At 33.3% G+C, this 144,179-nt stretch overlaps 1 long non-coding RNA gene across 1 annotated transcript; it reads left to right on the top strand.

The window, feature by feature from the left end:
* Positions 1 to 4,395: 4,395 nt before the first annotated feature.
* LOC129226263 (uncharacterized) lies at positions 4,396 to 81,016 on the top strand. Its single transcript, XR_008580777.1, has 3 exons — positions 4,396 to 4,459; positions 9,407 to 9,544; positions 80,906 to 81,016. It is a non-coding gene; the product is annotated as an uncharacterized LOC129226263 (long non-coding RNA).
* The last annotated feature ends 63,163 nt before the right edge of the window (positions 81,017 to 144,179 follow it).

Here is a 144,179-nt window from a genome sequence, read left to right on the forward strand (position 1 = left end):
GAAAACAAAAAGGGAAGTGCAGAACTGGAACGTATGCACACCCCACATGCGAAATTTTAACCTTTTACAGCTTACGATTTGAGTAATGACTTATGAGAAATACATACATCCAACCGCAAAAAAAAACGCAATAATTAACTTGTTTGCTACCTGAATGCAGTATTAAAAACTATTTCAGGAGTGACTAAAATAGAAACTCATACTGAAATTTATGTAAACAATTTTATATGAAAACAATAATTCCCTTTACTTTGTATTAAAAAGTAAAACAGTAAATGTTCTTTTTTTTTTTTTTTTTTTTGCGAAAACATCGGCCAATTCCACCGGCTTTTTGATGTTTTTTAAGGCCGATGTTTCCTGCAAGCTAGCATCGGCCACCGATGCCGATGGCTAAATTATTGAACCATTGGCGTTGATGCATCGGTCGAGTCCTATCATAGACTACCCTTGGTAAAATTCATGGAACAGGTAAGCATCTGGAAGGTAAAGATTCACACAAGCCTCTAACCTTAAAACCTCACTCCATCGTTCACTTATCCACAGGAATCTGATAAGAATATATATCAGAATGCTTTTAGCATTATTTTTAAAACCAAGCAAAAATAAGCTTTTGAATATTTTAAAAATGATAACTACGCACTTAAAAATGATAACTACTTGGACTTTGTGTGCACCTAGTGTGTGCTACGTCAAAGTACTCTGTCTTACGTGAAGTACGTCACTCTCCTAAGAAAATTTTTCAAAATTGAAAGCCTAAAAACGTACTTCTACACTATGTTTAGTGACATAAAGAGAAGTATTCTGGGGCTTTCCTAGGAGCTTTTTCGACATCACGGCTTCAAAAAAGTACAGGGAAAGTGATGAGAGATTCAGGAACTCTCCTTTCTCAATACAAAATTTTAGATTCAGTTTATCCTAGTTTAGACTTGCTTTTCCATATGAGATTCTGAGACTAAAGTACTCCCTAGCGATAATTTGCTATAGACGACGGAAATCTCCTGCCTACTTACAGCATTTAGTTGAATCTGTCATAACCAGCTGAGTGCATGGCGAATGTTATGGTTGTCTTTTACCGATTGGGCCAACACAATACAGGATATCGGCCTCTCGTATTTGTCGCACAATTTATTAAGGAAACTAGAAATTAGAGTGTCCTATAATTACAGATGCTTTTTAGTTTACAAATAATATTCAAGGTCGAGAAACACAGTTACAAATGTAAATACGAAATTGTGCTTCCATTACAGACACATGGTTTTCCATCGCAAGTATCAAGTTATTCCTGTGTCGAAAGATATTGGCTTCCAGTTTCGTATAATCTTGGTTCCCCATGTTGCATACGTTTTGCAATAGATTTAAGTTTGAACTAACCGAGGGTCACTCAATGACAGTGATTTTATTCATGTTGAAGAGAAAATTTGTTGAGTTGGGATTAGTGATGTAAAATACCCGGGCATTTATTTCTAGGGGTAAATACCCAGGGTATATATCCGGGTAAATACCCAAAATGGGTATTTATTTCAAAAATTTATATTCAACTAAAATACTTTTCAGCATATATTCCACTATGTATAACCAACCATATACAAAACAATAAATTTTTGCCCAAAAATTGTATTTTGATCACATATTTAAAGAATTATTGTGTGAAACAACTTAGCAATCTAATATGATATTCACATTAAATGTGTTGGATATGCCCATTCAATGTTGATAGCCAAATTTCAGAAATAAAAAGCCATTCAGGAAAAGTAAAAAAGCTTAACTAGTTACAAAAAAAAGCAAACATCAATTTTTTAAGGTCCTAGTCTTTTATAACCTAGTAATATGTCCCTCCATGACATCAAAATTTAACGAAATGTCAATAAAAATAGTTGAAATCAGTTTTCATCATGAAGTACCAGGGAGCAAATGCAAATGAGTAAGGCAACAGAAAACAATATTTTGATTTATTTATTTTTGCTTATTAATGTGAAAACCATTTCTATATTTGTCACGTTATCACTTAAACAGCAATAAAATAACTAAATAACATCATAGTCTTAATAACTTCTCAGTTTATTCTTCCAAACATCCCTCACGTTTTGTTTTTTTTTCATTTTGGATATGACTAGCCTAGATTGTGATTTTGAAATCCTGAAGTTCATCATTGAATTGCTTATACTTCTCCAATTATGACATGGAAAAGAAAGATTCTTTGGTTCACGATATGTTTCTTTCATGATTTCATCAAGTCTTTCAATAAAAAATATTATGAACTGTGTAATACATATGTATATATTAGTCTGACCAATTATTTCATATTAAGATTTTTTAAAATAAAATTCCCATTCACTTTTTGCATTTTTTTGTAAAATACCCAGTTTTTGGGTATTTACCCAGGCCTTGGGTAAATACCCAAAAAATATTTACCTACCCGCTGGGTATTTACCCGATCCACATCACTAGTTGGGATGCATCAGTAGGCGCGTATGATTTAAGACGCGAACAAAAAAGGTTTTTTTTTTGTCGACAGGCGAGATGGAGGATAAAGTAATGACTTTCAGATGCTTTTGAATTCAATAGACAAGCATTTTTTGCATGAACTCTGATGACTATCAGTCCAAATATTAGAGGGCCATTTTATTCCGATGCAGGATTAGCTGGGATTCCCATCCAGTGTACTTCAGAAAGACAAAGCACCTGCTCATGTGCCTAACACATCAAATATATAATACCAATATGATGAACTGCCTATCGCTTAGTCCAGATAAAAATCCAATGGAAAATGTGTGGGAACATTTAGCAAGAAAATTATATGAAAATGGAAACCAATAATTTTCGGCCCAGGACCTTAAAGGAGCGATAGACCAAGCATGAAATCAAAATAAACTCCCCCCCCCCCCACAGGTAATGCAAAATACTTTCGATGGTAAACCACGTGTTTTAAGTAATTAAGGGTAACAGAATCACAAGTTCATATTAACATTTAACTGTGTTTCTCAATCTTAAATATTGTGAAATCAAAGAGCAAAATGAGCTCCTACGGGAAAACAAGGGAGGCAACCGCCCTCTCACTTCCAAGAGTCAAGGATCCTGCCCCCCCCCCCCTAACTTTTCAGGGTGAAAAATTAGCAATTGATTGAGAAGTGTTTCTTTATCGAGTGAATTGATTTTTTTTTCAGAGAAATAAAGACAAAAAAGTACAAATAAATGGACTTTTCTTATGCTAATTGATAGGAATGCAACTTTAAATTGGAAGTTTACTGTTTCAGTCCAGCCTGATTTCTAAGGCCACATTCCATACTTTTACAGATACTTTAATCGGCAAAGTCGGCTAACATCTAAACTATCGCTAATTTTACCAAAAAAAAAAAAACAGCTTCAGGATGCCCCCCTCCCTGACACTCTTCACTTCTGACCCCCCCCCCCCCTCCCACAATTTTTTGGCGAACCACTTGCCTCTGTGCTAAAAAGTGTCAAAATCATGGGATACCCTATTTTCTGTTTTTCTAAATAAATTCAACAAATGTTCATTTCAAAAGAAAAATTTTACCTTCTACTTTGGGCAAAACAGAACAATGTTTCAAAGAATATATCCAATATCGGGGGAGGAGGGGGAGCTAGGTTTTCTATAAAAGTAAATCGTCCCAAAAGAATAGCAAAGATTTTTATCAAGTAAAACAGACAACCTGGTTGGCGATATTGGGCTGCTACATTTGCAATTTACTTCCCTTTTAATAGTTTATCAGAAAACGAAAACAAATTCGACGGGGAATATTACCTTAAACTTAATTAATTGGTAAATTTGAAAAAAAAAACTGACTTTACTGACTAAATTCTGCAAAAATTGACTTATAGTGACCAATTTTTACTGACCCGTTTATGACCTGGACACATGCATCTTTTATACTGTCATATTTAATTAATACTTCGTTCATGAAGAAGTGTTATTGTTGAACTCGACAAAAGTCACACAATTTTAATTAAAAGATACGTAAATGATAAAAAAAAATACATACAAGTCGGAACACCAGGAATGGACATGATTTAATCTAAGGCAAAGTCTAAATAGCAACATCCAATTCGAGCTTTGAGCTTCGAATGAAATTTCGCGGCCAAAACAAACACGGGTGTCACTTCAGTTCCTTAACTGCATAAATCATCACCAAAACCTCACCAGACAAATATATTAAAATTACAGCCGGAAAAAAAACTCTAGACTGCTTAAATTGAGTTTATAATTACGCTTCAAGCTTATAATGCCCTTTTTTTTTGGTTAGGTTGGTTCCACCATTCATTGCATTTGCTGCGTGCACTAGTGTTTCATAGTTTAGCCTTGTGAATACATTTTATTTTATTTATATTGTTTCAGTTTAGCTTTGGCAACAGATTGATGTAAATAGAAAATAATTTGAAAACTTTTGGTTTCAGAATGTCCCCGCGCCAAGTTTACACATAGTAAAAATTCTAACAAGGAGTAAGTTCATGAAATATTTAACCAAATTTAAATGTTTTTTTAAAAGTCTTAAAACACTAATAATAAGAGAATGACACACAATTAATTAAAGAATGTTTTATAGGCATGAAGACAACAACGCTATATTATTGTAAGCTATGAGATGCGAATCTGTTTCTTAATTAGAAATGAATGGTGATTTTCAAAACTAAATAACACAAAAATATTAGAGGTTTTAAACAGTGCAGAGCAAAGAAAGCGTCCAGGCCCCGTTTTGAAGTAAGACAGTAATAAGACACAGAACGTGCGTAAATGTGCCCCAATGAACATGCGTAGACGTGCTCCGTCGGCAAGTTTGGATTTATTTTTTACATGCAATAAAATATAATATGTTTTCTGTCCATACAAATGCACCTCTCAAAGAAGGATAAAATTCTGCTAATTTTTGTATATTTATTTGCTCTTTACTGTATTATTTAGTCACAATAAGCTTCAAAACGTTCAACGCAAAATTGACTCAACCCGCACAACATAAACTGGTGGAATAGACGTTGAAAAGTCGTCGAATCTGGTCTAAACACTCGTCTATAACTGATCTAAAAACCGTCCGTAACTCGTCGAAATGTCCCCTCCGAATAGTCGAAAGTCGTCTTATAAACGTCGAAAAGACGACTACAATGGATAAAAAATGGTGGAATTAGATCACTATTAGACGATATCCGTAGCGCTAGATAATGTTACCAAGAACAGTTATAGATGATCTAAAAAACGTCTTCTAGGTGCGCTTATTGACGCAGCACACCTTTTTTCAATTCTGGACTCTTAATTGTAATGATTACACGACACATTACATTTTCCTTAACCTTTTAACATTCATACACTTTTGTCTAATCTGCCAGTTCAATTTTTTAGTACTTATTGCAATTACACTATTAAACTTAAAACCTTATTTTCAATTTTTCATGTGTGTAAGCTTATTTTTTTGTCCAACAGTCTTATTTCCATATATCATTTTGAAACAGAAATCATCAACAAGATGAATAAGCTTACCAAAATCAATAAGGCGCTATAAAACAGACGCCAAAATATCTGAAGTAAAAAGCGGCGGTGCTGCTCAACGTACGTTGAAGCATGTGCTTCAACGCTAATAACATAGCAACAAGTGTTGCCAATTATTTCAGTAAATTATAAATATCATCATTGTCATTAATATTTTTTAAAAATAAAGTTCAAGCCCTTTAACCGTTGTTACATGAACTAATGAACTATTTTTAATTCACTTTTTGCAGCATTTAGCACCACCGCAATCCGCTTTCACCCATCACTGTTTGTGCTGATTCTACTGGACACTTCTATTCGACGTTTAGTAGACGACCCTTGCGGATGATCTAATTTACGTCTGTAAAGGATGACTAATAGACGTCCAATTATAGACGTTTAATAGAACATCTAGAAATGACGTTTATTAGTCGTAGAATAGATATCACCTTTAGATGTACATGAGTTTCGACGAGATATAGTCGTTTTATAGACGAGTGTGCTGTGCGGAAACTTGGTAGAAAAAGTTTTTCCATCTGCATGCTGAACCGAAGCTCGATGGATGCTCAAAAACTTGTGAGACTATTTGCTAGGGAGTAGCATCGATTTGGTATGACTGTCGGATCTCCAGTTATGACTCGTTTGGGAAAAAGGGCACTGCGTATAGGTGTAAACGTCCCCCAGTCTACCCTGCAATAAATGATAATTTTTCATCAGAAGAAAAAAATGTATATTTAAAACTCCTTTAGTTTTAGAGTAGTTTTCCTAGTCTAGGGCTGTAGTGTCATTTCATGATCAAAAACTACACTACCCCTTATCTCCCCTTGGAAAATGGTGATCATTTTTTCTAAAATTTATCAAGCTACTATATTCTGATTGTTTATTTTAAATTTAGAATGAATTATATTAGAAACATAAATTGAAAACAAAAATTGCACTAGTTCTTAAACAAAAGCACTTAAGTTTTATTCATCAAACTAACATTATTCTTCAAATACTTAAAATACACCACCAGCTCAGTTATTCCATCCGAGGACTGCAGTTTCGTGCTTTTTAGCACTCATCAGTCCGGAATAGGAATCAGATGAGCTGGCGGAGAAAATCCTCTTGACAAGAAGTTTTGTATACTCTTACTACAAAATACCATGCATTGACATCAATCTTTGAGCTGAACTGCACCATTGCTGTGGTCACTCATCTGGTGTGCTAATTCTACATTAGTTACCAGTTTGTTTGGCTCTCTTGGCTCCCTTAAGAGGATTTTCGCCGCCAGCTCATGTGATTCCTATTCCGGGCCGATGAGTGCTAAAAAGCACGAAACTGCAGTCCTCGGATGGAATAACTGAGCTGGTGGTGTATTTTAAGTATTTCTGCCTTAGCCCTGGCTTAGGGCGGTAACTTACTACAAAATATTATTCTTCAATTTATGATTTTTAAAGGAATGTATTAAAAATATTATGCTAAAATTATTTTTCTTATATCAGCTTCTAAATATTACATTTAATAGTCCTTTGAGTTATAAGTGGAACTGAAATTACTTTGGTAGTGTTGCAAGTTTCTTTTCATAACTTTACCAACTGTTACAGAAGGGAGTTTTTATATAATGGAGTTATTAGCGATTTACTCACATAAAATATTTTTTAAAATGAACATTTCAGAGAAAAATATATAAAATATTCATTAATTACCTGTAATTAATTCTTACATTTGTGCATTAATAATAGTATAGTAACTAGAAATTGGTTAGATTAGACCCCTTTAGCTTTAGCACACTTTTGGATAGTTTAAGACTCTTTTGGATGATAAACTTCCTGCTCTGTCCAAAACCCTGGTCCTGATTACATTATTTTGTTAAAATGTAGAGTATGCAACTAGGCACTTTCTTTGCCAGAACTATTTAATTTACTGTTTGATAAGAATATTATTTTGTTTTGAGTTGGTGTGTTGTTTGGACTAACCAAAAATAAAACAATGCTAATCAAACAGTAAAAAGTAAATTAAATAAGTTACGGCAAAAAAAAATATATCTTGTTGCGCACGCCCAGATCTATAAATACTACCCCCTCCCCCTGCAACAAAATCTGTAGAACCCCTCCACAGAGGCCAGCAGCGCATATTTGCAACGTTATAAGTCTCAGTATTATTCTTTTTTTTTCTTCAATTTCTTGGGCGGTTAGACCCCTTAAGGATGTGAGCCGCATAAAGACATGGAAGGCTTCTTAAGGACATGAGCTGCGTACCTGCACTGCAGGTACACAGATCCGGGCGTGATGTTGCAAACTCTACATTTGGACAAAATGCTGTGAAATGGCCTTTTAGCAAGTAAACATGCAATGCATGAACTGAACTGGTTTATTTACAACATCACTTTTGATTCAAATCCTAATTTTATATAATATTTGATTCATTCTTCTGCAATGTGGAATTTTGCAAACCTGAATTTTTAATTTTTGAATTTTTCAGGAATGATGCAGTTTGGCATTTTTTCGAAAGACAAAATATGTATCTTGGGAAAACTACGCTAGTTTATAAAACATGTACATTTATTTTGCAGATAATGATGCTTTAGTTTGTAAAAAAGACACAAAGTGTCATTACCATCCCATGTTAAAAAATCATGTAGATATTACAAAAAAAAAAATAGTGGTTTTAATTCTACAATTAAGTACTAGAAATAGCCTGTGACGAAAAATAAAAAAACAAATAGGGTAAATGCTCCAGTAGTCAGCCTTTTAAGAGATCAGTTGTTAAGTTTTGTTAACCTATAACTTTCAGCTATCAATACAACAACAAAAACAATGTAAAACTTTAGGCTGTACCTTTCATATATTCACTTACTTGTTTCTGGAATAATATTTTTATTTTAAAAACCAAGCTATTGTTACTATGAGAAAATGCTCCAGTAGTCGGCCATAGAAACCTAGTAGTCGGCCGTTTCATTTTCGTTACTCTTATGAAGTGAATAAATTTGAACAAAATTGAATGCTTATATTTTGTTGCCATTTTATTTTTTCCTAAATATGACAAATTATATTTACCTAACTATTATTTACTCATTTCAATAGCAAAACACTAGAACAGCCGGAAATAACTTCTGGAGGGGGGCGTTTTTATCAAAACTACCTTCTGGGGGATTTTTTTTTTTTTTTTTTGATCAAGAATACCTTTGGGGGGGGGGGATGATCAAAGATACCTTTGTGAGGGTTTTGTTTTTGATCAAAAATACCTTCTGAACGGGTTTTTTGATCAAAAATACCTTCAGGAGGGTTGTTTTTTTTAGTCAAAAATACCTTCTGAAAGGGTTTTTTTTGATCAAGAATACCTTCTAAAGGTTTTGTTTAGCAAAAATATCTTCTGGGTGGGTATTTTTTGATGAAAAATACCTTCTGGATGTTTTTTTAGAATCAAAAATACCTTCTGAAGGGAATAATTTGATTGAAAGAGTCCTTTCATTTGCATAAACTACTGTATTAGAATTTGCATTTATGTTAAAACCAATGCCTTTGAGGGGTGCTTTAACTTCCCATCCCCCATAATACTGTGACACTGCCAGGGGAAACAAGCATAAACTTGTTAAGTCAACCATTTGCTAATTTTTCAATGTGCAGCCAAGAATTCCTTCCAATTTTTTTAAAAATTGAACTTAGTGTAGATTAATTGAAATGTTACATGGTCGTGCATTTACGCAGGGGTTGCTATACACCTAGAAAAGAGGGAAAACATGGAATTGTCAATAACCTGGACCTGGCCATGATATAACTCCATAATTTTATTGATTTAAAATAGAAAAATCATACAAAAAGCATTCTAACTCAAAAGCAAATTAATGTAGCAATTTGCTTTTTTTTGTTTCTGTCTGTCTGTCTTTGCATTAATTATTATTAATTCATAATTATTTAATCCTCTTTAATGCCATTGTTTCACTTGCAGATATTTCAAATGGGAGATTTCGGGATGAATGAAAAAAATCATCATTTGCCTTCATGATGTATTCTCACTGTTTTGCTGCCAAGTTTCGGCATCTTCAGTTTTGTGGTTTGATGTAGCATTACTGCAAGCCAGAGAATGGTAACTCTTTCTCTCTCCTTAACTGTTTTTATATGCTGGGATTGTTTGTGATTCAGTCCTAGCTACGAACCCCTTACTCAGTAGCATTTTGTAATTAAGGTCTGTTTCATCTCAATTAAATGTTTGATCTCGCATTAAGCTCTCTCGACTTAGATTGCTTCATTTCTTCTTGGTCTGGTGTTAGGTTTTCACCACAAGTGTTCAGCTGACGTATTTCATATTGCCTTTTCCATTTGCCTTGTTAGCTTATGCTAGCTGTAACTTCTGAAGAGCATTCTTAAAAATTTTTAAGAACTGTAATTAGAAACTTACATAAACAATTATAAAAAAATTCAAACATCTTCAAATATTGTAAATCAACAGAAAAAAAAACTGCATTATTTAAGCAGTAATAGCGAGCTCCCTACTAGCATGGAGTGATATCTGAGTGGTCTCATTCTGCGCTAGATGTCACTCCAGATAGTTTTCTCATTCCGTGGGAGAGAGTTAGTTTTCCGCTAAACTCATAAACCTTGTTCAAACAGAGCCAGCAATAACAATTTAATTTTTACATTAACAATAAAATTAAAAAATATTTAGCAAAGTTTTGTATTCCAAAACAAATGAAAACATTTATTATGAAAAAAATCTTGTATTTTTTGGCGGGCCCCTAAGCTAGGGGTCCCCAAAGCCCTCGCTTCTCCGACTTACACTTAAATTATGCCCTGCTAAAAGCTATATCAGCAGAGTAAATTTCGAGGCTTTTTGGTTCATAAATTGATTTAATATTATGTAAATGCTGCTGGTATGGCAAATAATAAGAAATGGTAGACCATCATTACTTTACTGTGTCAAGATCAAAAGAGTTCTTTGAAGGAAAAATTAAGGATAACAACAACGTTTTATTGCACAAAACTTGCAGATTACTGCACACATGTGTTTCAATTTTGCAAAGAACACTTTTTTCCAGTGCAAACGAAGTGTATGGATGAAAAGACATCGGACAAAAGCCGAAAGTAACTTGAAGGGTTTTTCCTTGATCTGGCTGTATCTTAACTGACTGAATTCAAGTTAATTATTCTCGTATTTTTCATAGCAGCCTTTAAAACAATTGGCAGTGATCTATAGGACAGGGGCAAATACAAACTACCATACTCAATGTGGACAGAAAATTGTCGACTGTTTAGGGGAGTGGACTCCCCTTGTATCCGACACCCCCCCCCCCCCCCCTTCGGACACATCAGCCTGTGCTACATTTGCAGGTTTAATCCTCATTTCTGACGTTGTAGAAAAAAATCTTCACTTCTAAATGTTTTTTTTCTTTCCTTTCAAGTCATTTATATGTAAAAACAGCATCTTCATTTACATTTGAAGTAATAACTCAACAGTTTGAAACTATTGTAACTAAATAGACTACTTTAGAAGAGAAAAACAGCGCTCTAGAACAAAGAACGCAGTTGAGAGCAGTGAACAACACAAAGGAAGGGCAAGCTAGGGGCGGCAGAGCATGTTTGATGTGCACGCTGCATAAGCATTTGAAGGCCATTTCGCAATTGCCTAGGTCATTCAACTAACTGTACATTACGTATTTATTTCTCTAGAGTCTCATTGTAACCATTCGTAGTTTCAAATGAGAGACAATTATAAATTGTCATTCCATTTTCGCCAGTTCGGTGAAAAATCTGGCTGAATATTTAGAATTCAAAGTCAAATGGGCAGCTAAAGATATTATTCGATTTTTCGCTGACATTTTCCAGATATAGGCTTACATATATCTCAATTTCATTGTTTTTTACTCCTGATGTCCAGTGTTATAGGTAATTGACCGATTAATGCAAGAAAAAGCGTAGTGCGCTTCATATCAGTTGTTTTAAATAGCTTCCATTTGTTGTCCTTGCAAAAATGTAAATGAAAGGCACCCCATGGTTTTTTTTACATTAAAGTTAATGGTTTGATCAATTTGTCATACTTATACAAATAAATACAAATACAAAAGTGACGACCAGCAACAGGCTCTGGGCATAGCATAGCTGCCAAGTGCTCCGTTTTTCCCGGAGTTTCTCCGATTTTTATTGCGTACTCCGAAAATCCAATTTTTTGACTTTACTTGTACACTTTTCGATTTTTGAGGACAAAGAAGAAATTTCCCAATCCTCGAAGGCAGGAGTTGTGCGCAAACTCAACAAATGAGAAGACAATTTGATGCTTTGGAAGCTTAGTGTCAGGATAAACACTGAGGGGGAGCGTCGATTGGAGATCGTCGTTTCTTCATCGAGCATTTCAGCTACGTGTAAAACGTAGCCGCCGTGTTAGGTCATTCACAAGATGGAAGTTAGTAGACGATGCTTAAGCGCCTTCGTTTTCAAAGACAAAGTAGAATTGGGTGTTTCTTTTAACTGCAAACTAATGAAAATAAGCAAAATGTGCTGCAAAAAAAAAATTTTTTTTTTTGGTTATTTTAAATAATTTTATTGAGAAATATGAAAACAGTTATACCATTTAAAATTTCATTTTATCCTTATTGCTTTGGACACGAATGTGCTAAAAATTCGCTATTAAATTGTAGTTTCATGGGGATTTTTTATTTTTAAATTGTTTTCATGCAATACATTCAAAATTTTATATCTGAATTTTTGACTTAGTCGCCATATTTGGTCATTTGCGAGATTTTAGTACACAAGACTCTTAAGTGGCTAAGTTTTCAAAATCGGAATTGGATGTTTATTGCAATGCAAACTATTGAAAATAATACAAATTTTTTCTTTTTTGGAAAATTCTAAATTTTTTTTCTTGAAAAATGCAAAAATTTTTTTCTTCAGAATATTATTTTATCTTCATTGGTTTAGACTCTAATGTGCTAAAAACTCGCTATTTCGTCTAAATTTTAGTTCTTTTAAGGCTCATTAATTATTTATAATTACTTTTAATGCAACAAACTCAAAAACCTATTGTCATGAATTTTTCGCGTTGTTGCCATGTTTTGTCATTTGAAACATGGAAGTAGACAAGACTATTAATAGCCTAAGTTCCCGAAAACAGAATTAGTTGTTTGTCTCAATGCAAACTATTAAAAATAACAAAAGGCAAAAAGTTATGTTTTTTTTAAAAAATAATTTTCTTGGAAATTTTATCTATTTGATCCTTATTGCCTTGTAGGCTTTGCTATAAACTGAAACTATTTCATGTAAATTGAAGGTTCCTGCTGACTTCTCATTTTTTTTTTTTATTTTTTTAAATTATTTTTTTTAAATAAATCGGAAACCTATTTTAACTTAAATTTTCCATGTGCAAAAAAGGTATTGAATATCTCTCTTTAAATCCTATTCATCTATTATTTTTTTAGGGAAGTTGTAAAAACTGCCTCCCCCACTCCAGTTCGTATTTCAAAACTTGGCGACATTGGTGGCTACTAAGTTTTTGGAGTCTAGTGGCCACTGGCCACTTTCAAAATTTCAGAGTCTTGACCTTTACTATGAAGTTGCTTTACTTCCAAGTATAAGAAATAATTGTGTTTTTTAATCTTCAATATGTTCTTATGCAATGCATTTTCAATACATGTAGGATATGTATAAAAGCATATTTTTAAAAAAGATTGCAGTTTTATTAAATTAAACAGTAATCATGTTTTTTTTTTTAACTTTTCAATATGTATCTACGTAATGTTGCTTTTTTAATGTAAAATAATTTTGTTTTAAACTTGGTTGTAGTTTCGTGGAAAATCTAACGTGAAAATTCAGAAAAAGTGCTTAGAATTTATGGAAACTTATGGTACAGACGGAAGGTTTAGCGCAGGCCACGATTTCATGCTCCTATTTTAACCCTCAGTGCTCCTATTTTTTCCCTTAAGTGCTCCCATTTTTTGTATCTTGAGGTTGGCAGCTATGATATGTTTTTAAGAGTGATTTTAATCATTTCTTAAAATTCTTATGTTAACTGGTTTCTGGAAGTAAAGTATTTTTTTAAAAATTTCTGATATCTTTCTTTGTAGAAAAATTTAATATACTGTTTTATAGTTTTTTTTTTCCAAAAAAAAAAATGACTTGGTATGTTTTTTTTTTCCACCATTTTGTTAAAGAAGTAGCATCTTTTTAAAATATATCTTTAGTTCATCAACTTTGCACAACTTAAAACGTTTAAAATACCGCATTTTATACAAACATACACTGGATTTTAAGTAGAGCAAAGAAAGGAAACCATTATCATTGGTAATGTAAATCAGGGAAATTTGATGAACATAATCAGGGAAAAGTCAGGGAACTCTTTTTCACAGTTCCTGTCGCCACCCTCTCTTAATTTTCGGCGTAGTCGCCATGTTTGGTCATTCCCAAGATGTTGGTACGCAAGACTTGGTAAGTGCCTACGTTTTCGTAAACATAATTAGATGTTTATTGCAATGCAAACTGCTGAAAATTATGCCATTTTTTCAGATAATTCTTAATTATTGTCTCAAAAAATGTAGAATTTTATCTTCAGAATGTTATCTTATCTTCATTGCTTTAGAGGCTGATGTGCTAAAAACTGACCATTTCATCTAAGTTGTAGTTTATAAGGATTTTGAATTTTTCTCTACTTTTTTGTAACAAATTCAAAAATCTATTTAGAATCATGCATTCTTCGCGCTGACGCCATGTTTGGTCATTTGCAAGATGGAAATAGACAAGACTATTACTTCCCTAAGTTTCCAAAAACAGAATTTGATGTTTACCTCAATACAAACTATGGAAGATTACATATAATGTACAATAAATCATGCTTCTTTTTAAATGATTTTCATAAAAAATGTCAATTTTTACCTGCACAATTGTATTTGCTTTGGAAGCTTTGCTACAAACTGAAACATTTACCTAAAATGCAGTTTCCTGCCAACTTCTCACATTTGCTAATTTATTTATTGATTCATTTTCTCAAAAAAAAAAAAAAAAAAGAAAAATCAAAAGCCTATTTTAATTTAAATTTTCCACATTTAAATAAATATATATTGAATAATTGCTTTTCATAGTTCGCAGAATTCTATTTATTTTTATGGAAGTAGTGAAAACTGTCCCCCCCCCCCCCCTTTTTTTATTCTTTGAAATGCGGCGACAGTGGTGGCCACTAAGTTTTTCAGGTCTAGTAGCCACTGGCCAGTTGGAAAATTTCTGAGTCTTGAACGTGTATTTTATGAAAACTTAAAATAATTAAAACTGATAATAATGCTGCAGATTATTTTCAACTGCCCAAAAGTGTGTCGCACACTGGTTAGAAAGTTTCTGCTTCCGGGGTTCCCATTGATTAGAATAATATTTCTGCTGCACAAAGACTTTTTTTCTGAGGATCAAAAAGTTAAAAGTAAAAAATTTCCTGTATGCCTATTGAAAACGGACTGTCATTTCCATCAGCTTTCGGATCGCATTTCGACCGGCGGATCGGAATCGGTTGATGTCGACGGATCGGAATCGGTTGATGCCGGCGAATCGGAATTCGTCTATGTAATTTGTATTGCTTTGAACTGACGGACGCTTTATTAAATTTTTTACACCTTTCCAAAATGAAAATGGATTTTGAAATTTTTTTTATCTTCTCCGCATTTCCGGCCTGGGGTTCGTTATCGAGTTTAAGAATTTACGGGTTGGGGGGGGGGGGGGGACTTTTGGATTGCGCGGGATTTACCGATTTTCTGTGTGTTTCGCGCAATATCGAGCTCTATTTCAAACCCTGATATTCAATAATTTTTTTTAAAGATTTATAAATATGTTATAATGTTTAGATAAGATGTGGTTTTGTTTTATGCTTTGCTTAAAATAAGGTTTCCATGATCATTGTACGTCTTTTTTGTGAAATACAGTAGAATACCTTTATAACGCTGACCTATATAACGCAATTCTCTATAAACCGCACAACTTTCAGAAGTAAGCAATAGGTTTTTAAGTTGAAAAAATCCCTCTGTTTTGCCCAGCTAACATAAAAATGGTTAGGAAAATTAAATTTTGAAACAGTTTTTCATCTTTCCAGCCTAATTCAAAGCGTTTAATTGAAAATCAATATTCACAGTAAAGAGAAAATATCAGATGACTCTTGAAAATGCAGCTGTTATGCAAACTATGAAGCTGGCAGAAGTGAAGAATAAATTCACTTTCTTTTAATTGTAAAGCATATTTATTTGCGAATGATTAGTTTTATAATTACTGTTTTAAAACTCATTGCAGATAGAACTCATTCTGAAGTGCTAATAAATGTATATTCTGAATATTAGTTTCAAAATTTGTGAAATGACCTATATAACGCCAAAACCTGTATAACGCAAAAGCTCTGGTCCCAAGGTGTGCGTTATAACGGTCTTCTACTGTAATATGTTGAACTATTACTTTTCTTAACTATATTAGTCATGGTATATGAAAAAAAAACTGCAAGTTTTTATTTTGTTCTGAACTAATTTTGGAGAAAAAAGGAATATTGCAAGAGTCTAAAAATCTGTTACACACACAAAAAGAGGGATCTATACATAGTTTTTTCAGTTGAAGTGAAGATTGTATGATGCAGTAGGGGAAGGTGGAGCACCTTGGGACATGGCCCACCATGGGACACCATAAATTTTAGCTTTAACACTAGAACCGCGGAAATTTCCGTATACCTAAAACCGCGGGCAGGGGTCAATTTGACCCACAGCTTAAAATGAGTTCGTTGATGTTTAAAAAGAGTCAAAAAAATATTTTTTGATGAACAAGAGTAATACTACTAAGATTATACAATATAATAGTAACAACTCTTGCATGTATTCGAGAGCTTCCTTGACCGAAAGCAAACGACGTTTTCTTGACATTTTTTTGCCTAGACAAAGAATGGTTTGCAACTAGCAGTATAAACGCAGCTCTGTCAGATAACAAAAGGAAGAGAAAAAGCTAGTTTCACTCATCAGTAACCTGTCTTGTTCTATGACCTTGACCCATTTAACCTTCAGTGTCTACTGTAGATCCTTTTCATACCAATTGGGAGCAGTTTTGACTGTTACCGATTCCGAAAATCGTTTTGTTTTGCATCTACTAAGCGAAGGGTCATTCTGACCCTTACCGCGGTTTCATGCATAAGAACTAATGTCTCGTAAATAAAAAAATTCTGAATGGCTAATTCTTTTACAGGTTAATATTTATACAATTTAAGAAAGAGTCAAAAAGTTTCAAGTCATTCCGCTCGTAAAATCTCTGAAAAAATGGAAATGAAATTTGATTTGGGTCAAATTGACCCGTACCACGGTTCTAGAGTTAATTTTGTAAACAAAAATTAGTTCTCTTAGGACATCATAAATGACAGCAGGATTTATGCTTTAGCGTACTTTGGAATTTCTCACATGAAAAGGAAAAGGCTGATCTAATTTTCTTCGTTTTGAAAGGATAGGTGTTAACATTAATAGGTGATTTCATTATTAAATATTTTTTTTAAACTAAGAAATGGAATAATTTCAATCATAGCAAGTGGGAATTAAAACTTGACCTTTCAAAATAATTTTAAGGTTAAAAAATGTATTATGCTGCTAAGTATAACTTTTAAAAAGTTGATATTGTTACCGATCCGGTGCGATTTCCAACTTTCTTGAAAGGCCGACACAGTTCTTGAGAAAAAACACTGGAGCTTTATTTACACTATGTACAGGAAAGATCCTTAACAACTGTTAAATTAATCATCAGCAATTAAGCAAATATCAATCGACACCGTAAACTCAACGGTTACACACGTCTTTACATCCAAATACGAAAAACAACACAGCAAAATGCCTCGCAATAAACAGAGCTAATACGCTCTCAGTACAACTTTTCAATCGAGACTGACTTTTCATGCCGCAGAGGCTATTTATAAATCCTTGAAAAGATTCCACAATGTTCCATTGAGAAGTTTCGATAACATTCTACAAATATCTCCTACTTCTTTTTATTCATTCACAAATTTTATGAATGAAAAAATAGGGGGACCGTATATTTCAGTCGAATGTCATGGGGTTGTATGTTCATTACAAGAAACTATTTACAGGTTACGTTACTACAATAATTTTAGATGAAAGACTATGGAATAAACGCCCAAATTTAGCTAGATTACGTCAAATTAAACACAAAAATAATTACTATTTACAGAATTTGTAACAATATATAATAACAATCTTAAATGTGGCAGATTGGGACACTGTCCCAAGCTGCTCCACAAATGTACAGTGTAGAAAAAGCTCATTTCAAAAGTATTACAATAATAAAATAACAGAAATTGTGAGATCTAGAAAAGAAAATAGGAAGTTCCCTGCTGTTGATGCGTCTGTTGTTGAAACTGCAGCAGAGAATGTTATTAGTAACGAGATTTCAATTATTTAAGATGACACTTATTAGGATTATTGCTTGTGTCCCAAGGTGCCCCACCTAGTGGGGTAGGTTGAGACGGTGTAACGACTTTTTAATTTTTTTTAATGAAAATTTAATTTGATGAAAGAATGGAGTAAAATTAATTTTTGTTGAAGCAACAATGTCTAAATTGCATGTTTAGCTAAGTTTGGTGAAAATTGGTATGAAAGTAAAATTTCTAAAAATCTTTACCTAAAAAGTGTCCCAAGGTACCCACCTTCCCATAGTTAGATTTAGAGCAACACATTCTAAAAATGCGAAATTAATTTATAAAAAAAAATCAACTGATTTAAATCAACGTTCCCTGATTTAAAGCAGGTCCTTAGGTATGCCAAGGGGCAAATCCATAACAGTCACAATGTTTTAGAGGAATATGTTTTTCTCAAGGCATTTTACAAATTAGCTTTATGAAGGATAAAAATTTTATTTGTTTTGAAAACTGAAAGCAGTTTGCTTTTTTTTCCATTAGAATAAAATAGTTTTCTATTTTTAGATTGAAGTTCAATCAAGGGAATGCATGTGAGCCTAAAGTTAAGTAGTGCAGTTTTGTGAATCCAAACTTAAAGCTTAAAATGCAAATGAACGTCCAAGACAAATCAGTCTTGCGAATATTGGGAAAAGACATTTAATTACATTTCACATCTGAAAGTACATTTGAGGAATCATACTAAAGAGAAACCACATTCTTATGAAATTTGTAAAATGTCATTTTCTGAGCTTGGAAGTCTAAGGAAGCATTTGAGGACACATACTAAAGAAAAGCGATATTCTTGTGAATTATGTAAAATGTCATTTTCTCAGAGTGAAAATTTGAAAGTCCATTTGAGGACACACACAAAAGAAAAAACATATTCTTGTGAAATTTGTAAACAGTCCTTTTCTGAGAGTGGAAGTTTGAAACGCCATTTGAGGACACACACTCAAGAAAAACCCTATTCTTGTGAAATTCGTCAAAAGTCATTTTCTCAAAGTAGAACTTTGAAAGTCCATTTAAAGACACATACAAAAGAAAAACCATATTCTTGTGACATTTGTAAAAAGTCATTTTCTTATCGTGGAAGTTTAAGGGTGCATTTGAGGACTCATACTGAAGAAAAGCCATATTCTTGTGAAATTTGTAAAAAGTCATTTTCTCGCAGTGGATGTTTGGATACTTCACATTTGAAATACCATTTGAGGACACATGCTAAACAAAAAACATATTCTTATAATTACTGTACAAATAATTTAAATTCCAGTTAATATTTAAAAATACCTTGGAAACTCATTGACAAAAAAAAAAAAAATAGTTTAGGACATTTGTGAATGCTCACTAAAGAACCACATTTGTGTTTTTCTTTTCTTTTTAAATATTTTATGAGAGCGCATGTGGAAAAGACATTTCAGAATAAGCACCAACGCAATAGCAGAGTGTTGTGATTTTTGTCACATGACGTTTGTGAGTTTTTTTTACTGAAAACTGCTTTTGAGAATGCTTTCTTCAAAGAAGCCATTACTGTTGTGATAAAATGAGCATTGCTGTAAATTTAACTATGAAAGTCTGTCTGTGGATATATCATAAAGAAAGATCTTGTTCCAACTGATGATTGTTACACATCATTTACTTAGTACGCGTATAAAATGGCAAATGATATCGGAGGAGATCCCAAAGGCCTTGAAGACCCTTTGCCTGTTTTCTCGAATTAAGTTCCGGCAACGCGAAAGAGCCAATTTGGGATTTCCCGATCGGAGGTCCGGCAATTGTATAGTTTGTGTTTCCATTTCGTGAAGCCCAAACTCGGTTCGTCCTACGTACAATATGTGACTAACCATTTTCTTCGCCGAGATTACCCTTCCATCAACCACCAGTGGTTGCAACAGTTGACACTTCTACTTTAACGGGAGAAGAACAATATTTTGAACGACTTTTTGATAACAATTTGATTCACACCATCATTGAAGAGTCGAATAGATACGCGCGATAACGAATTGAAAATGAACATTTGAATTCAAAAATTGCATCAAAACTTGTTGCCTACAAAGAGGTAATGAGTTGAAATGAAAGAATTTCTTTCACACACTCCATGTTATAATCAGGACAGAGCAGTCTTGAAACACCATTCTTGGACAATTTTCTGACCTGGGACAGACTAATGTTGATGATAAAACAAATATTAAAAACGGATTTTTTTTTGACGTGCTATTCTCAAATCTATTTCACAGGCATGCAAATAAATAAATTTGCACAAAAGCTTTCGGCAGCACTGTTGGTTCATTATAGCATGATCTCCTTTCTGTGATGCCTGCATGGAGGAAAAGGAAGGTTTGCAATCGATGTAAAAAATACTAAAAATGACAAGTGGTGCAAAGTTGCTCTAACAATTAAGGAGTTTACTTTCAAAACAGATTATATCCACTTTTTAAAAAAAAACTTTTTTTTTTTTGAGCAATCACGATTGCTTATTGTTTTCACTTGACTGTTTTTGGCGTTCCTATGATTTTATTTTCCCCTTAGCACCCTCCGCAGCATCACCGTCTACCGGCTCATCAAGATGCTGCACCTCTTGCGAAAACCGTCTCCAGGTTTCGTCAATATCCTACACACATACACACACTCACGCCTACACACACATACACACACTCACGCCTACACATACATACACACACACACTCATGCCTGCACACAGAAACACAGGCCTACACACACACTTACACACATATACGCCTGCACACAGACAAAACACACGCACCAACACACACTCACATACACATATATACACCTACACACTCGTACATACACCTACACATACATACAACTACACACATACTCAAACATATACACACACCTACACACTCACATACACACAACTACCCACACACTCATGCCTGCACACAGACACAAACACACATGCCTGCACACATACACATACCCCCACACACAAACACACACGCCTACATACACACACATACACTCGTGATTGCGAAAAACATAAATTGAATCCAAGATGACAAAATTCAAATTAATTTATTGTTATTATTTTTTTATTTTCAGAATCTCTAATATGAGCCCTATCGACCCATGAATTTCTTTCTTCTCGAAGTGGTTCATATCCACTGTAAAAAAATGCGTAAACATTGGTTTTGCCACCTAAGTGGCGTATATCCATCCCCTTATTTCTCACCAGGTCTTTCACATCAAAGTGGAACTTATCCCTTATTTGCCGGTACCCACTCATTCGCTTCATTACAAAAGGGCACATATCCAAATTTGAATTTGCCACTTTTAGTTCCAAAATAGTTCACAAATAAAATAGAGGAGCGAGGTGCTGACTGAGCGTTTCCAATCAAGCGTGATGCCCGTCCGTATTAAGAAATCGCAGCACTTTGCGCCTTGTGCAAGTCTGTTATCAGTTAGGCAAGCGTGAAATGAAATTGTGATTACTAAATTAATATTAAATTAGTTCTATTACTATTGAATCGTGATTAAACTGTGATTAATTAATGATTAGGTTGTGATTAATCAATAATTAAAATTGTGATTAATTAGTGATTAAACTGTGATTAATTAATGATTACATTGTGATTAATTAATGATTATATTGTGATTAATTAAAAAATTGATTATTTAATGATTAAATTGTGATTAATTAAAAAATTGAGATTAATTGTTATAAAAATTTTGATCTATATTAATACCTACAACTTTGTTATTTGAATCGGCTTGGGTGCTTTCATTGTTTATATTTAATTAAATTGAAAGTCCATTTTTTCTTTTTTTTTTCTGAAATGGTCAGTGAAAAGAATTAAGTATGAGAATGAGGGAATAAAGTAGAGTAAAAAAAAAATTATATGTTAAACATTTTGAATATTTAATTTCAGTGTTAAAGTTTATTTCTGTAGAAAATGCGTGGTTTTTTTCTTTTTTTTTTTTTGCAAAAGGGATGATATTCACTGTATTAAACAAAAAGGGAATGTATCCAAAATAGAATTGGCAATTTAGTTCTATTAAAATTGAGGAAAAATTCCTGGACTTTAGCCAGTAATCACTTTTGTCCTACAAAAACATCGTTCGTGTTTATTGTTCGTGCATGTAAACTTTTTTTTCGTTTTGCCAAATAAAAATTTAAAACTAGATATAATCCATTTTGAAAGTAAACTCCTCAATTCTTGACCTTCTATTTTTCTCATTTGAAGAACTGGTATCATTATCTCTTTCTGAAAATTGTCAAGGTTCAGAAGTTTTTATTTCATGTAGTAGCAGAACCTATTATATTAAAAAAAATAGGAAAAAAAAAACGAAATTGTAAAAGTTTTTAAAAAATAAATACTTACATTTAATCATAAATTTATTGTTTTTTTTTTTTTAAATCTATGATTAAAAAAATAGTTTTGGTTTCATGCAAAACTTATCCTAAATATATTACATATTTTAATTGCGCTCCTTTAAGTTATAAATGGAACTTTTTATAAAATATTTTTGAAATGAACATTTTAAGAGGAAAATACTATCAAATACTCATTAATTAAAACTTATTAATATTTATATTTATGCATTACAAATATTGCAGTAAATACAATTTGATTAGATTAGAACCCTTTAGCTTACTTTTGGACAGTTTTAGACGGTAAAATCCACCTGTCCTGTTCAAAACCTCCACCCTGAACTTTTGTTTTTCATCAGTAGAAATTGTCCTTGGGGGCTGATCTATGTCAAACCATCTGATTCAGAGTTATCCTGAAGAAATATGTGCTATAGTTAGGGAAAACCTAACCGGGCAGCATTAAAAAGCTACACAAATTCTGATTTCGGCATTACGATGCGCCCAGGTTAAGTTTGCAGCAACTTAAGGGGTTTTTTTTTCTTTTTTTTTTTTTGAGCAATCACGATTGCTTATTGTTCTCACTTGACTGTGTTTGGCGTCTTTTGATTTTTCCCACTGCCACCCTCCGCACCATCAGCGTCGACCGGCTCCTCACGATGCTGCTCCTATAGCGAAAGCCGTCTCCAGGTTGCATCCATGTCCTACACACACGCGCATACATACACAATCACACACACACACATATACACATACACACACAATTACATACAGACACCTACACATGCACACGCATACATACACATACACACGCATACACATAAACACACATGCACACATATACACACATACACTCACATATACACACACGCATACATACAGACACCCACGCATACACACACACATAACTACCCGCACATTCATGCCTGAGCACAGACACAAACACATATGCCTACACACACATACACATACCCCCCCACACACAGTCATACACACAACTACCCACACACTTATGACGGCACACACATACACATAACCCCTACACACAAACACATACGCCTACATACAGACACTCGTGATTGCGAAAAACATAATTTGAATTCAAGATGTCAAAATTCAAATTAATTTTTAATTTTTATTTTTTGCCTGTTATAGAAATCAATAAACGTTTTGATACAGAGCCAAAAAATGACAATTATTTTGTTTGATTTATAAAAATTGTCCTACGCCATTGGCGTTAATATTCCTAAAGCTAAAGTTTAGTGAGTTCGGGTAAGTGTGTAGCCTAATTTTCAAAGATCAGTTTCTGATGGATGGTGCTCCGTTAAAAAATCTTGCACATTGACCGAATTTTTAAGGTTCATTTTCAGGTCCTTTCTTAAGATTTTTAAGCATAAACAGTAAAAAATGTCTACAACGATACTGTTGGGACCTAAAAAAAAATATTGTTATAGACAGATGATCGTTATAAACAGTTTTATTATATATGCTGACATTTTGCTTGGGAGTAGGGAAAATATATCGCTATAGACAGGTTTATTGTTATAGACTGCATATTGGGGATTAAACCACTAGCAGAAACTTTTAAGATCTCTTCTAAGCATGGTTGGCCGGATTGGATCCAATTGGATTGGACCCAATGGGTCTTTTTTTGAAAAAACCCATTTAAAAAAACCCCATTATTTAGCCCATTTTTGGATTTTTAAAATTTTCTGAAAAGTTTTTAGAAAAATTAATTTAAATGCTTTCACAATTTAAATTTCTTTTTTATTTATTCTTCACCTCAGACAATGGACATAAAAATTGAATTTTGAACTTTAATAGTATTTCTTAACTCTTAACGGCATTAGAAAAACATTTCAAAGATTTCAAATAAATATATTTCACTTTTTTCTTTAACTGGTCTCAATAAATAACTCAAATTATCTTGACTAAGTCCTGTCACGTCTGATTTTCTCAACATTTGTAGATTGTGCAGAGGAAACTACTCTAGCTAAAAGGCTTTCGTGTGAATCATTTTCTGCAAACCAACATGTCACAAATCTCGAATAAACAAGGTATATTTTTTAAAAATTAACAGGTTTTTCAAACGGTCGGATAGAAACCAGAATTGGATGGCCAGTAATTTCATTATCTTACGAAAAAGTTTAATATTTCTTACTCTGTACAAAGAAATAGAAAACAGGCAACAGAAAATTTGAAGAAATGTCTTGATTAAGCTGGAATTCAGAAGAAAGGAATTTTAAACTACTTGAGGTTGTACCGTAGTTTTGCATAACAAAATGAAATACAATAAAGTAAAATGGAAAAAAAAATGTTGCAATTAAAAACGAACAATACATTTTATCACTCGATAAGTAACTTTGCCTTAACTGTCGGTAATCATGGAAACTAAAAAATCTGAAACTTCACCATTCTTGTGTTTCTTGTCTTTTACTTTTCTGTTTGGTATTTATGCAAAAAAAACTCATTTATTTTGTGTTTCGTGTGAACTATTATTTTGTTAAATTACTTTTTTAATGTAAAAAAAAGAGTTTTTTTTGTATATGAAACAAAATTCTAACTCTTTGAAAGATTTTTCATTGTAATGTTAATTTCATTCATTGTAATTATTCAACCTCAATCATTTGATTGTTTGAAATTATTTAATTAATTACAAAGAAATTAGTTACAGATATAAACATTAAATACCCCTTAACAATTAACTAATAAAATCTTCATGATTTTCCTAAAATGAAAATGTTTTTCTTGCAAATAGTGATAGAAACCAAATAAACCTGGTTTAAACCAAAAAAAACCTGATTTAAACCAAAAAAAAAAACGTTTTTTCGGTCTTAGGTTTTGAGGGTGCAACACTAGGGTGGTGCAAAATTTCAAAGGTGAAAATGTTTTAAGTCTTTCCCTCCCTTTCCCTCCCATTTGGTTCCGATACAGTATTAAATAAACAGCAAAATTTAATAACATCTGAATAATATTACTGGTAAACAAGGTTTTGTTACATGAAACATTTATAGGATCCCTAAAGGTCATTTTTGACCCTGATTTCAAATATCTCCGTTTATTTTTTTTCCATCACCCACAGTTTTTGTGTGATCATAGGTTTTTTGCAAGAGGAGCAGCATCGTGAGAAGCCGGTCGACGGTGATGCTGCAGAGGGTGCTGGCGGGAAAATAAAAAGATAGCACATCAAAACAGTTAAATAAGAACAATAAGCAATCGTGATTGCTCAAAAAAAAAAAAACATATATCTATTTCAACCAAATGTGAGATCAATCTTCTTGTTTTCGCCTCCTTCGCTTTTGTCCAGAGTTCGATTTTTGAGTTTCAAAACATGTTTTAGACATGACATGTCTAAAACCTAACAAAAAAAAACTCAAATGCCTGTGATATCTCAAAAAGTGACATTTTCCTCAAGTGCAGTGACTAAATTGATCATTTTTAAAAGAGCATTTTGTTTCTTAACCGCATCAATAAAAATAATTAGATATTAAATTAATAAATTCGATTAAAAAATACACTGCTCAAAACAATAAGGGGAGCACATGGTTTTAACAAAATTACGCAAAGATGCATACTAATAAGTAACATACAATGAATAATCCATAATTTAAATCCTACCAGAAAACGGAAGAAGAAAACTTTATATGCAAATCATAGTTCATGACGTCAAAAACCAGAAAAAGGAGATAAGGGCAGAAATCGGGATGTTGTAGAAAAGTCTGTTTTATTGCCGTAACTGTGGAATTTGATTACGCAGTATTTTTTCTTAGACAAGGTTAATTGAGGTTGTCTCAACAATGTGATTTACCGGAATCCATGACATGGCGTGTCATCCCAGGAAAAAATGTCAGCATAAAACCTGCATTGAACTACAGGTTTTAGGAAGGTTAATGCAGGTTTTTCAAAGGGAAAACTTGGATACGGGTTTAATGCAGGAACAATGCAGGTAATAAACAGGTTTTGGGAGGGTAATTTAACTTTGCATAAAACAACACAGGGATTTGACAGGTAGATGCAGTCACTGGAGAATAATTTGAACTTAGAAAATTTCCTACTGACATCAGTACAGGTTTTTCGAAGGAAAATTAAAAGCAGGTTTTATGCAGGGAAAGTTCTAGTAATGTACAGCTTTTTACATGGGCGCCCATATGCAAAATTTGAAGAAGGGGGGGGGGGGCTCAGATATTTTCGTTGTGGTTTTGGAAGATATTTTCCACATGGGAACCGCGTTTTCAGTTGATTAGAGTAATTAAAATTTGACATTTTTAATAACTTATTCATTAACGGCTGGAGAAGAAATGTTTTTACATTTTTGTAAAGAAAAGAGTACTAAAAGCAAAAAGTTTTAATTTCTAAAGGAGAAGTGGGGGGGGGGCTTGAGCCCCCCATTCCCCCTCATATGGGCGCCCATGGTTTTTTAAATCTATGATGATTGCAATTCAACGTTCTAAAAAATAGTACAGGTATTTGAGGAGTGAATTCAACCATTTTCGAAAGACTTTATAGTTTTCTACTGACAAACAACAGGCCCGTCATAAGCCCCCCCCCCCCCGGCTTTCGAAAACGAACGTGAGAGTTATTTTTTTCTCGTTTCTTTCCTCCTAGTATAACTTACATTGTTCTCGTCAGCCTATAAAACTCGAAAAGAAGAGTTTTTCGGAAAATTTTCTTTAATATAATTATACTTTTAGATTGGGTTTCCATTTCAAATGAGCTATTTTTGAATTGTTATCATCTGATTTTTTTCCCTTTTAAATAAATATATTTATTCAAAACCGTAGTTTCAAAAAATTGCTCCCCCCCCCCCCCCCCCACCGCTTCTCTCCACGAAGAGCGTGCGGTACTCAGAACATTCAAGTGAAAAAAAAAAATCAGTTTTCTATCCTGCCGGTAAAACAATATATTTTTTGTAAAAAATGCTTTTTTTAAGCAAGGGATCCTCCCCCAAGAGCACAAGAACACTCCCTTGTAAAACTACTGAACTTCCGAAGAAGCGAGATCCCCCAGAGAAGCGAAAAAATGTCGAAAGAATCCCTTCTGAATATTTTAATGGCGCAATGATCCCCCCCCCCCGGATACACCCAGCTCAAAGAAAATCAATATTAAAAGAGACTTGAACGACTTTTTGCTGACAAACTTCTGTGGATTCTCACAGAATTTTTGAAAAGCGAAAAACATTCATCATTTGAGCACAAAAGACATAATATTATAAGTTTTTCATGCTTTTTAAAAATAGATACTTTGTTCATCATGCAATCAGATACTGCGCGTGCGCACAATGTAAAAGGCGGGAGGTTTCGACGATGCTTGTTCACGAAAAAGTGGCAACAGCCAAAAGCCACGCCATCGCCATGTTGATTATTTGTTTACGGAAGTGTATTTTCAGCTCTTTGCTCTTGTTAGTTAAATAAGTATTATGTGTATTAATCTTTCATCTTCCCCGCGAATATCAGTTTATTATTTAGTTCCGGAAGTCAGTAGCACTTCACTAAACTTATATTCAAAAACAGTTGACCATTAAAAATTTTCTTTAGTACTATATCTCTCAGCGATTCGTACAGTAGTACTATGCGATTTTGATCTTACTCAGCAGGCTGGGTCTCACAAGGATTCGTACAAAATGCATTGCCAGAATGTATTCGATGCATCTTCTTTTTATTTTATTTATTTTTTTTTTTTTTTTTTTGCGTTTATCTTTATAAAAAAATTTTTGAGATCATGATTAATCTTTCTGTAGCTAAATTATAAAAGCTCCCATTTTGTCATGACAAAATAGAAGCTTATTGTCGTATTAAATTGACAAAAGGAATTGTTTGAATTCCTTTTATTATTGATTATCATCCAAAAATCAGCTCAACATAAAGTTTAATAAAAGACCTGCTTAAAACTTTCAAGCCGAAGACTTTTTTGATAACTTTTTATTAAAATACGTGTGAAAAAGATTTAATCTATTTAAAATTTAGTTAAATTTATCTATTTTAATTAATGAATTGTTGATTGTATATTAATTATTAATTAATTTTGTTTTATTATGATTATTTCTTGTGTGTACAATATTGTTGATTGCCTATCAAATTTATCAATATACCTGTCTAATTATCAAAAGAGCTGAAAAACGACTTCTGTATACACACAATCGGTTAACGGTAAGAAAAAGTTGTATTCAGTTTTAGGTTTTTAGTGATTCTTCCCTTTCAATTTATATATGTCTCAAACAGAAAAAAAAAGTGAATTAAATTTTATTATTTAAAAAAAATCGAATAAAAGGGGATTAAAGGTTTAAGGGAGTGGCCGCTAGGGCTGGGCAATGTATTGTAAAAACCAGTGTACATCCTATATCGTTTAACCGGTTTAAAACTTTCCTGTAAACCTATGCATCAATATCTCACCGACTACGAATCCAAGCACCAATGTACAGACACAGGGCTTCAATTGTTACCATTTTAATCTTAATTGTTTAAAAACACTTGTTGAAGCTGTGGCATTCCAATGGGAGGTCCAGGTCACTGTGACAAACCTACCAAAAATGTTCATTGTCGACAATTTTCTTGTGATTCGATAAATTTAGAGACTGCACATTAAAATTATTATTATGATTTTTTTAAAATTAATAATGATGTTTAGATACATGTTTGTGCTCATGCTCTTATTTTATCATTCTGTAAAATTCAGAATATCATTCGACAAATTAAGATTTTTTTTTGAGCAACTTAAAATTTTCTTTTTTTTGAATGACACAAATAAGACTAGAGACGTACCGAGTAGCAGTTTGACCGAGTACTCGGCCGAGTACCGAGTTCCAATTATATTTTAAGAAGAACTGTCGACTCACACGTGACGAATTTTGAAATCATTGCAATAGTAGTGTAGACTTCCATGTCTAAATAATTTTTTACAACTACTTGGTATTCGCCGAGTGCCTGATCAAAATTTGGCCGAGTACCGAGTACTCGGTACGTCTCTAAATAAGACAAAAGAAGCTTTAAAAGCAAAATTGAAGTCAGGCGGAAAAAAGTCTCTCTCTCTTTTTTTTTCAAAGAAGCAGCTTGTTGGAGTAAAAACTATTATATATATAGCACATCATCTAAAAGTATAAAACAGTTCAGAAATTTTCTTCAGAGTCTGAAATCAAAATTTATAGAATGAAGGACCACTTGTTAAGGTAATTTTGTGTGTCAATAAATTCAGATATGTTTTGGACATGAATTAAAGTTTTTGACAATTATGTCAAAAAGAGGTTTTTGACACGACAGTAAAACCCGCGGTCACACACACAAAACCGGATAAAACCATCACCTGTCAAAAACTTGCCAACCCTGTGGAGATTGTGATAGAAAATTTTCATGAAAAATCATACTACGTTGTTTTGAAATCTTTTTTTCCCAGCCTCTCTTAAGTGTGCAACAATAATAAAAATATTGTTTTCAATGTTTCAAATTGATTAAAAGGTAAGTGAAGTAGTTTTTTTATGTTTCATTTGGTTTTATTTCAGAAAGTATAAATTATATTATTTGCAATACTCTCAACCACTTTGATGTCAAAAACTGATTTAAACTTGAAAACTAAAAACTGCTAAGTTGATGCTGAGAAAATTGGGCAAACTTTATGTGTAAAGTAATTTTTCAGCACGTGCTCATTTAATTATATTTAATATATAACATTAATTGCATTAAATATATATGCTTCAATAATAACTTTAATCAATTATTGCTAATAACTTTAATAAAAGAAGTTCAAGTCATCATAGACCACATCAACATTTTATGATTGCTTGATCCAACCTAAGTTGAAATGACATGACATCTTTAGTAATAATACATCTGAAAGTCGCTCTGTCTGGATCTCTGTAATGTGCATAGCACCTAGACCGTTCCGCCGATTTTAATAAAATTTGGAACAAAGTTAGTTTGTAGCATAGGAGTGTGCACCTCAAGGCGATTTTTCGAAAATTTGATTTTGTTCTTTTTCTATTAAAATTTTAAGAACATTTTCCCGAGCAAAATTATTATAAGATGGATGAGTAAATTACCAAGTTATCATAATGAGGAACATGGGCCAGCCAATTGGGGAGAGATTCACCATACATTTTTTGTAAATATACAGGCGAGCCAAAAGACCTTTTAATTTTCTACGAGGGCAAAGCCGTGTGGGTACCACTAATTTAAAATAAAATAGGTAGCACTTAAAGGGTAATGAGGTGTCATATCAAATCATTACAGAAAAATAGAATATTTTGCCTGTCTCACATTTTTTGAGGAGATAATTTTTCTTTCCTTCTTAACTTTAGTAAAAACTGATCATTACAAATAATGCAATCTTGATGGAAATATGCAACTTAGTTTTCTTACATCTTATGAGACATACAACATTAACCTTACTCTACAGTCAACGCTCTATATAACGACCTTTCCATTATAGCGACCGATGCATGAAGTCACATTTCCAATTCCATAGATGCAATGTATTTTACTGTCCATTAGAGCGTCCGAACTGAACCGTTCATTCCAATATAACGTCCAAAACTAAGTTTAAATTTTTATTCTAAACTCAGGACTAACTATCCGAAAACTAATGTTTTAACATTATACGTTTCTAAAGGTAAAATATGTTCATTTAAATGAATTATTTTTTAGTATAAGGTAAAAGAAATAATGAAAATAGCGCACAAATGATAGACATCACAAATGGAAAAAGTCGAAAAAAGCGGAAAGCTTCTACAATTGTAGCATAAAACTTTAAAAAAAAAAAAAAAAACTCACGCAATTTTTAAAAAATTATTTTGTTAGTTTCTTGATTATCTTCTAAAATGAAGCATAACTATGAGAAATTATTCCTGCTTTTCCAAAAACGACTTAACAACTTGCAATACGTTATTACGACCTCTCGTTATAGCGACCGATTTCGTTTGAACGACTGGGGTTGTTATAACGAACGTCAACTGTATAACAAAACATTTAATTATTGTAACAGAAAAAAAAAACTTCCAATGCTAAGTGTTCATAAATATGTAAAGTCAATAAACAGCTATTTTTTAAAAAATTATGCTTGTGATAAAAAAATAATATTCAGTCAACTCATATTAACTTGAAGTCCCAAAAGACCAGCTAAAACGTAGGAGTTATTGGTAGTTTGAGCTATGGGAAGTTTCCACAACAGTCTCAAGAGTTTGAGAAACGATGAAAATTCGAGATAAAGGAATATTCAAGTTATAGAGATTTGACTCTATTTAATAAGTTAACAATGATTAATAATAATACAGTAGCCCCTCGTTATATCGCTCTTGTCGAGAGAATATAGAAAAACGCCATATAACCGAGACCATTAAAAACAGTGATCTCTTTAACCTTCAAGTAACTCATATGTGCATCTAAAATTTTTCTGGCCTGTTCCTATATTAAGCTGATTTTCTGAATAAAAAGATAGTTGTCTTACCAAATACTTAGAAAACAAATTAAAAATATCTAAAGTTTTTTTAATTGTTTTTTTTCTGGTGAAATAAGAAATCAAATTAATATTTCAATTTAATTATAATTAAGAATTCTAATTGATATCTTGAATATTTTACATGCCCTGCCGGTCATGTTTGTCTGAAAAATAGATGCCCAAATAAAAATTTTACATGTTCGGTTTTTTATTGAAAATAACAAAAATATTTAAATTTGTCATATAGCATTAATCAGACAAAAAATTTAACAGCATTATATCTGAAACAAGAATTATTTCAATATTAAACAGAAATGGAAGTTTAAATAAATAGTACATAATAAGTTGCCAGTAAAATTACCAATAATCAATTAAAAAAATTATAATAATTATATGCCAAGCCGGGCATATAAGGGTCAATTGTCCAATCAGAATTTTTACAAGCCCCAGGTATGTTGGGCAATATAATTTTTGAGCCCTGCTAGATACATTTAAGGATTTTAAATTGAAATGAATTTACTTTACACCTAAGACACAAATACATGAACTGCTTTAAATTGACCTGAAATAAAGATACAAATAATATGGTTAAAAATTTTCACCACAGTTATTTGGTATTCAGCCAGATATTCAGTTAGAATTTTGACCAAATATTCGGTTTTTAGCAAAATTTGGTACTCAATGCATCTTCAAATTTAATTGGTATTATTTCTTAAATTGTATAAATCTTATTTACTGCTGTGAGTCATGTCACAGTTGTTAGGCAGGGACCTCAAATTAGTAAAGCCCTGACCGCTTTGGGTTTATTCTGCCTTGGAGGTCGTAGCTAAATAATATAGATGCAAGCATGCTCTCCATATGCAGATCTATTATTCGAATAATAATCATTTAGGTTCTCGACAGGGCTGCCAAAATATTTTGTGTTAACCGAATTTCGTGTTAACCGATTTCCACGTTTACCGGATTTTGTGTACGCACACATTTTTTTTTGTTCTTGTGTCTCAGAAAATATAAGAACCAAGTACCTTTGTACAAACATGTACACCCAAGCATTTATGTTTATAATTTCTAAGTAACAAACAAGTAATTCGAAACAGAGGCAATGGCTATTCGAACCAGTTCTCTGCGATAGTGCATTTTCAAACATCTGATTTTTCCTTGATCTCAAGACTGGAATTTCACTGCTGTGTTGATGGGTAAAAGAAAAACACTTGATCGCTTTTAGACCTTAAACCTCTACTTGGGCAAAACAAATGTCCAGAATTAGACTTTTTTTTTTCACAATGAAATTTTAAATCTTGGTTTGTCAGCCATTTGTCAAAGATTTCACTGTTCATCCCAGCTTTTTTATTGTAAGCATAGTCTACAACTAAATTTAGTACTTTCTTGAACAACGTGGTTTTCCCGATTTTCCTACACAAGGAAAGGAATTTTTCTTGCTGCCGGCCATGTCGCTTGCATTCAAATGCAGTTCTTCCGACTTTCAAAAGTAATTTTTATGTTAAAGTATGGAGATTTTCTTTTTTTCTTTTCCCTCAAGACCTTGAAATTTTCTTTGTCTTATGCGGGAATTCGTCTAAATCCTCTTCCATGTTAAAGAAATGGTTTAAGACTAATTTGTAGCTTTGTCTGACAAGGAATGGCATTTCATTCGCGTTAAGCAAGTTCGTTTTAACAAGGTTCGACTGTATAACATGTTATAATTGTTGAAGCTTAAATAATTAAATATTTTCAGAATCACAGAGGTGTGGAATTTGATCAAACTAAAAAATTAGTTAAAATTATTTATGCGATTTTTATTTTCAATTCAAATTTTAAACTTTCTTTCACCATATCCTATTTATACCAATAAATTTATTCAATGATTTTAACCTGCTTATGTATTAGAATTTGCCAGTTAACTAGTTTTTTTGGGTGTTCCAGTTCCAAGTTAGCACTTTATTCTGAGCATAAATGTGAGTGGATGCGTCAAGGACTAGACGTACCGAGTAGCACTTTGGCTGAGTACCGAGTACTCGGCCTTTCACTACTGGGCCGAGTTACCAAGTACCAATTATGTTTTAAGAAGAACCACCGACACACGTGATGAATTTTGAACTTATTGGAATAGTAGTATAGATCTCCTTGTCCATATAATAGTTTTTAAAACTGAATTCCTGCAGAAATTCAACTACGCATTATATGAACAATTTTGTTTGAGTCAAAAGTTTTACAAAAAAATTATTTTTAAAATTAAAAATAAATAAATAAAAGGTATGATCAATCAAGTTGGAATTAAAACAAATTTAAAGTAAAATCCCTCTAATGAGGACACTAACAGGACAATTTTTTTTTGTCCGCAATAGAGAGGTCTCCGCAGGATAGGGGTTTAATAATGTTATTTGTATTGGAACTGGGGAATTAAAAATTGTCCACATAAGAGGGGTGTCCGTTAGGAGGGGGTTTCACTGTAACCAATCAATTATAGTTCTAGTCCACCAAACATAAATAATAATTTTAATACAACAAATGTGCAGGAACACTGCAGACACATGTTTCTGCTCCCCCCCCCCTACGTCATCGGCTTAACTTGCCGACCAATCAGCTTATTCCTCTCCGGAGGATCCATCCCACCAATGACAAGACTTGGGAGGTGCGAGGCTCCGCCTCAGGTACTCCCCAGGAACGTGCATCTAGATTTTCGTCTCAGTGCATAACATGTGAGCTAAAGAATGTAAAGACATTCGACAAAAAAATCCGACTTTTGTCGGATGCCTTTAAATCCACGAGCTCCCATTTTGTGCATTGAAAAAGGAATTCCTTGTAACGCCAAAACACGTCTGCAGTGTTTCTGCACTGTACTTTTAACGTTGTTTTATTTCCTTTTATTTTTTAAGCAAAGGTATTTTTATATTTTTTAAAACTAATTTTTGTTTGTAGCAAAAATCCATTTGTAATATAAAAATTCCATATTTTCTATACTTAACCTTTTTTGCATAATTTTTAATAAATAAGTTTTATTAACTTTGGGGACATTAAAATAAAGATTTATTCCATTGAAGCATTACAAACTTCATTATTCTCAAAATTTAAATTTGACTTATAAATTTTTATTGTAAATGATTGCAGAATATAATGCTTGCTCTTGTTTTTTATAAATTTTATTACAGCTTTGGACAATATTCAATTTTTTGCAACTACTCGGTATTGGCCGAGTATCTGATCAGAATTTGGCCGAGTAGTTACCGAGTACTCGGTACGTCTCTAGTCAAGACTGTTTCAAATCATTCTGTAGACTACCAAGCACTAATCATACAGGAATGTTGTCGCAACCCATTGGTTCAGCCGCTCTTCACTCCTTGTGTTTAGAAATCTTGATACAGTTTTGCATGTGATCTATCTATAGGTGTTTCAAACGAGGGGCTCTGTAATAAAGAAGCCGTGAATACCAGCGCTGACCCCTTTGTCTTGCGGTGTGAGAAGTCTGACTTTGAATGGGGAGATCCTAGGTTCGAATCCCGGTTTGGGCATAGATGTACTTTCTTTCTCCTGTCCTGGTGCAGGGGCGAACTGGCCCATCGGACCACGGGCCGGTGCTTCCACCTGCCTGTGCTCCCTCGAAACTGGAACTACAGATTTTTTTTATGCCTCGAACAGGTTTTTTTTTTGGCTTCAGCTTTTTTTTCTGCTTTTTTACACCTGTGCTCCTTATTTTTTATCCTTTTACTCCCTCAGTTTTCATCCTGCGCCCTCAAACTGGTGCGCCTTTGGTTTTTTTTTTTTCTATTTCCAGCTTCCCGAACCTGTGCACCTTTATTTTTAATTTTTGCGCCCTTCAGGAATCAAGGTTCACACCCTCTTGGGGGATCCAGTCCGCCCCTGCCTTTGAATGCTCTGTGAATAATAGGTCACCCGTTAAACGTGTCCTTATGGCATGTGTGTGTACAGCGGAAATCAGACTTTACTCCAAATTACAGTACAGTTGGAAAAGTGAAGCAACCTACCCCAAAAGTTGCCAACCCAGCTGGCACAAGACAACAACAACTACATGTGTTTGACTTTTTCTAGACATAGAACCTGTACAGAGTCTGAACGTAAATCGAAAGCTTTTCAACGCTGGTTATAATGGATTAAAAAGCCTGTACAGCGCCTGCCAGTAAATCAAAGGTGCAGGCTATTAACAGTTAATTCGGACAAAAAAACCTGAACAGAGCCTGCAGGAAAATCGAAGGTACAGGTTATTAGCAGTTATTTCGGACTAAAAAACCTGAACAGAGCCTGCAGGTAAATCAAAGCCGCAGGGTATTAGCAGTTATTTCGGACTAAAAAACCTGAATAGAACCTTCAGGTATCTCGAAGGCGCAGGTTATTAGCAGTTATTTCGGACTAAAAAACCTGAACAGAACCTGCAGGTTTTGATCAGGTTTTACGTAGGGAAATCAGTCCGAAATAACTGCTAGTTTTACGAGGTTTTTTTTTGAAGGTTTTACGCTGACATTTTTTCCTGGGATAGGCAAACTGGAATCTGGGCAAACATAACGTAGTATCGCAGACACTGTTGGAGTCTCCAGAAGTGTTGCTGCAAGGCTGTAGAATCGATTCCAAGAGACAGGAAATGTTAGACGTCGACGAGGACAAGGTCGGGCACAAGCCAGTACAGCAACTGATGACCGGTATATACTGTTAACAGCCCGTCCAAACAGAACAGAGAATGCTACACAGCTCGCAAAGACAGTTGCTCTTGGCAACAGGACGAAGGATGTCAAGCCAAGCAGTACGTAATTGGCTTCATGAGGGAGGGCACTATGCACATAGGTCAATGGTCTGCATTCCGTTGACCCCACGCCATCGTGCGAACCGAAGAAGATGGGCTGCTGAACATCGAGATTGGGAGCAACATGATTGGAGCCAAGTGTTATTTACAGATGAGTCCCCAAATCAGTCTGGAGTGCGACATCCGACGTGTTCTGGTATGGAGGTACGGGGTCACTCGAAATGACCCGGCATTCATTCGTGAAAGGTCACAATACAGATGAGTTGGTTGGATGGTATGGGGTGGAATCAGCATAGGCGGACGTACGGACCTGCATATCTTTCGGAATGGCACTTTGACGGTCCAAAGGTATGCAGACGAGATACTGTGACGTTATGTCATCCCTTACGCTGGAGCCATTGGAAATTCCTTTGTTTTCCAGGATGATATTGCCCGACCGCATAGAGATCATCTGGTGGAGAACATGTTTCAAACTGAAACAATACAGTGTATGGATTGGCCAGCGTGCTCTCCTGACCTGAATCCAGTCGAGCATGTTTGGGACATGCTCAGAGGACGAATTCTGCGCGACCAAGGCCGCCTGTTACTGTTCGAGACTTGGAGATTTCACTTCTTGAGGAGTGGAACAGTATTCTCCACAGTCAGATCAAAAACCTCATCGCACCCATAGTAAACAGGTGTGCAGCAGTCTTAGCTGTTCTAGGAGACCATACTCCCTATTAAAACTTATGCATCATGTCTAAACAGTATATTTTTTCATCGTTTTCATATAGCCAAATTGTTGCCCTAGATAATCTATTCATGTTTTTTTTCCATATTTTCCCAAGAACTAAAGCGTAATTCCATTTTTTTTTACCTTTTTTTTCTGTATTGCGCATTGATACGTGTGTACTATCCATTGTTTGCGAATATGTGGCTGTCTCGCACGGTTTTCTTCACATTTTTGATTGGCTCCCCTAATTGTTTTGAGCAGTGTATATGGAGTAAAATAAATTTTAATTTATGCAAAAAGGTCTATAAATAGTGTGTTCAACTAAGTTTGGTAAAAATTGGTTTGATAAAAATTTGTCTAAAAATCATTATCTAAAAAGTATCCCAAGGTGCCCCACCTTCTCTATATTTTGTTTTGATTTTCCTTTTAATTCATATCTTATGCCATAAACAGGGCCAAGGAGAGGTTTTGTTAGCCCAGTCAGAAGCAACCAAATTTACTACCTTGGCTCTCCTCCCATTTCCCTTTACAATCTGTTATACTATATTGTCAAAACATTTATTCGAACTTTTATTGTTTGTTTTGCAGCTGTTGATTTTTATTCCACTTTTTAAGGAAATTGTTAAAAGCAGGGTTGGGTATTGAACTGTCCAAAACTGGTTTAGGACAGGACAGATGGTTTTTACCTTCCCAAAACTCTTAAGCTGTCCAAAAGTATGCTAAAGCTTAAGGGGTGTAATCTAATCAATTCTTATTTACTGCAGAATTCGTAATGCATAAATATAGATATTAATAAGATTTAATTAATGAGTATTTCATATTATTTTTCCAAAATTTTTATTTAAAAAATATTTTACTTAAAAAAAATTGTCAATATAACTCTGTTACATAAAAGCATCCTTATGTAACAGTTGCAGGGCCGTATACAAAGGAGGGGCTCTTAGGGTTCAACCCCCCCCCCCCTGAAAAGTTTGGTTTGACATTTAACGTTCGTTTATGTTTAAAAATTTCCAAAAAATACTGTCCTAATGCTCAAATTTCTTTAATATGTATATTAATTTCATAAATCGCTTTCATAAAAGACAAGACTTGAGCATTGGCACAACTTTCTTTAGATTTCGTAAGCTCCGCATTAAAGTTTTCAAACCCTTCCCGAAATTATTTTCTGGTTTGATATATATATATATATATATATATATATACGGCCCTGAACAGTTGGTAGAGTTATGAGGGCAGTTCTCAAAAGGTGGGAGCAAACACAGACTTCAACTTTGAAGCTTCAACACACCAAACTAATACTTTCATTTTAATTAACTCTAAAATTTTTGAGGTAAATTATAATGCTGTATAGAGACAAGAATTGACATAAATTATGGAAAAATTGCTCTTCAAATGCCCTTAAAAAAATATTTTCTTTGCTAAATGGCACAATTTTGGACATACCAAAACGTTAACTGAGCAAATGTACCATTAAAAAAAATTTTTTTAATTATTTCCATACGTTTCAAAAAGAAAATTAAAGGCATGAATCTTACACTGAATAATTTTTTATTAATATTTTACACAAATAACAAAAGTAAAGACAGATTAATTACTTTGTAAACGATTTTAGAAAAAAGTAAGTTTGAAATTTGATGCATGTCCAAAGGTTACGATCTTTACAATGCTATTATTTGAGAACTAAGTATATGATGTTTTCGTTTTAAAGGTATTTATCGATCCTCAGAATCAGTTTTTAATTGTTTAAAAGTATTTTCAGAAGCTTTTATGCAGTATCTTAGAAGAAAAATAATTTTTCTTAAACATACATGTGAGATGTCCAAATGGCGTTACGATCTTGACGCCGATAATTCTGTCCGTTTATTCATAATTTTTGATGATCCACTGTCTTCTAACCTCAATAAAAAAGGTTATTATAATGTTATCTTCTTTAATCCATTGGTATTTTGCATAATTAATACGCTACACATTGAACAATACATAAATTACAGTTGAAACATGGCTGGTTATGTTCGTAAGGAAAGCCATTTTGCGCTAAAATCGCCAAGCAAACCTCCATTGGCGACAACACAGTATACGATAAGCTAAAGGTTACCAGAGGGGAATTCCAGTTTGACAAGTGTAGTTTATCGTCAGCTGCACCAGTTTTGGCGACTTTATCACCTGCGCCAGCAATTTTTTTGTTTTTAATTTTTTTAGAGTTAAAAGAAATCGTCTGCAGTTGTTTTGTAAACAAATATCAGTTGGTAATTTTCATTCTATCTTGAGATTTAAGAGATAGTAAACCTTTTGAATTAACAACATGTTTTGAAAAAGTGCTTTAAACAATTAATTAAGTTCTTTTATGGAATTTGTGTTGTATATATATGCTTTTTGAAGTCATTATTGATTTTTAATACCTATTTGCAAAAGGATTTATTGTAAAGTTTAATGATCACACGAGATTATGTCTCCTAGAAGTAGAACAAAAAGTGAGGGTTCTGGTAGAAGTACATTCTAAGTTTGGAAAATATCTGCAGAAATGAAAGTTAATAATCCAACAAAATACAAATGTTATTTTAATAAAATAAGCTACGAGTTTGTATAGTTATTTCCATGAAGCTTTTTTTTTACCTTTCATCAACTTCTTTAAAATCATTCCAAAACTTTATTATATGTAAAGAGCAGTATTTACACACAGTTTATTTTTACTTCAAATTTTTAATATCTTAAGTCTGCATCTGATTTTGAACATTTTTGCTATTGGAAGTATGCATCTAGGACTAACGGTTGCAAAAATAGAGGTCTTGAAATTTAAAACAAAACACCCTGTATATATACATAGTGGAATACAAACAGAAAAGTATTATAGTTGGATATAAAATTTTTGAAATAAATACCCCGGTAAATATCCATTTTGGGTATATACCCTGGGTATTTACCCCCTAAAAATAAATACCCAGGTATTTTACATCACTAATACTGACATAAGAAAGATCATCTTAAAGCATTGACTCTATAATAAGGAGTTTTAAGTTTAATTAAGGTACTGCAATTGGGGAAAGCAATAAATTATGCATGCATTACCAAGGAAAGAGTTCCGTTTTATCATGATTTATCATAGTACTAAATACAAAATTCATAAAGCAATGGGAAATTCTTGTAGAGATGCATAACGATCAGAAGCAAAAGAAAAGGTTCATATACTTTCCAAAAAAAATTATTAATTGAAATCATTGATAATAAGTAATACAAGAATATCTAGATTATATATACTATGTATTGTTTATTTTTTCATATCAGTATTATTCATAAAACATGTCCTATATTTGTCCTATATTTTTGGTGGAAAATGTCCTATGTATTAAAAGTTGACCACTTCTACCCCTGTAGGATGCCGTGAGAAAATTCTAATTCTTCAAAGAGTGCCGCAAAAACTTTAAAATTTCGGAAACCCTGTCTTTGAGGGCTAGGCAACGGTGTTCAGAAGGGGTCAGGGGATACACCACAAAATACCTCTCATTCAAGAAAAGACTGTCTTAGGAAAGCAAAGATATTTTAACAGAAAGAAAAGCAAGTATTGTTGGGGGAATGGGGGGGAACCTCAATTCTTTCAATAAGAAATCTTAAAATTAAAAAAAAAAAAAAAAACAGATGCATGTTATTGTTTTAAAAAATCATGTTCCCCTCTTTTTTTTCTCTAGTCAAGCTGAAACGAAGAGTCTTCACAATATTCTCTCCTTAACCCTCATCCCCTGCGAAAAATTTAAAATAAGTTTCAGTTGTTCGGTTTGAACAATAATGGAAAATTGATGTTCTTCCCCTGAAGAACTTTAATTTAGAAAAATTAGGCGGAGGGACGATTGGTTTAGCTTCTTTTTTTTTTAAATCGATCGGCGGCAACTTTAAATAGTCCCATTCCTTTCATTACTCTATAGTCAACAAATGTAGCCTATAATGCAAGTGTGCCCATATAGGGGGTAAGGTGGGGCTCAAGCTCCCCCCCCCCTTAGAAATTAGAACTTCTTTGTTTTTAGTACTTTTTTCTTTGCAAAAATGTAAAAACTTTCTTCTCCTGCCATTAATGAATTAAGTTATTAAAAATGTCAAATTTTAATGACTCTAATCTGTCCTGAAATTGGTTTTTATGGGGAAAATATCATGCTAAACCATGATTAAAATATCTGAGCCCTCCCCCTTACAATTTTACATACGGATGCCCATGCTATAATGACGTTTTTAAGACTTCAATTTCTAAAACTTTCAGTTATTTATCCACGCCCCACCACTCCGAATTTTCCCACCCCGTAGCATCACCGGAGACCATCTAAAACTGCGTTCTTAGGACTACAATTCCAAAATTTTTCCAGGAAGGAACCCCAAGACACTCCACTCCCCAAGGGAATTTTTTAGGAGTGCTCTCCAAAAACAATTTTTTGGTTGCCCTACTGGGTGACAATGTGTCCTTGCCTCACCTCGAAAAAAGTGAGGAGATCAGGGCACTGTTGCTATTCCCCCCCCCCCCCCCAGCTCCACTCCTCCTCTCCGAAATTGAAATTACCAAAAAAAAAAAAAAAGAAAGAAAAAAAGGAGGGATGGGAGCTAAACTGGTTTTTTTCACTTCTTCATCCCTAAATCATTCTGACTCTGACTCCACGACTCAGATTGCTAAAAAGTAGCCAGATGCCTCCACCGTGCTGTGAGCTTAATTGAAGATACGCGCAAATAAACATCCATGGGTCATTCTCATAAATATATGGGCCATTTTTAGTTCATTAAGTTCAAAAAAAGTAAAGTGGCTGAAATCAGACGAAACCTTTTATAGAGATAGATATATGTAAGGGATTTATGGAAAAAATATTGGTCATTTTAAACAAAAATATTTTTTAATAGCATCAGGGCTCCAAAATTATACTGCCCGACATGCCCGGGGCATGTAAAAATTTCGATTGGGCATGAACCTCTTACCCTTACACGCCACGCTGGATATTCATTTTTTAATCAAATATTTCCAGGGTTGGCAAAAACCCAGGGTTTTTTGGGTTTTTTTAAATGAAACCCAAAAAAAACCCAACTAAAGTTTTGTTTTTTAAAATAAATGTGGGTTTTTTTGTCTTTTTTAGGGAAAATGTGGGGTACTTGTAGCATATTGTAGCGTAAGTATAGGGACAAAGTGCAAAAATTGTCTTCGGGTAAAAAAAGCTGGAAAACTAGTTAAAATTCAGCGTTTTCTGAAGAAAAGTATAAAAAACGAAAAAACCCAAAAATGGTGAAGTTTCAGATTTTTTAATTTTCATTATTACCAACAGTTTAGGCAAAGTCACTTCTCGAGTGATAAAATCTATTGTTCGTTTTTAATTACTACATTTTTTTTTTTTTTTTGCATTTTACTTTATTGTATTTCATTTTGTTATGCAAAACTACTGTAGAACCTCAAGTAGTTTAAATCCCTTTTTACTGAATTCCAGCTTAATCAAGACATTTCTTTGAATTTTATGTTGCCCTGTTTTTCTATTTCTGTTTACAGAGTAAGAAATATTAAACTTTTTCGTAAGATAATGAAAATACTGTACCTGTTCTGTTTTCTGTCGACCATTTGAAAAATCTGTTTATTTCTAAAAAAAAATATACCTTGTGTTTATTCGAGATTTGTGACGCGTTGGTTAGCAGAAAATAATTCACATGAAAGCCTTCTGTACAATCTACAAATATTGAGAAAATCGTGACAGGATTTGGTCAAGATAATTTGAGTTATTTATTGACCAGTTAAAGAAAAAAGTTAAATACATTTATTTAAAATCTTTGAAGTATTTTTTTAATGCTGTTAAGAGTTAAGAAATACTATTAAAGTTCAAAATTCAATTTTTTTTTTGTGTTCATTGTCTGTGGTGAAGAACAAATAAAAAAGAAGTTTTAATTGTAAAAGTATTTAAATTAATTAATTTTTTAAAAAACCTCTCAGAAAATTTAAAAAAACCCAAAAGTGGGCTAAATAATGGGTTTTTTAAATGGGTTTTTTCAAAAAAAACCCATTGGGTCCAACCCAATTGGGTCCAATTCGGCCAACCCTGAATATTTCTCCCTAAAACGTTTATTTCGTAATTTTTTGGAAAATTACCGTCTCCTTACGGGAGCTCAAAATTTATTTCAAGCGGTACGGCTAAAATCATATTTTTACAAACAAAAAATCATTCAGAATAATCGGCAAAGCCACTGAGCGATCTGCATCAAGTAAAGTGTAAAGATAATGTCTTTGTTTACCGCAACAAGGATTGCCTTAAGTTGAGTAGAAAAAGAGAGTTTGCTGTTTCTGGTTTGTATGGAAATGATCTTGCCCTTTATATAATTATATATATTTTTTTAATTTTAAGGACTGCTTAGTTTTTAAAGTATTTCTTTAAACTATTTTTTTTATAGTTTATAAACAGTTCTTAGTTCAGATATAAAGCTGTCTGATTAGTGATATATAAAAATTTTATTCTGTACGTAAAATATTTCGGTGCACGTAAAAATTTTCTTCCGGCATGTAAGTTTTAGACAAACATGCCCGGTGGGGCATGTAAAGTTTTAACCATTTTTCTAGCACTGAATAGCATTGTATCCTAAAAATTATAAAGCATATTAAGCTGCTCCTACGATCCACGGGCCTCCAGAATGCATGTTCCTTCCTTGGGGAGGGGGGGGGGTTGTGTCCATGTGTCTCAGAATTGGATTATTTATAGACAACCTTCTCGACTTCACACACTCCTTTTTTGTGTGAAGACCGTATACAGTACATAACATCCAACCCCTGGCATTCATTTGAGTTTCGTCGTGAATTCAAATGATGGTTGCGTTAAAAGCGATTAGTAGAAACAATAAGCCTAACGAGTAGGGTCCCATTGGAATTCGTGATTGGGAAAAAAATATAATTTGAGAATGCAAGACTCAAAATTCATTATTTTACATTTTATTGTCTCTTGTGACTCATTTAATGACTTATACCTTAGTAAACCAGCCCTGTTACTCGGCAAAATAATGAGTGTGTCTTGATTATGAATGGTGTTTGACAATTTTATAAGAATTTGTCTTTCTTTTGTTAATTACTATTTAATAATTACTATTTGTTAATTACTATTTAATAGTAATAACTATTAAATAGCTATTATAATAATGTTTTATTATGAATTTTATTATAATAAAACATTTTGCTAATTAGTATTTAATAATTTCAACTGATTTCCTTTTTGGGTGTAGGTACTGGTATACACCGATTCCAGCTCTTTGAAACTGGACGTCGCATCGCAGACATCTGGAGATTCTGTTTTGATGCAAGTGATTTTCAAACTTGTAAAATAATACTTTGTAATAGTACTCGAGAATTTTTTAAAATTTGCAATCTAAGAGAACATGTTAAACACACCCTATGTATAAACACTTTTAAACGCAGGGTATTTAAAAATGCAAGGTACAAAAGCCTTTTTTCTTTGCTTTTATGAAAACTTGCCACAGAGAATGTAAAAAGAGGCATTGAAAGACACATACCTTTGACAATCAATGCTTTTTTATAATATTGTTAAGAAAAATCCATAATCTTGTAAGTATTCTCTAAAGACACTGCTTAGCAAAGAAATTTAATGACCTTATCCTGAATACATTTAGTGAATTATAAAACTGCTCTGGTAAATGTAAATTTTGACGATATACATGCTGAACTGAGCAAAAGAAGAAGCAGTGCTGAAGTTTTGTGCTTAACTTAGAGAAGTGGTTGACTTATAAAAGTCGATATATATGATAAAGAAGTATTTCTGTACTTGATGATTACAACAAGTGGTTGACTTGTTGGTAGTTTTACTGTGTTAAGTTTATGTAATGAAATATCATACAATTTAACTTCCCTAAATCTGCATTTAAGCTACTACTTCACCTGGAAAAATAATCTTCAAATTATTTTGCCATGTCAGTTCCTGTAAATAACTCAAATACGCATGAAACATTGCGCGCTAAAAAGAAACCATATGCTTGTTGTGAGTATTGTAAAAAGACGTTTTCTAAGAGTTCTGAACTAATAAATCACTTGAGAGTGCACACAAATGAAAAACAATTTTCTTGTGAGTACTGTCTAAAAGCCTTTTCTCTGAGTTCAAATTTGAAAAGACATTTAATGATACACACTAATGAAAAACCATATTCTTGCGAGTATTGTAAAAAGACATTTTCTCAAAGTACAAATTTCAAAACACATTTGAGGATTCACACTAATGAAAAACCATATTCTTGTGAGTTTTGCAAAAAGACATTTTCTCGTAGTTCAAGTTTGAAAATACATTTGAGGATACACACTAATGAAAAACCGTATTCCTGCGATTTTTGTCAAAAGTCATTCTCTTATATATCAGGTTTTAAAACACATTTCAGGACGCACTCTGAAGAGAAACCATATTCTTGCGAGTATTGTAAAAAGACATTTTATCAAAGTGCTCATTTCAAAACACATTTGAGGATTCACACTAATGAAAAACCATATTCTTGCGAGTATTGTAAAAAGACATTTTCTCAAAGTACAAATTTCAAAACACATTTGAGGATTCACACTAATGAAAAACCATATTCTTGTGAATTTTGCAAAAAGACATTTTCTCGTAGTTCAAGTTTGAAAATACATTTGAGGATACACACTAATGAAAAACCGTATTCCTGCGATTTTTGTCAAAAGTCATTCTCTTATATATCAGGTTTTAAAACACATTTGAGGACGCACACTGAAGAGAAACCATATTCTTGCGAGTATTGTAAAAAGACATTTTATCAAAGTGCTCAGTTCAAAACACATTTGAGGATTCACACTAATGAAAAACCATATTCTTGTGAGTATTGTAAAAAGACATTTTCTCAAAATGCAAATTTCAAAAGACATTTGAGGATTCACACTAATGAAAAACCATATTCTTGTGAGTTTTGTAAAAAGTCATTTTCTCGTAGTTCAAGTTTGAAAATACATTTGAGGATACACACTAATGAAAAACCATATTCTTGCGAGTATTGTAAAAAGACATTTTATCAAAGTGCTCATTTCAAAACACATTTGAGGATTCACACTAATGAAAAACCATATTCTTGTGAGTATTGTAAAAAGACATTTTCTCAAAGTACAAATTTGAAATCACATTTGAGAATTCACACTAATGAAAAACCATATTCTTCTGAGTATTGTAAAAAGACATTTTCTCAAAGTACAAATTTGAAATCACATTTGAGGATTCACACTAATGAAAAATCATTTTCTTGTGAGTTCTGTAACAAGACATTTTCTTACAGTCATACTTTGGATATACATCTGAAAACACACACCAAACTGGAACCATAATCTTGCGACTCTTGCTCCTTCATCTTTTAAAGTACATTTGAGGAAACACGCTAAAGTGACCACTTTGAGTACTCTTGTTACCTTGTGAGTATTGTAAAGGAAAAAAAAAAATTTCTTGGAAATCGTCTTTCAATTGGCGTTTAAGAATACATCGAGAAGACATAACACCCAACCTGCGATTTTTGTGAAATGACATTTCTCTGAAATTTACATTAACTAACTCATTGAAAGATAGGTTGGAGAATATAGGGCAAAGTGAAAGAGTGAAATATTTACTCTGTGTTTAGCGCCACCTATATGGTAATTTTTTAACTATGCAGTACCAGGGTTGTTTGGTATAAACCATGGTTTAATCCAAGTGGTTTTGTAAGAAACCCATGAGGTTTTTTCGAAAAATGTTTTTTTCTGAAAAATTTCAGTTTTCCCCCAAATATTTTCATACATTTTACATATTACTGTGAAGAGTAAAATCTAATTAATGCAAAGTAACTAGCGAAGCTTTATAGATAAATTATAGGTTTAATAAATTTAAATCTATAAGGTAATGCAAGTTTTCTAAATAGTTTTTATTTTGTTTTTTTCTTTTTTTTTTAAATCTATGCAGCTTTCCTGTTAGGTACATAAATATACAAGGAAGACTAACTGAGTTTTTCTAATATCTCATTTAAAAAATCCAAGTAACTATTTTACTTTTTAAAGTATCATTATTTTTCAGTCTTTTGCATTTCAAAATTGTCCGAAAAGCATATTTGAACCAAAACTTTATGTGCTACCTAATTTGCTTGATTACTTAAAATTTATTGAGGTAGATTATGTACCATTGAAGCGATGCAAAGTGTATATAAATTTTATTTCTAGAATATTTAAAGGACAAGAGGAAAAAAAAAATAACTTAAGAAGTCCAAGAACGCTTAAGTAGGCAAAAAATTGCACTTATACCCATTGGCGTAAACTAGGGGGGGCATAGGGGGGGCAAGTGCCCCCTACTTTTTTTGTGCCATGGGCAAAGTATTATTTTGCCCCCCCCCCCCAGTTCTTAAGCAAAGGATTTTTTTAAATTGTTTGTCAAATGATCTATATATTATTTTCAAATGATAATAAAATGTAATTCGCATATTATCAATGCAATTGTCATGAATTATGTGCAAAAGATGTATCCTTGTCTTCAACCACCAATTAGTAATTTCAACCTATAATTAATCTGTTTCTAAATTGCACCAAGGCGGCGCAACTGAAGCTCAGAAGAGGCCCGTGTACCTGATCGCCTAATCCCGAAGTGATGATGAACATTCCCCCCCCCCCCACACACACACACAATACATATAGGCATGTAATCCTTGTTTACTAAATTCAGGTAGTAAACTAGGATTACATGCCCAAAAAAATGAGTGTTTTCGGGAAAGAGCGGAAATATTGCTTCAAAATCCCGAAGTTTTTTTAAAGCGAAATTTACTTTTAATCCTTTAATTGGAGCTCACATGAATGAACAACCAACCATGTAATGGACGGGTCAAAATAGAACAGTGGTACAACCAGAAAGGAAGCTTAAACCCCGAGTTCCATACAATGTTTGAGTTGAATGTTTTTTAAAACTATCTTTCGAAAGACATCTTTCGAAAACAAAGTAATTTTTAGAAATTAATAGTAATGGAACGGAAAATCTTAATTTCTTTTAAATAAATCTTTGAATAAAAAATATTTAAAAGTAAACAGCTTATTGATCAGCAATCACCCCCCGCCCCACCACTCAGTCCTATTTTTTCTCTCTTTTTTTCCTAGTTTGTCTAAAAATAGGAAAGTTATCAAAATGCTGCTCCTCCGAAGAGCCCCCTCCCCCCCCACACACCGGAAGCATTATGGAGCATTCGGCATTTTATTTTCAGGTTTCAATTTCGCGAATTTTTCAGAGGAAAGCCCCCAATTACCGAACAACATCGAAAAATCGCTTAAAATTACGTTTTTGGAGTTTCAATTTCGAAAAATTACTGGCCCTAATATTACAAAATATGGTCTTACAACCGCGTTTTAAGACTTAAGGACTAAGGGTCCCTATGCTGCCATCCTCCAATACCATAAGCAGTTTGGTTTTTTTAAACTTTTTCTCAAAAAAATTTTTTTAAGTGGAATAGCCCCTGATTATAAAACATTGCTTTAGTTTTTAGCATCATAATTTTGGAAATTTTACCAGGGAAGAGTTTCAGAACCTCCTTCCCGTAAAATCTTCAACGTTTATATAAAATTGCGTTTTTTAAACTTCAATGTCGAAAGCAGGGGGAGGAGGAATTGATTTAAACCTATAAAAAAAATCGATCGGGAACAATCCTTGAGCTCCATCCGTTACTCTAACGTCGATAAAATATGACCTATAATCGCGGTTTTTAAAGCTTCAAGTTCTAGAAATTACGCTGAGACCCCCTGTACCTTTTGTCACCCTAACATCAACGAAGAAAGTCTAAAATTGCGTTTCTGAAGCAAAAAGTTTCAAAAATTTTCCGAGGGAAAACCACCGGACCCCCCTTTCCTATCAGTTATAAAATTTTTCTTTACTTTTTCGATGTGCCCCCTACTCCCCCCCCCCTATATATATATATTTTTTCTGGTTGCGTCACTGAAGTAGAATATTACTTTGGTTCAGGGCACAGGTCACTAATAGCAAGGTGTATACACTGTACAGATTCTTCATTCCTGGTATCCTGGAAAACAACTTCGGAAAGAAAGAAAAATCATTTCCAAAGTACAGAATTCCTTGAACTTCTCAATTAGTCCATGGAATTATTCGAGAATTAAAACCAACGCAACTTACAAAACGATATCCGTACTTTAGGATTACAAAACTGTTTGGCGCCAGTGATCATGTAAATTATAAATACAACAACAAAAGAGTATCAGCATATCTTTTGGGAAAGAGTGATACTTCTCCGGATGTATGTGCGCATTACTCTCTGTAGCTCTATTCTGTTTAAACTGAATAACGTACATTGCGTTAAAAGTTATTATGATTTCCTAAATTCATTTATTTTTTGAAAAAGTAAATTTTTTTTAGAATTTTTGTTGGATGGCAAAATATGAATCAAATAAATTTCCCTTGAAGAAAAAGTTTGCCCCCCTACTTTACGTGGCCAAGTTACGCCTCTGCTTATACCTGCACACTTTTTGCATCTCCCCCGATGGACAATTCAGTAAGAGCAAGAAATGATAATATAAGTAATTATGAAAGCCGAAAACATTCATGTTATTCTGCTCTTAATGTCAAATTGTCACTTTTTAAGGAACATTTTTGATCCCAATATAATAAAAGTCTCATGTATGAATGGTGAAAGAATCAACAAACATTAATTTATATAACACTCTTCATTATGAAAATTATCTTAAAAGAGTTCTTATTTAAGTTTACTGAGGCTTTTAATTAATATAATTTTTATTTTCTTTGATAAAAAAAATCGTGTTTCTAAATGCATTAAACCAGGATAAATAATGTCTACAATTTAAAACATAATGGTTTTCGTAAATCCTACTTATCCTGTTTCTATAATTGTTGTCACGTATACATTAGGTAAATAAATTACATGATTTGTAACTTTTTTTAAAGTTGCGTAACGTACATCAGACCTTTGATTCATTTGTAGATTCTGAAAAATACTCTCCATGTTTAAGAATTGCATGAATTCAATTTTTTATTTATAGTAGATAGTTATTATTACGAGGAAATTAGTTTGCATGAATGTATTACTGGTTATTCGTTATTAATAATGTCTGAGAACCATCACAGTAAATTATTCATTTGATTATTTATACCAAGACCCAATTACTTATTGTATTTTTTCTAATAGTTAAAACAATATTCCCCAAAAGAAATCTCTAAGTATGAGGAAATGAAATTTCAAGATTTTACTCTTCGTTATTTAATTAATTACAAAGAAATTGTAGTTACACATTTAAATATTAAACATTCATTAACATTTAATTCATAAAATCTTCATGGTTTTCCTGAAATAAATTGTTTTTCTTATAAATAGTGTTTTAACTAAGTTAACTCGGTTTAAACCAAAGAAACTTGATTTAAACCAAAAAAAAAAGCAAGATTTTTGGGTTTAAAAAAAAAAAAAAAACAAACTCTGGTAGCCTTTATACCAACCCTGGAAGTTGCTTATGTACTCTATTCCAATCAGGAAAAAAATATCGCCAAAGCTTAAAGCTCATGAAAGTACAGGCAATTTTAAAATGTTTATTCTCATATTTTAATTGTTTCTTGTAAGTCAGAAAATATTTTTATTAGTATAAAATGAGGAAGTTCTTATTTTCAACATTTGAAATATAAATTGGGACCTTCTAATGAATGATGCTTCGTTAATTTAGTTAATATTAAATTTGTTTTTATTTAAATATTTTGTACAATTATTCAAGTACATGCTGACGCGGCAGAGTGAAATAGTTTATTTTGTTTACCCACTCAATCCTTTACTGAATCACTTATGTTTTCATTTATTAATTGATTCATTTATATTCATTCATTTCGTTATTCTTCTCATTCATTCACTGATTTTCTTGTCCATTCACTCTTTTACTCACTCATGTATTTTTCTTCATTTATTAATTAATGTATTTATTTTCATCTAGTTCTGCCTTAGCCTTGGCTTAGAGGCGATAACTTGCTGCTAAATATTAATTACTTGTCCATTATCTTTTCATTTATTCATTCAACCTTTTATTTACTAATTCATTTAATCAACCTTTCTTCTTCTTTTTTTTTTTTTTTTTTTTTTTTGCACTTTGCCCTGTGAAAAAAAAAAAGCGAAAATTTTCTAATTTTCATTGACGGCACAAAAATATAAAAAAAAAATACTGTTTCGATGCAAGTTTAATTATAAATTAGAATGTTCTCTCTTTGTGTACAATAATTTTCAAAACAAATTTCCAATTTGTTCATTTTGGAAGAGCTTAGTCATCTTAATTATTTCACTTTGCCCCACATTCCCCTACTAATGAAACTCTGTGAACCCAAAATTGTATTGCAGAACCTGTAAAATCGCACTAGATTAAACTTACACAGAAACTGCATTTGAGAGCTTTATGCAAATGTGCATGAACCCTAACACAAACCATATTCTTGTGCGCTTTGTAAAGTTACACATTCTGATTGTTTAAATTGGAATTGGCATTCAAGAGCGTGCGGTACACAAAAGCATTCATACTCCTGTGGTGTCAGATGACTTTTGTTCATGATTCTCATTTAGTGACGCATTTAAACAGGTTGGCAAGGTTTTGGACACCGGGTTAATAACTCTGGTCCAAAACCCATGTGTCCAAAAGTGTTTAAAGCTATTTTTTAATAGAAATTGTATTTTATGAGAAAATATCAAAAACAGAATAAAATGTATCAAAATAATGTTTTGTATTGAACATTTATTCAGTGTTGAGCATTCAACCTATTTATGCAGCTGATTTTAATCTAGTTATATTGAAGTTGAATTCTTGATTAAAATTTTCAATTTGTATGCATGCGTTTTTTTTTTTTTTTTTGTCTCTTATTTCTTATTTATTTATTTTGTCTGTATATTTTTTATTTTGTCGCTTTTTTTATTTTTTCTTATTATTTCTTGTTTTTGATAATTGTAATCAAATTTCCCTATATTTAATGCTTTTGTGCAAATGAAATCGGGGTTGACAAGGTTTTTACTCTCCTGTTTGTAACCCTTTGTGTCCAAAACTGTCCGAAAACGTCCAAAACTACATTTTGAATGACTATATTTTGTGAGAAAATATAAAAAACAGAACGATTAAAATTATATTTTCTTTTCTTGAATATTTATTCAATGTATACATTCAAGTTTTAATTTATATGTAACTTATTTACACAGCCGCTTTTAATCCAGTTACTTAGAAGTTGAATTCCTCATTAAAAATTTCAATTTATCGGCATGAGGGGTTTTTAACCGACTTCAAAAAGGAGGCGGTGATCAGTTCATACTGTATGTATGTTCTTTTTTTTTTTTTTTTTTTTTTTTTTTTTTTTTTTTTTTTTTGTCCACTCACAGCGTCTCACCTAGTGAACCGATTTTGATGATTCTTCTTTTAATGAATAGGGGATGGCTCAACTTAGGTCCCATTACTTTGTTTGACCATATTGTTCTTAAAAAAAAATTATGGGCAAAAAACTGTAAATTTTATGCAATTTCCCTATTAAATTAAAATAGCGGATATTCGGCGATATATCGCCAGTCTTTTGGTTACCAAGTTTTGTCGCCAACTTGGCGCAAAATTTGGTGGATTTTTTTTTTTTCATCTTTTAAAAAAAAATCTGGTTTTAATTTTGCCACTGTTGGTGATAGATAGAGAGTTAACTATTAAATCACATATAAATTGTTAATAATGGGGGTAGAACATTAAATTGGTGTAAAAGGAAGTCATGTGATGCACACATCAGGTCTTTTTTTCCCATAACAACAACCAACTCTTTTAACATTTATGTATGTGTGCAAAAGAAAGTGCTCAAAATATAGGGCAATAATTGACTTTAATTCAATAAATTACAATTTTTTGTTGTTACAGTTATGTTAAAAATATAAACTGAAAGAGAAACTGCTCAAGTTTAAAAACATAAGTGCATATATTGAATCATCAAATTATTGTTCTTTAATCTATTTTTTAAAAAATAGTTTTCGTCAAGGCATCATGTAAAACTTAGTTGCAAAAACATTAAAAACTAAGCTTTTTTTTTTTCCTACTTTAATACTGCACATTTAATAATATTCGTTTGGTTATAAATGGAACTGAAATTAGTTGTCTAGGTAGTGTTGCGAATTTCCTTTCATAACTCTACCAACTGTTACATGAGGAAGTTTTTATGCAATAGAGATATTGGCAATTTTTTTAAGTAAAATATTTTCTAAATGAACATTGTGGAGAAAATTATAATCGAATACTCATTAATATTTATGTTGATGTATTACGAAAATTGCCGCAAGTACCTACAGATCGGTCAGATTACACCCCTTTAGCTTTAGCATACTTTTGGACTGTAAAAACCACCTGTCCTGTCCTAAACCAGTTTTGAACAGTCCAAAACTCGACCCTGCATTTGACGATACGTACGAACGAAAAACTATATTCTTGGCAGTTTCGCAAAAAGACATTATATCACAGTTCAAGTGTGAATACACTTTTGAGTCATTCCATGTCCAAGTGTCCTAAATTCTGACAAGGTCCCCACTCGACGTCTCCATTAATAGGAGGGATCGAGGACTCTTGACCCGAAAGTTTTCAAAAATTAAGGGTTGGAAAACGCAATTGTGGACTCTTTTTGGTCTTGTCAAAGGGGTTAAAACTTTCTTTTGGATTAGCGGTGTTTTTATCCCACATGGCTATTCCGAGGTCTTAAAAGTAAGGAGAAGTATCAAATCAAAGGCTTAGATTTTTTCCCTATGACATGCGTTTGAAATACGCTCCTCCCCCAGAAAGTTTAATGATTTTTGGTTTTATAAACGCATTCTTGACGATCTATCGTAATGTTGGGGAAGAAGAGGTTTAAGGGTGCTCCCCCGCCTATTTTTCGAAATTGCAATTTAAAAACTGCAATTGTTATATCCTCTAATTATGTTGATAGAAGGACGATGCGGGAGCTCACCAACGAAATTTTTTTTTTAATAGTAACTCTAAAATGCAGTTTCAGAAGATATTTGGTGATGAGAAGGAGAGATTCAAAGGCTCAACCCAAGAAACTTTCTTAACTTTTAGTTGTAAAAAAGAATTTTAGGCATTCTTTGATAATGTAAAGGGAGAGTGCCGTTCACGGGCGTCCCCCTGATCTTTTTATGAAATTGAATCTCATAAAATTCAATGGTTGATTATTAGCTCTTATGCTATGAAGAGGGGAGTTCGGTGGCACTCCCCCGAAAATTTTCAAAATTAGAGTTGCAAAAAGGCACTTTCAGACGATCTTTAGAAATGTTACGGAGAAGAGAGATTAGGAGTTAATCCCAGGAAAGTTTTTGAAATTAAAATCTTTAAAACACGATTGCAGACCATATTTGCTAACGTTAAGCGTACCAAAAATCTTTCCCAATTGAAGCTCAAAAAACGTAATTTTGGTTGACTTTCAATGATGTAAGAGTAACTTTTCGAAATGCAAGCCCTGAAAACTGAATTCAAGATAATCTTTAATGATATATTCAGTAAGTTACTGCCGTATAGCCATGGCTAAGGCAGAAATGCCTGAAATACACCGCCAGCCCAGTCAATTCCAGCCGAGGACGGCAATTTCGTGCTTATTAGCACTCATCAGCTCTGCGTAGGAAGTGACTGAACTGGAGGTGGAAAACCTCTTAAGGAAGCCAAGAGTGCCAAACAAACTGGTAGCTAATATAGAATTAGCACTGACCAGGCGAGTGACCGAAGCAATGGTTCGGTTCAACTCGAAGATTGAAGGCTGGCATGGTATATTTAGTAAGTTACCACACCAGTTTAGTGTTGAGTAATAATAAGCACGAAACTGCAGTCCTCGACTACATTGACTGGGCTGGCGGTGTATTTCATGCAATCTTTAAAGATGTTGGCAAGAAGGGAGGGGGTGGGAGCGGAAAGACACTCCCTGTAAAATTCTTGAATTTAGCTTTTAAATCAAAATTTTAGAAGATCTTCGGTGATGGTAGTGGGGAGCTTCGGTAATGTAAGAGGGGTTTGAAGGCCACTCTTCGAAAAATTTCGGGGGCGCTTCCCCGGAAATTTTTTCGGGGTTGAAACCCTCAAAACGAAAGTATAAATGATCTTTGGTAATTTTTTTTTTGGGGGGGGGGGGGGACAACTTGAATTTTTCAGAGTTGAAATTTGAAAAGGTAATTTTTGGCGAATTTTTTCCAGCAGTTGGATTTTTAAAAACTTCGGGGGGAAGGAAGGGCTCAGGCCATCTGACCGCTCCCTCCCCCCCGGCTGGCTAAGGCCTTGTTGTGAATTATATTTTCAAGTAGTGTTATTAACCATTACATGGCGTGAAAAATTGCAATGTTTAAAAACATATGTTCGTTTCTCTCTCAAAGTTTCATTATTATTTCTTGGAAAGAACCCTTTACAATCCCATTCTGAAATATCACACTACATTTGCCCCCCCCCCCCTTTTTTTTGAAAATAAAAAAAAAATGCTTCATGTGACCTTGATCCCTTTATTATTATTGCTTAACCTTGCAAAGTAACGCATCATTTTAAATCTTATTCCAAGAGCTTTAAAATCATACCTGGTAAAAAAAATTTAGCTCTCATATGAGTTGAGATTTTTTTTTTTTTTTTTTTTTAGTATCAGAACTTCACTTTTTACCATTTCTCGAGTTTTTGGAGGGGCGCTCGCACAGAAACAAAAGGTCAAAAATATCTAAAAAAAAAAATTTCCCTATCAAAACCCAGGTGCAGTAGATCCCATCAATTTCATTAGAATTGCTTGACATGAATTTGTGAGTTCAATATTTTTCCTTGATTTCACACGGAATGACGAACATGTTTTAGGACTACAGTTTCCTATTTTACCAAGTGTGTCTCAAAAATGAAACGATTTTTAATTAATAAAAGTATGCTCTTTCAATGATATAAAGAAATATCAAATAAAAGTGGATATTGCTTTTGTGATATTGTTTTTTAAAATTGGGACAAACTACAAAAAAAAAAAAAAATTTTTTTTGACTGGATTTGCAACTGGGATAATTCAGGAACTACTCTAGCTATCAAGATGCCACTTGCCTGCCTTTCGAACATAACAACAGGCTTCAAACGAGGAAAAAAAATAGCTCCAGAAAACCATTCTCTCAGTAGATACAAGCCGATTATGTTGGGTAGGAATTTGTAAAAGTGCAATTTTTAACCTACCTTGGGAGCAAATGGTGAGAAATCTACCATTCATAGAGCTTTTGCTGTACAACTTGGCTCTTCTACCCCAAAAGTTGATCAGGCTCACCAAATACAGAACCTGTTAAGTTGACCACATGTCTACGTTGACCGCTATTTTCAGGCACAGACTTAGGTCTATGTCATATAATTCAACCTCTATAAGTTGACCACTTGTTTAAGTTTACCACTAAAGTAGTGCACCGCCAGACTAACCAAAAATGAGGCCCAAGGCTCACATTGCTTTGGAGGCCACCGTCTGTAAGCAAAATATCTTGCCCCAGTATTGCATAAAGGTTGACATGCAAGAAAAATCATCTTGCATTAATGCTGCCTCAACATTGTTATGTTACTCCATTTATGCTATCAGCAGGCTGCCACAATATTGACTGACAAGGTGTATGCAGCATAATATCAGGAAAATATCAAGGTAGGCTGCTTTGGTAATATTGCATACGTATTGATATGACAGGATAATATCAAGATATTGTCATGACAGCATGAAATCAAGGTCTAGGCAAGATGATCTTACTTTTGTAATATTGCATACGTATTGACATGACAGGAAAATGTCAGGATACGTTGACATGACAGTATGAAATCAGCACGTTTGCATGGTGTTTTATCTATTTATTTATTTATTTGTATTATTTTCACTTTAAACTCGAGAATTAAATTTCATTCTTTAATTATGTCTGTTATTCTTCAAAATAGTTTTCTAGCCTAAGAATATTTTCTTAAAGCTGACATCTGGTCGGAAATTCATATAAAGGTATTAATATTACTCGCAATTTAATTTAAGAAATGAAAGTTTCGTTTTGCGTAATACTTGACTTATTTTTAAAATTCTGGCTTCTAATTGTTATAAAGACATAAAATGCCTAGTTAAGAATAATTGCGGAAGTTTTTATAGCACATTTAAGAGTAAAGATAGCAAAATAATAAATAAATAAATAAATACATTAAAGTACCTTTCCAAATGGATGTCAGCATTGAAAATATCCCTTGGACAAAACATATGAATTAATCTTAAAGAATAACATAAATAACCATTGAATAAAATTAATCTTACTCGTGAGATTGAAGTGATAAAACGACATTCTGGGCTTCATGTCCTTTGTTTCAAAGTCTAGGGACAAAAAAGTTATTTTCGGCTATTTCTAACATTGATCGCACATCGTCTGCGATATGATTTGTTTAGTACTATATTAATAAACAAATGCAGTTATCAGTCATTCATAACTTATTCCTAAAACAACACTATTCCACACTAATAACTAAGCAACCAACTTAACGAAGCCTAAAGAATGCAACGCCACGTGCAGCTCCTCTAAACGAACCGACTGATACTGAATCGAAGGTCGAAGGAGGAAGATGTGCCAGCAATGCGAGGGACGCTGGGTACAAAGAACTGTGCACATGCGCAAGTATCAACGAATGTCCACCTGTTCTATTGTGTACTAATTACCTTGACGGCGACAGCATGAAATCAGTATCATGTTGACGGCGTCAACATGTATGCAATGTTGTTATTGTAAGGTAATATCAAGTTTGATATTTAAAGATGAATGCAATGTTGCATATATGTTGTTATTGTAATATTGCTTTTTAATCTTTATGCGAGCTTTATGCAGTATGAAACACGTCAATATTGACGCCGTCAGTATAATACCAAGATCTGTCAAGGTTGATGCAAGATATTTTGCTAATAGGGATTGTGTCACCTTTTGTGAACACAAAATAATTTTAAACATTTCAAAGAAGAATTTTTATTATTTTCAAAAAAATACATGATATTTTAATGCTACGCGTAAGATAAAAAATTGGCCCCTTAAAGATGTTGGGGGGGGGGGGGGGATCTCAGGCCTAGTTGAACTATGCGGTAATCAGGTCCTGTTTATTTTCAGTTTTAATGGAACTTTCTAGAGATCATCTTATCTTTGGAGCATGCCAAACTGGCGATAAAGGTGCCATCCATAATTTTACAGTTAGACTTAATGCAAAAAAAAAAAAAAAAAAGAGAATCGACCAACCTTTTGGTATAAAGTTTTGGTGATCATATTTGTGTTCAGGAAGTTATATTCCATAAGAATCAGCAAGAATGCAATTAAAGGTACTTTTTTTGCCGCACAGAAAATACCGCATACCAAAAGTTAAAACGACCGTTTCGAAACCGAGAATAGGGCCAGTGGTGATTGAAGAGGAGAAACTATTTCATCATTATTTTCACAACAGACGTGGAGGCGGTCGTCAGATATTGAACTGAAATGAAACTTAACTGTGACCAATTGCCATTGTTGACATCGCGATTCATGGTTGCTGGCGTCTTATCTCGTTAAGCATCCTATTTTGCTATTGTGCTCAATTTTGCTCTGTTTTGTGTCAATCCTTTCTTTTTTAGTATCCTAAGTGTCGGACCATCTTTGTATTCAGTACGAAATATTCGGTACTTTGTGTACTGAAGTTTATCCTACGAATATTGGCAGAAGGTTGAACAGTAGTCCACCGAACTTTTCGCAACTGTTTCCTTGCTTCGTGAGTATTTCATCTTTTCGTAAATAATTATTGCAAAAGTTTTATGTGTGTCTTCTTCTTTGGGTTGTGTATAAATGATGTAACCAGACCCGGATATTTTGGGCCCTTCTGCCTACTGGATTGCTGACCCTCCTTCCCCGAATAATGAACAATTTTCTAAAACGAGTGAATGCTGTTTGTTATCAACTGCTTTAATATGTTTACCTACCATATCTTGAACTCATTTGTGTAATTCTTTATATTCATTATTGTTATTTTTTTTAAAAATTAAGTTACTTTGTATAGATGCTTCTAGCTGGTTATGTGAATTTTTAATTCCGATTTTTGAAAACTCGCTTTATTTATAAGTTACGTCAGCAACGAAACAAGACTCCATGATTTGATGTTGTTTGAGGTTCAACCAATCTTTTAATTTCAGTCCAAGTTTTAAAAAATTTCAAAACTGTTTTCGTCTGCAGACTGTAGATCTTGGTTTTGGTAGGATTTTCACATGAGATTGAAGAATTGGAAATATTCAATGATTCTGCTTTCATTCTGTATTTCTTACAAGCTATTGTTATGTTTTTCCGATTTTTGTTCATTTGTTTTTATGTAGAATGTCTTTAGAGTTTTGTTCTGAGCTGAGCTGAAATTCTCAGGATTTTTCTTGTTCAAAACAAGGTCTGACGTAGTAAATATATAGTGTTGTAGAAGTACCAGTTGTGTATAAGTCCAGTAGACACAATTGGTCAAAACATTTATTTTGAATAGGTTTCAACCGGTTTCCTAATAATTTCAGGGGAATGTTGAATTCTTTGAATGTTTGAATCCTTTTTTTTTAAAGTTTATATTTTATTTATTGTGGTTAATTTTAGGTAGGGGAGACTGGAGTTAGTTACAATTTTTTTCAATATTTTTTAAAAACTATTTCAATTATTTACACGCATGAAACTTTAAAATGCATCTAGATTGTTTAACATTCATTTAACATATTTTTTTAAAAATGATTAGAAGCCACTACTCCAAAATATTTCAAGTTTTTTGAGTAGATGTAGATTGTAACAACTTACCCCACCACGTTGCATGTTGTTACAGTATATGGAGTTCGTTGGAAACAATAAACTAGAGCTCTAGTTTAATGTTTTTAGTTTAGCAAGTGGTGCTTTTGCCCATTGTTACTCTATATTGCATGTACTGGAGCTTAAACATTCTCTTCTAGTTCATAGTTAAAATTTTGGTCTTTTGACCATAATTAATGAATCCTCCACGACTGATGAGCTCTGGATTCATACTTTATCTTTTCCTACTTAATAGCTGTTTGCAATTTTCCTTTTTATCTTCATTAATTATTTTTAATTTGTTTAGTATTTGAAATTCTGTTTGCTTAATTTTATAAATATATATATATATATATATAAACACTTATATACTCAGGTAGACACGAATACACATGTATGTACTCGAGTAGACACTTACATACAAGCATATGATAGACAAGTAAACAGGGTGAATTCAAACTTTTGAGCAAATTATTAAAATGTGTTAGAGGGGAGGATAAGAAGCAAGAATCATAAGGAACATATGGTCACAAAAACAATGCTGACGCGCTACACACACTCAAAGCCAGAAACTGATGCATGAAAAACAGGTGAAATTTATTACACAAAGAAAATTTTACACAACATTTTAGGCCTCAAGAAAGTTTTAATGCAATTGATGAAATTTGCGGCCATCAGCTGTAAGACATGCATCGCAATCACAAAGCACTTTCTGTTGCAATAACGAGACTTTTGAAAAAGTTTCATCTGTCTCTGCGCCTTTGTTGCGATGCTTGTATTAGAGCAACTACTGGCCGTAACGTTTACAACTGCTCTAAATATTTCTTAAAAACTAAAATGTTGGGTGAAATGATGTTTGTGTAACAAAATTGCAATTTGTTTGCATCCATCAGTTTCTGACTTTGTGTGCATGTAGCGTGTCAGCAAGCCTAAGATCCTTATAATTCTTTGCTTCTTATCCTCCCCTCTCACACTCCTTAGATTTTTTTACCCAAGAGCTTGGATTCGTTCTGTTGGCACACATGTATATCAGCTTGCATACTCGTACAAACATGTACTGGTGTATACACGTAAATGTACGTAAATACGTCTATACTGGTATATACTCTCATGTTTGCACGTATACATACGTATATACTCGTGCTTTACAATATATATATATATATGAGTAGATACGTACAAACATACACTGGATGTATCCATGAATTAACTCGTGTATGTGTGTATGTACTCTTATATATGTGTGTATACGTCTACTGTACACGTATATACTCAGGTATGCACGTTTGTACTCGAGATACAAGTGCATACACGAATATAATGTTCGTTTAAACGCGTATATACCCGTGCGTACCAATGGTACGTATATGAGGGGGGACACAAAAGAAACCGGACTAACGGTGCAATGCCAATAATAGATGTAGTAGAGTGTTCTCCAGCTAGAGGGCTCAAGTAGAGACTTTCACAAACCAGCTGTGCAAGTGGCATCAGTTTAGTTCATAACGTATGATCGTAGTGTTAGTTTTCTCAGGTGTTGTTGCTTTCTGCCTGCGAAATTATCACGGCAGATTTAAAAGAATGAACTGTAAGCTTGAAATTTTGCTTCCTGCTTGAAAAGTCGGTTGTGGAATAGCTTACCAAATGTTTCAACAAGCTTTCAAGAACGATGCTATGAGCCGTACACAAGTTTTCGAGGGGTTTGGGCACTTTAAACGTGGTAGAATGAATGTTGAAGATCATGCTCGCTCTAAGCACCCTTCAACGTCTCGAAATGATGAAAACGCTGAAAAAATCAGCCCAAAAATCAACGAGAGTCGTCGTTTTACGATTGACGAAACTTTAGAAGAAACAAGAATGAGTTGGAGCTCCCACGGGCGATCAGAAGAATAGTTCTTTCACCATGATAACGCTCCCGTACACACAGCCTTCACTATTAACCGCTACTTGGCCTGTCAGGGGTGGCCAGTCGTTTCTCGACCCCCGTATTCGCCAGACCTAGCCCCCTGTGATCTTTTTCTGTTCCCGAGGATGAAAAAAATTCTGAAATCGAAGCGTTTTGATGATGTAGAGGCTGTAAAACCTGTTTCGCAACGGACACTGAACATGGTCAAAGCTTCCAGGGCAGCTGCTAACAGTGGAAAAAAAGAATTAACAAGTGTATTTCATCTAAGGGTGAAAACTTTGAAAGATACAAAAGAAATTTTGTGAATAAACTAATATATAAATATTTTGGAACAAAAATCTGGTTACTTTTGAGTCCCCCCTCATATACTGGTGTAGACACGTATACACTCCTGTAGGTAATCACGTATACATGCTTATATACTCGTGTATACACGTATATACTTGAGTAGGCACGTGCATGCATGTATCTAATGCATACATGTATCTACTCGTATATGAACGTGCTTACTAATGTTTACACGACACGTATATCTTTACAAAGTTAGCCCTGCCAATAATTTTATCATCCTCATCTTTTAGTCGAATTCGCGATTCCTCGGCAAAAAGTTCGCTGACTACTTTATTAAATGTGAATTCCTGTGCAGTAGTTCTAAGAATAACTTGACAAATATTGTCAAATTCTGAGGGCAAATGACGCAAAATTTGAAAAATCAAATAATTTTCAGAGAAATTCGCGTCTATAGCCTTAATTCTTTCGAAAATTTGCCGAGTACGGGCAGCGAAAAGATTTATCGACTCTTCCTCTTTTATACGACATTGGGATAACTCTGAAAACAATGTCATGTGCTGACAACGATTGTCAGGAAAGAAGTGATCTTTCAAAGCCTTCCAGGCATCAGCCGCGTTGACCTGATTTTCAATTATCTTTTTGAAATTTTTCTCCAAATTTAAATAAATTATGGATAGAGCCACATCCTGTTGATTTTGAAAATTACGAATCTCTTGCTCAGTAGCCTTTTTTTCATCATTAGAAAAAGGTTCCTTTTCAATGCCATTTACAATATTCCATAGACCTCGTTCCATTAGGACAAATTTAATATCAGATGACCAACTCACATAGTTGTCAGACCTTAATTTTTCGATAGGAACACTCTGGGATGCCATGATTGATAAGAACACGAAAAACGCCAAAAATAAAAAAAACCTAATTTCAAAAAAAACAACCATCAAAATCTCAAAATATCCCCGAAAAAAAACCTAAATAGTGCAACTGTTACAGCTTCCCCCCTGGAACAAGTCCAGGTCTTCCGCTGAATTTAGCAGCCACTATTCTGCCTAACACCAAACCAACTATATCCCCCCATAAAATGCAAACGAAACATCTGAGAAAAAGTTTACACTACACATTGCTTAAAGATTCGATACAAATTTCCAAAAGGCAAAAGAAAAGCTTCTATTTTCAGTTTTCATTCAACGTCGATGCGGGGAAAACAATTTGAAAAGATTTCCAAACACTTGTCATCTACCGATTCAGCAAAAAGACAAGTCAGTTACAACATTCCATTTCATTACAAAAACACGAAGTCTAATACTCTACTCTGCTGACAATTCGAAAACATCTTAATACATCATGATACTGAACACGTAATTGTTATGATACAATTGGGTAGGGCAGGGCTAACTTTGTAAAGAAACCGGGTAATTTTGACAAGAAAGGAGTAAAAGCAGTGGCGGATCACCGAATAGGCGCATGAGGCGCTAGCTGGGGCCTCCAGCAAAGCAAGGGGCCTCGGAGCCGCGTCATTTCCTAAAAGATGGAAAGTCAAAATTTTGAGTGGAAAATGCTCAAAACTGCTGGAAATTGACAGTTAGTCATGGATTTTAGGCGCGGGTTGATTGCTCCCTATAGGGCCCCCTGCGTCTAAAGGGGCCCCAGGCTTCAGCTGTCTTCGTTTGAATTTTTCCGGGAAAAAAACTTTCTTTTGAGAATTTGCCATGGAAAGTCATAATTTTGAGTGGAAAATGCTCAAAACTTATGGAAATTGACAGTTAGTCGTGGATTTCAGGCGCGGGTTGATTGCTCTCAATAGGGCCCCCCTGCGTCTGAAGGAGCCCCAGGATTCAGCTGCCTTCGTTTGAATTTTTTTTGGGATAAAAAACTCTCTTTTGAGAATTTGCCATGGAAAGTCATAATTTTGAGTGAAAAATGCTCAAAACCCATGGAATTGACAGTTAGTCATGGATTTTAGGCGCGGGCTGATTGCTCCCAATATAGGGCCCCCTGCGTCTAAAGGGGCCCCAGACTTCAGCTGCCTTCGTTTGAATTTTTCTGGGACAAAAACTTTATTTTGAGAATTTGCCATGGAAAGTCAAAATTTTGAGTGGAAAATGCTCAAAAGTCCTGTAAATTGACCGTTTGTCATGGATTTTAGGCGCGGGCTGGTTGCTCCCAATAGGGCCCCCTGTGTCTGAAGGGCCCCCAGGCTTCATCTGTCTTCGTTTGAATTTTTCCGGGAAAAAATCTTTCTTTTGCGAATTTGCCATGGAAAGTCATAATTTTGAGTGGAAAATGCTCAAAACTACTGGAAATTGACAATTAGTCATGGATTTTAGATGCTGGCTGATTGCTCCCAATAATTCCCCCTGCATCTAAAGGGGCCCCAGGCTTCTGGTGGCTTTGTTTAAATTTTTCCAGAAGAGAAATTTTGGACAATTTTTTTTTTTTTTTTTGTATGTGTATAAGGTTTAAAGTTTCAAAATATATATTTGTTTCTTTCCTCCGGAAAACTTCATCTAGCATATTTCGCACTGTACCGTAACTCAGCAATTTTTCTGAGATAGGACAATTCCCGCTTTTTTCTTCAAGGTCGTATTTTGTCCCTGAGAAAGTGGGGTGTTAGATAAGAAGTAACAAAAGGAAAGGCATTTTTATGGCACTAAGACAGGGGGGTTGGATTGACCTTGGAAAATCGCCGCGAGAACTTTTCTGTCCGGTACATTTCAATCCAATTCAGTAGTTCAGTCAGTGAGTGTTGTCTTGTAAGTGTTCAGAATCTTGCTAGTTTAATGAAAGAAAAAAGCATTTACAAAAATAAAACAGCCCTGGGATTTAGGTGAGCAATCACACTTTTTTTTCTCCAATGCGTTTTCCTTTTTGATCATAAGTTTAAAAACGATATTGTTTCAAAAGAGTCGGGAAAAGTTCTTTTTGAGGCAATGCTCCTACGCAACATTCTTTTTACGATGCTGAATTTTTCCTGCTGCCGAGCAGGGCTGCGGAGTCAGAAGGAAAATGGTTGACTCCGACTCCCAGATTTTGAAACATCCGACTCCGACTGCGGCTTTTTTATTTTTTTAAATTTATTTTTTCAAATCCCTCTTATGGGAAGGGGGGAAAACTCCTAAATAGAGATTCAAATATTAATTCTTTTTTAATGAAATTTTCGCGTTGTATTTGATTTTAAACCTAAGATGCATACAACGTTAGAAATTCAATATGAAAATCAAATTATCCGATAGGTGCGATTTCTAAAGTAAGATTACTAAAAAGTCCCATTTTTTTAAAAAATGAAAAAGATTAATTTGCTCCCCTTTAATGTTTAACAGATGCTGATCAAATCATGTGTTTTCAATTTTTGAAAGCACTGAGAAGAGTGAGAGAAAGAGTTTTGAAAGAAAAAAAAACTTTTTTGCTAAGTCAAAAACTTTTCTTGAGAGGTGGCGCCCCTCCCCCTCCCTCCCGGGTGGCACTCATCTGGTGGGTGACACCTCAACTTAATTTCAGAGTTTATAAAAATTGAGATTCTTTAATTCTGAAAAAATTCCCCAATAATAAATCTTAAATTTCATCTTAAAAATTTCAACAAAAATATTGCACTATATTGCGGAGAGAGGTCGTGTACATGTACGTCTGGAGCAAATTTTACACAAAATGCGGCGGTATACAGCTTTGTACGAATAGCTTTAACTAGATACCTACATTTCTTGGCTCAATTTTTAATTTTAATTTTTTAATTGACGGCTTCAGAATGAACCTTAATATGAAGATTTTAGGATTAATTATAATTATTGAGTGTTGTAAGCAATAAATCATATACTAATTTTATTTTGTACTTTTCAGTGTTAACCAAGCTTTCTTAGATAAAATTTTTAGAATTATAAAAAAACATTTAGGGGGGGGAGTGTTGTACCTTGGGGCACTGCTAATTTCTAAGAATCTATTTTTAGCAGCCATGTTTTTATAATCTCTAATAGTAACCTTTCACCCTAAATGGTGCCATAGTAAAAATCAGCATCAAAGGAGTAAAATTGACGATTTTGTGAGAGAAAGCGAATTTCATGACTCAAAAGTAAATATTTTCTTCTTTTTCATTTCATTTTCCGTCTTTGTATGTATTTGTAAATTTAGTCAACTGAATTTTATTCTGTTATAAAAGAGAAGTACTTTCATTAGTTTCTCATAAGCAAATTATTTATAGTGCTTCTAGATTGACCATCATTTTTGTTTTCATTAAATTGGTGATTGTACCTTAGGAAAGCCAAACATTTTGTACCTTAGGACACGTTCCAAGGTACAACATATGCATGATTCGTAATAATTAAGATATGTTTAGGAACATGGAACAATGTTCTAATCTTATATGTAGTCTTTTAAACAACTTTTTCTTTTCTGGTGCAAAATTGGTTCAAGTATAAAAAGGCTGTTTCCTGAATCATGAAGACTTTCCCATAGAACAACAGGATGTGTCCCAAGGTACAATAGGATGTTGAACTTTGGGGTAGCTTGGAAGTTATACTTTAAATGGCTGGCAACATTTTATTTTCAAATTGTCTGAATTAAAAAATATATATTCTATAGAAGTATGTTGGGGTATTTTAATGTGACTTTTAGATTTTAAATTTGATTCAAATAATTGACGTTAAAAATTAAAATATGAAAAGTGTTCCAAGGTACAACATTATCCCCTATATTTTATCGGATCTTTTGTATTTGTGCTTTCGTACCAACACTCTTTTGAATTTACCAAGCACCCTGAAAAGTTTTTCGACTTGCTCAAGCGATACATGCATTCCTTTTACTATTTTATAACAGAGATCGAGGTAAAAAATATATTATTTTTATTTCAAAGTAATTATTTAGAAAATGTTAGGCAACAAAATTGTTTGCTATCAGTTAAATTAAGTTAGAAAATAAGCAAACTAGGAGACGGCGTAGGTAGCTGTTACAGAAAATTCGATAAACAATCAAGCCAGTTGGTTGCCACAATGAGTTATTTTCTTATTAGTAGGTATTTATACATGTAATAAAATTAATTAGTAGTTAATTTTTAAAAAAATGCAAGGAGAGTCAGGAAAAATTAAAGAAAAAAAAATGAAACCCGGAGTCGGAGTCGACATGTTTTCGAACGACTCCGACTCCTTTACCCTAAAATGAGCCCGATTCCGACTCCACAGCCCTGCCGCCGAGTTATGATTATTCCACAGCTGTCTTTTTTTGTTTGCAAGTTTTCCGTAAAAAAAAAAATGCTTTCTTGCGCACAAAAGTAAATTTTTATAGTTTGTTTTCAACTGTCGCGTAGGGTGTTTAAGTAGTTATATCATATTAAACCAAGATTTGTGTTCCTTGAATAGAAGACATGATTTTTCCTAACAGAAGTTTCTGATATTCGCTGATGTTTTTTTCCCACGTTTCTGAGTTAACGTAATGGTGTTGTTTCGGTAAAGTTGATACATTGCGTTTAGATCTAATTGAAACCGAATTATACTTAGGCTCACAAATTTTAATGGTTATTTTCTTTTTCCAGAAAGGCTTAGAAATGACCCCCCCCCCCCCCCTATACACACACACACACACACACACACACACAAAAAAAAAAAGAGCATCCAGGATTCGCATTTGAATTTCGACTTATTGAATTCAAATTACGCTTTTTACAATCATGAATTGCGATAAGTACCTACACGTTGGGTTTCTTGTTTCTACAAATGGAAGATAATGGAAATGGTCAAGAACGTTACACCCGTCATATTATGACTTTGGATTTTCTTGAATTGGTAATACGCATTAGCGGAGTACATGGGGGGGGGGGGGGAGAAGGGACACTTGTTGACCCGGGCCGAGCCTGATGGGGGCATAAATAGTAGGGGTAAATAATATGGAGGGGGCCCGTAAAAGTTTTATTTGTGATGGATCCCAAAATTTCTGTACACCCTCCTGGTAATACAAGACATATCCACAAAAAAGAAATGGTGATTCGGATGCGGTAATACAGATGAAGAATTAATAGCCCATATCGACCAGTAGGTACACTTATAATAAAGATTATTTGCAGCGTATAACGTTATGTATTTTTATTTCTTATCAATTTCAAAAGATGGGAATTAGTTATCTTTAAATTTTGTATTTAGATGAATTTTTGCTGTTTAATTTCATCTAGATAAGTTTTTTGTTCTGAAAAACTTAATTTTACGCAAAAAAAGCCTTTTTTAAATGCCAAGTCTGCTTGAGCTAAGCCTCAGACAGGGGCGGTATTTTCAGAATTTCGTTTGGGGGGTCGATTTTCTTGAACAGGATTTTCCTCAGTATGGTATAAAATACATATTGGTTAACAGAAAGTGATAACAAAATGGTTTTAATGTTAAGAATAATAAGGCAATTTTGATGTTGAGAGCGAGACACAAAAGTCATCTTTCAAATGACTGACCTGATTGAAACAGTCAAAAAACAATGGAAGCAAGAAAGTTATGTTAAAAAACACATTTCCTTCAGATTCTTCTCTGTAAAATAACCAAGAAAACTTTTTAAATTGGGCTAGTATTTGTTTTGCGTCATTAAAAAGTATAGTCGCGCAATTCACAAAACAGTTCTTCTTCCCTCATGCTATAAATTTAACTTATAAGTGTAATATTTTCTTTTTTGTTTTCTGTAACCGATCTACGTAATATTGAACTTAAGACCAATGATAAATGTATCTAATCAAATCCTGTCTCAATTTCTTGAGAAACTGAATTGATCATTTTGTTCGAAAATTACTAAGTTTCAATTGTCAATCCATGAATTATGATTAACGGATTGAAAGTTTTGTGATAGAGTGTAGCATTGTTCAAAAAAACGCTCCACAATATAAGTACAGTAAACGAAAATTCAAACAAAGTCATACCTATCAAAATGACATCAGATTTCCTATCATTGAAAAAGTCGCTTTCCAGTAATTCGTTCAGGGGACTTTTATAGATTTAACTCTTGAATACCATCGTGTGTCACTCAGAGATTGTCAAGTAAAGAGCATCAAGATATATTTGTAGACGTGAAAGTATTTTTTGATATAGGATGTTTTTCAAAAAGAGCATAGCTTTACAAAGAGTTTCTAAGAAAGCATATAATACATCGAGTTACTAAAATGTGTTTCTAGTACAAGGAGTCAATGAATACTTACTAGCTAAACATTAAAATATAACATGAGAATAAAAACTTATGTAAAATGACATGGAGTTTACGCGTAAAAATTGCGCAGTCTCAACACTGTACCGGCATCTCATACAAGATGCCCGATCATAACATAGACTACGCATTTTTGACATATTTAACCCATATGAAGAGACTACTTCTTTAGTTAAGGAAAATAATTATTCTAAACCAGTTTTTTCTGTTCTGAAAATGCAGGCAAATGATTTTATAAGTTATCTTAAATGAATTGACCATTTTTTTTTTATTATTCTGAGTGAAAAATTTGGGAGTGCAACCGCCCCTCTCACCCCCCTCCCTATTTGAAGCCCTTGGCCTCAGACGATTTGTAACTATGACTACGAAAATTTTGCTCTCTAAATAAATAATAAAAACAGCCATCGCCATGGTAATCTGAAAAATCAGAGCAACATCAACTTTGGTCAAGTAAATAATCAATAAGCAATTCGTGATTGCTCAAAAAATTTTTTTTTGAATTTTTGGCATCTTGAATTCAAATTATGTCTTTCGCAATCACAAGCGTGTATGTTTGTGTAGGCGCATGTGTGTGGGTGCGTGTGTGTGTATGTATGCATGTGTGTGCGTGTTGTGTCTGCAGTGCTGTGTGTGTAGGCGTTCGTGTGTGTGTATGTAGACATATGTGTTTGTGTCTGTGTGCAGGCATGAGTGTGCGTATATGTGTATGTAGACATATGTGTTTGTGTGCAGGCATGAGTGTGTGTATGTGTGTAGGAGTGTGTGTTTGTGTCTGTGCGCAGGCATGAGTGTGTAGGCGTGTGTGTGTATGCGTGTGTTTGTAGGACATGGACGCAACCTGGAGACGGTTTTCGTAAGAGGAGCAGCATCGTGAGGCCGGTCGACACGACGGTGGTGCTGGCAGAGATTGCTGGCGGAAAAATAAAATCAGCGTAACGCCAAAAACAGTCAAATGAGAACAATAAGCAATCGTGATTGCTCAAAAAAAAAAAAAAAAAAAACCTCAAATGAATGAAATTACTCCAGAAATATTTAAAAGAGCGTAATTCGGAGAAGATAGCCATAATTTATTTACATTAACTAAATCAAATTTACTTTTAGCATCTCACTCGAACAAAATATTTTGTGAAAATCTTCTTTCAAAACAACCCTTAAAAACTTCATTTCGCTCATTACTTCAGCGCAACAGTTTATTCTTTTGTGTATCTACTTGACTCACGTTGAGTATAGTTAATAAATTTCGAGAAGAAATTTAAGATATTATTGTTGCGAATACATTATCTCTACAAAGGTTTGAAATCATTATTTAATAAGAAAATAGTGCTTGCATCCGATGAAATTTTGATTTGGTACGTAACCCTCGTAAAGAAAAATATAAAATAACAAATATAACAAAAATGAAAATGTAAAATGTGTCTAAACTATAACCGGTCTTGCCTATTAAGTTATCCTTTAAGTATGGATTTCATTATACTGTACAATTTTCAAGAAAGAAACAAAAGCAAATCTCTCACGAAGGTTTTCATCACAATTTTTGAAACTATACAGTTTCGAAAATTGGGAAGGGGGGGGGGAGGAATTGATCTCTATCTATTGTTTTGAAAAAAAAATCGATTAAAGGCAGTCCCTGAGCTCCATCCCTTACCCTAACGTCAATAAATATAACCTATAATCGTGTTTTTAGGACTTCAATTTCAACAACTTTCCGCTGAGACCCCTGCACCCAGGACCGGATCTATAAATTTCGGACCCCCTACAACAAAATTTGTAGGGCCTCAGAGGCCAGCAGTGTATATTTGTAACGTTAATAAGTCTTAGAGTGCTAGATTTTTTCAGTTTTTTCTTCAATTTCTTGGGCCGTAAAAAAAACAGGTGCACCTCCGCACTACGGGGTCTGCGGTTGCGCAGATCCGGACCTGCCTGCAGCTACACCTTTGTGCCCCCTAACATCATCAAAGAAAGTCTAAAACTGCGTTTTTAAAACTACGAGTTTAAAATTTTTCCCGGGGGAGAATTCTCCCCCGGGCCCCCCTCTCTTCTTTTTTTTTTTGCTATCCAATTAAAGGTTCTCTTTCTCCTCTCTCTTTTTTTCTGGGCCAAATGAAATAAAACCTCCCGCCCCTAAGATTGTTTTTCTCTCTGGTTGCGCCACTGAATGATGCGCATTGAAAAACAGGGGAAAGCTGCGATTTTGCTAGATGGTCTGAAATTGGGGTTCGGATCTCACACCCTGCACTACCTAAATTACCAAAAAACAAAGACAAAATTTTTCGCAGTAAACTTTTTTTGTCAGAAATATCGTTGTTTTTCCTTTTTAAATAAGAATAATCCCCGCCCCCCCCCCCAAAAGCTTGTTGATTAAAAAAATATGATTTTTTGCATTGTAAATATAGGAAACCATATCACTTTCATTGCGTCAATTAAAGGGGGCCTCCGGATAGGTTGCGCCTGGGGCCCCAAAATCGCATGATCCGCCACTGAGTAAAAGGGAAACTAATTTGTTTTAACTGTAATAAACCCGGCCATAAAAGTAACGTGTGTCAAAATAAAGTTGACAAGGACCTCGAACAACGTAACAGAAAGTCAAGATCACCAATCCGGAATTAGAGGAAGACGAACAAGAAAACTGCGAGGTGCAGTTCCCCATCAGTGGAAAAGGAAACATGTGAGTACCAGAACTTTTTCATTTCCGAAGTACATCTAAATGAAGTATCAGAAGACCCAAATGAATTTATTTTCGACACTGGTTCCACCCATCATTTCGTCAACATTCGTAGTGCGTTTGAGGACTTTAAACCATTACGAAACAAAGAAATGGCTGTAGCCGTTAGAAATGAAACTTTCCCCATTTTGGGGATGGGAACTGTGAAATTAAAGTTTGATGATACTATCATTGTTTTAAAAGATGTAATGTACTCTCCTAATCTGCGTCAAAATTTGTTATCGGGTACTAAATTCGATAAGGGGGGTGCTAAGTTTGAAGGGGGAAACGGCTCCGTGACGATATCTGGTCGAAATGGATTTATATTTAGAGCAATTTTAAGAAATGGCATTTATTTTGTAAAACCTCAAATTTTGTATAATAAATCGTATCAAGAAAGTATAAAACCAAATAAAAGTAATGATCATTTCGAAAATGAGAAAATTGAATGCTCTAATGTAGAAAAATTAGAATTCTGGCATAGAAGGCTGGCACATATTAACACCGATAGTATCAGAAAGAGCGGTGAATTTGAGTGTGTCTATGGCCTGCCTAAATTCAAAAATGTAAAAATAGATTGTGAAAATTGTAAAATTGGTAAATTTAAACGTGTTTCATTTAAACCAATAGGTAAAATACGGTCTAAATGTCCCCTTGAATTACTTCATGCTGATGTGTGGGGTCCATGTAATATTAAGGGAAATAAGGGGGAACGTTTTTATTTATCAATCATTGATGATTTTTCACGTAAATCTGCTTTGTATCCAATTAGTGAAAAGAGCAAAGTACCAGAAATTTTCGTAAGGCACATAAAGCGTGCTGAAAGATTTTTAAATCTTAAAGTAAAAGCTGTTAGAACTGACAACGGGGGAGAATTCGTAAATAAAGTTTTTGACAATTATTGTTTGGATAACGGTATAAAACATGAGTTAACCAATATTTTCAGTCCAGAGATGAACGGTTTGGCCGAAGTGTACAATCGCTCAGCCGCTAATGCTGCAACAGTATTATTGGAAGAAAGCGGGCTAAGTAAAAGATTTTGGCCGGATGCTATGCTTTATTTCAATTATACTTGGAATAGGATTTGTCACTCAGGACAAACGAAAACACCTTTTGAGTTATATGGTGGACGTAAGCCAAGTGCTAGGCACGTCAAACCTTTCGGTGTTTTGTGTTATCTTGGAACACCCCGTCAGCAAAGACATAAACTTGATGTTAAAGCTAAAAAAGGTATATTTTTGGGCTATGCATTTAACACTAAGGGTTTTCGTATCTGGATTCCCGAAAGCGGAAAAATTTTTGAAAGTATAAATGTAAATTTTAATGAAAATGTTTATTACTAAGAAGCTTTTAAAAATATATCAGAGAGTGACTCTAGTGGAGCTGTGCTGGGTCCCTGTCTCAAATGGTCAAATATTCAATCAGATTCTGAAAATTCAGAAAATGAACCGAATTCCGAATCGGATAACGGAAGTGAAAGCCCGAGTACGCCGTCTAAATTCTTATCTTCTGATGAGAGTGAAAGCGAGACGAGCGGGGATGAATCAGATTCGAATTCTGACTTGAGTGAAAATGGGGAAAACCCACCACGCGCACAGCTGCGTGAAACAGAATGGGTGAGGAAAGCAATCCCAAGGTCAGATAAATCTCGTACTGATATTTATTTTTATGAGAAACATTCTTCTAAACGATTACGTTCTTTAAATGATGTTGAAAAATATTGTTCTAAAAATGCTATTTTGTTTAAGCCACATTTATTTGATTTTAATGGTAAAAATTTATATCAAGGTGAAATTTCTGATCAAACTGTTCATTTAAATTTATGTAACTTATGACTAGATGATGAAATTGTAATTCCTAAGAATTACAAACAGGTTCTTAAATCTAAGCAAAAGGACCAGTGGTTAGATTCAATGAGGGATGAATTAGAGGTTATGCATTCCAGAAAAGTGTGGGATTTAACACCTTTGCCTGCAAATGAAAAACCAATCGGATCGAGATGGGTTTTCAATGTTAAAAGAGATGAATCGGGGAAAATTGTTAGGTATCGTGGGAGACTTGTTGCTCAGGGATATGCACAATCCCCTGAATCGTACGATCAGACTTTTAGTCCGACGATTCATTTTTCATTGGTTCGATTTTTCTTTTCCTTGAAAATATCAGAAGGTTGGTTCGATTTGCAGTGCGATGTGAAGAATGCTTATTTATATGCACCTCTAAAAGAATGCATCTTTATGAGACAACCACCGGGTTTTGCAATAGAAGGGAAAGAAAATCTAGTTTGTAAGCTTAATAAAGCAATTTACGGTTTGCACCAGAGTGGCCGTATGTGGTTTTTTGAGATAAACAGTGTTTTATTGAAAATTGATTTTCAGAAATTTGAAGAATGTAATTGTGTTTATATTTATAATTCATGTGTCATTTTATTGTTGTATGTTGACGATATTGTTTTGCTCGCACGGAAAGAAAAGAATTTAAATCATGTTTTAAATTTACTTAGAAAAAATTTTGACTTAAAAGTTCTCGGAAAAACGAAAAAACTGTTAGGTGTTGAATTTGAAAGAACTGAAAATGGTTTGAATTTGTTCCAAACGAAATATATCATTGAAGTTTTTGAAAAGTTCAAACATTTTAATTTTCCGGTTTCATCATTGCCGATTTGTAAAGGTACTGTTTTTTCGAAATCGAATTGTCCTAATACAGAAAATGAAAAATTTGAAATGTCAAAGATTCCTTATCGTAATTTGTTGGGTTGTCTTTCTTTCATTGCGAGCAGAACGAGACCGGACATTTGTTATGCGGTCAATATCTTCAGTCAATTTCAAAGCAACCCTGGTGTCATTCATTGGAACGGTCTTTTAAAACTTCTGGGTTATGTTTTTCAAACAAAATATTTAAAACTTAAATTAAATTGTAATGGAACCCAATTAATAGCTTTTTCTGACGCCGATTATGCAGCTAATCGAGATGATCGAACTTTACTCGGGGGGCAGTTAATTTTGTTGGATAATGCGCCGATTGAATGGCGAACCTTCAAGGAACGTTGTATTAGCCTTTCCACTATGGAAAGTGAGTTTGTGGCCCTTTGTGAAGTGTCTAAAGAGCTTATGTGGTTTGACCGTGTATTAAACGAATGTTTACGCTGGGGAATTGTTAGAAAAAGTAAAATTAAATCTGTAATGTACGTTGATAATCAATGGGCCATTGACTTTGTTAAATCTCCGATTGAAACTCACCGTACAAAACATATCGATGTAAAATTATTTTTTGTTTGTGATTTGATTCAACGGGACATTTTTACCGTAAAACATGTAGGTAGTAAATCCAATAGGGCCGATATTTTTACGAAGCCGCAGACCCGTTTTGAACTGAATCGTTTTTGTGAACAAATATTTTGTTAATTTTTAATAGTATTAAATTGTTTAGTATAATAAATATAATGGGACATTAAAGTATAAATATTTTTGTAACAACTGAAATTCTTTTTCAAATTTCTCGTTGGTTTAATCTTTGAGATGGAGGAATTTGATTCAATGACAAGAGTTTATTTTTGGAAACTAAGCGTTTTAAATAATTTTTGTCATTGTGAAAAAAAAAAATTTTTTTGTAAAATCATTGTGCCTATCTCTTTCAAAGATACTGTTTCGAGTATTTTTGTCAATTACAGTTTGACAAGATAGTTTGCAGTGGAAATGTTAATCTTGGACTTACTATTTCCTTGGACTGTGGATCATCAATAGGCAAGAAGGACATTTTTGAGAAAGGACTTCAATCAAATAAGCGGTGATGTATTGAGCTGCAGCTGCTGATGGATGATGTATTATGATGGATATATATCCATATTTGTTTATTGTTGGATTGTTAAATTTTTTGTAAAAGATTAAGCCTGGCCCTTAGTGGATTTTTTTTTGGGTTATTTTTGAATCTATTAAAATTGTATAAAAATTTAAAGTTTAATAACATTACTGAATGAGAAGGGGGGATATGATAGACATCGGTAAACGATATTTATCCGCGTTCTCATTCCTAATGTAATGTAATATAAAATTAACTTTATTCAAATTAGATTAACTTCTCAACTCTTTCGGCACGTGTAAAGTTTCAGTTTTAGGTTGGCATCCTTTGATGCCCAATCATATGCAAATGAGGCAAGTATAAATAGTGAACGATTCCAATCGTTCTCTCTCTTCTTTTGTGTTCGTCAGCCTCTTGTGAGTTAGGTCCGATAGGTGTTGGGGAGTTGCGAACTCCGCCTCCACTTATGGCCGGGTTTTATTCTTAAAAACTTATTTTTGTTAGTTATATTTATTTTAGTTACTATGGACCAATAAATTTTTGGTAAGATTTTAACAAGTTTCCAATGTTCATTTCTTCACATTAATATTTGATTCTGCACCTTCCACTGTGTGATATTATCTCTGCTTGTATAAGCATGTAACATTGTTGACTGACTTACGAAATTTAGCCCTTCGGCTTTTCGTTTAAACATCGTAAGTTATCAGTATATACTCGTGAATATACACACATATGCTTTTGCATATACTTGTAACTATAAAAATAACCGAAATATACAAATATTAGGATTGTTTATAATGGTTTTGCATCTATTTTTAACTATGACCACTTTACCCCATGCTATGACCACTTTCCCCCACCCCATGGGGTAAAGTGGTCATAAATACAAAGGGAAAAGAAAGTGTTATAAAACTACTTAAATCAATATTTATTTTTCTAAAACTCAATGTACTGTGTTCTTTAATAATGCAGTGTAAAATGAAAACAAAAAAAGTTTAAATGTTTAAAGAATTTATTGTATTTATTACTCACATAATTTGAAAACCTACGATTTTATGACCACTTTACCCCACCAGACCCTATAAAGCAAAAGCTCTGGTCCCAAGGTGTGCATTATAACGGTCTTCTACTGTATTCAGTTGATGCACAGCTTGCTTTTTTAACTGTAAACAATTGTTTTTTCAGTCCAAGTCGTTTGCGTGAATTTGCCCCGGACGCGGGGCAAGTTTACGTAAAAGCTACGCAATTCTAGCAAGGAGTAAGTGCATGAAATATTTAACCAAATTCAAATGTTTTTAAAAAATCTTAAAACACTTTAATAATAAGAAAATTACACACAATTAATTGAAGAATGTTTTATAGGCATGAAGACAACTCTGTATTATTGTAAGCTATGAGATGCAAATCTGTTTCTTAATTAGAAATGAATGGTGATTTTTCAAAACTAAATAACATAAAAATATTAAAGGTTTGAAACAGTACAGAGCAAAAAAAGCGTCCAGGCCCCGTTTTGAAGTAAGGCAGAGTAATGAGACACAGTAAGAACGTGCGTAAATGTGCCCCACTGAACATGTGTAAACGTGCCCCGTCGGCGAGTTTGGATTTATTTTTCACATGCAACAAAACATAATAATTTTCTGTCCATACAAATACACCTCTCAAAAAAGGATAAAATTCTGCTAATTTTCGTATATTTATTTGTTCTTAACTGTGTATTATTTATCCACAATAAGCTTCAAAACGTTCAACACAAAATTGACTCAACTTGGTAGAAAAAGTTTTTCCATCTGCATGCTAAACCGAAGCTCGATGGATGCTCAAAAAGTTGTGAGAATATTTGCTAGGGAGTAGCATCAACTAGGTATGACTGTCGGATCTCCAGTTATAACTCGTTTCGTAAAAAAGGCACTGCGTATTGGTGTAAACGTCCCCCAGTCTACCCTGCAATAAATGATAATTTTTCATCAGAAGAAAAAAATGTATATTTAAAACTCCTTTAGTTTTGAAGTAGTTTTTCTAGTCTTGGTTGTAGTGTCATTTCATGATCAAAAATGACACTACCCCTAATCTCCCCTTGGAAAATGGTGATCTTTTTTCCTAAAATTTATCAAGCTACTATATTCTGATTGTTTATTTTAAATTTAGAATGAATTATATTAGAAACATAAATTGAAAACAAAAATTGCACTAGTTCTTAAACAAAAGCACTTAAGTTTTATTCATCAAACTATTATTCTTCAAATACTTAAAATACACCACCAGCTCAGTTATTCCATCCGAGGACTGCAGTTTCGTACTTTTTAGCACTCATCAGCCCGAAATAGGAATCACATGAGCTGGTGGCGAAAATCCTCTTAACAAAAAGTTTTGTATACTCTTACTACAAAATACCATGCTTTGCCATCAATCTTTGAGTTGAACCGCACCATTGCTGCGGTCACTCATCTGGTGTGCTAATTCTACATTAGTTACCAGTTTGTTTGGCTCTCTTGGCTCCCTTAAGAGGATTTTCGCTGCCAGCTCATGTGATTCTTATTCCGGGCCGATGAGTGCTAAAAAGCACGAAACTGCAGTCCTCGGATGGAATAACTGAGCTGGTGGTATATTTTAAGTATTTCTACCTTAGCCCTAGCTTAGGGCGGTAACTTACTACAAAATATTATTCTTCAATTTATGATTTTTAAAAGAATGTATTAAAAATATTATGCTAAAATTATTTTTCTTATATCAGCTTCTAAATATTACATTTAATAGTCCTTTGAGTTTTAAGTGGAACTGAAATTACTTTGGTAGTGTTGCACGTTTCTTTTCATAACTTTACCAACTGTTACAGAAGGGATCCCTTCTGTAACAGTTGGTAAAGTTATGAAACGGAACGAGTTTTTATATAATGGAGTTATTAGCGATTTATTCACATAAAATATTTTTTTAAATGAACATTTCAGAGAAAAATATATCAAATATTCATTAATTACCTGTAATTAATTCTTATATTTGTGCATTAATAATAGTATAGTAACTAGAAATTGGTTAGATTAGACCCCTTTAGCTTTAGCACACTTTTGGATAGTTTAAGACTCTTTTGGATGATAAACTTCCTGCTCTGTCCAAAACCCTGGTCCTGATTACATTTTTTTGTTAAAATGTAGAGTATGCAACTAGACACTTTCTTTGCCAGAACTATTTAATTTACTGTTTGATAAGAATATTATTTTGTTTTGAGTTGGTGTGTTGTTTGGACTAACCAAAAATAAAACAATGCTAATCAAACAGTAAAAAGTAAATTAAATAAGTTATGGCAAAAAAAATATATCTTGTTGCGCAAGCCCAGATCTATAAATACTACCCCCTCCCCCTGCAACAAAATCTGTAGAACCCCTCCACAGAGGCCAGCAGTGCATATTCGCAACGTTATAAGTCTCAGTATTATTCTTTTTTTTTTCTTCAATTTCTTGGACGGTTAGACCCCTTAAGGATGTGAGCCGCATAAAGACATGGAGTGCTGCTTAAGGACATGAGCTGCGTACCTGCACTGCAGGTACACAGATCCGGGCGTGATGTTGCAAACTCTACATTTGGACAAAATGCTGTGAAATGGCCTTTTAGCAAGTAAACATGCAATTCATGAACTGAACTGGTTTATTTACAACATCACTTTTGATTCAAATCCTAATTTTATATAATATTTGATTCATTCTTCTGCAATGTGGAATTTTGCAAACCTGAATTTTTAATTTTTGAATTTTTCAGGAATGATGCAGTTTGGCATTTTTTCGAAAGACAAAATATGTATCTTGGGAAAACTACACTAGTTTATAAAACATGTACATTTATTTTGCAGATAATGATGCTTTAGTTTGTAAAAAAGACACAAAGTGTCATTACCATCCCATGTGAAAAAATCATGTAGAAATTACAAAAAAAAAAAAAGGTTTTAATTCTACAATTAAGTACTAGAAATAGCCTGTGACAGAAAATAAAAAAACAAATAGGGTAAATGCTCCAGTAGTCAGCCTTTTAAGAGATCAGTTGTTAAGTTTTGTTAACCTATAAATTTCAGCTATCAATACAACAACAAAAACAATGTAAAACTTTAGGCTGTACCTTTCTGATAATTCAGATATTCACTTACTTGTTTCTGGAATAATATTTTTATTTTAAAAACCAAGCTATTGTTACTATGAGAAAATGCTCCAGTAGTCGGCCATAGAAACCTAGTAGTCGGCCGTTTCATTTTCGTTACTCTTATAAGGTGAATAAATTTGAACAAAATTGAATGCTTATATTTTGTTGCCATTTTAATTTTTCCTAAATATGACAAATTATATTTACCTAACTATTATTTACTCATTTCAATAGCAAAACACTAGAACAGCCGGAAATAACTTCTGGAGGGGGGCGTTTTTATCAAAACTACCTTCTGGGGGATTTTTTTTTTTTTTTTTTTTTTTTTGATCAAGAATACCTTTTGGGGGGGGATGATCAAAAATACCTTTGTGAGGGTTTTGTTTTTGATCAAAAATACCTTCTGAACGGGTTTTTTGATCAAAAATACCTTCAGGAGGGTTGTTTTTTTTAGTCAAAAATACCTTCTGAAAGGGTTTTTTTGATCAAGAATACCTTCTAAAGGTTTTGTTTAGCAAAAATATCTTCTGGGTGGGTTTTTTTTTTGATCAAAAATACCTTCTGGATGTTTTTTTAGAATCAAAAATACCTTCTGAAGGGAATAATTTGATTGAAAGAGTCCTTTCATTTGCATAAACTACTGTATTAGAATTTGCATTTATGTTAAAACCAATGCCTTTGAGGGGTGCTTTAACTTCCCATCCCCCATAATACTGTGACACTGCCAGGGGAAACAAGCGTAAACTTGTTAAGTCAACCATTTGCTAATTTTTCAATGTGCAGCCAGGAATTCCTTCCAATTTTTTTAAAAATTGAACTTAGTGTAGATTAATTGAAATGTTACATGGTCGTGCATTTACGCAGGGGTTGCTATACACCTGGAAAAGATGGAAAACATGGAATTGTCAATAACCTGGACCTGGCCATGATATAACTCCGTAATTTTATTGATTTAAAATAGAAAAATCATACAAAAAGCATTCTAAATCAAAAGCAAATTAATGTAGCAATTTGCTACTTTTTGTTTCTGTCTGTCTGTCTTTGCATTAATTATTATTAATTCATAATTATTTAATCCTCTTTAATGCCATTGTTTCACTTGCAGATATTTCAAATGGGAGATTTCGGGATGAATGAAAAAAATCATCATCTGCCTTCCTGATGTATTCTCACTGTTTTGCTGCCAAGTTTCGGCATCTTCAGTTTTGTGGTTTGATGTAGCATCACTGCAGGCCAGAGAATGGTAACTCTTTCTCTCTCCTTAACTGTTTTTATATGCTGGGATTGTTTGTGATTCAGTCCTAGCTACGAACCCCTTACTCAGAAGCATTTTGTAATTAAGGTCTGTTTCATCTCAATTAAATGTTTGATCTCACATTAAGCTCTCTCGGCTTAGATTGCTTCATTTCTTCTTGGTCTGGTGTTAGGTTTTCACCACAAGTGTTCAGCTGACGTATTTCATATTGCCTTTTCCATTTGCCTTGTTAGCTTATGCTAGCTGTAACTTCTGAAGAGCATTCTTAAAAATTTTTAAGAACTGTAATTAGAAACTTACATAAACAATTATAAAAAAATTCAAACATCTTCAAATATTGTAAATCAACAGAAAAAAAATAACTGCATTATTTAAGCAGTAATAGCGAGCTCCCTACTAGCATGGAGTGATATCTGAGTGGTCTCATTCTGCGCTAAATGTCACTCCAGATAGTTTTCTCATTCCGTGGGAGAGAGTTAGTTTTCCGCTAAACTCATAAACCTTGTTCAAACAGAGCCAGCAATAACAATTTAATTTTTACATTAACAATAAAATTAAAAAATATTTAGCAAAGTTTTGTATTCCAAAACAAATGAAAACATTCATTATGAAAAAAAAATCTTGTATTTTTTGGCGGGCCCCTAAGCTAGGGGTCCCCAAAGCCCTTGATTCTCCGACTTACACTTAAATTATGCCCTGCTAAACGCTATATCAGCAGAGTAGTTTTCAAGGCTTTTTGGTTCATAAATTGATTTAATATTATGTAAATGCTGCTGGTATGGCAAATAATAAGAAATGGTAAACCATCATTACTTTACTGTGTCAAGATCAAAAGAGTTCTTTGAAGGAAAAATTAAGGATAACAACAACGTTTTATTGCACAAAACTTGCAGATTACTGCACACATGTGTTTCAATTTTGCAAAGAACACTTTTTTCCAGTGCAAACGAAGTGTACGGATGAAAAGACATCGGACAAAAGCCGAAAGTAACTTGAAGGGTTTTTTTTCTTGATCTGACTGTATCTTAACTGACTGAATTCAAGTTAATTATTCTCGTATTTTTCAAAGCAGCCTTTAAAACAATGGACAGTGATCTATAGGACAGGGGCAAATACAAACTACCATACTCAATGTGGACAGAGAATTGTTGACTCTTTAGGGGAGTGAACTCCCCTTGTATCCGCCCCCCCCCCCCCTTCGGACACATCAGCCTATGCTACATTTGCAAGTTTAATCCTCATTTGTGATGTTGTAGAAAAAAATCTTCACTTCTAAATGTGTTTTTTTCTTTCCTTTCAAGTTATTTATATGTAAAAACAGCATCTTCATTTACATTTGAAGTAATAACCCAACAGTTTGAAACTATTGTAACTAAGTAGACTACTTTAGAAGAGAAAAGCAGAGCACTAGAACAAAGAACGCAGTTGAGAGCAGTGAACAACACAAAGGAAGGGCAAGCTAGGGGCGGCAGAGCATGTGTGATGTGCACGCTGCATAAACATTTGAAGGCCATTTCGCAATTGCCTAGGTCATTCAACTAACTGTACATTACGTATTTATTTCCCTAGAGTCTACTTTCAGCCATTCGTAGTTTCAAATGAGAGACAATTATAAATTGTCATTCCATTTTCGCCAGTTCGGTGAAAAATCTTGCTGAATATTTAGAATTTAAAGTCAAATGGGCAGCTAAAGATATTATTCGATTTTTCGCTGATATTTTCCAGATATAGGCTTTACCAGCGGCGTACGCAGACAAATCAGTTCAGGGGGGGCTGAGCTCGAAAGTCTTTGAGCTGGGGGGGGGGGGGATACTTATGAACTGTAGCTAAGAAAAATTCATGTATCGCTTTTCTGATATCAATACGAATGTAAGATTTCAAAAATACATCATAAAAAAAAACTTGTTCTTTATTATAATTTTTATAATTAATTTTGAAAATTTCGGGGGGGTAATTTTTATAATTAATTTTGAAAATTTCGGGGGGGGGCTGTAGCCCTATCAGCCCACCCCCTGGGTACGCCACTGGGCTTTACATATATCTCAATTTCATTGTTTTTTACTCCTGATGTCCAGTGTGATAGGTAATTGACCGATTAATGCAAGAAAAAGCGTAGTGCGCTTCATATCAGTTGTTTTAAATAGCTTCCATTTGTTGTCCTTGCAAAAATGTAAATGGAAGGCACCCCATGGTTTTTTTTTACATTAAAGTTAATTGTTTAATCAATTTGTCATACTTAACGTACAAAGTAACATATTTTTTCCGTTTTAGTTTAGATAATTTTGCATTGAATTTAAATTCAAGGTGGTAGCCAAATTACCTCTTCAGATGGAGTAAGTTTTAACTTTATACTTCAACTTTAGTATAAGGCTTCAAAAGCGAACTGTTCTAAAAAGAGGTACTACTTATCCCAACACACTATATAAAGATTTTATTGTAGTGATACTAGCTCTTTCTTTTATCTCTTTTGTTTTACAGACATGCAGCTTGTTGAATCCAACTTATGTTTGTAAGTGTTTTACGTATATCATTTAAAAATATATAATACAAGTAAAAAGATTTTCTCACTGTATAAATTCAGAATTTATAAAACTTGCGTAATTTTGTTGCCTGTGTTAATTTTAAACAGGTCTTGGATAGTAGTTTAGGTTTTTGACAGTTACATAAAAACCCATGTCAAAAGTGGAATTTTGACTTGACAATAAAACCCATTCATTAGATCCAGACACTGTCAAGGACTTTCCAAGCTCGGTTCCAATTGTATTGGGTAATCATTAAGCATTTTGTCTTCAACAATGATGACACTTATAATGTTGCTTTCAGAAGTCCTGGTTTTAACACGCTGCGGAAAAGCCATTCTTGTGTTTGCCCTGGACCTGCAACTGATTTGGAGTGAGAATTTAAAAAAAAAAAAGTCTATTTGACCACAGTTTCAAAACAGTATTTTTTGTTTATTGCAACTTCTCCTTTGCTATGTTTAAAAAAATGAGTTTGCGCATCAAAATGAAATCGTATTTGTGACAAGAAACAAAAGAAAAAAAGAAGGTTTAGCAACTCTTCAGAACTAGACATTTAAGGTTTCATGAGAAAGAGGAATCCTATTCTTGTGAATACAGTCTAAAGGCGTTTTCTCAAAGTTAATATTTGAAAAAAGATTTGAGGATATACACTATGAAAAACTATATTCTTGTGACTATTGCAAAAAGACATTTTCTGTTAATTAAAAATTGAAAACGCATTTGAAGATACACACAAATAAAAAACTGTATTATTGCGAGGGTTGTGGGAAGACATTTTCTGATTGTTCAAATTTCAAAAGTCATTTGAGGATACACACTAAAGAAAAACCATATTCTTGTGAGTACTGTCTAAAAGTTTTTTCTACAAGTTCTGATTTGAAAAAGCATTTGAGGATGCAACATACAAATGAGAAACCTTATTCTTGTGAGTATTGTAAAATGACATTTTCTTTTAGTTCATATTTGAAAACACATTTGAGGATACACACAAATGAAAAACCATATTCTTGTGAGTATTGTAAGAAGACATTTACTCGAAGTTCACATTTGAGGACACATTTGAAGATGCACACAAATGAAAAACCATATTCTTGTGAGTATTGTGACAGAACATTTTCTGTTAGTTCAGGTTTGAAAACACATTTGAGGAAACACACAAAAGAAAAACCATATTCTTGTGAGTTTTGTAAAAAGACATTTTCTGCAAGTTCAAATTTCAAAACACATTTAAGGATTCACACCGATGAAAAACCATATTCTTGTGAATATTGTAAAGAGACATTTTCTAATGGTTCAAACTTGAAAACACATTTGAGGATACACATGAATGAAAAACCATATTCTTGTGAGCATTGTAAAAAGACATTTTCTCAGAGTTCACATTTTAAAACACATTTGAGAATACACACAAATGAAAAACCATATTCTTGTGAGTATTGTGAAAAGAAATTTTCTGTTAGTTCAAATTTGAAAACACATTTGAGGATACACATGAATGAAAAACCATATTCTTGTGAGTATTGTAAAAAGACATTTTCTCAAAGTTCAAGTTTGAAAACACATTTGAGGATACACATGAATGAAAAACCATATTCTTGTGAGTATTGTAAAAAGACATTTTCTGATAGTTCAGGTTTGAGGACACATTTGAGGAAACACACCAATGAAAAAACCTAATATTGTCAGTAGAAAAGTTTTTTCTATGACCTCACATTTCAGGCAGTGAGAAGCAAAGGGATGTAAGTAGACTATTTAATGCTTTCGAATAGATCACGTTTAAATTTCAGATCTTAGGTAGGCATTCTTAAAAAAAAAGAAAAATAATCAAGAGAATGCTGTATAGCAGACTACGTACTAGAACTCTTGCCGCAAAACAGAAGAGAAGTCCCCCTACTATTTGTGCTAGTTACCTCTAAATGTTTAATTTTGTCATTTACATCCTTTTGCTTCTTATTGGCTCATTTGAGGATACACACTAATGAAAAACCATATTCATATGAATATTGTAAAAAGATACTTTCTGTTATTTTGAGTTTGAAACGGCACTAATGAAGAACCTTGTTTGTGCCTTTGTTGTAAAAAGACATTTCCTCATCGTTCAAATAATAAAATTCATTTGAGGATTCACATTAACGAAAAAACTTATTATTGTAAATATTGTAAAATGTTATTTTCTCATCGGCCGAGTAAGAAAAGTTATTTTAGGATATGTACTGAAGAAAAACATAGTCTTGTGAAATTTGTAAAAAAGAACTTTTTTGCAGCTCAATTTTAGAAAGACATTTAGGGGCGAAGCAAGTATCAAGGAGTGCTATATTCTTATAAGTTTTTTAAGATCTTTTCTTTTAACGCAAGTTTATAAAACTTTGTGAATGTATACTTTGAGAGAACTGTATTGCTAATTTAGATTGTGGATTGTTGTCTATAAATAAATGAATATCCACGCGCAAAAACCTGGAACATGTCTGAAGTTTTCAAGAAAGGTTTTAGTGCTTGTTTGTTCTCTAATATTCGGCAACCGAATAATAAACAATATTTAATGCGCTACTATTGGTAAAGTAGCTCGTATTTTTATACAATGAGTGGAAGGTAATATGTAGCAGGAATAGGAAGTTATTCGATTTTGTTACTCAATTTGAAAAAAAATTTCACGTAAGAGAATGAAATACAAACTCAGATTATCACGGCTTATTTTTTTGGCCATTTTAACTTTTCCTAAATATGACAAATTACATTTACCTTACTATTATTCACTCATTTCAATATAGAAACACTAGAACAGCCAGAAATAACTTCTAGAGGTGGGTGTTTTGACCAAAACTACCTTCTGGAGGGATTTTTTGATCAAAAATACCTTCTGGAGGGTTTTTTGTTCAAAAATACCTTCTGGGGGATTTTTTTATCAAGGATGTTTTTTTTTTTTATCAAGAATACCTTCTGGGGGGAGGGATGATCAAAAATACCTTCGGGAAGGTTTTGTTTTTGATCAAGAATACCTTCTGAAGGGTTTTTTTGATCAAAAATACCTTCGGGAAGGTTTTGTTTTTGATCAAGAAAACCTTCTGAAGGGGTTTTTTGATCAAAAAATACCTTTGGGAGGGTTTTTCTTTTGATCAAGAATACTTTCTGAAGGGGTTTTTTTAATCAAAAATATCTTCTGAATGGGTTTTTTTTGATCAAAAATACCTTCTGGATGGTTTTTTAGAATCAAAAATACCTTCTGAAGGGAATATTTTGATTGAAAGAGTCCTTTCATTTGCATAAACTACTGTATTAGAATTTGCATTTATGTTAAAACCAATGCCTTTGAGGTGTGCTTTAACCCCCCCCCTCCCCCATAACACTGCGCCACTGCCAGGGAAAACAAGCGTAAATTTGTTTAGTCAACCATTTGCTAATTTTTCAATGTGCAGCGAAGAATTCCTTCCAATTTTTTTTAAAATATTGAACCTAGTGTAGATTAATTAAGATGTTACATGGTTGTGCATTTATACAGGGGTTGCTATACACCTGGAAGAGAGGGAAAACATGGAATTGTTAATAATAGTCTCAAATCACCGAAATTTCTGGATAGGTGAGGGAATTTCTTTTCTTTCCTTTCATATGAGGGATGCAGCTGCTGTGTACCAGTTGTGCTGTGAAGCGAGTTTCCTCAAACTTTTCTGAAAATCTTCGATTCGTTTTAATGTTAAGAATAATGTTCACGAAAATTGGAAATTGTGCTGCATAGCATTTTTATTGTATTTTTGAAATTTAACTCAGATTTAAGTAAATTTTCTACCATGTTGGAAACATGCCAACGTTAAACCCGTTTAGGAAACTTCTTTTGCTTTGCTTCAGATTTCAACCCTTCTACTTACTGCAAATATTTAAATCATTTTGATGTTTGTAATTTATTTTTATAATATTCTATTCTAGAATGGCTTTTTTTTTATTTAATGCTTTATTTATTGATTAATTAATATTAGTTACAACAGAAGCAGGACAGCACTGCAACGGTCATCAGATTCCTGAAAAATTCTGTACACTATTTCTTAAGTGGGAAATTTTTTTTGTAAGAAGCGTAAAGTTTTTGAGAATTGAAAAAGCATTACAATGGCAAAAAGCAGATTTGTACTGTATTTTTTCCAAGTAATAATCCTTCATAGCATCCTTTGCAATTGAAAAAAATCAACTTTTAAAGCACTGTGTCATATGTATATAGTCCCAGGGTAGCCTCTCAAATGGGTAGGTTAAATGTATCACATTTATATTTTAAATTACAGTAAAACCTTGTTAAGTCGATCCTCAAGGGAACTAAAATTCTTAACCACTTACGCGGAGTGACTACTTATGTGGAGTGGGAAATTAAGGAAGAAAAAGAATAGCCTTAGAAGTATTTTCATAAATAGCAGTAGAATTCTGTGAGAAAAACTGTAGCTTATGTAATCAATGTCTATAAAGATACATAAGATACTAGTGGTACCCGCACGGCATTGCCCGTAATAGAAAAATTAAAAGATCTTTTGGTTCGCCTGTATATTTACAAATAATGTATGGTGAATTTTTTCGCCAATTGGCTTGTACCCATGTTACGGTTCCACGTTATGAGAATTTCGTATCTCGCCAATTGGCTTGTGCCCATGTTACGGTTCCACATTATGATAATTTCGTAATTTACTCGTCCATCTTATGATAGTTTTGTTCTAAAATTGGAATAGGAAAAAACCACATCGAATTTTCGAAAAATCGCTTCGAGGTGCACACCCCCATGCTACAAACTAACTTTGTGCCAAATTTCATGAAAATTGGTCAAACGGTCTAGGCGCTATGTGCGTCACAGAGATCCAGACATCCTCCGGGGAGAGAGACTTTCAGCTTTATTATTAGTAAAGATGTAAGAATGTATATAATTCGTGGAAATTTTAAAAAAGGGGAAATATACTAATCATAGTTACTTTGTTTTATTTTCTCTAACTTAAACATTACTTAATAATAATAATTTATTTTATTGTGCTTATGGTACATTAAAAGAATCTATCGATGTTGACTGATGAAGTTGTTGCTTACAGGAAATAACTATCGCTTCTAACATACATCAAGCTTTAAATTCTGTTTGTTCTACCTCTTGTGGACGGATGTTAAATAATAACTTTCTTCAGGTGTTAGGTTTTCTCTGTCTTGATGGATGGAGTTTGATTCAATTTCTCGGCACTCGGCAGAGTCACAGCAAGAAGTTTGCTTTGAATGACCAGAGCCGAGGAGCGAGATTTCAAGTCGAAATGACTATCAAACAGCCTTTCAACTAAGTCCGACGCTATTTTCTAAGATCCGATGAGGAAAAGGAGTTTTAGAAAACAATTTTTGGTGTGACTAGTTAACCGGTGTAGAATTAAATTTGTTGACCAGTAAAGGAGGATCATGTACATTACTGTGAACAAAGGCAAGGGGGTCAGCCCCCCCCCCCCCTGGAAATTAGAACTTCCTAGCTTTTAGTACTTTTTTCTCTGCAAAAATATAAAAATATTTCTTCTCCAGCCATTAATGAATTAATAATTAAAAATTTGAAATTTTAATGGCTCTGATCTGTTCTGAAATCTGCTCCCATGGGGAAAATATCCTGCTAAATCATGGTTAAAATTTCTGAGCACCCCCCCCCCTTACAATTTTGCATATGGGCGCCCATGATTGTGAATAAGACCTTGTCGGGACTGAAGACAAAGGACGACTTAAACGGAGTGGCCACTTAACCAGTGAACTCTTTATTTAGATTTCACTGTATATTCATATTCTTACTCAATTTGCTTCGCATTATGTACTTACAATACTTTTAAAATACAGCTAAAAATTATATCAGTATGTGGAAAAAGATATGGTAAAAGCTGATAAAGAATCCTCATTTTAGCATCCAATCACATACACGTCATTTGATCGGAAAATCAGATACAAATGTGGCGACCAGCAACAGGCTCTGGGTCCAGCTATGCTGATCCTAGGCAGTTTATCAGTCCCCCATGAAGATCAATGAACCTCTTAAAGCTATCCTTACTCATTACCACCTCTTCCGGTAAGCAGTTCCAATATCCCACGATCCTACTAAAGTAGTAATTTTAACTCATTTTCAGGTTAGCCTAAAATTTGAATAGCTTAAAACAATGACCCCTCGTCCAGCTTTCTGCCCAAAAATTCAATCCATTTTCGTCTTTCATTTTGATAAATTTAAACAACTGAATCATGTCCACTCTGACTCTCCTTTGCTCCAGGCTATACATATTAAGCCTTTTAAGTTTGGTATCATAATCTAAAAATGAAAGTCCCCTTTTACTAGTCTAGTCACCCTTCCTTGTACCCTTTCCAATATGGAAATACCTTTTCTCAGATAAGGCCACGAAAACTCAACAGCAAATTCCAAAATTGTAATAAACCTTGAGCGGAAGCTGTGACCCTTTTCAAGCTCCCTACAGGCCATGATTGCCTGGCTGAGCACCTCCACGAGACAGGTATCTTAACATCCAGTAATTGTCTAATTTGCGGTTCTGGCAACACGAATGCTGCTCATCTCCTCTCCTGCTCAAAACTTGACCCAACCGATCAAAAACTAAAATGACTCGGAAAGCTTTATTGGTCTGCGCGATCTGTCATGGACTCCCTGAAATGACTTTCTCTTTATTTCTGCTGCAACTGTGAAATCCTCTAATTTACAGATTTATTTTTGTTGCTACTTTTGTTGCATGTTCAATTGTTTATTGTAATTACTTTTCCTTTTCTTGGCTGCCTTTTAAATGGATTAATATCTTTCTGAATAAAGCCAGATGTAACAACAACTCCGAAAATGCGGTCTTACTAAACTCCTATATGAACACAGAAGAACCTTCTTAGATTTGTTTGAAATAGATCTGTCGATAAACCCATGCATTCTGTTGGCTTTGTTACTTGCAATGCTGCACTGTTGACTAAACTTGAAATCCTGATGTATTAAGACACCCCGATCATTAACATACAAATTTTCCTCTAATTAGCAAAATTCCGTTCGCAGAATTCTGCAAAACAACTGTCTGCATTTTTTTCTTTTTGCTTCTGAGCAGGCATATAAATGAGTAAATCAAATTTTGTGTTCTTGAGATGAAATTTTATTGGTTTTTATCGTTCTGCTTCAAATCGTAAATCTCTGGGGAAATCATTCGGACCTGTAATGCTTATAATGAAGAATTTTGTATTTATTTTTATAAGATTTTTGCCATTGAAAAAAAATTGTGCCTACCATATTCAGTAATTTTCACGATTCTGTAACATTGTTGTTTGTGGTTTCTGAAATATGAGTTTATTCCAGACTTTACTTCTGTACTTATTGATTAATAAATATGTCTCTAGCTTAAAAATAATAATTTAAAAAGAAATCTAAAATAAAAATAATAAATCCGGGTACAAATCCTCGGGGTTCGAAGTAAAGTTGCACAAAATTTCAAGGGTGTAGGTGCGATGGGGTCTCTTTGACGCAGGCTCATCACAGACAAAATTATGACTTTAGTTTTTAGCCTACTTTCCCAGTAAAAGTCAGAAAAAGAAGAAAAAAGGCATGTAAGAAGGCTTAATGCATCTTAAAAATGTCGCGAAAAATTAAAAATTGGAAAGTAGGGTATTGAGATGGGGAAAAATGTCTGTCGGTCTGTCTGTCGGTTTGTCGGTCTTTCTGTCTGTCCCCCTCTAATAACTTTTGAATGAATAGTCCGATTCGAACAAACTTTTTTTTTCGAAAGATCTCGGCGAGGACACCTCTGTCCCATATTTCACTTTTTGATTTTAACTATTTTTTGTTTAATTTTGAACAATTCAAACAAACTTAACATTAGAGCCCTACGGGGAAACTGAAAGTCAATGTAGATTCCGTACTTGAAGGTGGATTTATTTCAAACAAATTTTGTTGGAAATAGCTATTGACGCCAAACTTCAGACTCCGACTCTGATAATTTAGAGGCACCTGACTCCGACTCCGACTCCTGTGCCCGACAATTAATCGGACTCCGACTCCCCGACTTCGACTCTGACTTCGTAGCTTTGGCAAAAATTTATACACGGCGGACAAATGACCGACTCCGATTCTTGGATATTCGTCTCCGACTCCTTTATCCCAAAATGAGATTGACTCCGACTCCGCAGCTATGGTTTTCACTGTGAAATGATTATTGTTGATATGATTTGTTTTTATTTTCACGCTAAAGTTTTAGTTTAGGTATTCAGTTTTCGGCGAATAAACTCAAAGTCATTTATGTTTTTACATAACGATATGCGCAGACGATTTTTTTTTTTTTTTTTGACAATGAAAAGTATTTCTTTAAGTTGACATTTTATTGTTTTTATTTATTTTGGTAAGTGCATTAATTCATTAAAAAAATTATTTTTGGCATCAGGGGAAAAAGAAACGATTTTTTTTATGATGTATTTATTTTAATAAGCTTATTAATTTTAATTATTATTTTTTTGTTTTGAAAGCTGTTAAAGAATTTTTTTAAGGGAAAAAGTGTATTAGCTGCTTTGTTTAAAAGGGTGCTGCTTTTTTTTTTTTTTTATTTTTTTTAGATGTGTGAGGAATACTTTATTCCTAGAAATTAGCAAAAATATGTTTGAAACAATTTGCGATTTTAGCTATTTTTGAGAATATTGATCAGGTACTAGAAAGTAGTATGGGTATACGGGAAAGTAGGCTCGTATAGTTCTAGACGGAACTTCTTGTTACTTCTTTGTATTCGCAAGTATTGTATTCGCAAAAAATTTCCACTCAAATATCGACCTTAATTTCCATTTTACTGACCCTCGAATGAATATTGAGTTTTTTTTTTTCGACTCGACCACACGTGGATAAGTGCCTAAGAACATATGGACACGCGAAATATCCATAATGACGATTCCCGAGTTAATTACAACGAATTTTCTCGTGATGTCTGTATATACGTATGTATGTGCGTATGTATGTCGCATAACACAAGAACGGTAAGTCCTAGAAAGTTGAAATTTGGTACGTAGACTCCTAGTGGGGTCTAGCTGTGCACCTCCCCTTTTATTTGCATTTGGGCGTTTCTAAAGGGGTCTTTCGCTCCTTTTTGGGGGGAAATCATTGTTAATTTCGATGTAAACTCAAGTGGTGTTATAATTTGGTGGACACTTGGCGATATATCGCCAATCTTTTGGTCGCCAAGTTCTGTCGCCAACTTGGCGACAAATTTGGCTTTTTTTTTTTGGTTTTACTTTGGCCACTGTTGGTGATATTTAGAGAGTAAACAATTTAATTACATTAAAATTGCCAATAATGTGGAAATGACATTAAATTGAAGTAAAAGGAAGTCATGTGCTCGTTTAAATACATTTAGATAGAGATAACGATTGTTCTTTGACAAGTTTTAATAAACGCTTTGTGATAAAGCGAGTTTTATTATCAACCGCTTTATGCGGCAAGTGGACCTTAGTTAAGGCGATGTCGCGTCTCTGTGGTGGGATTTTATCGCTTTAATTATGAATGATTAATCTTTGATTAAGTCATTTTTAATTCAAGGATTCTTTGTATCAAACATATTTAAATGAATTTATTTAAAATACATTTTCACCTTCATTTTGTTTCATTTGGAATAAATAAGCGCCTTAAACATTACAATTGAGCATTTCTTACTGCATAAAGAATTCATAATTTCATGATTGTTTCATGCTTTACAGTGTAGCTTTTAAAATACAATTTATCACTGTTATTTTTTGTAAAATAAGTTGTATGAATAAAATATCTGAGGAGATGAATTAAAATGTATGCACATTGATAACTTTTAGACGCATGAAGCACTTATGGCTAATGAGCTATAGAGCATTAAAATTCGGAAAGTTGGGGAGAAAAAAAAGGAAAACAAGGTTAGAAAATGAAAAGCAGTGTTTCAAATCAAAACCTCGTAGCAATTACTCGACAGCTAAGACTTTAATTTGTCAGAAACATTTCTTTTTCAATTAAAACGATTGATTTTTTTTTTTTTTTAACTTTCTGCTGTGATTAAAAGAATTGTTAATTCGCAAATTCATCAACCATAATTTTGGGTAATGATCTTTCATATGGTTCAAATCAAAGTATCTGGATTAACTTCAGGGAAATATAATATTGTTACGAGTGTAGTTGCAACTTTAAAATTTCTTTAAATAACTACACAGTTCTTGAGAAAACACAGGAGATTTAGTTATAACTATTCACAAGAAATATCGTTAGCAATGCTAAATTAACCATAGCAAATAGGCGAATATCAATTAACACCGTGAACTCAACGGTCACACACGTATTTACATCAAAATACGCAAAAACACAGCGCAAAGGCTAATACACGCTTCCAGCAGAACGCTGAAAACGAGACTCCACAGTTAGAAAGCAAACTAACTGACTCTCCCATTCACAGGACGCACGGCGTTTCATACTGATTTGGAAAGTTCGGCAAAATTCTACAACTTTCGACCAATATTTCTCATATTTTCTTTTTATTCATTCACGAATCTAATCAATGAAACAAAGGGAACTGTATACTTCAATCGAATGTAAGGGGCTTGTATTTTAATTACAAGAAACTATTTACAGGTCACAATTTTAGGAGGAAGATAATGGCATAAACGCCAAATTTAGCCGATGACAACAAATTAGTCATGTAAATAATTACTATTTAAAGAATTTGTAACAATATTCACTTCTTACACATATGCAGTTTCTGATAAGTGCACTCATTCTTGAATATTCCTCGTTTTCACTCAAATTAAGAAAAACCCAGTTAAAAAATGTCTGTGCAAAAAGTAACAAAGGAAGATCAATCAGTAAATTACCGCCCATGTCCTCGGCTGGAAATGACTGAGCTGGCGGTGTATTTCAAAGGAAGATCAATTATTTTATCTTGATTTTGCTTATAAATAGTTACCTTAAAACATAAAGAATTCTCATCAAAGCCCGACTATGAGTTTTTGAGGACACGAAATATATTTGGTGCAACCTCTCTCCTCAGCCACGAGGTTTATAATGTACGAGGGCTGTTCACTAAGTAATATGACTAAATTTGTAAAAAAATACAGAACTTTAATCGTCATGATTTACATTTTTTTTTTTTTAAAGAATAACTTCTGCGGAGACTAAATGCATTTATTCCAACGCTCTGTCCACTTCTTAAAAACTTGTGAGCGTTAAGTTTGTGAGAGCTTTTTCAAAACTAACTGATGTAAAATAATTCTGAGATTCCCCTTGATAATGATAGCAGCAGTGTTAATCATTATCTCTGTGATGGACGGTGAAGGTTGTTCCTCACGTTCAGTATCTTCCATATTCTGCTTGCCTAACTTCAGAGTTTTTTGCCAGCAAAAAGTACTGACTCTAACATTGCTTCATCGTTGAAAACTTCACGTATGATATCAAAGATCTCCGATGCTGATTTTTGCAGACGAAAACAAACTTTAATTGCATAACTTTGTTCCAACGACGCTTCCATTTTGATAACTGGCTGCGTCTTGTAGGAGCCCGCCAACAGGCTTCAACTTAATCACGTGATATTCAGAAGCATGAGCCTGTACGCGCACCCTATCGGTAGATTTTGTTAATACAGACAACAGACATTTTTCATGCCACAGAAATTAACATTCCGATGAGTGGTTTCGCAGCAGTAAAATTAGTCTTATTTCTCGTAGGCGCCCGCCAACAGGTTTCAATTCAATCACGTGATACTCAGGAACATGAGTCTGTACGCTCCAACTATCGGTAGCTTTTGTTAATACAGACAACTGACATTTCTCATGCTACAGGAATTAATATTCCAATGAGTGGTTTCGCGGCAGTTACTTATTGAACAGCCTACGTATACTGAACTAATTAAACATTTAATACTTGCATTTAACCCAAAAACACTAGATTGACAACATCTTGCATTAAAATGAACATACATACAAGCAGAAGCGATAAGCACCCTTCGATATACCGCCCTTCACGGCAGAGAACAAAAAAGCGCGATACATCCGAAAACACGATCTAACAGAGGACACAAAAAGTAGCAATTCAATTAAAGTAAAAAATAATGTGCACAACTACAAAAATATTAGTTCATTGTCATACAAGGACGATTTTCTTATATAGAACGCAAGAAAATGTTCTGCCAATTTTTCTCTGAAACTAAGAAAAAATAATGTAAAATATTTTTATTGTTTTATTGAGGAATATGAAAGAAAGTTGCAGCTTAGCTTTGAAGTTAGTCTATAGAAAATTTACTAGTTTTGTTCATTGATTACAAAACGAAAATAATAGTTTTTCTGAGAAAAAATAAACATTTTCTTCTGTGATGTGAAATGTAAAGCAGCATATTTTATTTATTTATTTTTTAAATAATTTTTCCGGAGATGAAAGAACGCGGTAGATCCGAATGCACGATATAACGAGGCGCGATGTAACGAGGGGTTACTGTATACATATTAATAGAAGATGTCAAAAATTTTCTCTGACTGCAATAAGCCATTAGTGTTTAATATTTCTATGACGTAACTTTCAAATGTAATAACAGAGTAAATTTTGAATTAAGCTTAGAATGACTTTGTGATTTGGGGGGGGGGGGGGGGGGGCGAAAAGGATAAAAAAAATTACATTTTTTTCTCCTAAATTTAATATTTGCATCTTGCGCGATGAAATAACTCTTTTAAAAACTTCGCAACAGATTTTGTTTCCCTTCAAATTTTAGTGCCTCTGGAACGTGCCTCATGGCCCATTATCTTAATCTGGTCCGTTTAGAAAACCCGATCGGTAGAGGAGCTTTTCTTACCATTGAGTGCATCTTTTGCGAGAAAAATAAATTATACTTTGTGTCAGCAGATGGCGCTGCACGCAAGAGCAAATCCTAGTTATATGAAATTCGGAACCTTCAAAACATAAATTTTACGTTTTAAGCCAAAAACTTGATTTGAACATCGGTCTTAGCTTAAATATTTTTATGTTGGATAAATGTGAACCATTTAGATTCGCTTCAAGAAGCCACAAAAATGCATCGGCAAAATTAACCGCATTTTTCTCTGTTTTGAAAATAGAGAACGTTTTAAGTTATACCTAAACATAAAAGCAATATTCGATATATGTTTTCTCGAATTAAACGAGTTTTTTTCTTCAATTTAACCATAATTTTAAAAATAGAATCCAGGGTTAAATTTTAGTTAAGAAATTGTCTGTCCCATTTATTTTGAATGCTTGATAACATTAACAGCTGAAATCATTTGACATTTCGTATGTTAATTGTTTTGAAAATGTATTAATTTTAACTCGTTCTTCTATTGCGCTATTCTTATATATATATAGAAGAGAGACGGTGTTTGTTTCTTTGTTGGTTTGTTTGTACCCGACGGCCAGAAGACCCCATAGCACCTACAGTCTGAAACTTGGCACAAAAATCGAACTTACCCGCGGCCCGTGCACCTCAAAGCCCAAATTCTTAATTTTTTAATTGTTTTTTTTCTTAAATAAATGTTTTATTTGATTTTTAGCCCCTTTTGTGTTTAATTCGTCACAGACCCCCAATCAATCGCGACAGGAAAATATTTTTTGTACAATAGTGTTGGGAATTTAATTTCAACTATGAGGCAGTGAGAAGCAAAGGGATGTAAGTAGACAGTTTCAAGTTTTGAGTAAAACGCGAGTTTAAGATAACATCCTAGGTAGGCTTTTATTGAAATTTTTCTATAAATCATGCTGTATAGCAGCAACAACCGGGGCTACTAGTACCATCTCTTGACCCAAGACAGAGGAGGGTTCACCTACCAGTGTACTGGTTATCTCCATTTTTTTTATTTTTGCCACTTACATCCCTTTGCTTCTCACTGCCTCATACAACGACCAAAAACATATTGAAGATTGATTGATTTTTGAATTTTTATATGAATTTTTGAAAAAACCTTTACTATGCGTTTTTTTTTCGGGTTTAACTTTTTTCTAAACCCATCCCCCAAAAAGTATTATATATTTCTTTCTAAAAATTTAGTATGTAGTAGGGCTCGACCGATGGCATTTTTTTGGCCGATGGGCCGATGCCGATTGTTGGCCGATTGTTCAAAGATGGCCGATGGCCGATTGTTTTCCTCCAAATGGCCGATGGCCGATGGCAAAAAAAAAAAAAAAAAAATCTGACAGAAATAAATTGATAAGACTGTCAGAGATTTAAAGGATCATCGATTCATTTCACTTTACTTCCTTTCTAAGAATAAAGAATTGTAATCACAAAAAAAAAAAAAAAAAAAATCAGATTTCTACCTAAATTTCTATTTTACAATCAACCCAATTTAAACTTCACAAGTATTTTCGGCACATCTGTACATGCATATGTACCTAAGAACATATAGATGACCGAAATATTCATTTTGAAGCCTCCTTAGTTAATTATTGCAAATTATCTTGTGATGTCTTCATGCGCGTAAACTATCGTCACTCAAAAACGTTATGAAATAGTAAGTTGAAAACTCAAACGTACGTAGTATGATCTAAAAGTTCGAGGACAAGTTGTATAAAACCTTACCATGAATAGTTCACATTACCGAAGTACATTTATCTACAGAATAGTCACCTTGAACGACTATGCACTTCTGCCAACGTTCGTATAGCTTTTAGAAGGACTCCTGGAAGACATTTATCGCAACGTCCTGTAAGGCCTCTTGCGCTGCTGCTTTAACTTCATCGTGGGGAAGAAGGCGACTTTCATGTTGAGGATGCACGGTTCAATTGGTCAATACTCTGATATGACAAACAAATAACATAGCGTTTCGTCGGACTTAGCTCCGTGTGACTTTTACCTGTTCCCAGCAAAAAAACATTTGCATGGACGCCGCTTTCTTCCGTTAGAAGAAGATAAAGCTGCATCACAGAAGGTAGCGAAAAATGGCTTTCAGGAGTGCTTCCAAAAGTTATATGCATACTGGCAGAAGTACATAATCCCTCAAGATGACCTTTTGAAGGTGGATGTGCTTCGGTAATGTGAACTATTCTGGGTAAGATTTTATACAGCTTTTCTCCCGAACTTTTGGATCGTACTACGTACAATCTGTATAGGGTGTAGTTATGCTTCTCTTTTTTTGTCTGTATGATGGAAGACAAAGAACAAGAGCCAAAAGAAAGAAAAAAGGAAGAAAAAAAAAGAGACTGTTTAATAACCAATTGATTTATTTTTATTTTCAATTAAACATACAACTAAGATTTTAGTAATATTGTAATAATGTATTGATTTAGGTACACTAAATGTAATTAAAAACATTAAATTATGCTGTTTAATCATTCATAAAATATTAAGAATAAAACTATGAAACCGTCAACAAATTACGCAATTAAAGTGGAAAGATTGCACGTAGACATTTTTTACTCATTAAATTAAACAAAAAAGGTAACAGATAAATTACATTACTAAATCATAATAGGAATATTTTTATACTTATTTAAAATTTATGAATAGAAAAGTTTGCATTTTTCACAAAAGCTATAACAGGGACATACATTTTGCGGAAAAAAGAAATAGCCACGAAAAGAGCGAGGTTCTTAAAACGCAGCTACAATAAACAAACTCAATATTTACACCAAGTTAATAACTGAATACATATACTACTTGATCTGATGTTTGCACACGTAATATTGAATAATTTGATTGTTTAATCTTTTATGAAGAACTAAAAAAAAGTTTTAATTGAATTTTTCAATTTAACAATAATTTTCTGAAATTTAAGAAATTGCATAATAGAAAATCCTTGAAACTTTTTTATAACATATTATTAAAAATATTATGGAAACAAAAATAACTTATTCATTGATTTTATATAAATACATAAAAATAGTTTCTTACAACAGAAAAAAACGAGCTGATGTGTGCATCACATGACTTCCTTTTACTCCAATTTAATGTCATTTCCCCATTATTCGCTATTTTAATGTGATTCAATATTTATTCTCTAAATATCACCAACAATGGCCAAATTGAAACCAAAAAAAAAAAAAAAACTCCGCCAAATTTGTCGCCAAGTTGGCGACAAAACTTGGCGACCAAAAGACTGGCGATATATCGCAAGTGTCCGACAAATTATAACGCCACTTGAGTTTACATCGAAATTAACAATGATTTCCCCCCAAAAAGGTGCAAAAGACCCCCTTAGGAACATCCGAAAGCAACCAAAAGGGGAGGTGCACAACTAGACCCCACTACGAGTCTATGTACCAAATTTCAACTTTCTAGGACATACCATTTTTGAGTTATGCGAGATACATACGCACATACGCACATACACACATACGCACATACATACAGACGTCACGAGAAAAGTCGTTGTAATTACCTCGGTGATGGTCAAAATGGATATTTCGCGTGTCTATACATTCTTAGGCACTTTTCCGCATGTGGTCGAATCGAAAAAAAAACTCAACATTCATTTGGGGGTGAGCAAAATGGAAATTAAGGGCGATTTTTGAGTGAAAATTTTTTCGCGAATACAATACTTCCTTTTTTGTAAAAGGAAGTAAAAATCGATCGCTATGATGCAAAAAAGATGGCTCATTACGAAATATAGGTGAAACAAGTATAAGAAATACGCAAAATGACATTTCTTGACCAAAATAAATAATCGTTAAATATTTAAGAAATGCTTGAAACGACGAGGGTGGATTAGGGGGGTCACCCTCTGATTTTGGAGTAACTCACAACATTACACTTCGGCCCCAACTTCGGCCTCATTTTTTTAGTACAGAACCGCTACCACCAACGCCTCGGAAGAATTTCTGAATCTACTTCAGCACTTCTGAAGAAAACATTCAAAAGTCTCTTTGATTTCCGAATTATGTCGCCATTCAAAGCGTCTTTAATCAATTTCTTACATTAATGCTCTAAATTCTTCCTAAACAATAGATAAAGCTTGAAAAAAAAAATCCCTAATTTTATGAATGGTGTTAGTTTTAAACAACTCAGAAGTACTAGAGTTTAATTTCAGAAATTGAGGGAGTGGGAGGAGGGGCACGCAAGTGTTCTCGGAAATACACAAAATAGTCGTAAAAAATAGAGTTCATAATAATCATAATCATTGAGCAGAAAAACCCTTTTAAAACTTGCACCCAAGTTTGTTTTGACGTGCAGTGGCGGATTCAAAATAAAGCAAATCTTGCAATTGCACGAGAGGCCCCATAACCATAGGGGCACCGTAGGAGTTACAAAAATGGTTATGATAAATGTTTTACAACTTCTGTGATAGAGAAATAGAGCCCCAAAATGTATTTCGACGGGCCTCAAACTTGTAGCTCCGCAGAAGCGATACAGAAAAGACTGCATTACTTTTATTCATATTACAAATATCGAAAAATTATCATCGGTTCAACGGGAATCTAACAAAATGAAACAAAACCGGTTTCGCTATCTCATATTTGTTTCCATAGTCTCCAATTCGGCATTATATCACCAAATGATCGTCAGTCTGAGACGCTATATTAGTTTTGCATTGAAATAAGTAATTAATAAGCCACAAAAATTGAGTAAATAGGCTTTTTAGAACACCCCCGATCGAAAACAAAAAGGGAAGTGCACAACTGAAACGTACGCACACCCCACATGCGAAAATTTAGCCTTCTACAGCTTACCATTTTTGAATTATGACTTATAAGAGATACATACGTACATCCAGCCGCAAGAAACAACGCAATAATAAACTTGTTTGGTACCTGAATGCAGTAATAAAAATTCTTTCAGCCGTGACTAAAATAGAAATTCATACTGAAGTCTAAGTAAAAAATTTTATATGAAAACAATAACTTCCCTTACTTTGTATTAAAAAGTAAAACAACAAAGGTCCTTTTTTTTTCAAAAACATCGGCCAATTCCATCGGATTTTCGATGTTTTTTAAGGCCGATGTGCCGATGTTTCCTGCAAGTTTGCATCGGCCGCCGATGCCGATGGCTAAATTGTTGAACCATCGGCGCCGGGCCGATGCATCGGTCGAGTCCTAGTATGTAGTAGTCAAAACATGACTCCCTCTTTAGAAAAAAATGAGTATTCAAAAATAGGCGATATCTTTTTTTTTTTTTTTTTAATTATGAAATTTTGAAAAAACCTTTATTTTTTACTTTTTCCTGGGTTTAATTCTTTTTAAACCCATCCTACAAAATGTATGAGAGATTTCTTCCCTAAAATTTAGTATAAAGTAAACAAAACATTTCATATTCTTCAAAAAAATTTGTTTTTCAAAAATATGCAATAGCTCTTTTTTTTTTTTTTTTTTGTCAATTTTTTTTGAAATTCAAAATGACACATTTTATCTTCTACGCCTTTCTTATAGTAAGGGAGGGGGAAAAGGTTTCTTCATTCTGTGGACGTCATCAGTGACGTCATGCCTGGATTGAACGTTTCGCAGTGTCCTTTTTTTTTTTTTTTTTTTTTTTGCATCACCTAACGGTTGCGGTTGAATAGTAGAACCGGTGGTTTCTTGATTTGGTTATTGCGCCGTTTTCATATTTGTTTACGGATGTTCATTGTGCGAATGTTAATTGACATTCTTTTTAATTTGAAAGTCGCTTGGCGAATTTGGCGATAAACAATGGGGTTGCAGATAGTTTGTTTATTTCGCAAAATATTTTTGATTGTAAAGGATTGCATTGAGGTTTTTTTAAGAGTGTTCACGCATTTAAATTAAAAATATGATTACTGGTTATTTGACATCATACGGGGGAGGGGGGTATTCAAGAGGGGTTTTTTTTTTCCTTTTCCCTAACGATTGCTTTTCAATAGTTAAATTTTTAATACGGGGTACGGGATTTCCTTTTTGTCCTAGATGTACCGTACTTTTTATTCGCAATTGCTTATCGGCCAGAGTTCGTTTCACTCGCTAATTGGGTGGGTTACTGTAGTGCGGTCGCTTCCGCCGGACGTTTCGCTGTATCTATTTTACGTTACATATTTGCCTACTTAATTTAATTAAAACAGTGAGGTTTTTTTTTTTTTTTTGCAAACGTTACTTTTTGCAATCTACGGGGAACAAGTAGAGAGGTTTTTGTTTGCACTATTTAATTAAATAAATAAAGCGCAGTTTTTTGAATGATCTTTGTTTAGATTAGGAAATGGGCGGGGAGGTTAAAATAAATAGAGACGGATGCAAAAAAAAAAAAAAAAAAAAAAAAAAAAAAAATAGAGCTAGATCGTATAGGTAGATAGCCGCGTGTGTGATTTGTGTGTGTGTATGTATTCGTTTATAAAAAGTAAGCCGACGTAATTTGTCTGGAAACTCTAATTATGTAACTACTTTTCAACTTTATGTTATTTAAAAAAATGTGAACTCCTGATAATACTTCCTCGAAAATAAGCTACAAATCCTATAAAAATTCTGCTCATCTTTTATCACGGAAGAAGAAATTTACTACACAAAGCCCGGTGAACAAGCTTGCTTCCATTTTAAAAATTCTGGATTCACCAGAACTGAAATAGCTGTAATGTATTCTTCGTTACTAAAAAATAATTCTAAAAATGGAAAAATACCAAAATGGATCAATAAAATGCTTTCGACTATTGAAACAGTTCGGACATGAATCTTTTAAAAAGCATACTGGACATGCACTAAAAAATAATAGCAATGTGTAAAACATTACAATTCAAACAGTTTTAACTAAATCCCTTGTCACATAGTACCATCGAGACTCAGATATGTCACTCCTTTTTGGAAGAAAATAACATAACCTCTCACTGTCAAGAGGAAAAAATGAATAAAAATCAAGATAGACAAACTAAATTTACATTTTTTTTTTGCTTTTTGTTCACTGAATTTTCTTCTTATTGAAACGTTGCATGCCTTTGTTTATTTACTGATGTAGATGGAAGAAATTTTACAACATTTACTAAAGCAGAATTGAATGCTTAAGTTACACATACCAGCTAGTTTTCCTGGTAACGACAATTCAGAACTACAAATTCCATCAACACATTTAGTTACCAGGATTTAATATCTTGTGGGTTTACCACTTACATAAATTTATCTTTACTAACTCTACATTTTCTGATTTACAGCTTAAAACTATTTAAGAATATTTATCCAACTCTCTTAAATGAAATATATAGATTCTATCTATCATTTTAAATTTCAAATTTTTGGTTCGAATTAAAACACAACTTTCCAAGCAGAATAAACTTTCGCGCAGCGGATTAGAAAACCGTATTTATTTACCAAGTTTTAATGCAGGAATAAAAAGATTAATTTTAATGAAGGCATGAAGCTAATATTAAGCGAAATGTTCGAAGTCATTATTTGTGTTTATAATAAAGAATGGATTTCATTTAATGATACGTATAGAGAAGATGACTATTTATTCCACAAATTTATAAAAGCAATTTATTTTGGATTTAAGCTTGGATATCTAATTAAGAAAGGATTCACGTGGTAAAATTTATTAAACTTGCTCATAGTTGTGTCGATAACAGTCAAATTTGGAAGTTAACAATTTTTAAGTATGACACCGTGGCTAATTTTTAACGTTAGCCAATGTACGCAAAAGTCAAATTACAAATTTAATACAATATAAATAAAATAGTAAATGGATTTTATTGAAATTTTGAAACATACGCGAAAGTTTATAATGTTATGTTTGCTCAGTTGTGACCTGTTGCGAGATCATTCTGACTTCATATTTTCTCATTCGGCAAATTTCGTATGACTATTCGGCAAATTTTGGATCCAGAGGGTTTTAAAATGCTTTATTTATTTTATTTATTTTTTAAATAAACAAATGTATCTTCGCGAAAGATGTAGCTGCGTTTGCATGATCTTAATTTATTTCTTATTTATTCGGTAAAACTCGGATATTTATTCGGTAGAATGATAATTTCACAAAAAAAAAAAAAAAAAAAAGGTTTTTTTTTTAAATATCGGTGCGCCACTGTTATTGCTTTTTAGTTTTTAAGGTCAAAATGAACAGTGCGTAGTTAAACTTTCGTATAAATGATAAAATATTAATGATGTGCCACAACTGGTTCAATCGTTCATTCACTAAAACCAAGCACCAGCCACGTGAACTAGCTTGATGCTAGTTATTGTGCTTAGGAGAAACCAACTGGCGTAACAGCCCATTAAGGCAGGGGCGGCATTTCAGCATTTCATTTGGGTGGTCGAGTTTCTTAAATATTAATTACCTCAGTATGGAATAAAACACATCTTGGCTAACAGAAAGTAATCATGCTATGGGAGGAGATTGCATAGTTAAAGAGCCCACAGAAAAGATTGTTGATGTGAGATCAATTTTTCAAAAATAGTTTGTATTTTTAAAGAGTGTCTATGAAGAAAGTGATGAACACTCATTGAAAATACACCTTTAAAATATGAGCGTAACAATGAATGTAAAATACCAAGGCATTTTCTTGTGAAAATTATGCAGCCACACTACTCACTGCACGGGGGGGCCTCTCATAACAAAGCACACAAAAACGAGATATTTAACTATATGAGGGAATGTCGTCTTCAGTTAAAATTAACCATGATTCCTTATCAGTTCTTTTCTGTTTTGAAAAGACCGGCAAAGGCTTTCTAAAAAATTAAAAAATGGTGCACTTGCTCATGTCTGGCAATATGTCGAGTTTCATCAGCCATTACGGTGAACCAGCAAGATTGTTTTTCTTGAACATTGATTTGCAATTTATGTCAATTGTATTTGCTCATTTTTTATCAGTGCTCTCAAAAAATTTGGGGGTGTGACCGCCCCTCTCGACCCCACTATTTGCCACCCCTAATGCAGGGGTGGCAAATAGTTGCCACCCCTGCATTAGGGCTATAGTTTATTTTGCACATCTCAGTTTTTCCGTCCGAAGGCTCTGTGGTGCAAAGCAATTGTTCCAGTTAGGTGATAAGACGATCGCAGTACCCCAAGGGTTAAGTTATACCAAGTACGCCAAGTAGAGTTTAGTTACCCAAGTGCTCATTTTATCGACCCATATGAAGGAATGAATGGCAAAGTCAACCGTTCTCAACCCGGGAACCAAACCCGGGTCTACGGTGCGTTTCTTAGTTAGAAAGAACATTAAAACCATATTTTAAATAAATAATTCGAATTTGTTTTCGCATTTTTGAGATGTAACACCATTGTATCCAATGAATTAAATAGGTTTGAAAATATATACCGTTTCAGAACTACAAAGTGTCATATAAATAAACTTTTAAAAACTTATTTTAGTTTCTATATTATTTAAAAATAAATAAAGCAAACAAATATGGCGCAAATGATTTGATGCACAGCAAACACAGGAAATATACCAGCTTCAAAATTGTAAAACTTGTCACGCAGAGGCTTTCTGAATCGAGTATTTTGTACGCGGCTAAACAAAAAACTTGTAATTTTTTTCCCTTTATAAGTTCGCATAGAAAATTCAGTAATAATTTTTAATGAAAAAGATAGAGAAAAAAGGAGTAATTTAACATAATCTAGTAAGACTCGTTCAAAATTTATATGCGAAGTAATTATCTAGTGAATAGCAAAATACAGCAAAGCACTTAACAAAGGGATGGATAAATTTTACGCTTAATGATTTTTTTTCCCTGAAAAGGCTTTAGAATATTGTTTGCATGAATAAGTGGTTTTTTCTTAATAGAAGCGTTTTTTTGTTTCATCAACGCAGACAAAATTCTAAATAAAAGTGAAAAAAAAGAATTAAATTAAAATTCTCTCGTTTTCACTATTTTTTTATTTAGGATATTGTTATTAATACTTGTTTAGTGGATTAAAAATTCAAAAATACTTCATTAAATTTATCGTTAGAAATTGAGAAATTAATTACATTTTATCGATATTTTTCGTGTATATTTTTTTGTGTAACTTTTTGGTAAATGTAATGAAACGAAATGCAATTGTTCAATATTTTTTGTAAATTAAAAATTAGATCAAACTGTAACCTGCACAAAATAACAATCTACTACTTAAAACAGTAATGGAATGTGAAGGAGATAAACTCTGAATCTGAATTCTGTTGTAACAGAAAATTATTTTGAAGATTGGGAGTTTCGAAAAATGTTTTGAATAAATTTTATTTTCTGGCTTTCTTCTATTTTCTTTTTTTTTCTTCTATATGGTTTACATCTAAACTTAAAAGATGAAGCGGAACTAATGTTTTAAAAATGATTTGGAACTAAATATGGCATTCATCTTGTTTTAAGGAGTTATCCATAAATGATGTCGTACTTTTGTTTCCACCACAACTTATCACCAAGTGTCACACTTAACCTTACCTCCCTTCTTTTTGTCACATAACGCACGACATTACGCAAATAGGTGCTCACAACCCCATTCTGCAAACGAATTTTGTGCCAAATTTCATGAAAATCGGCCGAACGGTCTAAGTGCTATGTGCGTCACAGAGATCTTGACAGACATATTTCCAGATAGACTTTGAACTTTATTACTGGAAAATATTTATTTATTTTTGACTCGAGGGTCGTTCGCAAGTTTGCAACATTTGCTTGCAGTCGTTCAGTGTGATTCATGATAAAAACAGATTATTTGCGAACGATCCCTCACGATTCGTTGCCTATCCAAGAGATATTCAAATTCGGCTCATTAGATCGTTGATAACTTATTAAATTTTTAAGATATTCAACAGGAATTTTATCATGAGTTAAGGAATATAGTTGGGTTTTGGATTATGGAAGTTATAAATCTCGATCTTTCGCGCAAGCGCAGTGAAAAATTAGTTGCTTTAAATGTCCATATTCGATCAAACTTTCAACCTTTTAATTTCAATTTTAGTATTATTGTATGCTGCTCTTGTATGCTGTCAAGTTTTCAGAAAAAATGGTAAACTTCGATGGAAAACTTTGTGTGTTATGAGCCAGAAACCTTCAAATAAAATTTATAGTTTTGAAAGAAATGCCTATATCTTCGTGAGTATTGGTGATACTCTTTCAAAAGCATGTAAAATAATTGCACAAATTTAGCGAACTAATTTCTGAAATTTACAGCTTGTTCTCAACTATTTACAATGAATGATGATTAAAGAACATTTTTGTTTTCCTCAATTTGTTATTGATCCCCGAAACGCAAAGATGATAGTCCTTTCATTGGAAAATGACAGCTGGAGCATACCGTTTATGTGACAAAAGTTGCAAAGCAATTGGTCTCTTATTTCCTTAAAATCCTTTAGTATATAAATTTAGTATAGAAAAGTGTCCCAATAATTTTTTGAAAGGGTCTTTTTAAAAAAGTGGGTACCAAGATGCAATTTTTGAACATAAGTAGTGGGTCTGACGTGATGCAAGCTATATTTTGTCATTACGGGGGGGGGGGGAATAGTTTAAAAATAAAGTGAGTCAACACAGATTAAGTTTCAAAGAAACGGGTCGAGCTATCCTATAGCTTGCTGACAACCCCAGTCTCAGAAAACAAAATATGTTCATTAACCATGTACATAAAAGATTAATGTTCATTCTTAAAACTGACTCGATGACTGCTTTCTTTGAAGTGCATTATGTGACCGAAGATAATCATACACAAAGGAATATAAATTATCATTCCTCTCATTTCTAATACAATTGTATCAGTTCAGATAGTTTCCAGACATAAATATTTTTGATAGTAGCTCTGGATTGTTCTTGATGTGTAGTTTTGCTATTCCACATGAACTGTGCTTTATGTCAGAAAGAAAACTTGACAATGATCTTTATTCTCTGTGATTGATTGAAATAAGGCAAATCACTTTTATACTAACTAATAAGGTCACTGCAATAAATCTTGGTAACCAATTGATGGCATAATATTTATCGACAGCAAGAAAGAATAGCAAATACATATTCTGCAAAGAAGAATGAACAATTGATTCAAAAATAATGCCTAGTGCAGTTAATAAATTTTTTGACTTTATTATTTGACGCATTTAGAGAAAAGATGTTGTTGTCTTGATTCTTTTCAACTAGCTAGTTTGTCAATCTTAATGATATCTAAACATTTTCAAAATTAGAAAAATAAGACATGTAGATTCAAAAGTATCTTGTATATCAATTAAGGACACTTAAAATTTGTTTCGGAATAAGACAAAAAAACTTATGCAATAAGTTACCGCCCTTAAGCCGGGGCTAAGGCCGAAACTGCAACCAGTGTATCAGACAACCAGGTTATCACATCTAGAGACTGCAGTTTCATTTCTTATAGAACTTATCAGCCTGGATTAGTGAATAACAGAGCTGGAGGCAAATGTCACCTCATTGAAAGCGAGAACGCCAACAAATTGGTAGATAAAACGAATTTCTGAGCGAATATTTTTTTCAATTCACTCTTTTTTTTTTTTTGTCGTTTTGAATCATCACAACAGTACTATAAAACATATTTTTAAAAAAAATCAAGGCTGGACAATACCTTTTTTTAGATAATTAGGCCTAAAAAAAATGGATAGACTTTGTTTTATGAATGTGTAAGGATAGTATTTTCATCAACACAAGAATTCAAATACGGGTATAACTATTTTTCTTTTAATGCAGATCACTAATACTCACTGTTTTAAGTATCGACTAATATATCAGCGGCTTCAAAGGCGAGACCGCAGCTGCCTCAAAACGTTCGAAATAATTAGTTGTGAGACATTTTCAGCGAAGTTTCCCGATGAATATCGACAGGTGTCAATTATTGATATAGTTTTGATAAGAGGATCACGATCAATGTGTCAGAACTAAAAACTGAGTTTGGTTCTAAATCCGTTTTTTTTTTTTTTTCAAATGAGCAAAGCAATTATTATTATTTTTATTAATATGATTAAAAAAATCAGCTCTTATTCGGTCCTAAAAAAATCATTCGGACTGTTGCCAATATTTTGCATAGATATTTTATTCTAACGATATTGATTCGCGAGGTGAATCTTTTTGAGTTTTACCATTATGTGCTACTATTAAATTTTTTTAGCTACTCAAAATTGTTCAAAATAAAAACTAAAAAAAAAAAAAAAGTTACGTTGTGTATGCGTTTAACGTCGTGCGCATTTGAGAGGATGTCCCAAATATTGCCACGCGGTCAGTGCGAAGTTATTGAAAGATAACTAGTCTTTCTCTTTAAACTGTGAACAAAATCCATTTTTTTAAATATAACATAAAAGCGCATTATTGAAAAGATTATTAACAATGTACTTTTTTAGTTGAATTTTATACTCTCATTCACCAAAAACCTGCGGTGTTAAAAGAAATTTCACTGTCAGTCGCCGATGACTGACAATGAGGGAGTTTGAAATTCTGACATTTTGTAACAAGAAGTTCCGTCTAGAACTAGACGAGCCTACTTTCCCGTATACCCATACTACTTTCTAGTACCTGATCAATATTCTCAAAAATAGCTAAAATCGCAAATTTTTTCAAACATATTTTTTTAATATTTTAAGCTGATTTCTAGGAATAAAATATTCCTTACTTTTCTTCAAAAAAACGAACAAATAAAATAGCAGCGCCTTTTAAACAAAGCAGCTAATACACTTCTTTCCATTAAAAATTTTTTTTAACAGCTTTCAAAACGAAAAAATAATAATAAGTTCATTAAAATAAATACATCATATAAAAAAAATCGTTTCTTTTTCCCCTGTTGCCGAAAATAATTTTTTAAACGAATTAATGCACTTACCAAAATAAAAAAAAAACAATAAAATGTCAACTTAAAGAAATAATTTTCATTGTCCAAAAAAAAAAAAAAAAAAATCGTCTGCGCATATTTTTCGAGTTTATTCACCGAAAACTAAATACCTAAATTAAAACTTTAGCGTGAAAATAAAAACAAATCATATCAACAATAATTATTTCACAGTTAAAACCACAGCAGCGGAGTCGGAGTTGGAGTCAATCTCATTTTGGGATAAAAGAGTCGGAGTCGAATATCCAAGAATCGGAGTCAGTCATTTGTCCTCCGTGTATTAATGTTTGCCAAAGCTACGAAGTCAGAGTCGAAGTCGGGGAGTCGGTGTCCGATTAATTGTCGGGAACAGGAGTCAGAGTCGGTGTCAGGTCCCCCTAAATTCTCGGAGTCGGAGTCGGGAGTAGGTCGTCAAGAGCTAGTTCCAACAAAGTTTGTTTGAAGTAAATCCGCCTTCAAGTACGGAATCTACATTGACTTTCAGTTTCCCCGTAGGCGCTAATGTTAAGGGATTTGAACTGTTCAAAATTGAACGGAAAATTGTTCAAATCAAAAAGATATCTTATATACAAGTTTTTTATCAAAAGCTTTTTCCTACAAAGTTGGTTTGAAGCAAATTCGCCTCACAGTTCGGAATTGCTTTGAATTTCCCCGTAGGCGCTAATGTTAAGTTTTTTTGAACTGTTCAAAATTGAACAAAAAATAGTTCAAATCAAAAAGTGAAATATGGGAATGAGGTGTCTTTGCCGAGATCTTTCGAACAAAAAAAAGTTTGTTCGAATCGGACTATTCATTCAAAAGTTATTAGGGGGGGACAGACAGACAGACCGACAGACAGACATACCGACAGACAGACCGACAGACATTTTTCCCCATCTCAATACCCTACTTTCCAATTTTTAATTTTTCAATATTTATTTAATTATTTTATTTATTTTTGACTTTTTTTTTGTTTTTCACGATATTTTTAAGATGCATTAAGCCTTCTTTCATGCTTTTTTCTTCTTTTTCTGACTTTTACTGGGAAAGTAGGCTAACAAAAGGGAGGGAGATGTAAAAAAAAAAGAGTGACATCGCACTTTTTTTTACTTTAAAAAGCATGCTTATGAAAAATAGGGTGATAAGAGACAAGAAGAGGGTAAGGAGAAGGGTCTAACTTTGTGACAGGGAGGAGGGGAGTCAAGATTCGTTACATTCATTTTGCTTTGTGCTTTCTTAATCTTCATTTGCCATATTTTCCCAGCACAATGCTAACTGATAATTAATTAATTAACGCGTTCATTGTAACAGGCGAAAATGTTTTTTTTTTTTTTTTTTTTGAGAATTTTTTGGGATTTTACCAGTAAGTGTCGCGTTGCAACAAAGGTCAACGAATATCAGAAAACGGCATCGAAAGATCAATGAAATGAATCTTTTCGCTATAACATCATTCATGTACACCATACCGCCCTAAAAAGAAAGCTCAGTGTCAGTCACCGGACACTGATGTGGCACTAAACGCGTTAATTACGCGGCATAGTTTGTATGTGAATTCGAAAAATCACAAAAAAGTCAATTGACAAAATTGGAAGAGACGTAATGTTTTTTCTCTCTTAAACTTTACTCGAATCGAAACATAATCCAACAATTTAACTAGTTTTTTTCCGGTAAACTTCTTAATATTCCAAAAGGATTTCTTCAAAGGATCACATGCAGCAATCCCTATTAGTTTGGTCTCTTATCTAAGCAGCAGCGAAAAGGTGCTTCTCACTTTAAGGCAACTTGGGTAATGAAGATAAAAAGTAAAAGTGGGTGTGAAGCTGCTGAGTGCCTTTCAAAATACTTTCTAGAAGCTATCAACTCTTCTGGCTTGAGCTATGAAACTGTCAGACATCGAACTTCAAGAAAAGAAAAAAAAGAAAGAAGGAAAACTAACTAAATAAATAAACGTAATACAGTCTCCACACGTTTACTCTTTCTTTATTAAGATATATTGTAATGAGGCAGATTAAGCTGTTGCAAACTTTAGGTTGTGAGCTATAGCGTTTAAGGAGCCACTCCTTGACCTTTTCAACATTCATTTTAAGCTGCTCTTCGTGTTGAGTGGCTAGAGAAGAAATTGTTTCGACGGAAATTTTGTGCTGATGAACTGAATAAGTCAAACTTTGGTTAATATTCTAAGATGTAAAAAACTTTCGAAGAGTAGAGTTATGGTTAATAAAGAGCGAGAATGCAATTTTGGGCGATGTGTCCGCGGTTAGTACTACAATGTTTAAAAATATCCTTAAATTTTAAGGTAAGAGTTACTGACATTCATATCGGCAATAACGTTTACCGTTAGAATCATATTTTACTGTAAAATTTTGCAGTAGAATAAACGAGAGTTAAAAAATGCAACATGCGAGCAGCAGGTTCGAACTCTGGACTTTCGTAGTGGCAGGTGGCTTTGCTCACAGCCATACTAGTTGGGAGACATTGAGTGAGTGGAAGGACGGTGTTATATGCTTTGCACTTTAAGTCACGTGATGTAGCAATTGGCGCTGCAACCGTTTATTTTTTCGGTAAAATTTACTGTAAATTGTTTCTGTACTGTAAACACAATTTTATTGTAAAATTCACCATAAAAGTTTCCTGAATTTTCAACAGTGTTCGTTCATGATATTCTAGGTGTTAGCGTACAGTAAGCGTGGATGCAGGGGGCAAGTAAAGATTCGGCCCAGCTGCACTTTAAAGCAACCGGAGACAAATTCATAATTGCGTTTTGGGAGCTTCAATTTCGAAAAATTACACGGAGAAAGCCCCAAATCCTCTAGTTGCGGCCAGACAATTCACCTATGTTACTTCTAATGATTCAAATGGTCATATTTCAAAGTGATAACCTCCGAAACCAAAATCTGTATAGTCTCTTAGGTTACAGTTCGATAGTAATGCAAAGTCGAATTCACTTTCGTGATGATGTGTATTAATAATTTGTATGCACGTAAGAAGGGATAGCTCTTAAATGCAAAACTTTTTAATTGCCTATGGAAAGTATAGAGAATAGCCTTTTATAACGTGAAGATAGGTGACGTTTTGTTCGCGTATCGGATCTGAAATTGCATGAAGAAAAATTTCGTGGAACAAAAAATAGAGTATTATAGAATCGTTGTGAACTTGGTCATATATTGTGCAGTAGGCTACAAAATCTTTATGGAAAGAAAAGAGGCGATCGACCATCAATTGGTCACTATAGTTGGGGGCAAACCTAACCTGTCAGCATTGCGAGAGCTACGCTGATCCTAATCACAGCATTACGAAGCTGCTAGATTAGGTTTTTCCCTTTTATAGTTTGACAGTAAAAATGAATGAAAATATATGCATTGAAATAAACAATTTTCCATTGAAAAGTGCACAGACGTCTTTTGGAACATAGAAGTGGAACCAAAAGATTAGATCTTTCCTTCTTTTTTTTTTTTTGAAATTTGAGAAAAACGGTCATTTATAGTTATTTAAAGATTTCACTCAAAAATCACAATGCTCCAAAAGAATTTCAAGAAATAACTGAATTTTACTTTCTTAACTTCAAGTCGATTTCAAAGAATTCCTTATCTTGCTAATGGAATTGCTCCAACTAAGTATCTTGCTACAAATGGTAAAAAAATGACTGCCAACGCATTTGTTGCTATGTGAATGTTTAATTAGATATTTTTCATCTTCAGGTGTTTTGTTACACTTTTAGAGCAATTTGAATTAATTGATTTTTAATTAGGTAGCTCCATATTAACGCAGGGTCCTTGTGTAAGATTTACATTTGTATACCCACTTATCTTGTTTTTCACAAAATTAGCTCAGATCTTTGATAAAAATGGTAATATTATGTTTTTAATGACTCTATCAAACATCAACGTAATGCCATCAACATGCTAATAGCTAATCAGAATAACACATTTGTCAATGACATGTCCTCCCCACTAACCTGAACTTGAATAAATCAAAAGATACAAATGCTACATACTTTCTTTCATATTTTCCTTTGGGCGATTTTTACGCAACTTCTTTAAGGAAGAGCACGTTGTAGCTTTTGACCTTTGACGATATAAATTTGACATACCGAACGCCACGAATATTTGAATCCACAAATGTGTTAATACCCAATACAAAAACACCAAAGGTATTTTTCGCATAATAAATGCTTGAAGCGTCGGAATTCGTTTTAGGACCTTATATAAATCAATCACTTTAGAATATTGGCTTAGTTTTGTGATTTTGAATATTTTTCCCGTATGCAAATTACATTTTTCTTACGGGTCATTCTCACAGAAACGGTCATTTTCATGTCCCTGTAATAATTTACGAATGTTTTATGACTCCAACATGTTTTTAAAGGTATAAATAATTTCAGGATCGAGTTTAACATAAAAATTAAAAGTAAAATTTCTATATTTTATTTTAAATGTCTGTAATGTAAGTCTGAAGTACCCAAATGTCATTCTCTCAGTTGTCCCCACCGCTAGTAAAAAAATAAACAACGATGATTTCTAAGAGACAAACAATAAGTTCACACTTTTGTAGTTTTTGTTTCAAAATACTAAGTAATTAAATTTAAAAAACCGTTTAAAATCGAATTTCACTAAAAATTAGTTCACGTAAATATTTTTAAGTTTGTCCATAGCAGTTAGTGTTATTCGCAACTCCAACGAACTATAGGGGGCTCTGAAGCCACTGTCTAATGGCGGATGAAAAGGTAAAACAAACAAGTGCCATAACTTATAACTTGCTTTGTTGATTAGTGAGTAACTGTAATTTTTCATCGTGTTTGTGGGAAGCTTTCTTTTTTATTCTTCTGTAATAACATTACACCATAAACTGTCTGAAGCCTGTAATTTACCCCAAAGAAAACACGTGGAACGAAATGTTTTACCTTTTTCGGTGGTATTGTTAATCATTGCAAGGTAGCGTTTTCGAGCTCTGGAGTTGCGAATTCCCTCACAACAGTCAATTTCCTTCCCAGAACCGCAACGTAATAATTGTTTTTAGCAAAAAGGTTAGTAATTTTCAGATAGCAACCCATAGAAATATTGCATCATATTTGCGTCTTTAGTTCGTACGAAATTTTTACTTGGAATCTGCATGAAAGCATAAAACATTTTTGGATCCCTCATTCCCTCATATCTGTCTGTATTATCACAAAGTAAAATGATACAAGAAAACTGAATAATCATTCGTTACTACTTCGTTTGAAAATATCTGCACGCTATTAAACTTAAATATCAAATAAACATAATATCCAATTTTAATGAACTCGTTATTCCTTTACTAGTGAGGAAACGACGGTTAAGTGAAGGTATAACGCTATTCAAAAAATAAATAAATAAATAAATGTTTTGCAGGGTCAAAATTTCTTTCTTAAAGTCTTTACATATGAGGGCTGTTCAATAAGTAATAAGACTAAATTTATAAAACATACAGAACAATTTTAATCGTCATAATTTACATGCTTTTTTTTAAGAATAACTTCTGCGGGACTCAATGCATTTATTCCAACGCTCTGTCTACTTCTTAAAAACTTGTGAACGTTAAAATTGTGAGAGCTTAGTCAAAGCCGCCTCTGCAGAGTTTAGACATGTTTTGTTGCTTTCAAAATGTTTGCATCGTAATGGCTTCTTATGCTAAGAAAACAGCCAGAAATCACTGATGTAAAATAATTCTGTGACTCCCCTTCATGATAATAGCAGCAGCGTTAATCATTGTCTCTGTGATGAACGTTGACAGTTTCCCCTCACATTCAATACCTTCCACATTTTGCATGCCTTCCTTAAAAGCTTTATGCCGTCAAAAAGTACCGATTCTAAACATTGCTTCATCGTTGAAAACTTCACGTATCCTATCAAAGATCTCCGATGCTGATTTTTGCAGACGAAAACAAACTTTAATCGCATAACTATATTCCTACGACGCTTCCATTTTGACAACTGGCTGCGTTTTGTAGGCACCCGCCAACAGGTTTCAATTCAATCACGTGATACTCAGGAACATCAGTCTGTACGCACCAATTATCGGTAGCTTTTGTTAACAATATACATCTTTCATGCCACAGAAATTAATATTCCTATGAGTTGTTTCGCGGCAGTGAAATTAGTCTTATTACTTATTGAACAGCCTACGTATTTCAAAATCTATTCAAGGTTTCATCTGATTCCACCAACTTTAATTATTCTGAACTTAACAAGCTCAAAATGGTTGTGTTTATAAGATTGACTCTGACGAAGCAGTATTCATCTCTTGACTGTGTTTGGCTCAAAATTATTATATATATATATATACTGCATTGACAAATAGTTTCTTTTGAAAAGAAAACGATGCAGTTAAATACAAAATGAATAAATATTTTTGGGGAAAAAAGTAATGATAAATAACGTACAACTAATGTAAACGCACAAATTTATAAAAAATAAATAAACGCGGTTATGTTTTTTAAGTTGCATATGATATATCCGTTTCAATGGAAAATCGCTTTTTTTTTTTTTGCATCAAAGAGATGTTTTAGAGACCACAAAATGCACATCAGCCATTTTTAAATAGATATTGAGCATTTTTCGTCGTTTTTTTTTTTACTATTTTTTTAAAAAGTTCCTTTCAAGCTTCATTAATGTTCTAGCAGTGTTTTCTTAATAGAAAAATGTTAGCTTAAATAATTTCTTTCACATACATAAGCGTACAAATGCAGGGAAGAAAATTCATTCTAATGAATCTCGAAAAAGAAAAAAAAGAAATCGTACATTTCAAAATTGCGTATTTAAATTGGCAAAAAACAAATTAAATAAAATAAAAAATGGAATCAAAATTTTTAGTTTTTTTGTTTTTAATACTTCATGACATTTTTTTCATGACATTTTGATTGTTGCCAAAGACAAAAATTAAAAATATCATCTTCCTCCTGTTTTTCAGTTTAATCAAACCTTTTGACAGATTTAAGGGGGAGGAAATTTAAAATGTCGGCGAAACTGGAGGTAACAACCACAAGAAAGTATGAAGAAAATACAATTTTTCAAATCAATGATTAATTGCGTTAAAGAACAAAATCAGTTTGAAGTTGTCTATTTTTTTTCTGAAAATGTTATTATTATTGTTTTTCTTTGCTTTAAAAGAAGTTATTACAATAGGTTTAGCTTTTTTTCATTCTATTTCCTTCCTTGTACGAAGCAAAGGAAACCTTGTGTCAGTGGCGTAGCTAGACCCGACTTTCGGAGGGGGGGGGGGTTACTTCTTATATATATATATATATATATATATATATATATATATATATATATATATATATATATATATATATATATATATATATATATATATATATACATATATATATATACATATATATACATATATATATATACATATATATATATATATATATATATATTTTTTTTTTTTTGAGACTAACTTTTCGGGGGGGGGTTTTGTCCCCAAAACCCCCCCCCCCTTAGCTACGCCCCTGCCTTGTGTTTTTTTTTTTTTCTTAACATCAGCTTAAATTTAGATTTTGTTAACGTTAAATAAAGACAATCTTGGTGATATTAGGCAAAAATGTTAGCCATTGAAAGGTTTTTCACCAAGTTTTTCGGCGTTAAAATGTATACATTAATTCATACTAAGCTTATTACCGAACGGCACGATCTTGAGGGTCGCGGATTTGGACTAAATTCTAGGTATAGGTCAATTCCCACGAGGTATGTACCCAGGTAAAGCGGTTTGACTGCATAGGCCCTAGTTGGGCTGCAACGGGGGTCCAAAGTCGATCATTCGGTCCCAGAATTGCAATAGAGTTTCCTTTAGAATTACCATTTTTACCTATTTTTTGCTATTGTACTGTAGTATGAGCCGTTTGCTTGCACTTACCTTCGAATTAATTACGTTGAATACTCATTTTTAATAAATGATTCTCAAATTTAAATTGGATACTACATTTAATTTCAATAACTTGAATGGTTACAGGATGTTTATCGTTCTCAAATGAAACTAATTTTTTTTTTGTTTTTACATTAATTCTCCTCTAGTAATAAGTATTTATCGTTTGTAATAAAAACATTTATTTTAACTGGATATTTATTGTCTTCTAGCAAAGATATTCCGTAATGATAAGCACAAAAATGGGAGAGGGGAAAAACCTCTGATTTATTGGACAGGGCACATAAAAACACAAATCCCAAGATTGTTTTGACTTTTTAAGTAACGTAAATAATGCTCATTAATAATTAGGTGTTCTCCCTTCCACTCGTTGTACTAACAAAAGAGGCCAAATGTGTTACGAGACCGAACATAGTGCCCAAATCTGAAATTCCAATGGAAAACGTCATTGCATTTCCCGAGCCAAACTAGCAACTCTAGAATCTTGTAGTAGCTAAACTAGGACCTACGCAGTCAAAACGCTTTACCCGAGCTCATATCTAGTGGGAAGGGATTTATATCTAGAATGTTGTCCAAATCTGTGACACTCAAGGTTGTGCCGTTTGGTCGTTAGAAGGAAGTCATTTGTTGTTCGTGGTGTCAGGTATTATTATTTATCTCTTACCAGAGCGCTAGCTAAAAGGGTGAAAAGAAAAATTTTAAAATTATTACAAATGTATAACTGCATAATATTTAGCGTCTAATTATTTTCTAAAAATCAAAGCACCGTCTGAAAGATACTTGAAACAAAGCAAATAATTAGCTTTTTCTTTATAAATTTTTATTTAAAAAAAGGTTTCAAGCATTGAAGATTAGGAATCTTCAATAATCAATAGATTCTGTTACTTGATTAATACGTTCTGTTCAAACTTTACTTGCTTTAGTATATTACCCTTAAAATAATAAACTCCAAATGAATCAGTTGCTGAATAAATCGGTTGCGTGCAATAGAGATAACTAAACTATGTTGTCCTTCCATCAAATTTCGATTTTCTGTTAGTTTCTTGATAACGAAGTAGCAATTCTTAGGAAAACGGAGATTGAGCACGCTCATACCATTTGGTCTTCCAAATGCCTTCTGAAAGCAAATACTCATTAACGGCTATAGCGTTTCTACAGAGCATTTGTCTCTACGAATCGAAAGACTTTAGTATCTCATGCTAAAGATAAACGCAAAAGGATATTAATTTCAGATTTAGAAAAGTGCAATTATTTCCATAGAAGAATTAACAAACCTCAAACTTAATCATTAACTGCTGTTTATTCCTCGTATATTAACACTACGCAACAAAAATTAACTTTTTGCCTGAATCTTGGTTTTAGTTAGTCAATTTTTATTAATTTTAGATCGAGAACAACGAATTCACCTATTTTATTATTCATTTACGCTTTACTCACTTATTTATTTATTTTTTTATGTAATAATTTATTTAACTTTTTATTCGTTGTTTCATTACTTTTTCATTTATTCGTTCGTCCTTTTATTTACTGACTCATTTGATCGAAATTATTTTTATAATCGAATAAAAAAGATTTCATGAGAGAAATATTTTATTTTTCATTTTGTTTTTTGGGGAAAAAAAGTAAAAGATATCTATTTCTTAAAGCTCAAATTTACTGCCAAAAATAAAAAATAATAGTTCAACCCAAGTTTTACTGTAAAATACAATGATATTTCTTCATGTTCTGCAATTTTCAAAAAAATTCCAATTAGACATTCTGAAAAAGCTGAATCATCTTAACTATTTCACTTTCTATTGTGAAAAAATAAAATCATTGAACAGTTTATAAAATGATGACTTGACTTAATTAAAAAAAAAACTGTTCTTCTTTAAAGCTGCGAAAACCAAAAATCAGCAAACTATGCTTGTTAATCTTTGATATTAGTTTGTTGACTTCTTCCTCAAAATTAACTTTTTTTTTATTATTATGCATTTTCGTTTTTGCAACAGTTAAAAGGCGGAATTGGCAGATCTGACAGAGACAGTAACTTAAAAAAATACTCGCGAATAATGAAATTATTTGTGTATTTATCGAAAATGTATTGAACATTAAAGGCTTAATTGATGAATATTAAATTTTCAATGCTAAAACTAAATTTATATATTTTGCTTTTATCATTAAGTCAGTTGCGATTTAAAGTTTGTTGTTAATAAGTAGAGAACCCTCGCTTCGCAAATATTTTACTATAAGCAATTAATAAAACTGACAAAACCGTCAATTGAGACAATTAATAACATTCATTTCTTTACTTGCGCCAGAATGTGATGTCATTTCTTCAAAAGTTTCATATTCGTCAATGACTTAGTGATATTTCGTATATTTACAAAAAGTGGAACTTTAATCCACCATTCATTTTGCTATTTTCTCTGCTGTTTATTTTTAAAATATTAATTAAAAATGTAGCTCAAACCTTATTTATATCTATAATTTAAGTGAGAAGTTTGATTTAAAAGAAGAATACAAATTTTCAGATTTCTCCACAAAATGCTGTGTTTCCGGGGAAATTAGACAAGTGCTAATCTAGTGCTCTTGACTAGGGATGAAGTATGGCCAAGTCCATCTTTAACTTACACTGGGAAAGTCAGATGAAGTAGGGGCATCTCAGATCGTAGACTAAGCAGTTGAAATAAAACATACGCTTTAGGACTTACTTGGTAAAAAAAGGCGTAATTCCGTCAGTTATATATTGCTTAAAGTTGCTGTAAAACGACTTTGTCCAAATTATTTTGCAACTAAGCAAATTATTTTGACTCAAGTAAAGTTGCGTTTGACAAAAAAAAAAAAAAAATCTTACGAGTAGACGCATATATTGCTTAATTAGATACCGATGATGCTTAAAACAATTGCATTTGTTAAGTTAATTATACGTCGTGTCCCCGCTTCACCTGCAAGCCCAGTATTTTCGCTACCGTTAGTCTAAGTTGCATACTTCCGATTTGCCAATTGCAAAAATGCTTTCAATTGCAAAAATTGTCAAATTAAGACGCAGAGTTAAGAATTAAAAATACGAAATCTATTTTTTATGGTCCTCAAATACCCTAAAATACATTTTGAGAATCACAAGCAATTAAAAAAAATTCGAACCCAAAAAGTTTGACATTAGCCCTATCAATATTCACCGAAATATGAAACGAAACGTTTTGGGAGTTTCACCACTTTACACTAGCAATCAATCACACCTTTTGGGGGAGAGGGGAAATATAGCGGCTTGCAAATGTTTAAAATAATATATGTGCAAAGAATGTGTTTTCTCTCTTTAATAGCACGAACTTGTGTAGTGTATTTTTACGAATCATAGCATAACAATTGCACTTTGTTTTTCAATTGCAATGAAAAATATAAATATTTTGTTTCAATTCGGCAACGTGACATTCTTCAAAAAGAGCGATAGATTCCAATCTCATCTTCTACACCGTCTCTAATAATTTTGAACTCTAATCTGTCTGACCATTAATTACATGGAATGGCTAATATCCGGTTTATAGGCGGAAATGGACGTATCTATTACTTTAAAGGGGTGTTAGTTGGTTTGTTGCAGATGTGCACTTTTGCCTCTCTATTATATAGCTTTAGTTTTATAAAAATGAAAATTTGCTCACAGCAACATTTTTTGAGCAATCACGATTGCTTATTGTTCTCATTTGACTGTTTCTGGCGCTACGCTGATTTTATTTTCCCGTCAGCATCCTCTGCAGCATCACCCGTCGACCGGCCGCCTCACGATGCTGCTCCTCTTGCGAAAACCGTCTCCAGGTTGCGTCCATATCCTACACACACACACACACACACGCAAACATACACACACTTGTACACACACACGCAAACATACACACACTTGTACACACACACGCAAACATACACACACTTGTACACACACACGCAAACATACACACACCTATACACAAACACACATGCATACATACACACATACACACCTACACACACCTACACATGCACACACTCGTACACACATACACACACTCGTACACACACATACACGCACTCATGCCTGCACACAGACACAAACACACATGCCTACATACACACACACACGAACGCCTACACACACATACACACGAACACCTACACGCACAACACTGCATACACAACACTCACACACATACATACACTAACTCACGCACGCACCCACACACATGCGCCTACACAAACACACACGCGCATACATACACACACACGCTCGTGATTGCGAAAAACATAACTTGAATTCAAGATGCCAAAAATTCAAATTAATATAATTTTTTTTTTAAATCTGAGGTATATTCGATCTATGTTCTCCCGGCAGAAATTAATTGATTAATTTATTCACAACAAAGTTTTGAGCTTACCATTTTGCTTTTAAGTTCCTGAACGAAATGAAAATATTTTCTTTTCTTTTTGTTGTTTCTATGGACTCTATTTTTGACTATTTTTGTTTCCCTTTATTTTATTTTTGAGAGTGCAATAAATGAATAAGGCCCACCCTAGTGACATTATAAAACGCATCAAAATCCCATCGATATTTTCCCTTCTCCCCTGCTAGATTCATTCAGATGGAATCGTCTTTACTTGGCGCATTACCAAATTACATACAATCCGTGGTCAAACAGCATTTCCTTGAATTTTGGTTACAAATGTTTCACATTTTTTTGTGTTGCTTTTATTTTTCAATAGATAACTTCATTAACACTAGAAAGACGGAGGGGCCTGTGTGGCCCCTTGCATAGTTTATTGTTTAATAACTCGGATAATGTCTAACGGAACGTAATGTAACTTCCTGACTTTTCATTATATGACACTATATGAATGCTTGTTTAATCATTTTATCATACGCCTCATAGTACTGTAAATATTGATCCTTATACCTAAAAAGACGGGAGGGGCCACAGTGGCCCCTAAGCTTTTTTACAATTAAAAAAAAATTTTTTTTTTTCCTTTCTCCTAATTGTTTTAGCATAAAAAAAGGCCATTCTCTCTAGTTTAACCTGTAACTTTCGCTTTATACAGCCAGTTGGATATCCAAATGCTATAAACAGTACTGACTGCTTACCAGCCTAATGGTAGCCATTGCTCTTGAAAAGAAAAAGTGATCCAAGCTTTTGGCCAGTATAGAGAGAAACACTACAAATAATTGCATACTAAGTTTTTATTTAGTCATTGGGCATGTGGACACACTCAGGAAGAATTTTTAAAATAATTCACCCCAAAAATGGGTAGGGGCCACACTGGCCCCTTCAGTCTTTCTAGGTATAAAGAAAATGTCAGTCGTTCTAGTGTTAAATGCAATGTGAAGGACTTGGAGACCATATAAAAAGTTGGTTCGTATTTTTTCATTCTAAAAGTTTTTTTTCCCCTGTTCAAACTTTTAACATCTTAATTCTGCGGACACGCTGTAATACACTAAAAATATCTAATTGCAATCAGATATGTCAGTGCACGTGAAATACTTAACAAGTATCCTATGATTATATCATACCTGGAACAAGTTCTGAAAGTTAATTATCAGTAATTACTTAAACTAACCCTGCAGTAGTAGGAAAAATATGTTTCTTAGCGTCAAGTTTGAGAACTTTAGCATTAGAATGTGCTTTTTATTTTCTCCAGAAATTGCCACCGGGTAAATCAGCCGTGAAGAGACAAAAAAGGGGCAACTGGAATGAGTTTAAGAAAATAAATAACTCTACTTCAAATAACTCGTGATGGAATTTATGAGTATCAAATATACGTATTGCTAATAAGTTGCAAAATACTTAAAAGGTATTTTGCGTGTTCTAATGCAATAATTCGATACTTCCATAATTGAATAGCTAATTAAAACAAAACGATGCACGCTGTGTCAAAGAGCTACGTGACTTTAAACAAATTGGAAGAATTGCTGGTACGTACTGAATAATATACGAGTTGGCTTTGTCTACGAATCATGATTTTCTTCTTCTAAACTACAACATTATCGTTTCCTCGGTAAGTAGTAAGGTTTGTGATAGAATTGCGGAATTCGGGAAGGGTTTCATGGATTTAACTATATATATATATATATATATATATATATGTGTGTGTGTGTGTGTGTGTGTGTGTGTTACGAAACACCTATATTGCCATGGGCGCATGGGCAGGTACAGGACAGTGAGTGTAATATTTTTTGTTTTTTTTTTTTTGCATTTTTTGTCATCTATTGTACGTTAGCTTAATTGTAAAAGTTAACTCATTTGATTTCCGCTGTAAACAAGAAAAAAAAAAGTCTAGTTCCATGTTTTTCAATTGTTAGTATAGAATTCAACTCAAATTTATTCAAATATCTCGAAAACTCATTTCTGCGAATACTGCAGTTTACCTGCCCACGGCAGTATATCACGTGGAGCCCAAGATAAAAGCTTAAAAGAAATCGTTTGAGTTCATGAAAAATTATTCCTCCCCCTAAAAAGAAGATTCATTCCGGTTAAGTAAAATGCACTCACATAATTTCACTAAAACTGCCGGCAATAGTGGATCCAGCCCCTTGTTTAGGAGGGGATCATTATCGAAAAGAGTGGTTAAAGTGCTATTTTGGGCTAAAATATTAGGTCTGGGGCGAATTGTTCGAAATATAAATCCCTAAAATGCATCTTCATACAATATTTGGTAGCTTAAAGGGGCAAATGGCTCCCTAAGATCCACCTTCTGAATTCACATCAGGCTCCAGGCTCATTTTATGCGATTCCTCTTAGAATAACGACAACTGTCCGTAAAAATCGGCAATTTGTGTAAAGAAAAAGTCACCAAATCTGCAAATCTGTAACTAATAAGTTAATTTTCTTGTTATTACATTTTCGACATTTCATTTGCTGTTGCTGAAATCATGCAACAATTTGAATCACAGCGTCCAACTATTGAAATAATCTTTTAACTGTTCACAATTTTCTTCGCTCAAAGCTACCTACTCAACATAATTACAAATGGAGAAATAAAATTTATCTTTTCCATCGGAAGTTATTTTAGGAAACCATGTAACAAAACCTTGCTAAAAGGAAAATTTTAATTATAAATACATTGAAGCTTTAATGAGTTTGTAATAATTTAAAATTCTTTAATTATTCATAAAAGAACATACTAAAATCCTGTTGTACATCGAACTGACCGCAAGAAATGCAAATGAACAAAGCAATGAAGAAATATTTTCTTAATTAGCAGGTGCTAAAAGTGCAACGATTTAGAGATACAAGGTCTAATCCTATGTGTGCACAGCTTCTTTTTATTTAAACTGAAACCCTAGACTGACACTAAATTCGCTAATTCAAACTAATGAGTAAATACTACGGCAGTGATTTATGGTATTCATAGACACGGCACACTTTCTAGATTTAGTATTGGTGCTTCGCACATAAAGATGAAATTAAAATCCATTAACAAATCTTATGCTCCATTTGATCTATGTATATCAATATTTGTGTATCCATGTCTTCATATCTAAACAATTTGCCGATCTATAGGGTAAAATGACAGAATTTGAGATACATCTTATTTTGGCCGCAAACAGCTGATATGATTAAGAAAACTTAATCGAATTATGCAAACATTAAAATTCAGGATTATGTGATTGTTACCGCAGCAGCTACAAAGGATAAAACACAAACTTTAGCTATAAAGTTTAAGCTTAAAACAAATTCCGAAAAGGTTTGTTTGCACAAGATGTCTTCTATTATAGGTTACTACAAAATAACAATAGAAAACAAACGTTTGCATTTTACAAATCGACTTACCATGTAGTTCATACAAAAAATGCTCTTAATATACTTAGAATTTCATTGAAGCAACTGAGAAGTTGATTTTTGAAAAGTTGGTTCAAAGATTAGCTTATTATTCGTTTCCTCTTTTATAATTTCAATAATTATAATGATTAGAAATAAAATAAGTATAAAATTGATTTGCGCCAATCTATTACACTAAGTAATAAATTAAAAGGTTTTCATCTTTCTTTCTCCCCACCCCCTGTTTTTTTTTTTTAATTTGTAATCACTCTGCTGAAAAATTGTATTATCTTATTTTTGTCTACTTCGCAACAGGAAATGTTCTTTACGATTTAATTGTTCTTAATTTTCATATAAAACGCTATTCGGGGCCATATATTTATTGTTTTGCACTGAATTTTTGTACCATTTTACACGATTTTATTATAGGAGATTACATTTGCGCAGCATTAACCCCAAACATATTAAATTTCATTGTAAACACTGAATAATAATCAAATCTTCTAAAAAAAAATCCATCCATTTGCAGATGACAATGTAATAATCTGCGAAATAAGGTAAAACGAAATCTGAAAGAATCTTCACGGAGTTTTAACTCACTGTATCGAAAAGGTCTCTGTATCTAGTAGTCAATATGTCTAAAACTTGTTTGAGCAAGTAGTTGCCGTGAGTTCTTCATAAAGTATTTGAACGGAGGAAAAACAGTCTGTTGGAAATTATAATTTATGATACATTTGTATGTTGTTGTGTAGGCTTGATTCACATTAGGGTGACTCCAATTTAAATTTTTGATTAACAAAATTCACTCTTAAAAAAAAAAAAATACCAAGTGTTTTGAAAAAAAGATATAACATTAATGAGAGATTTACATTGGCAATTCTTTTATGGGTCAATCTCCAGAATCTCCTCCTTTTGTTTTCTTTTTTTTTCATTCTAACACGAAAGTGCTCCCTACTAGAAGTGACCATAAACAATGGCCCAGCTAAATTACAATTATTTTACCGATTAATAAAAAAATAAAGAAAAAACCCTTGTTCACGGAATTTAAAGAAAAAAAAACAAATTGAAAATATAGCCCAGTTTAATATCAAAGTAGCAATTTTACTAATTGTGCAAAAAATTAACAATTTTAATGATTCGTGTGAATCTAATATTAAGCTCTCTTAATTAAACCATGGCTTAAATTTTAGCTATCCTTTTAATTCAAATTTGTGTTAAAAATATTATAGTATTAAAATATTATAATAGTCAAAATTAGTAAATTTGAGAATATACTGGTGATTTATGATTTTGGTAGTCTATCTAAAATTGATGTATTTCCTTTCCATCATTTATTCTTACCTCAGAAAAAATGACAATGATAAGGTGTGTCACGGAGGTGAAGAGGTTTTCATTAATATAGCCCTAATCGATACATATTTCAGGGTTTTTTTTCTCTTTGTTGCTGCAATCTGCACACGTTAAGCATGTGAAAGCAATTGCACGTCTCTTTTTACATTAATTTACATCCCTGACATTAAAGATCACGGATGTGAGAATTCACAAGAACCACATTTAGTTATAAAAACAAAATCTATCTTCTTGTTTTTCAACAGAAATCTCACAACTTCTTTATGGCAGAAAATAAACAAGGGGACTCCCTTGTATCATGTTAAAAAAAAAAAAGTAATGTCAGTACTGCTTTATCGGTTAATGAGAAATGGAACTTCGTGTTTGGGTAACGAAGGTGAGAATTTATTGTGTGATTTAATTTCTTATCCAACTAAAACGAACTAAAGCACAATATTAAAAAATACCATGTACTTAAACACTTAAAATTGTAGACACTTGTGAAATAAATATTAAGTAAATACTCTTCATTAAACAAATTATTAAGCAACATGAACAGTTCCACCAGGTGTGTGACATGCCACGGAGGTGAGAATTCACATGTTGTGAACCAAAAATACACTAAAATAAAATTAGTTTTTGAAAAAATGTTGGCAGGTTTATATAGATCTATTTTTTATGAAATTAAAAAGCATTGTTAAAAGAATTGTTCCTAAAAGTTTATACTTTAAAAGCGTGTGACAATAAAGTTACACTTTTTGAATAAAATGACCCGTAGGCAATTACTTGAAGGCCGTTTGAATAATGTGCACACCCTAAAGGCATTCGGATGCTATTTTAGTCTTCCAAAAGATAAATAAAGCTATTCTGAAAGCTTATTCTAAAAAAAAAAACCTGCAGGTAGTTTCGATGTTTTATTAACCTTTAAGATGTCCTCGATAACTTGCGTTATTCCTGTTTTAAATTCCAACAGTGTATCAGTAGCAGGAGTTTTTGTTGAAAAAAAATCCACATTACCGTCAAAACCTGGTGTGTTGTGAACCAAAAATAAAATAAAATACATTATTATAAATTTGTTGGCAGGTTTAAAAAGATATCTTTTTGATGAAATTAAAAAACGTTCTTAATGAATTGTTCCCTAAAGTTTTTACTGAAAAAGCGTGTGACTGAAAAGTTACACTTTTTGAAAAATGACCCTTATTACCTTTCCTTATTTTAACTATTATATTTATTCTTCGCAGACTATTCTCAAATAATTAAGGAATTTTCCGAATTTAATTAAAGTATCTCTATGCATTCGTATTTGATATCTTTATGTATTTGTGTTCGTTAGTATCTCTAGGTATCTCGTATTCGTAGTTTTAGAGCTTTAATTCGCCACTATGTGGAGAATTAAACGGCTAATCAAAAAGGTAAAACACTCCATACACGCTCTTAAATGGCAGATGTCTCATTTGCCATGTCATATAGTACGTAAGTGAACGGGTTCTTGTTTTACCTCTTTCAGCTGCCATTGTTCAGACTGTAGCGCCTCCTACAACTTATTTGAATTGCTAATTGTTACTTAAACTGTATTAGAATGGGCTGACGATTCTTGTGTATAAATAAATTTTGCTTTTGTTTTATATTTACTGAAATTACGATCTTTTTTTTTTTTTTTGAGCAATCACGATTGCTTATTGTTCTCCCTTGACCGTCCTTGACGTTGTGGACCCCTTTTTCAGCTTGGACCAGGTGCTTCTGCAGCACCACCGAACACCGGCGCGGCTCCTTTGGTCCTGAGCACTGTCCCCCAGAATCCATTTCTGCTGAGCGGCGGCGTCCATGTCCTACACACGCATGCTCATACACATACACACTCGCGCACGCCTTTACACACATACACACTCAATTATACACACATAACCACCCAGGAGGAGGGATATGCTTGGGGGGAGGTGAGCCGTTTCTAGAAAAAATAACTCCAATAAGTTTGTGTCTTGTCGCAGCTCGTGATTGCGAAACAAATAATTTGAATTCAAGTTTCAGAATTCAAATTAGAGTTTATTGGGAGAAGTGGGTTACAGGTTTTTTTTTTTTTTTTTTCAAATGGATAAAATTCGTATAGGGTTCTCCGTTAATATATTTTTAACTGCCAAATGTGTAGATAAGTAAATATTGTAGAAGATTTTTTTTATGTGGGAAAATGTTCTTCTAACACCAAGAGTGACACTTATATTTGCTAAGCTTCTCGAAAAGCGTTGCTTAAATTTAAAATAAAACCTAAGTTGGTTCATCCTCCGTTTCGCCGAATTTTGACCTTTCCTTTCCTTTGTAAGTACATCAAAAATGTAAGATTGAAACTAAAGACAAGGCGAAAGGAAATTTCGTGTCTGCGAAACGACGGGGACACCTTTAAGTTCGCAAAGAGAAAAAAAGAAGTGTAAAGCTAAGAGGGAAAATTAATCAACCAGAAAAATGATTCCTCCCACGATAACAAAGTATTAAGTCATTTTGGGAAACAAACATGAAACGTATTCACCTGCAGGAACTACAATAAAATCTCCATAACAAATCCCTCCTTTAACTTACTGACAGCGCCTTTTAGCGCTAGACGATTCGCTCCAACAAAACAAATTCCGAAGAGTTCCGTAGGAGTCGTTGCTTCCTTTACACGCATAATAAAATACGATATCTCAACAGCTGTTTAAACGCAGCGTTGGTCACTCATTGACTTGCAAATGCTAAGCCATTCAGTGGCTATATATAGGCTATTTTTAGAAGGTAAGCCGATTCTCTAAAGTACCTTAACGTTGACTTAGACAACAGGTGGGGGTTCCGATAGAAATGATGTTTTATCAGAGCGGGAGGAAGAGGTGTTCCGAAGAAGGTGATGCTGTCGAATGAACACCGCATTGAAAATTGATTCCTTTTATTCTGCCATTGGGAGGAATTGGATGTACTTATTGTTTGAAGTTTGATTTCACAAAAAAATGGTATTCCAGTCTGATTAAACAGAGAATCTAGAGTGAATAAATTAAAATAATATTTCTCCTTTTAAAGTAAATAGTATACGTTGTGCTTCTAAACTATTGGGTTACCCTCGTTTTTCGAAGTTTTGATTTTGATTGAGGATAGGAATGATTTTCTTTTTTCAGTAGAAATAATTTTGAAAATCGTCGTTATTATTTACCCTTTAAGAAAAATGGGACATAAGATATCCCTTAGTTCAAAACAAATTTTATAAAATATCGAATATAAATAAAGAAAAATTATATTTGTTAATGTTATTGAGACATCCTGAACTTGATATTTTCAAAAAAAAAAAACTAATCATTGTTCGAAAAAACCAATTAATTTAATTTTAATCATCGCATTTTAAAGATTTTTAAATCCATGATGATCTTGAAGATGCATTTACATTCCCATGCTACTACTTTTATTCAAGATTACTTTTTCATCGAAAATTAAACTTTGTTAATGTCATTGATTAATCGTACATTTCAAAATCAACTAATTATTTAATCAATTTTTGTCAAATAGTTGTAGTTTTGAATCTTTTATGAACCGTATAGCCTCAAATACCCCATCAATCTGCACAAAATATACTAAACGTCCTTTCACAAAGCTTATCATGTATGTTATTTTAATCTCAACTCGATAGTTGTACATTTTACAGATATAATATTTTTATACTCTACCACTACGCTTATGATTCTTAAAGAAGTAAGAAAACTATTATTCAAACAAAACTTTTTTTTTTTTAATGCATCCGTTTAATCTAAGAGCATTTTAAAATGATATGTAATATATTAAAGTTATTCGTACCAATTGATATATTTGCACTAAATTTGCATCTTCTTCATGTTTTGATCTAACTGTATAATCAGGCTGGCAGTTTTCAAATTTTTGTAACAAGTTTTCAACATACGAAGGACGTTGTTGCAATTTTTCATCTGTTGAGCAGGGGAAATTAATGTGCTTAGGTCGTGATGTGCTAAAGCGCCCAAGCCAAAAAAAAAAAAACTACAATCCAGTACCCATTATGTGTTCATTAATCTCCAGAAATGATTCAAAAGTTCACTTTCAATGCGAAATGGCTAGTTGTCTTGTTGTACAAGTAATATGGGTCCACACTGTGCTATGACTTTGGAACTCATAACCTTTAGCATTTAACTTTGTAATCTTTATCTTAACTGATAGCCTTTAGCATTTAACTTCATAATCTTAATCTTAACTGATAGTCTTTAGAAATTAACTTCGTAATCTTAACTGATAGTCTTTGGCATTTAACTTCGTAATCTTTATCTTAACTGATAGTCTTTAGCATTTAACACCAACTTGAACTTTCCAGAATATGCTTTTATCGTTCGAAAAAGACCATTCCAAAATTTTTGACTACTAAATATAACTGGGTACCCATCTTTCTTCCAAGGACAAAACTGCTAGTGTGATTTTAAAAGCAAGACATTTAGCTCTATTTCTCGTGCATTAAGATAATTGTCGACTTTTTATTCCTGACATTAGGATGAAAATTTTAAAAAAAATGTATAAATTACTCTTGAAATTTAAAATGGATTTATTTAATAGCTGGAATAAGGGACTAAAACTAGTCAATACGGTTTAAAAATATCATCACTGATGTATGCAGTACAAAAACTCGAATTTAAGAGAAAAATTCGAGATTCCCAGTCCAATATCCATTCATTCATGCATAGAACTACTTTTCAAGGTGTCAGTGGAAAGAGAAAGCTAATGTCCCGAAAATGACCTATTAGCTAAAAAGGCAACAATGCGAAGGAAGAGAAAACGAGCCGTGGGGCAGAGAATAATCGGAACTAGAAAACTCAGCAACAAAGTAAAGAACAGTGCATCTTCTTCTCTTTGTTTTTTCATCTCAAATACAAGCCATGCATTCAAAAATAAAGGAAAAGTACAGCAGAAGCATTTTTTTCCCTCTTTCAATTTGCAGCTGAGCGTTTAAGTTTTAAATATGTGCATAAAAAATAAATGTTCAAGTTAAATAAGAATTTATGTGTTATTATGGTTTAGAAGTCTTTTATTAAGTTATGAGTCTCTTAGTCGAGTCATGTACAACTGTGCATCGTACGAAAGGCATCTCATGAAGAAAATATCATCGGTTAAGTACTACAAAAAGGAAATTTCCATTCTGGAAAAAAAAAATGGAATGTTTTACATTGCTACACATTTTCACTTAAAGATATATATATATATATATATATATATATATATATATATATATATATATATATATATATATATATATATATATATATATATACTCCTAATTAAGTGAAATTTAGAAATAGTTTGGTTTATTAGCATTTGAATCAAGTCAAAGGATGTAGTTCGTTGAGTTTACTTCAAAGTAATATGAGGGGAAAAAAAACTGATTTTTAGTAAGCTACTAAAAAATTTACCCCACAATACATATCCAGAAAAAAAATGATATGGGTACGCATCATGAAATGAAATTCATAAATATTAGCTATTTCCTCTTCAATTGCATATTCTTGTAGAGAGGTAAAAAAGAATCTTAAGAAACTACCTATTTAAATAGTTAACATCCTGTCCCGCTTTAGCAGCCTTGTTTTAGAAACATTTTTTTCTGTAAATGGTGGAGGTGTAATAAACGGTTCTTATAAGACCTTTCAAGAGCCCGGTTATGTTCCGGGGTCTGATCCTGACGCTCTTTCCTGAAGTTTAACTTCTGGTTTCAAACATTTATTTAATTTACTAGTTAGTAATCATGTTTCATTATGCTGATTACTAACTGGCAACCAACACAAAATCTCCTGTAAAGCGTCGCCTGGGTTCGTAGCCATATGAATTGCCCCCTATACGATTACAAATATTGGCTTAGTAAGTAGAGTCACGATTTCAGTTGATCAGAGTTGATGGCAGGGTATGGCACTGAATCCACGAAGCAATAAACTTATCATGTCAACAAAGCATTGTGCAATTTGGTGTTGGTTACATAACGATGTGGGCTGATTTCACACGGCATGTACTGGGTCATCTAGTTCCATTGCACCACCCACTGATTAAAAATTAATGTGACAGCAACATGAACACCACTTACCACCATTTCGGGTCTTTATGCACCAAAAAAAAAAGAATTTTCATGGCTGTCAATAGGCCATGTCTTCCGGTCACAACCGCTTGTCATTGGCTTGTAGAATATTTTGGATAGCTTCAGCGACTGATTTGACAACCTTGATCGAGCGAGAAAAAAGAAGTTATTTAATCAGTTATGGGGCATAATCTAGAAGTCAGTTCGTGCTTAAAACTCTGCACCGGCCTCACTTCCCCAATTAAAATGGCATATTGAGTCCATAGCATGTCAAGCTGTTGCACTTTGTCAAGAAAAAGGTATCCCCTCCCTTTTGTCTCATCAGTATATATATATATATATATATATATATATATATATATATATATATATATATATATATATACTTTATTTTTGATATTTTTGATTGGTTTATTTCGAAGATTTATTTTAAGGGAAGCATCAAAAACATTGCATGCATATCTAAATTTATTAAAACTAGTTATTTATTTATTTTTCGAAACCTCGCTTTTACCTTTTCATTTATAATTAAGAACAGAGATTTAGTTTTTCTTATTTCATTCTGCATATAAACTGACTTCTTTATTGCATCTATTTGGTGAAGGATCGGTACATTTTCAGTTTCTTTCACTTTACTTTTCAAATTTAACACAGGGGAGAAATTCAAAAAATGAAAAAAAAAAAAACAATATTAAAAGAGACTAATGCATTTTCTTAGAAATACGCATCTTCTTAACCCTTTAGAATTAACTTCCTTTCCTTACTATTTAGTGTACGACTGATCGTGCTCTTCGAAAAGGGAAATCCCTTTTCTAATCTTTTTCCCTAATTACGCTAATTGATTCCGTTTCAGTTGAACAGTAATTAACTCAATAGAGATTCGGCCACAAGACACTTAATCCGAGCTAAACCTACAATAGTTTTGATGAATTTCCTTGCACAGTCAATGTCCCTTCAGCCGAGAAGAAAGAATAATTAACTACATATTTAATTATTCCGATTTATCTTAGCTAAACGTGCAAATTCTTTTAAAGCGTTTCCAAATTTTAAAGTTAATTTTACCAATTGAAGGGAAAGATTTTTTTTTCATGAGTAATTTAATGTAATCTTTACTAATAATAAAGCTGAAAGTATCTCTGTCTGTCAGGATCTCTGTGACGCGCATAGCGCCTAGACCGTTCGACCGATTTTCATGAAATTTGGCACAAAGTTAGTCTGTAGCATGGGGGTGTGCACCTCGAAGTGATTTTTCGAAAATTCGATGCGGTTCTTTTTCTATTCCAATTTTAAGAACAAAATTATCATAAGATGGACCAGTAAATTACAAAACTATCATAACGTAGAACCGCAACCTGGACACAAGCCAATTGGCGAGATACGATATTATCATAACGCGGAACCGTAATATGGGTACAAGCAAATTGGCGAGAAAATTCACCATACATTATTTGTAAATAAATATACAGGCGAACCAAAAGACCTTTTAATTTTTATATTACGGGCAAAGCCGTGCGGCTACCACTAGTAATTTTATAAAATATTGCATTGATAAAGAAAAATCATTAGAAAAAATCCTTCAGACCTAAATTATGTTTTCTTTAGTTTTGATCCTTATCTCAAAAAGTTTTTTTTCACATCCTTACAACACTTCTGCTCGTACAACTTTCGCAGTTCTGAGAAGATTCATACTATTTTGAATTTTACGCTATACATAAAATCAACCCAAATTTACCTTCCAGAGGTTGTGGGATTTTTCATAACAGTCCTTATATGGAAATAAACTCTCATATTTGAACAAGCAATACGCAAAAAAAAAAGTTACCTTGAACAGGTAAACGGAAGTATGCGCAGAAAAGAGTTTTCGAGATATATGAAGAAATGCGTTTTGGATTCAATTCAGTGGCGGATTCAGGTGAGTGTCAAAGGGTCAGCTGACTACCCTGAGACAATAATTTTATTATGATTATTATCAATCTTCAAATTTTTAAATTCGAAAAAATAGTACATGGAATCAATGTTAACCTGCTTTTTGCTTCGTTCGGTAAGGTTTTTCTTCTCAGCGCGTCACAGTTCAAAGGATTGACTGGGTTTGTTTAAATGGACTATTTTCAGTTTTTTTTTTTTTTTTTTTCATTTTCAAAAGCACAATCATCTGTAATGAGCTTAATCATTGAAAAATTGTAGGGAAGAGGTATTTGAATGGGTTTTCATCTCATTGGGGGGGGGGGGGGGGGGATGGGCACCCCTGCTTAAGAAAAGGTTTTTTACGTAGGACATATAACGCCGGCCATTGAAAATTGGCCCCCTTTCAAATATTTCTGGATCCGCCCCTGATTCAATTTAAACAATAGGACATTGTTGGAATTACATGCTTTTTGTGCTTTTTTCAGCAGAATACCGAATAAGCAAGATTTTCTGACAAAGCTAACGTACAATAGATGGCAAACATGTAAAAAAAAATAAAAGAACGAATTATTTGCAGTTACTGCCCTTTACTTTCGCATGGCAGAAAGGATCTGGGAGGATTGATCTTCAAACCCTCCCCACTCCCTCGTGACGTCTTGGCAGTTTCATTATAGTCATATACATGCCTTCGGCCGTTGAGGAACTCATATGGGGCTCTTCTACTAATTGGGGAAAAAAACCTTGAATTAAGAATTAAAACTCAAAAGTACTACGTATAAAGCGTAAATAGTTTTTTTTAATATTTTTTCTTTTTTCAGGGAAAGACTTCAAGCACCCCCCTCCCCTCCTCTACACATGAATGTGAAGCTTCAATATTTATTAAATTTCCCATTTATAAGAGCATGCAGTTTATAATGTGGTTTATTTATTTACTATGTCGTTCACACTGTAATTGATAGTGTTGGCTAATGTTATTTTTCTATCTTTAAAGTCTTGGATTGGATGCTAAAACACCCTTATTGGTAACAGGACGAAAGAAACAGTAAACATATAAAAGGTTTTAAAACGGGAAAATCTATTACATGGCATTTTTACACTTTAAAACACTTATAATTTGAGTATTAAATATTTCCATTATTAGTAAGTTAAAGTTTTGAATGACAAGGTAACAGTTAAGTAAAAAAATTTTAAAAATAATTTGAAATTTGACATCTTGAATTCAAATTATGTTTTTCGCAATCACAAGTGTGTGTGTTTATGTAGGCGTGTTTGTATGTGTGTGTTTGTACGGGGGGTATCTATGTGTGTGTATGCATGTGTGTTTGTGTCTTTGTGCAGACATGATTGTGTGGGTAGTTGTGTGTATGTGCGTTTGTGTGTGTAGGCATGTGTGTTTGTGTCTGTGTGCAGGCATGAGTGTGTGGGTTTTTGTGTCTGTGTGTAGGTGTGTGTGTATGCGTAGGTGTATGTATGCATGCGTGTGTGTGTGTTTGTGTGTGTGTAAGTGTGTGTATGTATGCGTGTGTGTGTAGGATATGGACGCAACCTGGAGACTGTTTTCGGTGAGGCCGGTCGACGGTGGTGCTGCAGAGGGAGGCGGGTGGAAAATAAAATCATAGGAATTCAAAACAGTCAAGTGAGTACAATAAGCAATCGTGATTGCTCAAAAAAATAATAAGTTTAAAAACCTCACGAATCGATGATTTTATTCTGAGCCTTCAATAATATCGGCATTTTCTTTTTAATTGCCGGGAATTGGAAACCAATGCAAAACAGACAGCAAAACCATATTTTTTTTATGCCAGCGAAAATATTAATTTTACGTTTGAAGCAAATAAAACTTTTTTTCCTCCAAAATAGCCTTCTGTCCAAGTTTCTGCACAAGAAATAAGGACAAAATTAATCCTTTTCTGGCCAAAAAAACAAGAAACGGTTCCAGTTCACTTTTACGTAACAATCAAGCATTGATTTAGGTAGGCTTATCCTAGGCAATCAATAACGATTAATTTTCTTTTTCCAAGATATTAGTGCAAAGGAAATCTCGGTTTTCTCTTGCAGCAAAGTATATTGGGATAAATTAAAGGGTGCATGCATTAACATGATGGATTAGAGGCCAATTTTTGAAATCAATGAAACAATATGCTAAAATGCGTCGCTAAAATCGAGACCAATAATAAAAACATAATTTTAATATAACTAGTGAGAATTTTTATGTTCGTACATATATATGTGCGTGTCTATGTTCCCAGAGTATAAATTTAAGTATAAAGGTGCTATCGGCGAGTATCAGTTTTTTTTTTTCTCTTAAAAAGCCAAGAAAATAAAGGCGCTCTGTTTGCTTTTGTAATATTGTAAGCAATGACTATAAATACCTTACTAAAATATATTTGGTTGTTAACTGGTCAGGTATATCAAAAACCTTCGATTTTTTCTTAATTCAAAATTTCAAGTAGATAAAGAGTTCTCCGTACTTACCGATATTAACATAAACTTTTTCATTCAGATTTAAAAAAAAAAAAAACTCTCTCTCACAAATTTTGAGGTTTATAGTTAGACATACAGAAAATGGATAGTTTTCTCAATTATCGACACATTTGAAAAAGTTTTAAATTGAAAAATGCAAACTATAAAGCAGAGAACTAATGCGGAAAAAAAAGTTTTTTCTCACTTGTATTATTTAAATAATTTTTATGTAATGGTAAGAAGCCTGATATAAAAACATTTGCTTGAAGAAATAAAGGTTTTGTTGTTGAGCTTTAAATTAACTTATTGTAGTTATATACTGATACGCAATTAGATTGAAACAATGCTTGTAGAATATTTTATGGCCTTTATTTAAATTTCAAACGTTCGTAAAATACAATTACAGAAGAAATAAAAATCATTTTTTTCCTTATAAAAGAACATGAAAATTGTTTCAAAATTCATTTATTATTAATTAAATTTTCAAACCTAAATTAAAAAAAAGTAAGTAAAGTGTTTGTAATGAAAGTGGAATGCTCTTATTTTTAGTACTGTTCACAAGATCAAAAAACAGCATAAGAGCAAAAAAACTTTTTTTAACAATAATTTCCTACTTCATTGTTGGATTATTTCAAATTGAAAACATTTTTTTTTTGTTTAATATTAAATATATTGAAAAAATGTTTGAAGAAAATTATGAATTTTAGGCTTTTCTTGGGAAATCAAAATATGTTTATTTTTAATGGTACATGTGGGTCTGTAGAAGCAACTTTTTACTAACTTGAAATTTTGTATCCAAAAAAAAAAGAGTTCTCTCTAATGAACAGCTATAACTTAAATAATTTCGTATTGATTAAGAAGGAACATTAACTTATTTAATGTAGGAAACATTTATTTTCAGTACTTCTATAACAGTTTTAAAATGTAAAAAATACAATTTTTAAATACTCTGAAGAATTTGTCAACTCCGACGAAAAAACAATCCAATTAATCTTTTAGAGATACAAAATTCCTACTTTCTCAAAATTTAATTATTCATCTACTTTATTCACTTGTGCTCAGAATAAAAACTATTTATAACTTTCTAAGAAAATTTCTTAGTTGCATGTAGATGCGCAACCTGAGGAGTAGGCTGCAAAAGCAATTAATCTTTAAGACAAAGCGAAAAGAAAATTAGATTGCCTCAGAAAATGGCACTGTTGTGCCCCAGACGCATCAATATTTTCAATCATGCGTAAAAATTTGATTTTCAGTTGAACAGCTTGCGTCTTTGAGCCAATTACTTTGTCCTTGTTCAATGAAGAAGTTTTACTCTCTTTATCCTGGCATTATCAAATTTATCTCCGGGAAATATTCATTTAAAGTTTTCCGGTGACTTGATTATAGCGTCATCTGCTGGTACTTAAGAGCTTTGATTTATTAACGTGTCACTCCATTGATAAAAGCTGCGACGGTCAAAGTTACAGTTCGAGACGCACTGTTTGCTGCATAAAGAATTGCATGATTCGACTTCTAAAGATTAATTCTAAAAGTCGTTAGCATTTTTTATACATGTTTTTATTTTTTTGAGAAATTCTTAGAAAATGACTGTTGACAACGATATTAATGATACTACACATTTTACGTGACACCTCGAGGGGGAAGAGTCAGAGGATAAATCAGTCCAGGCCTTGACACCTTTATTTCCAAAATAGTACATAGAAAATAGTCAGTAGGACAAAATGTACTAAAAGCGTTAGCTGTCTTCGGATCGCGTTCCAAGAAAAGGATTTTTTAATGGAGAACCTTTTAGTGCTTGAACCTTGTTTTAGCTTTTACAAACACATTACAGTCTTGCCCAGTGTTGCCTAATATATTAGTTACAGTATAATTTCGATTCAACGATACCCGATTTAACGATTACCTCAATTTATTGATGCACTTTACTGATCCGAATTTAATTGCATTGAATGTCTACGCTCTTTGATTTAACGATACCCTAATTGTAACGATAAATTTTTTTCAGTCCCTTTTCAATCTTAAATCAGGGTTATACTGTATGTTTATATATATATATATATATATATATATATATATATATATATATATATTTTTTTTTTTCCCTTCATACCGACCTTATGTTAAGATGAATCTGCTGTGGCAGATCATGTATAAAATTTAAACTTTTATTTTAAACTTTTCCAGATAAAATGGAAAAGCATGGAAAAAGAAAGAAAATCCCAATTCCAATACCAAAAATGGTTGTTATAATTTTTTGGTGCTTAATTTAATCAAGTAGTTTAGCAAGTTTCTTAACTAAAATTAACAGCATTAAAATGCATTAATATCTAGAGCAAAAAAATTATTGCCATTAATTAAGCTGAAAAAAATCCTTGGAATAGCATGATTTTTAACTGTAAATAAAAACTTCGCAAACTTTCTACGGAACAATGATTGGGAGCGAACCGCCCCTTCGATTCACCACGACCAATGAGAGGTCGCCACTTTTCTTTAAAACTTCTCCTGTACTTTTAATCATTTTGACACCACACACTTACCGAATTAATTTAATTACGATGGTTTAGTCAAAGAGCTCTAAAACACGTAAAAATGTCTTAAATGATGCTCGGTTAAAGGTTAATGTCCTCAAGTTTGAAAAGTAGTCACAGAGAACATTTCTGACCGTGAAATATCTTCGACAGTAGACCCTCGTTTTATGCGGGTTTATTTTACGCGGTTTAAGATTTGACACCTTTATTTAAGCGGCTAGCAAATGTACCCGGCGTTGCCTGGGTCAGTAATAATTGTAAGAAACAATCGCTACTTTCTTTCGTTTTCTGTTTTAACTGAAAGAACTCAAAACACACCGCTTTGACGTGATTAAAAATCGAGCTTCTTCCTTACCCATAAAAGTAAAATAGCAATAAGTGTAAAGAACCAACGAATATTCATTTAGAAGCGAAAGCACGAATTTAAGCATATTAAAATTTTGAAGAATTTACAAAATATGAACTAAAAAAAACAAAGATCACTAAAAAAACAGTGCGCTTCATTTAATTAAATAGTACACACACGCACACAGAAGAAGAAAAAAAAGCTCTCTACTATAAGCTTTAACTCTGAACTAAAGCTCTCCTACCCTCAGGGTGCGAAACGTAGAGTTTCCAAATGTTTAAATGACTTTAAACTCATGTTTGCTCTGGAGAAGCCTTGATTCAAAATTTTCATTACAATTACTTTTAATATTGCTGTTGTTAGGCAACGAATTTTTGTAAAAAAGGGTTTTATGTTTAATCACATAGAGTAAAGAAATTACATAGAGAGGCCCTGCTATACTAAGAAATTGAAGCCGGAAGTTTCACCGCTATATCCAAAGATCCTTAGCTTCTTGCTAAGCATTTTATGATCCATCTTGATTCCAAACATTCCATTACTGAATCTCAATTGGTTGTTAATTTAAACTTAGATATTGTTGCAAGTTTATGGAGCACGTTTTTGAAATTGCATTAATACATGAATTAAAATTCAAACCAATCCGCCAGCTACTTTATACGGTCTCTTTGCGAGATTGGTGAAAACTATACTCGCGAAGTGATCACGTTATCATAACCCCGCTAATCATTGCACCACTGTACCCCACAATTCCGGCTTCAATTTCATCTCCTTCTTACCATAGACGGGGCCTCTCTATGTATATTTCTTTACTCTATATATGGTGATGTAACTATGTATGGTGAAAAAATGGTTAAAATCCGTCCAGTAGTTTTGAAGTTTACCCCGGACATCCGGACAGAGATTAGACCTTTATGTATAAAGATGAGGATGCAACTCCTAAGAAAGCTGTAAATGTCATGCTTGCTCCAGAGAGGCCTTGATTCAAAATTTACATTATGATTACTTTTAATATTGCTGTTGTTAGGCAACGAATTTTCCTAACAATGGATTTTATATTTAATCATTCAATGGGGAAATTACAGAAATTTGCTGTTTTCCACCATAACTTTTGAAAACTAAGTTTTTAAGGAACAAATTATAGCCTAAGTTGTTCCCCGATTATGTAGCTATCTATGGTGAAAAAATGGTTAAAATCCCTCCAGTAGTTTTGACGTTTACCCCGGACATCCGGACAGAGATTAGACCTTTATGTATAAAGATAAGGATGCAACTCCTAAGAAAGCAATAAATGTCATGCTTGCTCCAGAGAGGCCTTGATTCAAATTTTACATTGTGATTACTTTTAACATTCCTGTTGTTAGGCAACGAATTTACCCAACAATGGATTTTATATTTAATCATTCAATGGGGAAATTACATGAAATTTGCTGTTTTCCACCATAACTTTTGAAAACTAAGTTTTTAAGGAACAAATTATAGCCTAAGTTGTTCCCCGATTATGTAGCTATCTATGGTGAAAAAATGGTTGAAATCCCTCCAGTAGTTTTGACGTTTAGACCTTTATGTATAAAGATGGCAGATTATTCGTACTAAACTGCATTTTAGCGTGCTATTAACCGAACTTCGACCACTGGAGACATTTTATGCGATTAATTCCAAAGCTCTTTCCAGAAGTAAAATTATTGAACTCACGCAGTTCAGAACTCACTGGAAGAAGAGCTTTTAGAAGCGACAAAGGAGGCAAAAGCCTAGGAGGATACCGACATCGGTGACACACAACCGAAAACGTTCACATTGAAAATTTTGAGCCATTACTAGACAATAGAAATGATCTTTCTGATTTATTAATGAAGGAAGATTCTATCGTGGAAATGACGCAAATGGTCATGGATGCGTTAATGCTCTGCAAAGAATTACAGAGAAAAATTTTTAATGACTGCCAAAAGACAATCATGCGCGCTCCTCTTTATAAACAGAACACGAAATTAATTTATGCTTTCTTTATACATGTTGTGCCTGAAATTCGATATAAGTACATATTAAACTTATTATACAATTATTCATCACTAGAATCAAGTACTTTTTTTTTTATCTACGGAACCAACCCCCTATTTTAACAATACTATTAGGTCTCAATTTACGCGGTTTTTATTTACGCGGCATTTCCGTGAAACGTTACCCCCGCGTAAAACGAGGATCTTCTGTACCTACGGATGAAAACTAAACAAAAGAAAAATTCTAAAATCAAAGCGGTTAAACTAAATCCGCCCTACACTACAATATAATTCAAGAAAAGAGTTAATGCAAAAAGAAAAAAAGCAAGACGAGCAAAAGAAAAAACTTGAAAACGATGTAGTTAAATTTACTTGCTGTCACTTGATAAAATTTTTGATTCTCTAAAGTTGTTGTGGTCACATTATTCAGAAGGATAAGTAAAACAATTTCTCGGCGTTATCTGTAAATAAGAATATAAATTTCGTTCTTTTCGAATTTTAGTTTCGATATCGCTGTGCAATACTGGCTCAATTGGAATTTTTTGCTTATTTTTGACTCAGGCTGTACTTACTGATAAGTATCTACAGTATTAAGTTTGAGACAAATAAAGCTAGGGGCTGTTACTTTGGCTGTATTATTTATGTTGGGCGACAAATGGGGCTACAATTATTTTCAGCTTTGTTTTTAGTTAGTCATGATTTTTCTCGCTTTCAGCGAAAGTCTAGACTTTCATCTTTTGTTTCTCTTATACACTTTCATTCAACTTGTTTTAATCAAGTGATAAAACAAATCCTTCTTTCTTTTTTACACATATTGATAAGTCATCAATTACAAATTTAAAAACTCACATTTGAAACAAGTTAAACGTACATGAAAAACACCACCAGCTCAGTCATTCCAGCCAAAGATTGTGTTTCGTGCTTATTAGCAATCATCAGCCCGGCATAGGAAGTGGCAGAGGTGTAGGTGGAAAACCTCTTAAGGAAGCCAAGAATGCCAAACAAACTGGTAGCTAATATAGAATTAGACATGACCAGACGAGTGACCGAAGCAATTGTTCGGTTCAACTCGATGATTAAAGGCAAGTAATGGTAATTTCAGGAAGTTACCGTCAGCTGTATTTCATGTATTTCTACCTTAGCCCTGGCTGTAGGGCGGTGACTTGCTGAAGTTAAACGTATATTGGCAATTTCGAAAAAAATATTTGAGAAAAATTTGAATGCATTTATTGGCTTTAGAAATGCAGTTTTGAAGTTTAGTAGAATGGATCAGTTTCCGACAGTTGATATAAAACTTGAGGGGATCTCTTTAAAGTTTATCAAGAAGCAATATAAAATACTTTTAAAGTGCAGAAAACGGAAAACTTAATTCAACATATGCCATATAACTGTGTGTGTTTTGAATGACAAATATATATATTGCAGCTTGTTTCAGTTCCTTAATTCTGTGCATGCTTTGCTTTTTTTACCCCTAAAATTACGATAGTAATTTTTCGACAGACTTGATAAAACTAACGATCTTTTATGAGGGAATTTTTATTGGTTCCTTTAAGCAGGAGTGCTCAAACTGCGTTATTGAAATTCTTGGGGGGGGGGGGGGGGGGGGGGTTTAGACCTTTGGTTATTAAGATTATAACTAACAAATGTGCAAAGATGTTTAATAATGTGTTAAAAAATTGTTTCAGTCTTTGTATAATAGTCCTTACTTCTTACATGTAATTAAATTGCTACACTATAATTGGCAAAA

Source organism: Uloborus diversus, chromosome 7 (genome assembly GCF_026930045.1).
Source record: "Uloborus diversus isolate 005 chromosome 7, Udiv.v.3.1, whole genome shotgun sequence".
NCBI classification, from domain to species: Eukaryota; Metazoa; Arthropoda; class Arachnida; order Araneae; family Uloboridae; genus Uloborus; species Uloborus diversus.